The 144,179-nt window shown below is 40.2% G+C and overlaps 1 protein-coding gene across 9 annotated transcripts; it reads left to right on the forward strand.

The window, feature by feature from the left end:
• The first annotated feature begins 11,346 nt into the window (after nt 1-11,346).
• LOC126354889 (general transcriptional corepressor trfA-like) lies at nt 11,347-115,796 on the forward strand. 9 transcript variants are annotated; one of them, XM_050004943.1, is made up of 4 exons: nt 29,670-29,774; nt 65,378-65,599; nt 70,475-70,534; nt 111,736-115,796. In XM_050004943.1, exon 4 carries the CDS (start codon nt 111,760-111,762, stop codon nt 115,339-115,341), a length of 3,582 nt encoding a protein of 1,193 aa, XP_049860900.1. In that variant the 5' UTR covers nt 29,670-29,774; nt 65,378-65,599; nt 70,475-70,534; nt 111,736-111,759; the 3' UTR covers nt 115,342-115,796. The 9 variants fall into 9 exon arrangements, with proteins under 9 accessions (XP_049860893.1, XP_049860894.1, XP_049860892.1 ...); XM_050004936.1 differs by lacking the exons at nt 29,670-29,774; nt 65,378-65,599; nt 70,475-70,534 and adding exons at nt 11,347-12,247; nt 28,797-28,936; XM_050004937.1 differs by lacking the exons at nt 29,670-29,774; nt 65,378-65,599; nt 70,475-70,534 and adding exons at nt 11,468-11,692; nt 28,797-28,936.
• The last annotated feature ends 28,383 nt before the right edge of the window (nt 115,797-144,179 follow it).

Below are 144,179 nucleotides of genomic sequence, written 5' to 3' on the forward strand. Positions count from 1 at the left end.
AGGGAGTGTAGCCATGTATGGAAGTGAAACATGGACGATAAATAGTTTGGACAAGAAGAGAATAGAAGCTTTCGAAATGTGGTGCTACAGAAGAATGCTGAAGATTAAATGTGTAGATCACATAACTAATGAGGAAGTATTGAATAGGATTGGGGAGAAGAGAAGTTTGTGGCACAACTTGACCAGAAGAAGGGATCGGTTGGTAGGACATGTTCTGAGGCATCAAGGGATCACCAGTTTAGTATTGGAGGGCAGAGTGGAGAGTAAAAATCGTAGAGGGAGACCAAGAGATGAATATAGTAAGCAGACTCAGAAGGATGTAGGTTGCAGTAGGTACTGAGAGATGAAGAAGCTTGCACAGGATAGAGTAGCATGGAGAGCTGCATCAAGCCAGTCTCAGGACTGAAGACCACAACAACAACAGTCTGAAAATACAGTGATACCTCACTTACTCAACCAAATAAATATAACTATTGTGGAAGGGTTAGAGAATAAAAAGTTAAAACACATGTTTGTAGTTTTGTTTTATTTTTGTTGTTCTCTCTGAAAATCTTTTTTGTCATTCTTTTTACATTAATAAGGTGTAAAGGTGAAGATATTCCTTTTAAGACTTCTTCTTCTGACATGTCTACAATTAAGTATTATTCATTATCTGCATATCATATGTGACAGACTGTATGGAATCATAGTTTTAGATCTCCAGGATGGAAATTTAATTAATGAGTTTGCTGTATCTGGATCACTATTTTGAGATCTGTTTGCAGAATTTGGGGATGTGATCTTTCTTTTCTGGAAAATTTGAATGAATTATTTTATCTAAGGTCAAAGGATGAACATGGCTGAAAGCTTATGACACACATTCATTGTAGGCTGAATAAGCACTCCTCTGTGCAGCTAAGACTTTTATTAAGTCTACATTGTTGCCACTAACCTGGGCATGGTTGAAATTATTAGAGGAGGTCATGCCTGAGCTGTGAGTAAGCACTGGGCCAATATGCTTATCTGGCGTCATATTTTCAGTATCTTCTTGTCGTTTCCCAGATTTTACAATCTCTTGAACGTCCATGTTAAGATCTTCTTCACATAGAGTTCAGACAACATATTGAGATTTTCAGACAAATCACATAGCCCATGCTCTTCATAGTCTCTGCTAGCCATAGCTGAATACCAACTATGATTTTTCAAAGATCAAAATATAAGTTATTTTCTACTTGATGATTTCAAAATATGACATGTATCTGGAGAGGATTGGTTATTAAATCAAAAAGATATAGTGAATGCTTTGAAGTAAAAATGGCAGAGGCAGCAGGCAGAATAGACAGGCATCAATAGGACTCGATGACCAGATCCTCTCCACACTACTGCCACACTTCACCTCTCCATCACAGGCAGTGTCATCTCTTCCAGTGGCAAGTGACTGATCCACCCTTTGGACTCTTGGTAAAGGAGTCTGCAGTCCTTGCCTATAAAATGAACAAAATGTGGATGATATCACACTACACACGATGGAGGACTATAACACAATCAAGACTCTTTTCACTGGCAAACACATACCTCACTAGACATTCCCCACAATAAAAACAAGAAACCAAAACATAGTCATCAGGGCCCTGCAAAACCGGATATCCCCCCGGGCAATTAAAACGGACCTGACTGCCCAGAGATTTGTAGTTAAAATGGTCAAACAGATGAGTAAACCCAGGGTAGAGAGCAAGCGGCCATTATTTCAGGTCACACTCCCATACATCAGCTGAAACAAAAGGGAGATTAAGGTGGTTCTGGCCATCCTATCACCACCGAGCTACTGCGCCACAAAAATAAGGTGGTGCAGTGCTTCAGATGTCAGGGACAAACTGCATACTGCGAGATGGCCGTATGTGGCAACAACCACACAGTGGGTTACCAAGGTTTCGAGGCCCACTTACAACCAGCACAGCAGGCAAAGGATGCAAGGCAAGGGCACACACAGAAACAAGACACCACCATCCCCTCCAGACACACACAAAGTAACAAAACAGGACAGCACACACAAACAAAACTTGGTTGAAAACTAGACCTGACACACCGAGGGCAACATATGCTGAAGTGGTTTCTTCACCAAGAAACCATGAAAGCGTAGCACAATCACCACAGCACCAGACAAATATGCGATAACAACACTGGGGAAGGCACAACAACAATGACCGGGTCCACCAAAACAGAGAAAGCTCTAGGGAACCCCAACGCAAAATGCAACAGAGAGTGCAAGCCTCTCCTCAGCAGCTCCCCAAAGCCACCCCCCCTCCCCTCAGATCAGTTGTTAGGCATTATGGTCCAGACCATGAACCTCAACATGGAGATGATGAAGTAATTCAGGGAGGTCCATAGACAGAATACGCAGATCCTCATTGCCCTTCAGACAGCAGTCCAGCAGTAGATTCTCTCTGTGCCTTCATCAGTAGCGGCAATACCCTATGATGGACAGACGACCAAATACTCAAGGGCTGACAATGTGCTCTTTAATGCAGATGGCATTGTTAATCAAGTGGTCGAATTCAGAGAATTCATGAAGGAGGTCTCAGGCGACATATGCAAGGTGACGGAAACCCAGCTCAAGATAGGAATCAAAGTGACAGTTCCCAATTACAATAGTTACCACGTTGAGAGGCCAACCCAAGGCGGAGCAGTGGCAATATACATAAAAAGAAGGATCCTCTACCATCAGCTATACTTCACAGCTAACAATAAAATCTATGCAGTGACAGTAGAATTAACCACTGCCGCCAGATCTGTAACAGTTGTTGCAATCTACTGACCTCAAATGAAGAAATAGACGAGGGAGATATAGCAGCAGTAGGGTAAATCGAAGGCAAACTCCTAATTGGAGGCGACTTCAATGCCAAGAACCCAGATTGGAACTCTAGAGTAACCTCCATAGCAGGCGCCAAATTGCAACAACAAGTGCACGGCCACCACTTTGAAACATGGGGTCCAGTCTAGCCCACACACTTTCCTGAAAATGGAAGTAGGCCCAACGTATTAGACGTAGCTCTCACTAGGAGGATCTAGGGGTTCATGGGTGCAAGGATGGTCAACAGAATGTCTTCTAATCACAATCATGTCATCTTCAATGCTGATGTGGGATAATGGGTAGCACTCCCATGGTACCAGATGTCCTACAAACGCACAGTCTGGGAATGATACCTCGAATATCGCTAGCGCTCCGCCACCTACTGCCAAAACAGTAGAGCAAGCGCTGTGAGGCTTAACAGTTACCATCTTGCAGGCAGCGGAAGATGTCACCCCCCTCAGACAGACAGGGCGCCCCTGAGACTGCAACTCTCGGAACATGTCTTAGGTCAAATTCGGCACACCAATAGAGTATCAAAGGTGTAGGAGATCATCAGAGATCAGGCCACCATGAAGCTGCTCAATCGTCTATAGAGACAGCTGAAGGCACCACTCAATAGCAGGAAACCAGCAGTGGCAAAACAGTCTCTCGACTCTCATAACAGATGATCATACACTCTGGCAAGACACCAGACAATTCACCAGAAGATGCGCTAGGAAGCCACCCCTGCACAGCTAGCGGGGAATGTTCTACAGCCAAGTTGAAAAGGCCAATGCCCTTGCCAATGCTTTCGAGAAGCAGTTCCAGGCGGCAGAGCCCCAAGATGAAGAGCAGGAGGATGTAGTTCATCATCAACTGGCTGTCTTTCTCAATGCAGAGGAGGACCCAGAAGACGAACTCGCACTTTTCGCTCCTGAAGACGTGGCAAAAGTAATTTGGTCCCTTCTGACAAAAAAGGCGCCAAGACATGACAGTGTAACCAATCAGTTAGTTAAAAACCTCACTCCCTCCCTCGGCGATCACACATCTCGCGAGCGTCTTACTTCATGCGAGTTCTCAGTTTGCCGGAAACACGTGGAAGTAGTCACGATACACAAACCAGGGAAACACCCTTTATTCCTGCAGCATTACTGGCCAATTAGCCTCCTGCCAACTCGCAGCAAGATCTATGAGCGCCTTCTGCTAATAACCATACAAGAGCTTACAGCCAGAGAGCAACTTCTACCACATTCCGACAGAACCACTCCGCCCCACAACAGATCACAAGAGTCGTTGTAGCCCTCTGTGCCTGCTTTAAATATACCTTTTCTAGGAGGTGGCTGTTCCTACTTTGACAGAGAAAGTTCAAGTCGTGTGATAGCTTTTTATATACAAGTTATGCATACAATGATTCCCCAGGAGCATAGTTAAGTTTATAAAAAGCTATCATAGGAATTGAACTTCCTCTGTCAAAGTAGAAACAGCCACCTCCAACAAAAGGCGTATTCATTCTGGCGTGTCACACAGATCGGTTCTGAGACGCGTATTGTACAAGGACCTGGTCATTCGTAGACTACACAGGGTTTTAGACGACACAGACTCGGGCCTGTTGCTTGCATATCCCTATCAATTCTGAGAAGACACAGGCTATGCTGATCAATCGGAGACTCGGGAGACATGGCAGTGTGTCAGAAGTGCGCAAGTAGCAGCATTACTGCATTTACTAGGCAATCTTGTATTTTAATAACTGTTTAAATTTTGTGTCTATTTGTTTGCGCTCTCTGTAGATTAGTTCAGACGTTCTTTGCACAACAGTTTTTAGCATGGATAGGGACTGCAACTGCTGTGTTCAGATGCAGGCTGAGTTGGCATCCCTTCGCTCCCAGCTTCAGGCAGTGTTGGCTTCGGTCCCTCAGCTTGAGGCTGTTGCCAATGGGCACCACCGTGGGGGTCTGGATGAAGGTTTGTTGGGAACGGCCAGCTCGTCCCACGCATCCCCCGATCGGACTACGACTGTGGTTGCCCGGGATACTGCCCGCATTGAGGCTGATCCCTCACCTGTGGTGGAGTGGGAGGTCGTCTCAAGGTGTGGCAGGGGGCGAAAGACATTCTGGAGGGCTGAACAGAAGGCCTCTCCAGTTTGTCTGACGAACCAGTTTCAGGCTCTGTCTCAGGCTGATACTGATCTTCAGCCTGACATGGCTGCTTGTCCTGTTCCAGAGGTTGCCCCTCAGTCTGCAAGATCTGGGCAGCTGCAGAGGGTGGGCTTACTGGTAGTTGGGAGCGCCAATGTCAGGCGCGTAATGGGGCCCCTTAGGGATATGGCAGCAAGAGAGGGGAAGAAAACCAATGTGCACTCCGTGTGCATACCGGGGGGAGTCATTCCACATGTGGAAAGGGTCCTTCCGGATGCCATGAAGGGTACAGGGTGCACCCACCTGCAGGTGTTCGCTCATGTCGGCACCAATGATATGTGTCGCTATGGATCGGAGGAAATCCTTTCTGGCTTCCGGCGGCTATTTGATTTGGTGAAGACTGCCAGTCTCGCTAGTGGGATAAAAGCAGAGCTGACCATCTGCAGCATCGTCGAGAGGACTGACTGCGGACCTTTGGTACAGAGCCAAGTGGAGGGTCTGAATCAGAGGCTGAGACGATTCTGCGACCATGTGGGCTGCTGATTCCTCGACTTGCGCCATAGGGTGGTCCACTACACGCAACAAGCGGCTACGCGGGTAGCAGGGGTTGCGTGGCGTGGGCTGGGTGGTTTTTTAGGTTAGATGGCCTTAGGCAAGTACAGAAAGGGCAACAGCCTCAACTGGTGCGGGGCAAAGTCAGGACATGTGGGGACCAAGCAGCAATCCGTATCGTAATTGTAAACTGTCGAAGCTGCGTTGGTAAAGTACCTGAACTCCAAACGCTAATAGAAAGCACCAAAGTTGACATCGTTATAGGTACAGAAAGCTGGCTGAAGCTAGAGATAAATTGTGCCGAAATTTTTACAAAGGTACAGACGGTGTTTAGAAAGGATAGACTGCATGCGACCGGTGGTGGAGTGTTCGTCGCTGTTAATAGTAGTTTATCCTGTAGTGAAGTAGAAGTGGATAGTTCCTGTGAATTATTATGGGTAGAGGTTACACTCAACAACCGAGCTAGGTTAATAATTGGCTCCTTTTACCGACCTCCCGACTCAGCAGCATTTGTTGCAGAACAACTGAGAGAATATTTGGAATACATTTCACATAAATTTTCTCAGCATGTTATAGTCTTAGGTGGAGATTTCAATTTACCAGATATAGACTGGGACACTCAGATGTTTAGGACAAATGGTAGGGACAGAGCATCGAGTGACATTATACTGGGTGCACTATCCGAAAATTACCTCGAGCAATTAAACAGAGAACCGACTCATGGAGATAACATCTTGGACCTACTGATAACAAACAGACCCAAACTTTTCGACTCTGTATGTGCAGAACAGGGAATCAGTGATCATAAGGCCGTTGCAGCATCCCTGAATATGGAAGTTAATAGGAATATAAAAAAAGGGAGGAAGGTTTATCTGTTTAGCAAGAGTAATAGAAGGCAGATTTTAGACTACCTAACAGATCGAAACGAAAAGTTCTGCTCCGACACTGACAATGTTGAGTGTTTATGGAAAAAGTTCAAGGCAATCGTAAAATGCGTTTTAGACAGGTACGTGGCGAGTAAAACTGTGAGCGACGGGAAAAACCCACCGCGGTTCAACAACTAAGTTAGAAAACTACTGCGAAAGCAAAGAGAGCTTCACTCCAAGTTTAAAAGCAGCCAAAACCTCTCAGACAAACAGAAGCTAAACGATGTCAAAGTTACCATAAGGAGGGCTATGCATTAAGCGTTCAGTAAATTCGAAAGTAAAATTCTACGTATCGACTTGACAGAAAATCCTAGGAAGTTCTGGTCTTACGTTAAATCAGTAAGTGACTCGAAACAGCATATCCACACACTCTGGGATGATGATGGCATTGAAACAGAGGATGACACACGTAAAGCTGAAATACTAAACACCTTTTCCAAAGCTGTTTCACAGAGGAAGACCGCACTGCAGTTCCTTCTCTAAATCCTCGCAGAAACGAAAAAATGGCTGACATCGAAATTAGTGTCCAAGGAATAGAAAAGCAACTGGAATCACTCAACAGAGGAAAGTCCACTGGACCTGACGGGATACCAATTCCATTCTACACAGAGTACGCGAAAGAACTTGCCCCCCTTCTAACAGCCGTGTTCCGCAAGTCTCTAGAGGAACGGAAGGTTCCAAATGATTGGAAAAGAGCACAGGTAGTCCCAGTCTTCAAGAAGGGTCGTCGAGCAGATGCGCAAAACTATAGACCTATATCTCTGACGTCGATCTGTTGTGGAATTTTAGAACATGTTTTTTGCTCGAGTATCATGTCGCTTTTGGAAACCCAGAATCTACTCTGTAGGAATCAACATGGATTCCGGAAACAGCGATCGTGTGAGACCCAACTCGCTTTATTTGTTCATGAGACCCAGAAAATATTAGATACAGGCTCCCAGGTAGATGCTATTTTTCTTGACTTCCGGAAGGCGTTCGATACAGTTCCGCACTGTCGCCTGATAAACGAAGTAAGAGCCTACGGAATATCAGACCAGCTGTGTAGCTGGATTGAAGAGTTTTTAGCGAACAGAACACAGCATGTTGTTATCAGTGGAGAGACGTCTACAAACGTTAAAGTAACCTCTGGCGTGCCACAGGGGAGTGTTATGGGACCATTGCTTTTTACAATATATATAAATGACCTAGTACATAGTGTCGGAAGTTCCATGTGGCTTTTCGTGGATGATGCTGTAGTATACAGAGAAGTTGCAGCATTAGAAAATTGTAGCGAAATGCAGGAAGATCTGCAGCGGATAGGCACTTGGTGCAGGGAGTGGCAACTGACCCTTAACGTAGACAAATGTAATGTAATGCGAATACATAGAAAGGAGGATCCATTATTGTATGATTATATGATAGCGGGACAAACACTGGTAGCAGTTACTTCTGTAAAATATGTGGGAGTATGCGTGCGGAACGATTTGAAGTGGAATGATCATATAAAATTAATTGTTGGTAAGGCGGGTACCAGGTTGAGATTCATTGGGAGAGTCCTTAGAAAATGTAGTCCATCAACAAAGGAGGTGGCTTACAAAACACTCGTTCGACCTATACTTGAGTATTGCTCATCAGTGTGGGATCCGTACCAGATCGGGTTGACGGAGGAGATAGGATCCAAAGAAGAGCGGCGCGTTTCGTCACAGGGTTACTTGGAAACCGTGATAGCGTTACGGAGATGTTTAACAAACTGAAGTGGCAGACTCTGCAAGAGAGGCGCTCTGCATCGCGGTGTAGCTTGCTGTCCAGGTTTCGAGAGGGTGCGTTTCTAGATGAGGTATCGAATATATTGCTTCCTCCTACTTATACCTCCCGAGGAGATCACGAATGTAAAATTAGAGAGATTAGAGCGCGCACGGAGGTTTTCAGACAGTCGTTCTTCCCGCGAACCATACGCGACTGGAACAGGAAAGGGAGGTAATGACAGTGGCACGTAAAGTGCCCTCCGCCACATACCGTTGGGTGGCTTGCGGAGTATAAATTTAGATGTAGATGTAGATGTAGACATGGACCCCCTTAACGCCTCCCCCCCCCCCCCTCCAGCTCCTCCTACACGATACCCAACTCACTTGGTGCAGAACCACTAAGTGCATTGGCGTGACCTTGGTCTCTCGTCTTACGTGGAAGCCCCACATAGACGAGGTTCACATGCAGGTCCATGCCAGAATGTCCACCCTCTATCACATCCTTAACTCAACCAGCTCCCTTTCCTGGTCTATAGGGGTAAAGGTGTACCACTCACTTATAAGGCCAATTATGGAATATATGTGCTCTGCTTGGTGATTCGCGGCCAAGCAATGTCTGCACAGACGATCTGCACACCACTGCTGAAGTTTCCTTACTTAAAGAGCATTTTCCAAGATCTGGCAAGGGCTTTCTATGAGAACTCTTCCAGATCTGGAAATGACCTCATCCACTACCCAGGACGGTATGACATGTCCCCCAACAAGCACAAACGTCCGATGACTATCTTCGACAGGTTTTTTAGATTAGAGGACCCATCCCTTGGGTGGAAACACGATTTCCTTTTAAATCAGTCACAGCGACCTCAGAGAATCTAGGTCCTCACAGATCAGAAATAGAAAAGATTAATATGATTTTAGTAAACTGCAGGAGCATTCAAGGAAAGGTCCCAGAATTAGTATCGTTTATTGAAGGCAATAAAGCACAGATAGTATTGGGAACAGAAAGCTGGTTGAAGCCAGACGTCAGTGACAACGAAATCCTGTGTTCAGACTGGAATATTTATCGTAAGGATAGGTTGGTAGCCAATGGTGGCGGCGTGTTTACTGCAGTAAAAAACTCGATAAAATCTAGTGAGGTTATCACGGATTCCGAATGTGAATTAAACTAGGTGAAACTGAGTATCAAACAACGGTCAAAAATGGTGATCGGATATTTTATAGACCCCTGGGTCAGGATATGTAGTTGTAGAGAGCTGCAGAGCTTTGCAGAATATCATTATTAATTTTCCTGATCAAGGCGTTATAATAGGAGATGACTTCTACTTGCCAGGTATAGATTGGGAGTGTTATACCATCAAAACTGGTGCCAGAGACAGGGAATCGCGTGACATTATTCTGGATGTTTTGTCCAAAAATTACTTTGAGCAGATAGGTAGAGAATCAACTCGTGAGGGTAACGTCTTAGACCTCCTGGCGACAAACAGACCTGAACTTATCGAATCAGTTAACGTAGAGGAAGTTGTCAGTGATATTAAGGCTGTTACAACATGTATGACGACGGGTCCTGCAAGGAATGTTAAGAAATGCAGGAAGATATATTTGCTCAGTAAGGCTGTTGGGATACAAATTTCAGAATATCTCAGCAGTCAGCATTAAATATTCTGTGGTGAAGACGAAGATGTGGAGAACAAACGGAAAAAATTCAAACGTATCGTTCTATATGCCCTAGACAAGTGTATAAAGACTAAGGTTGTAAGGGATGGGAAAGATACACGCTCTATTCGCGAGTGGAACGCGGTTGGAGGGATCAGATTGTGGTACAGAAGGTACCCACCATCGCACACCATTAGGTGACTTGCGGAGTGTGATGTAGATGTAGATGTAAGTCGAAGCGAAAAATACGAATCTCCCATTCCTATTTCCGTTCCTTCAACCCTGACACGTCCACCTCAATAGCTGAGTGGCGCCAGCACGGTAGCTCAGCGTGTTCGGTCAGAGAGTTAGCTGCTCTCTGTAACAAAATAATAAGAAAACAACCCTGAGTTAATGGACCAATGATGAATGTGAGTAAGCGTCATGGGACGTCCGCCCCGAACCAATAGAGCGAACAATACGGAACAAAACGAGATTAAAAAAAAGTGGCCACCGTGACGGAATGTCATGCTTAGGGGCCTGGGTTCGATTCCTGAATGGGTTTGAGAGTTTCTCCGCTGAGGGACTGGGTGTTGTATTGTCTTCGTCATTATCACCTCATCCTCATCGACGCGCAAGTCGCCGCGCCGCAGTGGCGTCACTCAAAAAGACTTGCACCAGGCGATCGGTCTACCAGACGGGAGGCCCCAGCCACAAGACATTTCATTTCACCCCTGACACAAACAGAACAATCATCACAGTACATAGACTTCTTAAAAACATAGGAAAAAATCACATACACAATTGGAGGAAAAGCCAAAAGGGGAAAGTACTAGATGAGAGAGAGAGAGAGAGACCGAGCATGATCCCAACTCTTAGCCTGAAGATGACTAGTAGGAAAATCATCGAAATTTTCTGGCAGTTCGACACCCAGACTCCGCCTATAACCCGCGGAGACTTCAGAAACGAACAGCACTAGACCAATCTAAGTTTAAAGAAAAAATGTTTCCTGAATTTATATGTTTGTTTCTCTGTACTATGGAGTAAATACCTGAGTAGAAATATAATTTATTTAGTTTGAAATACAGATATACTATCAAAAATGTTACGAGATCGGATGACAAGTTTTTGTAGGCTGATAGTCTGCAAATGCTACGTATATATTTGTTTGGTCTTTGCGACAGCAACTGTGAACTTTTTGCATTAATTTTCCATTTCCTTGAAGTTATCTCAGTTGAATCATTGGTTCTAGGGATGAATAAACGTGAAATTATTAAAACAATGGGCTCTATTTTGTGAGGTTTAGATGATTCCATTTCTTAAAGTCGGAAGATCTGTAGACTCTGGCACGTAGATGTTTGATTTATAGCTTTAAGTTACGTCATCACTTGTATCTTAACTTCGTCTGCCACACTGTGATGTTTTTTCTATTACCCCACTAACATATCACAGTTCGGGCGAAGAGATGATATACGGCATCTTTCTTTCTTTCTGCCTTTACACGAATTAAACCGTCTGATTTCTCCGTGTATAGCGGCAGAGATGCCCACTTCTGGGCATCATATAATAATCATCAACGTTGTTTTTTGTATAACCAGACACTCGCGAGTCATCAGCGTTATATTTTGTATAGATAAACAATCGCGAATATCATGTCTCCCACAATAATTCGATATCGAAACAGTAAACGTGTTAACTGTCGTGCTGGCATTAATACGAACTTCAAATATTTTGATTCAGAAACTAAATTACAGGAACAACTTGTAAACATCAACTTGTAGCCTCATATTAAGAAAAGCGGTTAAAACCTCTCCTTTAGTCAATGAGAACAACTGTCACTCATACTTGTTGCGCACATATGCTTCCTTTATTTCAATAGCTATATTTAAAAATTGGCGGGGAATGCTTTTTTATGTAAGTAGCCTTTGATACAGAGATACATGTGCTTTGGATTGTAATAAACAGACTTTCCTAAAGGAAGGTAAACAATGTACGATTGAACAACATTGGTCCAATTATTCGCCAACGAAATTCAGCTTATGTGGGTGCTTCTTTTCGAAGCTTGCGCAAATGGCGTTTCCTTTCCTTAAGAGAGCGTGGCAATTAGGTTGAAGTGTATGTAGGGATGGATAAATGTGGGAAAGTGTATTTCTCCCCTTTGAAAAAGAAACTGAGTTGTGCTCTGTGTTACTTACCGTTACATGTAGATGCTTTAATACGAACTTAACAGTTCAGATTTGATTCTACTTCTGCACATGTAAACAAAACTCGCATCATGGAGTCAATGTGTAGCATTGCGCGCGTAGAGTGAAAACGCGTTTTTTTCTGGTTGAAGTATTGAACTGTTGTGTGACTATCGGTTCTTGTCGTGTCAAGTTAAAGTGACATTAGTTGGTGAATGCTATGCTTACTTTCAGTACGTCAACGCACGAAGAATATTTAGTTTTAATGCCTTAAGAAATTGCTGAGGTAAGTACTATAGTTTCACGTAACTAATACGATAAGTTATTTGTAAACATCATCTCATATAATGCAGTAAATTCGGTTATATATTGACTGTTTGTCTGAATAAATAGCAGAAATTACACGCCATGTTCGCTTTACGTTGGCCTCTATAGTTACGTAAATGATTCAGGACTGGGTATTTGTAGAACAGCATATGAAGAATTCCTTGACAGAAAGCTATGAGACGGTGGGTTATCGAGCAGTCGCGATCAGCATACGATTTGTTTGCTAATCATTTTAGATTCAAAGTAAATCTCGTTTCAACATTTTGAGGAAGTACTTTTTTCACCATTTAGAACTAGTTTGAAGTTTGTAAGCACATACAGCCCTCTCTCAGTTGTCAGGTATTTTGTTTATCTTCGAGTAAATTTGAGCCATTTTCAGCCCTGGCAACAGACCAATTAATTATGTATTCAGCAATACATATTTGTTAGAAGTTGTGCTGTCGGGAGCTTTTCACAAGTACGTTATACTTTATGGTCTTGCATACATTTAAAAAGTACAGTACTTTATCTGGCATAATTTTTCCACCGCTGAACTGTAAAAAGCATAAATAAAGATTCTACAGGTGGGGGCTGCATACTGCCATTTCTGTTTGAAATGCATTGTCACAGAGTGTTTTCATCATCTCCATCCTACATCTTTATATGCTTCTCTTGTGCAGAAGTGCTTTATTTGTTCAGCTTTGTCATGGTTTTCACACATGTCTGTACCAAATTACATCTTGTTTCTCATGAACTTAGTTCACATTACATTTTTTCTACTGAGAAATGTTGACTAAGGAAGGTGGCACAATGATTAATATAATTGTATTTGGGAGAAGCGGAGTTCAGGTATCTGTCCCTGGTTTTGGTTTAGGTGCTGTTTTCCTTAAACCCTGTGATTACATTTCTAAGAGGTGCTGGTAGAAGCAGGTCTCTTAGAGGAAAGAATTTTGATAATTCTGCAAATGGTTCTGTTGAAAGAATGTGGATGATCTCCTTCCTGATAATTGTTGCCCGTTCTGAGTGCTTCATCTCTAAAGATGTCTTATTGGAGGGAGGTTACTCTAGGTTCATCTTCTTTCCTTCCTTTAAACTTTTATCACAGACATTGATCAGTCTCATTTCTGTTATCTCCCCCAGATTTTTCTGGCCTTATCGTCTCTCTCTATTTATGCTGGGTTACATTGAATTGTTAGTGCTTCAAAGTGTTTTGCCAGATATTCTGTATTACACATAAAATTTACTGCGTTGGTGTTCTGCACCTTTCTTTTATTAATAGAAATTTTAAGACCTGTATTTGTAGTGTTACTCTTGCTACCTCCCATGTCTCCTGCATTACCTCTAGTTTTGTATCATGATGTTTGATATTATTTGATATTCGACAGATTACTGTTAGCAGGCCTACTTAGCAATAGGCAAGCGTATTACAGTGAATTGTGGCATAGTATCAGAACTCACAATGACAGCAGCCCTGCAGCAAGGCGGAAGCGTGTTTACGAAGCTCTCATTAATTTAAGCGATTAATATTGATGTAAGAGCTAATTTAGTTAATATTACATTTTAGACTAGTGCATTTACCTTATATATAATCTATCTGTTGAAGGTTTCGCTTTTCTAAACGCAATTAGGCCTACATCGAAAAGGAAGTATTTCGTAAAGGCCGGCAGTCACGAGTTTGTTTAGATATTTAGGTATAAATTTTGTACGAGTGTAGATATTTGTTTTTGACTGGACTTAGTGCTTCAAAGTTCAATTAATTTCTCTCTCTTCCAGAATTTGTGTGGTTGATTAAAAGTTTCTGAATTAAGTTTGTTTGTTTACATTAGTGTTTAGTTACGTAGTAGTACAGGTTATGAAACTGTTGTGTTGTTCAAGTTATTTTCTGCTTTTGTGTTACGTTTTACCATCAAACTATGTGTGACAAGTGTGGTGGTTGCTGTAGAAATTTGAAAAAGGATGTGTTCTGTGTAGACTATAGGTTGTGGTTTCATTGGGGCGAGTGCAGCGGAGAGGAAGTGAGAGTAGATAATGAAACTCTTCCGTGGCAGTGTAGGTTATGTACAAAGGACAGAAAAAATCGTGGAACAGGAGGCAAAGATTTGTGCCCTTAAGGCTGAATTAGAAATCGCGAATTTAGAATTATGTAAGCTTAGGGAGGAAAATGTAGCAAGCAAAGGGCAAAAAGGGAAACAATTGATAAAACTTCTGAAATTCAGTTAGCAAATCAGTTGGCTTTGCTATCTGAAGTAGTGGAGGAAGGGCCTCATTCAGATGTAGCTGAATGTAGGTTGGAGCAGAATACTAGCTTAAGGAAAAAAGACAGGTTGGGACCAAAACAGAATAGGAAAAGAAAAATTCAACTTATAGGTAGCAGTCATGGGAGGGGTGTGGGCCAACAGCTTCAGGAGAAATTAGGGACAGAGTACCAGGTAACAAGTTTTGTGAAACCAAGTGTTAGCCTTAGCCAGGTGACAGAAAACTTAGGTCAGTTATGCGACTTTGAGAAGGAAGATCAGGTAATTATAGATGGAGGAGCAGGAAACATCCAGGCTATGACCTTGATAAAATAGGAGCAGAAACTGGGCACATAAATGAGGGGTTTGTGGAGGTCTTTCAGTGCCATGATCAGCCCTGGGTAAACACTGCTGTAAGTCGTGTTAACACTGAACTGAACGGGATGCTCCAGACACTGGCAAAGTCTCACATGAGTGTTGTTCCAGTTGATGCTATTGATAGGTGGGGTTACACTACACATGCCCTGCACCTTAATAGGAAGGGGAAAGATAAGTTAGCTTCTCTATTCAAGCAGATACTGTAAGGGGGCCACAGTAACACAAGGGGTGATCCCTGTGGTTATTGGGACCAGGCAGACAGGTCTTTTAGGTTAAAGCCAAATTTCAGACAGACAACAACCAAGGAAAATAGAAGAGAAGAAACTTCATGTACAGCAAATAGGGATAAAGCTAAGGGTGGTATCAACTTACTTCACAAATTATCAGGGGATAAAGTAGACGAGCTGATAATGTGTCTAGATAATCTCAAAAATAAGAATGAGATTGATGTACTCTGTCTGTCTGAGCACCATGTAACTGTGGGGATGGAAAATGTCAGTATAAATGGGTATAATTTAGAATCTTACACATGTAGATCTAGTGTGGATAAAGGAGGAGTTGCCATTTTCATAAAACAAGGGTATAAATACAGAACTGTTGAAGTAAGCAAATTTTGTGTCAATCAGCACTTTGAGGTTGGTGCATGTGAACTTCAGCTAGGTAATGTTGTGTTGATATTAGCAACAGTGTACAGGTCTCCACTAGGAGATTGGGAGCTATTTATAAAAAAAGTTTGACTCCCTATTATGCTGTCTGTCAGACAAAAAGAAGAAGTTATTAATCTGTGGTGATTTCAATGTTAACTTTCTAAGCAATTCTGATAGGAAAAGTGAACTAGAAGTATTGTTAACAGCATATAACTTACAATCGGCGATCCGTTTCCCTACACATATAGCTCAGCACAGTAGTACTCTAATAGATAATGTATTTGTACAGCAAGAGAATGTAGAACAAACACATGCTTTCCCTGTGGTAAATGGATTGTCTGGTCATGATGCACAACTGATTAACTTACAAAACCTAACAGGGTGTACACTTCAGAAACCATTAAGTAAAAGTGTGTGGGTGGTCAACCCGGTACCTATAGATAACTTCAGAGAAAGTTTAGGAAATGTAAACTGAGAAGATGTATACAATGAGCCAAATGCTAATAATAAATGCCACATATTTCTTGATAAATTTATATCCCTTTTTGAACATTGTTTTCCAAAGAAAATTACTAAATGTAACACCACAAACTTTTCAAAGAAACCTTTGGTTACTACAGGTATTAAAGTGTCTTCAGAAATAAAATGAAAACTGTATGAGACAGCAAGAACTAGTAAAGATCCAGAAATAGTTTTCCACTATAAAAATTATTGTAACATACTGGGAAAAGTTGTAAGGAAATCAAGAAATATGTATGTTAGAGAGGAAATAATAAAATCAAATCAATATGGAATGTTGTTAGAAGGGTGACAGAAAAAGTAACCACTGGGGTAGGTAGTATCACTGTTAAAGAGAATGAGACCATCTTAACCAACAGTACACAGGTAGCCAATGTATTTAACAATCACTTCTTAAGTGTAGGAGAAAAAAAATTGGTGAGAATAGTTTAAAAGAAAAAGCCAGACAGTACATGGAAGAGTTGTTTTGAAAAATTTTAGTATGATTAAGTTTCATCTAAAACCTCTTGTGAAATAAGGAAAATTATTAAAGCTTTGAAAAATAAATGTTCCGTTGGAGTAGATGACATCTCTAACAAGTTATTAAAGTAATGTGGAGCAATTACAGCTGATGTTTTGAGTCACATATGTAATGCATCACTGACTCAGGGTATTTTTCCATACAGGTTCAAATATGCCATTGTCAGGCCTCTCTGCGAAAAGGATGTCAATAATTACTGGCCAGTATTCTTGCTTACAGCATTTTCAAAAATCTTTGAGAAAGTAATGTACTCAAGAGTGGTTAGCCGTCTCAGCAGTAATGGGATACTTAGTAAATCACAGTTCGGGTTTCAGAAATGCTGTTCCACTGAGACAGCAATATATAATTTCACTGTCCACATAATAGTCTTTAAATAGTAAAATGTCTCCAGTAGGAATATTCTGTGACTTATCCAAAGCATTTGATTGTGTGAACCATGACATGATGTTAGAGAAATTACAATTCTATGGTGTAAATGGAACAGCGTATGAATGGCTTAAGTCATATCTACAGAACAGGAAGCAAAATGTCTCTTTATATGGTCCAAGTGAAACAAAGGAGTTTGCCACTTCATCAAATTCCTGCGGTGAAATCACATTAGATGTTCCACAAGGTTCGATCATGGGTCCCCCTCCTGTTCTTGATATATGTGAATGACCTCCCTTCTTATGTGAAACAAGATGCTGAACTGACACTGTTTGCTGATGATACAAGCAAAATTATTAATCCAGTTAAAGAAAGTCCGATAGAAAAATAATACAAATAAGGTCTTTGGAACAGTTATTAATCGGTTTTCTGTGAATGGGCTTGCTCTGAACTTTGAAAAAACACTGCTGAAAAAAGTGTAATTTCTTCAATAAACATAACACATCAAAAGAAGTGAATAGCCAGGGTAGAGCATACTAAGTTTTTGGGTGTACATATAGATGAGAATCTTAATTGGAAAATTCATATTTCGGATCTCCTAAAGTGACTCAGTTCAGCAACTTTTGCAATCAGAATTATTGCCAATTTTGAGGATGTAGAAATTAGTAAGCTAACATACTTTGCATACTTCCACTCTCTGACGTCATACGGAATAATATTCTGGGGGAACTCAACACTAAGTCAAAAGGTATTCACTGCTCAAAAGAAAGTAGCTAGAATAATGTGTGGGGTTCATAGTCGCTTATGTTTCAGGCATCTGTTTAAAAGGTTAGGAATTCTTACAACCGCTTCACGGTACATTTACTCAGTAATGAAATTTTTTCTCAACAACATGGACCAGTTTAAAATCAACAGTGACATTCATGATTACAATATCAGAAAAAAGAAAGACCTACACTATCGTCTACTTAACCTGTCTTTGGCACAGAAAGGTAAAATATGCTGCAATAAAACTTTTTGATAAATTACCAGATGAAATAAAATGTCTGACAGACAGCAGTAATAACTTCAAAATCAAATTGAAATCATACCTCCTTGACAACTCTTTCTATACCATAGATGAATTCTTGAATATGGGTAAATAAATCTGGAGATATAATATATGCATTTTGTGCCATTTAAGGGAATGGGATATATTATAGAAATATCTAGATATAACACTCTAATGAAGAAAAAAAAAAAAAAAAAAAAACTTGTTTCCTGTGCGCATTTCTTGTGCATTTGACACGTTCCACATCATAATGGTCTTTCTGTGCTATTGATCAATGGAAGACGTAATAAAAAAAAAAAATTACTGTTAATATAAGGCTTTCCTTTGGCTTCCCACCACCCACCCTTGCAGGGATTATGCATTTTATTCGTATGCTTATAGGTCATTAAAAGCCACTTTTTGGACCCTCTTTGCATTTTTCAATATGGTGCATAGATAAACATTAGGCCTTGCCTTAGTCAGTGTGTTACCACAACTATTATTTGGCTTTAACTGTTGTTTGTTTAGCTGACGCTCAACCAATTTTTTCCTTTAGGTATCCCCAGAGGAACAGCACATGGATCGAGGTCTGGCCTATTGGGGGAGGGGGGGGGGGTGGGGCAATTTTGTCCGTCATTGAAACTACTTGGAAACCTGAGTGAAATGATCTGCATGTCGAAATGCTCATGTAAATACTCCAACACAGTGTTTTCAGTATGTGGCCTTGCTCCATCTTGCATGAACCACTGTGTGTTGAAGGGCAAGGCAGTAGCAAGAAGCTGTGGAATGAAGCTGTGGCGAAACATGCTCAAATAACGCTTGCTGTTCACAAGTTTCTTCAAAGAAAAAAGGGTCCAAAAAGTCCGTGAAATTGCTGCTCACGCTGTAATCCTCTGAGCATAATGTTGTTGTTCATGAAGCACTTGTGGGTTTTCAGTGGCCCAAAAGTGTAAATTTTGTTTGTCAACCACACCATCTAAATGAAAATGCACCTCGTCTGAAAACCAAACGTTGTTGAGAGTTTCTTCCCTATCCTCTGGCCACTGAGCAAACAGTAGTCTCTGCTGCTTGTGTTCTTCAGTGAGCTTCTGTTCACAGGTCATCTTGTGTGGGTACATATGGAGGTCACCTTTAAGAATGCGTTGAACGGAGCGTCTGGATATTCCCAGTTGCACTGCTGCCTTTCTACTCGATTTCCCGGGACTTCCCTGTACGGCAACTCGTACTGCTTCAATATTCTCTGGCGAACAACCAGTCTTAGGCCGAGGTCGCTTCGCTTCCAATACTGTTCCTTCTTGTACAAATTTATCCTACAACCTGTGGATGGTCTTCTTGCAAGGGACCCATCGTTTGTTAAACTGTTGTCAAAAACGCCTCTGAGTCACAGCAAGGCTTTTCGTTTCATGAGTAAGTAACACAATTGCTGATCGTTGCTGTGTCGTCAGTCTTCCGTTGTCAGCCACTGCTGCTTACTAGTCTCCTAGCGGCAGTATTGTGAATTACACGTCATTTCGTAACTCATTTGTTTTTCCAAGCTCTGCTGGTACTGCTGTAAAGATCCCAGCGGGATATCTAATGTGCGTCGTAAATTGTGAAAGAAACAATTGGTAACACATTTTGTGCACCACCCTGTAGTATCATGACATATTTATATTCAATATCACTTTCTAGACATACAGAGCTAATTAATGAAGGCTTGTGAGCATTGTTAAGCTGACAATATTTCCGTTTTGTAGCAAATCTGGAGTTTGGATTCCATTGTGTTTCTGTGTTTGTATTCCTTTATGTTCCTGTGCTTTGCAGCATTAGTAATCTCACAATTTCTGTTTCAATATACCTGACTGGAAACACTAGACTCATGTAACTGCATACAGCCAGAAGTGGTAGGAATTTTGGTTATGTAGGATGCTAACACATTAACATAAACGACGTACAAGTGAGTTTCCCCATGCAGCATGTTTATAACCTTTTACATACTATTTATTGTAGCTTCATCAATTAGTCAAGTGAACAGTTGTCACCCTTGTTGTGCCGTAAAGTCACTTTGCAGTTGATGAAGTTTTATTGCTAGTTGTCTTCTAGTTTTCGTTCCAGCATTTCATGGAATGTTCGATACAAGTTGCCAGCTTTGGCCGGTGGTGTGATGTTAGTGGCTGCTGTCACGTCACTTTTTTTATGCACGTATATTCACAGTTTTGTTTTTAGTTGGTGAAGCAAATGAATATGAAAGGGGGGGGGGGGGGAGGACCTTGTTGTGGTACCAGATTGACCTGTAGCATAGCCTGAGATACAAGTTAGATTGGGAGGTAATAGCTTGGTTGAGAGTTAGCAAACAAATGAATGTGATACTTAAAACAAAACTGGTTGTGGTGACAGAGAGCTCTGTAGCTTTGACCAACATCTAGGTTACATTGATTGGATGGTGACAGTTTGGTTGTGAGTTGATGGCATTTGCCGCATGTTTCCTATGTCACTGTTCAAAGCTGACAACTTGTATGGAACATTCCTTTGAATCCTGTATGGCCTTCTCCAAACAGATTTGTGTGGTATTTAGACTCTTTCTGTGCGGCTGAGCACATTTGTGATTTTCTGTCCCGTGCACAACTCTGGTTCTTTAGTATCCAGTATTTCAGATTTTTTTCTGTTCACTGAAATATGTCAAAACATTACTGCATAATCAGAGGAAATAAATGCTTTGTGTAAAACTACCTTTCAATTGAAAAAAGGAAGAAAGGTCATTAGGCCTACAGATGGAGGACAAGCTCAGAATGTTGCAATGATAGCAAACAAAATCGGTCATGCCCCTTCAAAGGAACCATCCTGGCATTTGCACAAAATAGTTTAGGGTAATCACGGTAAACCTAACTCCGGATGGCTGGACGTGGATTTGAATAGTCACCCTCCTGATGAATCTAGTGTTACCAGTCAGGTATATTGAAATAGAAATTGAGAGATTACTAATGCTGTACAGCACAAAAACATAGCGCAATACAAACACAGAAACATAATGGAATCCAAACTCCAGATTTGCTATAAAACAGAAAAATTGTCGGCTTAACAATGCTTGCATGTCTTTTTCCGCAGTCTGGAGACAATATTCGCAATGCCGTGTCTCATGTGATTATTTTGATATGGCCTACCACGGAGAGCCTTTTCCGAGGTATTGCGCTGCACTACAAGGCACAACTGTGCATTCACGAGAACTCAGCTCTGATGTACTGCGTTTGTTTGCAAGGCTGTTGATGAAAGAGAATGGCAGCTACAAACGAGTTCGCATTATGTACACAACCGCCTTTCAACATAAACACAAAAGGGAACATCCAGAGTGACTGTTGGTGGGTAATTTGGAAATATGCATAACTTTTTTTGGTGAGTGTATATGAAGTAACTTTGTCTTTCAAATTAGATCTTCTGCTGTCAAACTACTTGACAAACGCTGCAACCTTGATGGATAAGTTTCTGCTCAAAAAAAAACTTATTTTAGCCCATATTCATTTTTTATTATAAGAAAAGCAAAACTATTTTTTACAGTTGCTTCTAAAATTAAAGTTATTGCACTTTGTTGAAGAAATTGAAATGCTCTCCACTTCGTGTAGGCTACATGGTAAGCATTCTAATTGTTGCATGTCTACTAGATATTAACCAGAGACAAGGATGGACAGTATTTTTATTAACTTTGGTGCGTATATGAAATGTATGGAATTGTCCAAGAAGCAGCATGAAGCCGGGCGAAGTGGCCGTGCGGTTCTAGGTGCTACAGTCTGGAGCTGAGCGACCGCTACGGTCGCAGGTTCGAATCCTGCCTCGGGCATGGATGTGTGTGATGTCCTTAGGTTAGTTAGGTTTAATAAGTTCTAAATTCTAGGCGAATGATGACCTCAGAAGTTAAGTTGCATAGTGCTCAGAGCCAAGAAGAATGAAACAAGGAAGTTCTTTATAAAAGTAAACAATGCTATAAGACAATGTGCTCCAATAACCAGTATGATTAGAGATGAAGAAGAAACATAATAACCGAGAGTAACCAGACTCAGGAAAATTGGCGAAGATACTTTAATGACCTCCTGAATCGAGGGATAGAGCAAGCAGAGGATGTCTCTAATGATTGTGAGCAAGGATTGGATGATGATTAGTCAGTGGATGGCCTAGGGTTAGAGGGTGTTAAAAAAACTTTAAGGAAACTGAAGAATAACAAGGCCTCCAGCACTGATAGCATTCCTGCAGGATTGCTAAAACGTGGAGGAGCAACATTAGAGCATTCTCTGTTTGAACTTATCACTCTCATTCGGGAACAGGAAATAATACCAGATGAAAGGGATGAAGGAATATTATGTCTTATACATAAAAATAGCGCCCGAATGGAATGTAGAAACCACCATGGAATCACCCTCTTGAACCTGGAGTACAAGGTGTTACCTGATATATTTCTTATTGACTGCTCTCACAGGTGGGTAAAGAAACTGTAACATACCAAAGCGGTTTCGACGAGGAAGGTCAACAATATTCCAGATAACATGCACCAAATTTTGGATAAAGCATTTGAATGTAGAATAGGAACACCACCTCTTTATTGACTTTATTGCTGCATGTGACAGCATCAGTAGAAACCGGTTGTTTCATGCTTTACAGGAGGTGGGGATACATGGAAAGCTCTTGAGAATGGTTACAATGATGGTGTCTGATGTAAGAAGCTGCATTTGATTTTGAGGAAATTACTCAGACCCCCTGGAAACAAAAAAAATGTGCCATGTCAAGGAGATGGATTAACACACTATTATTTAATGTAGCACTTGAGAAGGTGATTAGGGAAACAGGCCAACAGACCGGGGCACCATCTTTTACAAGTCAGTGCAGATTTTAGCATATGCAGATGACGCAAGCATCATAGCACGGACAGTACCAGCACTGAAAGAAGCTTTTACAGCCTTAGGTCAAGGAAGTAAGAAGATGAATCTTATGATAAATGGAGATAAAACTAAATATATGGCCTGTGATAAAGCATATCAACCCAATATGCCGTCAACTTTCAGTGTGAATGGATACACATTTGAAAGAGTTGATAGCTTCAAGTATCGTGGTTCCACAGTCCCTTGCTTTAATGACATGTCAACTGAAATTAAGATTAGGCTGATATCAGCAAATAAAACATTTATTTCGCTTTGAGTAATTTATTCCGTAAAGACTCCTCAGCTGCCAACAAAATTCGCTATTTATAAAAGCCTTGTTAGACCATTTCTCATTTATGCTTCAGAAACATGGCCCTTGACAGAAACTGATTCAAGGCTGTTTGACGGATTTGAGAGGAAAGTTTTGAGAAGAATAATTGGCCCGGTGTATGACAGAGAACAGTGGAAGAAAAGGCACAATGCAGAATTGTACACTATATATGCTTTTGCTCCTGTAACAAAAATCAAATGATCAGGAAGGATAAGATGGGCAGGTCATGTGGCAAGAATGGAGGAGTCTGAGGTGATAAAGGAGACTCTCTTTGTTAATCCAGGAGGACAAATAGGGCAAAGTCGACCTCCATCAAGGTGGCTGGATGGAGTGGAAGAAGACCTACTGAAGCTTGGATGCAGAAATTGGAGGAGGGTAGCATGTGACCATGAAGTAAGGCGGAAGCTTGTTGGGAAGGCCAAGGTTCGTCCTGGAGTGTAGCACTACAGAAGAAGAAAGAATATTTTTTCTAACTGCACATTATAAATATGGGATACACTTTATTCAATAAATGTATTTCCTGTTGTTAATAAATATGATCTTAGTAATTAACTTACCAACACAGATAGGTAAAGACAGTGGGAATTGATAATGTTTTCTTCGGTGAAAAGAGAGAAAATTGAGAAAATAACTGTTTACCCAGTAACAAATGCTCTCTCTGATCATGATACACATTTAGTTAGGATAGATAAGATATTGCCTTGCAGTATGGATGCTCCACTGCAGTATGGATACTCCTCAGTGGAATTCAGTTAGAATAATTAATGACTCAAGGACAATTGTTTTTAAGAATAGTTTACAACAAATAACTTGGGGTGAAATTTATAATGAACCAAGTGTTAACATAAAATTTAATCTATTCAGTGATAAAGCTTTATCATTATTTGAAAATATTGTTCTGCAAAAGCTAAAAGAAAGGACATCAAACAACCACTTACAAAACCATGGAACACTAAATGGATAGTAGAAAGTATAGGGACAAAAAGCTCAAGAGAAAAATCACAGCACTGTTTTGAAAAGAAACTCTTATAAAATTCAGTCATAGGAATGTATCAGCAACTTCTCCCTCTGAAATTAAGAAAATAAAAGTTTTGAGAAGGTGATGTCTTCTAAAATAGTATCTCACCAGAGCAACGACAACATCCTCAGCAAATCACAGTTCCAATTTCATGAGAGTTATTTTATTAAGAATGCCATTTCCTTGTTCATTCAAAGGTTCAAAAGCATTAAATAATAAAATAGCACCTATGGGTATTTTCTGTGCCCTATCTAAAGGTATTTGACTCCATGAATCACAGTATTCTCTGAGATAAATTAAAGTTTTATGGAATTGATGGTATAGCCAACCAATAGGTAATATCCTATCTAACCAAAAGAATGCAGAAAGTTTTACTTAGCAATCCAAACAATGTATTCCAGGGACATTATACTGACGGGGGAAAAATCAAGTATGGAGTTCTCCAAGGCTCAGTCTTTAGATCCATTATTGTTCCTCAAATAAGTAAATGTTCTTCTGTCTGATAGACAGCAAGCAGAATTAGTTCTTTTTTCAGATGGCTCTACTATTGAAATCAGACTAAGCATACATACATAAATAAAAGAAATAGTAAACTCTTCTTAAAAGTATCATTGACTGGTTTTCTGTGAATGGTCTCACCCTCAGTTTTGAAAAGTCGCAACATATTCAGCTATGCACATATATGGGTACAGCACCAATGATAAGTGTCACACACAGTGAATAAATTTTATATGGGGTGGAAAACTCAAAATTCTTCAGTTTCCACATTGATGAGAATTTAAACTGGAATAGTTACGTTTTGGAAATCTAAAAGCAACTTAGTTCAGACTCATTTGGAAATCTTGGGGAGGGACAAATTAGTAAGTTGACATATTTTGTATATTTTCATTCAGTTACGTCATATGGAATAACATTCTGGGGTCACTCTCTCTTTAAGAAAGTAAGTCTTCTTCATTGCTCAAAAATTGCTGTAATAATAATATGTGGTGCTCATCCATGATCACCTTGTGCTACACATGCAAACTAAGGTGACACTCAGCACTGTTGAGTGTGGCCATGAAAGGGGAATGCCTTTATGATTGAATCAGCCAATGCGCTGAGTGTCATCTTAGTAAAGTAGAACTCTCTTCAATGAGTTTGAAGTTCTGACTACTGTGTCACTGTATATTTATTCTAACAAAGAGATAGAGGGGCTGGCCAGTACTTACCTCAGCTCAATACAGCCGGTAGATTCACAAAACAGAACAGAAAATTTACATTCCTAGCTTTTGGAACTTTGTTCCTTCATCAGGGAGGAGAGAGGGGAAAAAGGGAAAATGGATTCAGTTACTCACTACCCAGGTTATGAAGCAACAGGGAAAGGTAAACAGGGAGGGTAGTAAGGATGGAGGCATGGTTGTCAGAGGGAAGCCAAAGATATTCTACTGTTAAGTTTTGTGCCAGCTTCAAACCAAAGAGGATGCATAAAGAAGTAAAGAGGCATATAGTATAAAGATAAACACAACTATGTAGGATGAAAAGATGCGTGAATGGCTAAAGAGGAGAGGGGAAAAAGGAGAGGACTGAGGAGTAAATGGGAGTGAGGTTGGTTAACGTAGTTCAGTCTAGGGGGATGGCGGAATGAAGGATATGTTGGAGTTGAAGTTCCCATATCCGCAGGTCCGAGGGACTGGTGTTGGGTGGGAGAAGCCAAATGGCACGTACATTGTAGGAGGTTCCTAGGTCCCTAGAATTATGCTGGACGGCATGCTCTGTTACTGGGTAATGGACATCTCCTAGGCGGACAGTTCGTCTGTGCCCATTCATGTGCTCAGCCAGTTTAGTTGTTGTCATACTGATGTAAAAGGCTGTGCAGTGCAGGCATGTCAGCTGATAAATGACGTGTTGTTTCACATGTGGCCCTGCCTTGAATTGTGTTTGTTTTACCAGTAGCAGGACTGGAGTAGGTGGTTGTGGGGGAGGGGGAGGGGGGATGCATGGGGCAGGTTTTGCAGCAAGGTCAGTTACAGGGGTAGGAACCGCTGGGTAGAGAAGGTGGTCTGGGAATATTGTAGGGTTTGGGGGTAGGAACTCCAGCTCATGAATGGGTACAGACGAACTGTCCGCCTAGGAGATGTCCATTACTCAGTAACAGAGCATGCCGTCTAGCATAATTCTAGGGACCTAGGAACCTCCTACAATGTACGTGCCATTTGGCTTCTCCCACCCAACACCAGTCCCTCGGAACTGCGGAGATGGGAACTTGCACTCCAACATATCCTTCATCCCGCCATCCTCCTGGACTGAACTACGTTAACCAACCTCACTCCCATTTACTCCTCAGTCTTCTCCCTTTTCCCTCTCCTCTTTAGCCATTCGCGCATCTTTTCATCCTACATAGTTGTGTTTATCTTTATACTATATACCTCTTTACTTCTTTATGCATCCTCTTTGGTTTGAAGCTGGCACAAAACTTAACAGTAGAATATCTTTGGCTTCCCTCTGACAACCATGCCTCCATCCTTGCCACCCTCCCTGTTTACCTTTCTCTGTTGCTTCATAACCTGGGTAGTGAGTAACTGAATCCACTTTCCCTTTTTCCCCTCTCTCCTCCCTGATGAAGGAACAAAGTTCCGAAAGCTAGGAATGTAGATTTTCTGTTCTGTTTTGTGAATCTACCGGCTGTAGTGAGCTGAGGTAAGTACTGGCCAGCCCCTCTTTCTCTTGGTTAGTATTTGTTTCACATCTTAATATGAGATTTTACATTAATCATGTATATTTTTTCTCTCTGTCCTGTGCAGTTCAAAAGGAACTATGATGTAAATATTTGCAATACCAGAAGTAAGAATGACACATGTTACTTCACATTAAGGTTGTCTTAATGCAGTAAGTGGTTCACAGTGTTGCCGTGAAAATTTTTGATATATAATCTGCTGATATAAAATGTCTGACAGACAGCGAAGAGTGAAAAACAAGCTGAAAAAGCTTATCCGTGAGAACACCACCTGTTCTGCAAAAGAGTTCCTATTATTGTAGTTTTAAATGTGGGGGGTAGGAATTACTAACTCACAAATGTATATTAAAATAAAAGACCTTATGAATGTTCAGTATGTAGCTATATTTACAAATTAATTTGTGATGTGAATGTAAAATGATGTGTTCCACATCATTATGATTTATTGCATAAATCATCCACAGAACATGAAACTAACTATGATGCACCAGTTGAAAGCTTGCATGTGAGTCTTCATATTGAATTTTTGATAGAACAGTAGGAGGAACTGAAAGGTTTACAGTGGAAGCATCAGCATCTAAGCGATTTGTTGATGAAAGGAGAAAAGGTAACTAACTGTCTTTGCTGTATCTGCTTCCCATAAAGCTTGATACAGGTAGTATGTAAAGAGCAGTAACAACGTATTGTATAGAACATGAACAAGAATGCACATTTATAGTAGAAACATTTTAGTGGTTTGGAGTGCAAGATGACTATTTGAAAGTATGAAACGAATTTGAGCTATGGAACAGCTGACCAAAGTAATCATTACAGTAAAAGTGACGAAAGGCTAAATGTGTGTCAACAATGATGGTAGGCTGTGTGTGTTGGTCTGTGAGTTGGGTCACATTACGAAATGAGACAAATATATTTGTGTGAGGGATAGAGGGCGAACGGTAACCTTATAAACATAAATCGAACAGTTATTAATTTTTCTGTTACCCTATTGATCATGTCACCGAGACTTTAGATACACAAAAATGTTCATGAAAGCACCGATGTAATAACCGTTGAAAGCGTTACGGAATAGAATTCGTATTTTTTTTGTGTACATGAGCTTCCGCATTACTTGAACATATATGCATTGTCCCAAGTATATATATTACGGGCTAATACGGACACTCTGATGTAATGTGATGCCTAGGTAAATATCAAAACATAATACGTTTATAGTAGGTCATACACACTTGCACTTTGATGTTCACACAATATATCTTGTTTCCTTAACTCTGGACCCAGATTTCGACCCGCGTTTATTTACAGAAGTTACCTAAGTTAGTAAGTAATAGGATACACATTTTTCTTTGCTAACGAACCCGTGGTTCATCAGAACATAAGTTGTTTGTTGTTTTAGCTACTATCGTGTTGTATTTGTCTCCCACAAAGTTGATGCAGCCATGTTTCTTTTTGCGCGTTTGTGCTGCCATCACTTGTCGAACCGGCGCAAGTTTTGTGGGAGAAGCTAAAGCCATTTTGTGACAGTTCACCTATTTAGGCTTGTTTCACCCAAGGGGATTATTTGCCGTTTCTGTTAATGTGAGATGTTTGTGACAGTAAACACTGGAATTGTGTAAGTTGTTGCTGAACTTTGATAATTATTTTGCTCGTGCATTGGGAATGAATTGAGGAGGCGGGTCTAGTGTTGTTTACAAACGAAGATATCGCCGTCATGGGTGGTAGCAACTTTGCGTTTTGTGTGCCAGTTGTATGTTGCGTTCCTACAGTTAATTTTAGGAGCGTTCGTCATACTTTCACTCGAAAGCAATAAGATTGGATTGTAGAGAAGGCACCTAACGCTTAAATGGCACTTCACTAAACCGAAACCAGTGGTACAGTTTTGCTTCTTTGCAGGAGACTACGCATTCTCCGATGCAAAAGATGAAGTAACTCCATCACTATATTGGCTGTACACGATGACAGACGTCAAGAGGAATGGATCGGGGAAGATATATTGCCATCTTTGCAGATGTTACGAGCGTTATCCACGTCAGGTGAGTTGTATGTTTAGTCACGGTACTTGTCTTCTGTTTCTTCAAGACTGTTTCCAAACGTTTTCAGTGGAGGTCAATGTTTTGCCATAGTGACAAGAATTGTTCAGCTGTCTTGTTTAACTCTTTCTGTAGATGAGAAAAATGCCATCGTGTTCAGTTGTTATCGACATTCCTTTCAGTTTGGCCTTCTGATATTTTAGTACAGTAGACTACAGCCATAACCCCAGTGAGTATTTGTTACGTTGTCGCTATGGGTACACTTTGCTTTAGTGTTTAAAATTTTCAGCTCACACTTTCCTTATTTTGGTGTCAATGTTTGAGTTGATTATAATGGGCACCATAGTCAAAATTAAAGTGGTGTATTTGTCATAAATAATTGTTTATGCTACTGATAGGTACAGTTCTTGCTTGTACTGAGGGTTAGAAACTACTTAAATATAGTACAAAAAATGCGCTATGTAGCTACAGGTTCGATGTGTGCCCTGTTACATTGATTATAATTTTTGTTTTGATTTTATTTGGAGACACAGGCTGTACAGAAATATGTAAGGTTCCTATGTCACTTTTAAGTGTTTGAGAGTATGTTTGACTGCACAGAAAAGAAGCCTTAGATGTTGTTTAATGCTTTGTTCAGGGAGGTTGATAGTCATTGTAGTGTGGGTAATAACCACTACTGTGTGTCAGTTACTTTGTACATTAAGCAAATTTAGTATTTGTCCATGCATTGCAGGAGGTACACATGAGGTGAAAGTGGGAGACTGAAGTTTCAGCAGCGTCACATCTGTAAAACTGCCTTTCAAACTTGGCCATCAATCAGTTTTTCAAAACATATCTGAACGTAAGTGTGATTGTAAAATCTTAACAGGAGCTCGCTAATGTTTAATTACTGCATACAATACCGGTATTTCACAATTTAGTTGAAACCACTTCCAGGCTAATTAATCGAGTAGACTTACAAGCATGATTACGAAGTGCATGCACTTGCATGGTGGTTGGTTTCTTTTCTCCATTTTACCGTTACCAAACTAAAAAGTAGGTTATCTGATGCTACTGCTTGTCGTGCCCCTTTTCCCTTCTGTAGAAATAAAATAAACCTTTCGTGTGTAGGTGGTTGACCCAGTTTTTCACTTACGTTCATTTTCACAATCTGGCATTGAAGTAGGTTCTAATAAGGCAAATAGAATAATTTTTCACAGGAACTGTGAGTTACTGCCCAACTTCTAAAATCAGCAATGCTAGTGAGTATTGTACTCATATATGAGAACAGTTATGTGTTGTAGGTGAAAATCCGTGTTCCAAGTTTAGCATCTAGAATTAACTTTGGCAATGGTGATATTAATAGTGTTAGATATTGATTAGTTAGGAGTACTCAAAAGATTCTTCTTTTAGTGGTGATTGTGATTAACTCATACGCTCATTGTTTTATTCATAAATTTAATAATTGTTAGGATTAGATACTCTCTCTCTCTCTCTCTCTCTCTCTCTCTCTCTCTCTCTCTCTCTCTCTCTCTCTCTCTCTCTCTGTGTGTGTGTGTGTGTGTGTGTGTGTGTGTGTGTGTGTGTGTGTGTGTGTGTGTGTGGTGCACATTTCTGTTCTTTTTTACACTTTGATAAGTAGTGCCTCTCATCTCCTGTAATTAAAGTAACAATTTTATGTTTTGGAATGAAATAACTAGGCTCATAAATTTGTTACACATCCAGTGTACACTGCAGCTGAATTAGAGACCTACCTCATAACATGTAAGCATCTCTTATGCCCTGTTATCTGTGGTGTAATGTGTTGAAACTTGGGACTCCATGAGATGTTGAAGTATTGGGTAGCAATCCTCATTCATGACAGCTGAACCACTGCCTACAGGTTACAGTGATTTGTTGGATATTCATATCAGGTGTACAAATCTTGCTCAGTATCATCCCGGATGTTATCTATTTTAATTTCAGATGACTTGGGGGGAGGAACATAAGCGCCCTCATGCAAATGATGGGATCCACAAAACAATCAAACACAATTTTCGACTGACAGGGTGGTACTTTCTTTTTTTTTTCCAGGAGATAATAACATAAGTAAATGAGAGGCACATTTTGTTCCATTTAAAGAAATTCCCCCCACCCTCACCCGACAGGCACATAAATATGTGAAGTTCAAGTGATGCCCTGCTGGCAGGTGTATTATCTCCTGTTCTTTTCGTCAATCTGAGCACATTTTTCCTCCCTTTGAATGCTCATTGGCAGCATTGCTGGACCTATTACGGTCTATTTCCTGTTCTCTGAATGGCAGCAGAGGTAAATTTTTGGGACAGTGCCTTGTGTACCCACTCTACAGTGAGGTTTTCATTTTGGGTGGTAATGGCTACTGGGTCATTCCATGTCAAATCAACCAATTGTACTACATGATTGAACCATGACCCCTCAGATTTGGATGATTTTTCCAGGTAATGTACCCGCTAACACTAGTGTAAAATTGAAATTTCAAATTTTTCTGACCTTCTGTTTTTGAGTTTCAACAGTTTAAAAATAAAAAACAGTCTGTTTTTGATCAATCGATGATTGTTTTAAAATGCTGTAGCTCAAAAACTATACAAACTAAAGAGCTCAAACTTGCGCCATTGTTTTCCTCTAAAAATTACCTTCCATTTGATATGTAACATGACTATGCTACCTAAATCTGAAAATTTTAAACTATTCCAAAAAAAAAAAATTTCGAATTTCCAAAATATGTACTCTCGGATTTTTTATAAAAATTATGTATGTTGTCCAGTCTGACTGACTACATGCATGCACAGTTTCAAGATGGGATCTCAATGGGTTCTTGTATAAAATAATATTTTACTACCACAATATACACTAGTGAAGTGAAAAGCAGACTATTTCCAGGCTGTGAATACTAAGGTAGGCCTATGTAATTCTAACAAACTTAAATTATTATATTAGCCTTTTTCCCAACATTACCCTCTTGTTGTTTGTTAATTCATTAAATTATATAGTGTTGTTTTAATTTAATGTTTGATTCTTTTGACAATGCCTCAGAAGGAAGTGAACATATTTTAATTGGTGATATACGTGCTACAGGTTAACATTTTGAATAAAGCCACTCACCTTCATCCTTAGTTGTAAAAGGCAGAGATTATCTTTTTCTTGGTTTTCCAGTGTTACTTGTAATCATTTACAAGTTCCTTGTATTAGAAATTGGCACATAAGTAAATTCACTTGGGAAAAAGATTAACTTGTTGATATTTGCATGGATAGAACTGTATTTCTAATACTAATTGGTATTTAGAAAGTTAATACACATGGTATTTATACAACTTAGTGTTTAGTGAGGATAGGTGTAACATAATTTAAACATGCTGGTTTTCCAAAGCAAGAGAAGACAACTTCATTTCTTTAGCACTTTAAGTGTAGGTTCTTCCTGTAGCTGTTATTGGATTTGCTGTTTGTAAAATAGTGTTTCCTGGGACATCTAATATATCTCTTGGTTATGGATAGTAAAAAGACTGGGCTGGACCCTTTGGGTGTAAAAAAAATGTATTCGGTACATGTCATTGTATTTTTCTTCAATGCATTGTGGCCACAAAGAGTCACAACATGCTACTGTCACAAAACCAGCAACAATATTTTCCATATGTGACGGTTTTATTTGGTTCAGTGTTGTCACATATTCAAGAGACTCATCCAGACTAAAATGATAAGACATGACAGTAATTTGACTGTTTGTGCAGTGTTTGTATGAGTGAAACTTTGTGTTCCCACAATCGCTTTTGATTCACTAAACTGAGGAAGTAAGTATTCTTTGGTCAGTTCATAGTCTTCTGTTGTGCAATATTCAGTCAGTGTTTTTTATGTTTTCCATGGCAAATACATAAAGTGATTTGGGCGTTAAGATTTGTTGGTCATATGGCCTTTGTAAGCTGGCTTTAGCAGCTAGCCGCTTAACAGTTCCACCAAGGCCATCGCATGCACTCTTGCCATGGGATGTTGCAAAGAACTCCCATTCTGCCTCAAATTCAAAATCAGTTTTATGTAAACACAAATTAAGGAAGTTTTTGTTGTTTTTATATTGTGCAGTGCTGCCATCAGAAAAGTAAGTGATCTTTTTAAGTGCAAAGGGCAAGTTTTGCTTAATGATTCCTAGCAGTTTTTTCTGGGGTACAGAGAAAGTGACTGTATTATGTTTCAGGCAATCTGGTATGAAGACATACTGAAGATGTTTTAGTTTTCCCGCCCATTTGTAATTATGATCAAAGGATGCAGTGTAGCTTGGGTGGTAGTCCTGTGGAATGATTGTATTTAATCTTGTAGTACTAAAGTGTAGTTTTCTGCAAAATCGCAGTTGGTTACTTCATGGTCTTCAGTTAAATTGTCCTTGATTTCGCTGTAGGTATTCTTTCTGCTGACTAGCTATAAATGAATGAGTTTTTACCTTCATTAGAGTGTCCAAAAACTCACCTGTAAAGTCATCAGTACTATTTACTACAGTTTCCATCAAACACCTATCTACAGTTACCCACTTTTTGTAGGTAACTTCATCAATCATATCGTCAGTGACCTTTGCATTCAATAGATCTTTAAGTCTAGAGACACCAGGACATTCTTTACAAATATCCATAAAACATTGTTGCGATGGTGGATTGCACATCCTCTTGACTGGACAGGAATGATAAGATTTCAGAACAGTTTTATCTCCATCCAAAACAAAATTTTGCATCTTAGACCATTCTCTCTCTCTCTCTCTCTCTCTCTCTCTCTCTCTCTCTCTCTCTCTCTCTCTCACACACACACACACACACACACACACACACCCAATTTTGTTTGCGGGGATCTTTTCCTTAAATAATTGGTATATTTCTTGCAAATTTGCCAACAGTAGCCCCTTTTGAACCTGGATCTTTACATCTTTATTTCTTATGGTCACATGATCTTTTTTCCCCGGCATTATTCTACTAACGTTGTCAGGATTGTAGAAGTCTTTAACAGTCAGCAATATTCTCATTTAGAGTTCTTCCCGGTTTAGGATTAGGATTTGAGAAAATTACTTTTGCTTTTACTAACAGTTTTACTTCACGAGCCATGTAGTTTGTCACTCCAAATTCTTCTTCTATTTTCTGACAGCTCCAACTCATAGGTAGGATAGTCAAAATTGTCATATTTTCACTTCTTTTTGTTGTTTGAGCAGACTTTTCTTTTAACTGTTGAATAATCTCAGATTCTTCAGGGTTCTATTCTGGTAGTAAGTTCTTTTCCAAGATAGACTATATTTTATAGAGTTTTTTCTTTGTATAGATAGGCACAGCAAACATTTTCTTCTTTAGTGGTGACTCGCCAATGAGTTCCAGTGACTTGTTCAAATAGTCTACAGAAGATTGAGGATCAATAAAAGAATGGTTTACATTTTCGCTACTGCAAGGTAAAACTACTTCTTCTGTTTCATGTCTGTCACTAACCTTTTTCCTACATACATCACATATTTTCATGCCACTAATGATTCCTAAGTCTAGAGAGCACATCCAGTCTGTTACATTTCTTAGTGATTGTTGATGGTCTTTCTTATGTTGTTCTTCTTTAAAAGGGTTACAACATTTAGCAGCAATAATCACCCAATTCTTCTGAGATGCCATTTCTGTAAGTTAACAAATTCTACTATCAAAAAGTGTGTGTTTATTTAAACACACACACACAACTTACATAACTACATTTCTATTATTTGGAAAATTCTAGAAAAAATAAATATAGTAAATAATCATGTTTTATGATGTTTGATATATTATCACATACACGACATGGCGTACACTAAGACTACACCGCTCTATACTAGATCACTTGGACAACTGAACACTAAAACACAGTACAATATAGAGCACATCAGTTTTTTTGCTATGATTATTTCATACACATTTAATGTAGGGTCGAGGCCCTACTTACGGCCATATTAATGACATGTTTTTAGGTTTTATCATGTTTAACTTGTAGGAAATGAAAATATAATACATAGTCTTACCTCTCAATGAATTAAGTTTCTTCTGATGCTTTGTACAACATGTAGAATACAAAAACAGATTGTGTGTTGCTTAAAGAAAAACACTACAAAACTCAACATCTGCAACCCAGATCTTTTCATTAAATGGCTACTCCAAACAAGACCAAACAAAGAAATTTTTCTATAGACAATTGAATAGCACATTTCATATTGCTCATTATAATCTATGGTAGGACTGGCTGGTATTCCAAAGGAGCTTAAAATTGCACCCGTTAGATCAAGGTGGCCATAAGTGGGGTAGTGGCCAAAACTAGAGCCTTGTCCCTATATGAAAATCTCACATTTTTATAAAAAAAAGTGAATGTCGTATAAAATCATAAGACTCTTAAGTTATAATTTTTTGTGTTTCATTCTCACAATAAAGTATCATTTAATGAATTAACGGACAATAAGAGGGTAAAGTTGCATAAAAGACTAACATAATAATTTAAGTTTGTTAGGATTATATAGTGGTAGTCTTCAGTCCTTAGACTGGTTTGAGGCAGCTCTCCATGCTACTCTATCCTGTGCAAGCTTCATCATCTCCCAGTTCCTATTGCAGCCTACATCCTTCTGAAGCTGCTTAGTGTATTCATCTCTAGGTCTCCCTCTATGATGTTTACCCTCCTCACTGCTCTCTAATACTAAATTGGTGATCCCTTGATGCCTCAGAACATGTCCCTTCTTCTAGTCAAGTTTTGCCACGAACTCCTCTTCTCCCCAATTCTGTTAAATACCTCCTCATTAGTTATGTGATCCACCCATCTAATCTTCAGCATACTTCTGTAGCACCACATTTCGAAAGCTTCTATTCTCTTCTTGTCCAAACTATTTATCGTCCATGTTTTCACTTCCATACATGGCTACACTCCACACAAATACTTTCAGAAATGGCTTCCTGACACTTAAACCTATACTCGATGTTAACAAATTTCTCTTCTTCAGAAATGCTTTCCTTGCCATTGCCAGTCTACATTTTATATCCTCTCTACTTCCACCATCAGTTATTTTGTTCCCCAAATAGCAAAACTCCTATACTACTTTAAGTGTCTCATTTCCTAATCTAATTCCCTCAGCATCACCTGACTTAATTCAACTACATTCCATTATCCTCGTTTTGCTTTTGTTGATGTTCATCTTATACCCTCCTTTCAAGACACTGTCCATTCCGTTCAACTGCTCTTCCAAGTCCTTTGCTGTCTCTGACAGAATTACAATGTCATCGGCGAATCTCAAAGTTTTTATTTCTTCTCCATGGATTTTAGTACCTACTCCGAATTTTTCTTTTTTTTCCTTTACTGCTTGCTCAATATACAGATTGAGTAACATCGGTGAGAGGCTACAACCCTGTCTCACTGCTTCCCTTTCCTGCCCCTTGACTCTTACAAATGCCATCTGGTTTCTTTACAAATTGTAAATAGCCTTTCGCTCCCTGTATTTTACCCTGTCACCTTCAGAATGTGAAAGAGAGTACTCCAGTCAACATTGTCAAAAGCTTTCTCTATGTCTACAAATGATAGAAATGTAGGTTTGCCTTTCCTTAATCTATTTTCTAAGATAATTCGTAGGGTCAGTATTGCCTCACGTGTTCCAACATTTCTAGGGAATCCAAACTGATCTTCCCCGAGGTCGGCTTCTACCAGTTTTTCCATTCGTCTGTAAAGAATTCGTGTTAGTATTTTGCAGCTGTGGCTTATTAAACTGATAGTTCTGTAATTTTCACATCTCTCAACACCTGCTTTCTTTGGCATTGGAATTATTATATTCTTCTTGAAATCTGAGAATATTTCGCCTGTCTCATACATCTTGCTCACCAGATGGTAGAGTTTTGTCAGGACTGGCTCTCCCAAGGCCGTCAGTAGTTCCAATGGAATGTTGTCTACTCCCGGGGCCTTGTTTCGACTCAGGTCTTTCAGTGCTCTGTCAAACTCTTCACGCAGTATCTTATCTCCCATTTCATCTTCATCTACATCCTCTTCCATTTCCATAATATTGTCCTGAAGTACATCGCCCTTGTATAGACCCTCTATATACTCCTTCCACCTTTCTGCTTTCCCTTCTTTGCTTAGAACTGGGTTTCCATCTGAGCTCTTGATATTCATGCAGGTGGTTATCATTTCTCCAAAGGTCTCTTTAATTTTCCTGTAGGCAGTATCTATCTTCCCCTAGTGAGATAAGCCTCTACATCATTACATTTGTCCTTTAGCCATGCCTGCTTAGCCATTTTGTGCCTTGGTATTCATAGCCTAGAAATAGTCTGCTTTTCACCTCACTAGTGTGTATAGTGGTAGTAAAATATTATTTTATACAAGAACCCATTGAGATCCCATCTTGAATTTTTGCATGCATGTAGTCAGTTAGACTGGACAAAACATACAATTTTTATAAAAAAAAATCTGAGGATACGTATTTTGGAAATTTCAAAAAATGTTTTTTTGGAATAGTTTAAAATTTTCAGATTTAGGTTGCATAGTCATGTTACATAACAAATTGGAGGTAATTTGTAGAGGAAAACAATGGCACAAGTTTGAGCTCTCTAGGTTGTATAATTTTTGAGCTACAGCATTTTAAAACAATAATTGATTGATCAAAAAGAGACGGTTTTTTATTTTTAAATCCTCAAAACTCAAAAACCAAAGGTCAGAAATATTTGAAATTTCAAATTTACACTAGTGTTAGTGGGTACATTACCTGAGTTACTGTATAATTTTTGTTGTGCTAGGGCCCATCTAGATAAAGTTAAAATTACCAGACATGGCAGTTGATTGTTTTTGACGGCTGCCCATGAATTTGGTACCCATGATACATCCTTGCTAATGTGGTAACACTTCACTGTCATGCCAGTGTCCCATACCAGGTCTGATGACATCCTTGACGTATGACTGCTGAAGTAATTGCAGTGTTCTCTCTCCAACAGAGCAGCTATCTCTAATTCAGTTGTTTCTGTTTTATAAATTATTCATGAATTTCAAGTTATTAGTGTTGTAGTTATTCTTTTTACTGCATCGTGTAAAAGGATTTTCCATGTAGGAACTGGCTTTCTTTCTCCTCGGAACTGTTTTCAAAACTATAAAGATTTTTGTTGATTTTGTTACTTCTCCTTTCAGGATCTGTTTTATGTTGTGTGTAAATTAAGAATATGTTATGTGTTTAAGGGAAGCTAAAATTCATTATCTGTTGAATTAATGTGAATATGACAAGTAAGGTACAAACATAGAACAATATTGTTACTTCAGTGTCTTGCAAAGTAAAGTTTTTCATGGAAGAGGCTGTTTGGACAGAATGTGCTTTATGGAGAGAGAGGAAAAACAATGTAATTCCAAAAATTGCAAGATATTTGCCATAACATCAGAATTAAATTGTAGCTTGTGCTATAAATCCAAAATCATTAGTTGAACTTCATTGAGAATAGCTAGAGCGAGCTGCTGAGCAATTTTGTCAGGGTTTTCTGACCTTCACAAACTCTTCGTACAAAATATTATACATGGCTTTCACATTTTCAATAGTAGCTCAAATTCTGCCTTTGATGTGAGTATAGAAAGTTGTGACCCAAGTTATCATAGAATATATTTCATGCCTTCTGTAGGCTTTTTAGTTCAGAGGTCTGAGGAGAATGTAACCTCTTCTCATGTATGTGGGAATTAGAAAATACATTCATACAAGCCACTGTACGGTGCATGACGGAGGGTGCCTTGTACCTCTGCTAGTCATGTCCTTTCCTGTTCCAGTTGGAAATAGAGCGAGGGAAAAGACTGACTGCCTGCCTCTGTATGCACCCTACTTTATTTGGGCCCTTATGAATCTGAATATAACCTAAAACCTTTTGCTCCAACAAAGTTAAAAAAAGCAACACTCTTTGTGATCCTTACACGAAATGTGTGTCAGCAGCAGTAGAATTGTTCTGCAGTCAGATTCAAACACTGGTACTCTAAATTTTCTCAATAGTGTTCATCGAAAAGAATGTTGCCTTCGCTACAGGTTTTCCCATTTGAGTTCCCAGAGTATCTTCGTAACATTTGTTGTTCAAAACTGTCAGTAACAAATCTGGCAGCCCGCCTCTAAATTGCTTGGATGCCTTCCTTTAATCCGAGCTGGTGGTGATCCCAAATACTCCAGCAGTACTCAAGAATAGATTGCACTAGTGTCCTACATGCTGTCTCCTCTGTAGATGAACCACATTTTCCCAAAATTCTCCCAATAAATTGAAATTGACCACCCGCCTTTCCTACCACAATCCACACACACTTCTTACATTTCATATCACTGTGCAACATTACATCCAGATATTTAAATGATGTGACTGCCAAGCAGGACACTCTAATGCGGTATCCAAACATCACAGAATTTTTTTTCCACTCACCTGAATTAACGAAGACTTTTCTACAATTTTAGGTAGTTGCCATTCATCACACCAACTAGAAATTTTGTCAAAGTCATCTTATATCACCCTACAGTCATTCAGTTTTGACAGCTTCTGAAACACCATGCCAGCATTGGCAAACAACAACAGGTTGCTGCTCACCCTGCCCGCCAAGTCATTTGTATGTAGGTACTTATTTGATATGCTTGTACCTTAGTTAAGTCTCCAGCAGGGCAATGTGTCAAATGCTTTCCAAAAATTTTGAAATGTGGTATTTAAATGTTGCCTTTCATCCATAGTTTTCAGAATTAGTTTTGCAAGTTCTCTGTTTTCTAAAATGATCCAGCTTCTTGGTCTCAAGGGAATTTATTCTGTTTGAAGATTCTGTAGGAAACCGATGTTAAGGATACTGGTTTGTAATTTTGTGGGACTGTTGTTTTACCCTCCTTATATACAGGAGTCACATGCTCGTTTTTCCAGTCGCTTTGGACTTGGGCTAGAGGTTAATGATGATTGCAAGCTATGTAAGGGACCAATGCCATACACTACCAAAAACTGAATTGGGATTCCGTCCAGTCCTGGTGACTTACTTGTTTTAAATCTTTCAGTTGTTTCTCTACACCAGGAATGCATGTTATCATGTTCTACAAATGGGAGTCTAACTGATGATCAGATGGTATGTTTGTGTGATTCTCCTGCATGTAAGATTTCTTAAATGTGTAATTTAAAACTTAAACTTTTGTTTTCTTATCTTCAAGTGCGACACCAATGTGGCCAATGAGTGACTGGGTGGAAGCCTTCGATCCCCTTAGAAATTTTACATATGACCAGAATTTTCTCGGGTTCTCGGCCACATCTTTTGCTGCAGTTGTATGCTTCACACAAATCTTTTTACATATGCTTGAATCTCTGTTGTCATTTGCGTGTACCGTTTTAAATTGATAGTGCAACGGCCTTTGCTGCACATCTTTTCTGAATTGCGTTGTTAAACCATGGTGAGTCTCTACCACTCAGAATATGCTTAATGTGCACATAGTTCTTCAAACTCTAGCAGAAACATTCACCTAGAATTCATTACTGGTTATTAACTTCCATAACAATAGTTACTATAATGACATAATGATCACTGGTCTCTGTCTCTATATTGATGGTATCATGAAGATCTGGTTTGTTTGTAGCTGCAAAGATATTTCCACTATGTGTGGGCTGCTAGACTAGCTGCTAAAGACAATTTTTAGAAAAATTGTGAAAAGTATGAGATGTACCGGTAAAATAATGTCTGAGGTGCTGGAGCCGTGAAGAATGCTTTTACATGAGATCACTGGCACTGCATGCACTGGCATGCAGCGTGGATCCTCCCCTTGAAATGCCTACCAACCCCAACTTACTGTAACACCCAGTCTTCACCGGGCAGCTGTTTGTGATTGAGTCCCCCCTCGCTTCTCCTGCCAGGTGCGAGTTATATGCAGTGATCGGGGGGGGGGTTATTCTTTATTTATTTTTTTGCACTACCCTCATTGACATTTATCAGTAGTTATGCAAAGTCTATGGACTATAATGTATAGATGTCAAAAATGTGGAAAGTGGTTCAGAGAATTAAAGGATGGACGTACAGATGTCAATTTTGAACAGCATTCTGGTCGGCCTTCTGTTACAGCCAAAAAAGTTACAAAAATCGAGAAATAAATGCTTGAAGGTCAGTATGTGATGGTTCACAAGCTATATGAATGGATTCATGAAGCCATACCAAGCGGGAAAGCGCCGGTAGATAGGCACTATGAATAAAACACACACACAGAATTTCGAGCTTTCGCAACCGGCGGCTGCTTCGTCAGGAAAGAGGGAAGGAAGAGGAAAGATGAAAGGATGTGGGTTTTAAGGGAGAGGGTAAGGAGTCATTCCAATCCCGGGAGCGGAAAGACTTACCTTAGGGGGAAAAAAGGGTAGGTATATACTCGCGCGCACACACACATACACGCATATCCATCCATACATACACACACACAAGCAGACATATTTAAAGGCAAATAGTACGGGCAGAGATGTAAGTCAAGGCGGAAGTGTGGAGGCAAAGATGATGTTGAATGACAGGTGAGGTATGAGTGGCAGCAACTTGAAATTAGCGGAGATTGAGGCCTGGTGGATAATGAGAAGAGAGGATATATTGAAGGGCAAGTTCCCATCTCCGGAGTTCGGATAGGTTGGTGTTGGTGGGAAGTATCCAGATAACTCGGACGGTGTAACACTGTGCCAAGATGTGCTGGCCGTGCACCAAGGCATGTTTAGCCACAGGGTGATCCTCATTACCAACAAACACAGTCTGCCTGTGTCCATTCATGCGAATGCCTTTGACCATGTACACCTTCCGCGTTACAGGACTGGAGTAGGTGCGATGGGAGGATGCATAGGACAGGTTTTACACAGGGGGCGATTGCAAGGGTAGGAGCCAGAGGGTAGGGAAGGTGGTTTGGGGATTTCATAGGGATGAACCAAGAGGTTACGAAGGTAGGTGGACGGCGGAAAGATACTCTTGGTGGAGTGGGGAGGATTTCATGAAGGATGGATCTCATTTCGGGACAGGATTTTAGGAAGTCGTATCCCTGCTGGAGAGCCACATTCAGAGTCTGATCCAGTCCCGGGAAGTATTCTGTCACAAGTGGGGCACTTTTCCCCAAAAGTGAGAGGTTCTGGGTTTGAGGGGATGAGGAAGTGGCTCTGGTTATCTGCTTCTGTACCAGGTCGGGAGGGTAGTTGCGGGATGCGAAAGCTGTTTTCAGGTTGATGGTGTAATGGTCCAGGGATTCAGGACTGGAGCAGATTCGTTTGCCACGAAGGCCTAGGCTGTAGGGAAGGGACCGTTTCATATGGAATGGGTGGCAGCTGTCATAATGGAGGTACTGTTGCTTGTTGGTGGGTTTGATGTGGACGGATGTGCGAAGCTGGCCATTGGACAGATGGAGGTCAACGTCAAGGAAAGTGGCATGGGATTTGGAGTAGGACCAGGTGAATATGATGGAACCAAAGGAGTTGAGGTTGAAGAGGAAATTCTGGAGTTGTTCTTCACTGTGAGTCCAGATCATGAAGATGTCATCAATAAATCTGTACCAAACTTTGGGTTGGCAGGCTTGGGTAACCAAGAAGGCTTCCTCTAAGCGACCCATAAATAGGTTGGCATACGAGGGGGCCATCCTGGTACCCATGGCTGTTCCCTTTGATTGTTGGTATGTCTGTCCTTCAAAAGTGAAGAAATTGTGGGTCAGGATGAAGCTGGCTAAGGTGATGAGGAAAGAGGTTTTAGGTAGGTTTCCCATGTGGAAGTTTCTTTCTATTTTATTTGATCCATGAAGTCAGTGAGATTACGATTGAGAAGATTTTTATTGAATGTTTGTTGTATTGCAAGGTGTGTGCAAGGTGGGTCACTGAAATGTTCAACGAAGACCAAAAACTGCAACATGTTCAAGCGGCCCATGGATTCCTGGAGCACATGCAGAACAAGTTGAGAAATTTTTGGTTTCACTTGGGGTACACTACTCATAAGGAAAAGTCTCGTCGGTGGCAGCATTCAGATTCCTCAAAGCCATGAAAGTTCAGACAAAAATTGTGGCCAGTGCATTCTTTGACAAAAAAGGTGTTTCGTTGTGAGAGAACATGCCTAAGGGTACAACAAAAAATGCTGCTCACTACTCTGAGACTTAAAAACAACTGCACCATGTCATTCAAAGTCAAAGGAGGGGAATGCTGTTGAAAGAGTATGTTCTCATCGTGACAGCACTCTTACCCCGTCCTGCCCATGCAACAGTTGATCTCGTGACCCATTCCGGATGGTACAACTGCTCTCATCATTGCCCAGATTTAAACCTAGTGATTTTCTTATGTTTCCTGAGTTGAAGTCACACCTGGTGGAACACATTTCCATACTGATAATGAATCAAAAATTGAGGTCGAGCGAGCACTACCCATGCAACATGCTGGGAGAGTAGTTTGCCAAGGGTATACAAAAAATAACCAAATGCAGGGGGCATGAGATATTTTGCATTTGCAAGGTGGGGTACTAAGTAGAAAAGGTTAGGAACCACTGTGGTAACCAAGTATAAGCAGTGAGCAGTCCAGTGAAGACTTTATTTGTAGACGGTTGTATTATTAGCTGTGCCACCTAAGTATTACACCCTCACTCCCTCAGCTCTTCAATTTCAGTTGACACTTCAGAGACCGGAAGATTAGGTACAAAAGACAAGTTTTTAACAGATAAAACCGTGCACACTCATTTTAATTGTCTAGGTATGGCACCTTTGATTAGTAATCGAAACATCCTCAGTCCCGTGTTTGAAATCAATGTCGGCTTAAATTTGAATTAACAATCAGCATTGGTGTCTGAAGACTTCTGGCATAAGAAGTCACCCTCATTCTGCCAATGGCCTTGTCAAAGAGGGTGGAGGAGTGGACAGAGGATCAGGACACACTCTCAGCCTTGGGGTTAGAAACTGTCCCTAACGATGGAAGAATCAGGAATGATCAAGTACAGGAGGACGCAGAAGGCTATGGAAATCACTGCATTAAAGACACATAACATGTATTCCATAGCACACTTGATCTAAAATGGAAGAAGTGTCATGACGATCTCTACATTTGCAAAAGAATCGAGAATAGTCCCCCATTTGGATTACCAGGAGGCGATTGCCAAAGCGGAGATGACTGTGAGAAAAAGATTAAATAACCAGCGAAAGGATAATATTCCATGACTCGGGGTGTGGATTGTTAGAAGCTTGAACGTGGCTGGGAAATTAGAAAATCTGAAAAGGGAAATGCAAAGGCACAATCTAGATATGTAGCAGTCATCAAAGTGAAGGGGAAAGAAGACAAGGATGTGTGGTCAGGTGAGTGTAGTGTAATCTCAATAGCAGCAGGTAATGGTATCATCAGAGTTGGATTAGTTATGAATAGGAAGGAAGGGCAGAGAGTGTGTTGATGTGAACAGATCAGTGATTGGTTTGTTCTCATCAGAATTCACAGCAAACAAACACCGACAATGGTAGTTCAGGTATACATACTTACATTGCAAGCTCAAGATGAAGAGAGAAAGTAACTATATGAGGATAATGAAAGGGTAATACAGTAAGTAAAGGGAGATGAAAATCTAATAGTCATGGGTGACTGGAATGCAGCTATAAGGAAAGAAGTAGAAGAATGGGTTACAGGAGAATATGGGCATGGGACAAGAAATGAAAGAGGAGAAAGACTAATTGAGCTGTGCAATAAATTTACTCTGTCCAAGAAACACGAGAGGAGGTTGTATACTTGGAGAAAACCATGTGATATGAGAAGATTTCGATTAGTTTACATCACGGTCAGGCAGATATTCCAAAATCGGATACTGAACTGTAAGGGTACCCAGGAGCAGATATAGACTCAGATCACAATTTAGTAGTGACGAAGAGTAGGCTGAAGTTTAAGAGATTAGTTAGGAAGAACCAATGTGCAAAGAAGGTGGGTTATGGAAGTACTAAGGAATGCCAAACATGCTTGATGTTCTCTGACAGGTTGTATATGCTCCAGGACAACCAGGAAAAACCTGGGAACTTTTTCATCCTGTAGAAAACGGGGAATTTTTCGTTGTTTTAGTTTTTGGTTAAGTTTTCGTAGTTTGACTGGTAAGAATTGATGCTGTAACAGACTTTTACTTTAGCCTGTTATTGTAAATGAATACTGCAGCAGTAAAACATCAATGAGAAAAAAAAAGTAAGTTGTAAAGGAAATGCACCATTTAAAGCAACAGAAGGCGGCACACACACAAGCGCCTGCAAACAGCAAAATGAGTCAAAGGCTTCAGAACAAAGACTATGCAATACTTCATAACAACAAACTGCTCTCGGTGGGTCTTGGGTTAACATTGGATTTGTTTGAGCAGTTGCCAGTGGGCTTACGGGTGCACAGTCGAGTTGCGTACGAGCGTTACCTTCTCCTGTTTCCGGCTACTTGAAGTGTGGCTGTTAGCTGTATCCAAGGTAACTAGACATGAGCTGTATCAGCAGTAGCAATAAGCAGCCAGTTGCTACCCAGAAAGAATTTTTCTGGGACACCCAAGCTGCCAGATCGCACATGCACAAAACAGTCTGAATTTTAGTGAGATGAGGGGTAGTCTCCATTTGAACCGTGCTTACTGTTTACGGATTTTGCTGCTTTCTCTTATTTTACAGCTCTCAAGAACAAAATGGATTTGTGTGGTCTGAAGCTATAGAGTGAATTAAAATATTCACATAATTACAGAATGCTAAAATGCGTTGTTAGTTTCAGTTTTCTGATTTAATTTCCAGGGTTTTGACTGTCTGGTATTAATCTCCTTGCAGAACAGTGAAGGTATTGTTGTTGATTTGCTAAAATAAATTGACTTTAATTAATCTATCCCGCAGAGGCAATCAATTTATCTGAAACACTATTGGCTAGTGTCAGCTGTTTGTGGAATTTCTAATGCACTTTTGGGACATATGAGATAATGCCATAATAAAGAACTAAACATGAGATGGTAATACAGTACTAGTACTCCAAGAAAATTTGCATTCTGAAAACCACACTGAAAGTTTGTCAAGTTGGGGGCTACTTCTTTGTGAATCTGGACATACGATTTTTGTTTTTGTTTTTGGGGGGGGGGGGGGGAGGGGGGGTTCATCAGTCGACTGACTGGTTTGATGCGGCCCACCATGAATTCCTTTCCTGTGCTAACCTCTTCATCTCAGAGTAGCACTTGCAACCTACGTCCTCAATTATTTGCTTGACGTATTCCAATCTCTGTCTTCCTCTATAGTTTTTGCCCTCTACAGCTCCCCTCTAGTACCATGGAAGTCATTCCCTCATGTCTTAGCAGATGTCCTATCATCATGTCCCTTCTCCTTATCAGTGTTTTCCAGATATTCCTTTCCTCTCCGATTCTGCGTACAACCTCCTCATTCCTTATCTTATCAGTCCACCTAATTTTCAACATTCGTCTATAGCACCACATCTCAAATGTATCATCTCGAATGTATATGTTGTGCAATTTAGTATTGTTTACGAAATTCTGATGCCTTGGCGTATCCTCTGATGTCGTGTTTCATGTATGACGTAATGTAAGATCTCTTAATGCCATATACATAGGAACATATGGTGTACCTACATTATTGTAACTGTGCTGCCCACAGTAATGCCATTTTCTGCTGCTCTCTGACAACAGCTGAAACGAGTTCTAACAGGTTGCAGAAAAATATTGCGATTGGTCATTTTGAAAAGCATAACTTTCAAAGTACATTTTATTTTACGCAACATGAGTTACATTACGTGTTCAAATGTGCTTTGAATTTCTTAAATCACAGAGCGTTTGATTTTCATTTAAAGCTTAATACTTTGAGAGCCCGATACTTAGGTTTTCATGCCTGGAAGACCAGGCATTTACGTCATTACTTAAAACTTTACTGGCATATTTGTATGATGTATCAAAGTGTAACATACACAAAAAAGACAAATGTTATATGTGAAAGCTTAGCTCTTCTTGTACCTATTCTACGTACATTATTTTATACCATTAACTTCTCCTATTTGTGTGTTTGCGCTACGTAATTGTTGTTGCTACAGGCTGACTACATCAGACATCCTATACTCTAAATCACTACCTTTACATGTGACGTATCTTCTGAAACACAAAAACCAAATTTTGGAAACTGTTTTTTGCTTTCATGTTTACATGTTTAGGTCTGAAGTGGATTTGCTAGCCCAGTGAACTACAGCGCCTGAGAAACAGCAGATATAGTTTATGATTTAGTCAGCACAGTCGCTATTTCTCTTCAATTAGACAAGGTTACAAAGCTTCAGTCTAATATTTCTATTTAGCCTTCGCTGTACAAAAAGCCGCCCTGTCAACATTAAGCCACATGTGGTAGCTGTACAGTCTGAGCTGCTTTGCCACGGTTTGCACTTCTCTCCCCATCAGAAGTTCTAGTCCTCTCTCGGGCATGGGTGTGTGTGTTGTGCTTAGTGTAAGTTAGTTTAAGCTAGATTCAGTAGTGTGTAAGCCTAGGGACTGTTGACTTCAACAGTTTGGTCCCATAGGAACTTAACCACCACTCATCAATATTAGCTGAAATTTTTAAAAACGAGACAAAACCTGACATCCCATGCACGTTTTAATACCGGCTGCATTTACATGAGAGTGAAAAATAGATTGCAAAACTGGAAAACTGGCATCCAGAAGCAGATGTCCAGAATCGATTTTGAAGTGTTTACATGACCACCCAGAAGCGGTATTGGGAGATTGGTTTACAAAATCCGGTAAATGCGATGAATATCTGCTATCATCAGGTGGCGAGATCACATGACGGACGAGCTATGATTGGCTTACAAAAGCGCATCACATTCTCGATTTCAATACTTCGGAAACTACTGTTTTGTGTTTGGTGGAATTCGACTGTATACTTTAATAATATGAAAATATGCATTGTATATGTAGCTGCAAATCAAAGATCTTTCAAAATGCTTTGAGAGGTTCTATGCCAATGTATAAAACCTTAACCATTCAAAATAGTGTTAAGTTTTACGATCCCGAGGGAAACTATTGTGTCCTTAACGCAAAAAACATATTTTCACCTAGCAGAAGGTGTATTTTTGACTGGGAGAACCAGTAAAAACCAGGAATTTTTTTTCCTCGTCTGCGTATACGTGCTGTCTAAGGCTGTAGATATAACAATAAGGAATAGCTCAGCAGGCAGTACAGTTGAAGAGGAATGGACATCTCTAAAAAGTGCAATCACAGAAGTTGGAAAGAAAAACTTGGTTACAAAGACAGTAACTGTAAGGAAATCATGTGTAACAGAAAAAACACTTCAGTTGATTGATGAAAGAAGGCATTATAAAAATGTTCAGGGGCATTCAGGGATACAGAAATACAAGCCACTGAGGAATGAAATAAATAAGAAGGCAGGGAAACTAAGATGAAATGGTTGCGTGAAAAATGAGATGAAATAAAAAAAGAGGACTGTCAGAAGAACTGACTCAGCATGTTGGAAAGTCAAAATAAACTTCAATGAAATTAAAAGCAAGTGTGGTAACAGGAATTCCACTGTTAAATGCAGAAGAGAGAACATTTAGGGTGGAAAGAGTACATTGAAGGCCTCTAGTAGGGGAAGATTTGTTTGATGTAATGGAAGAAGAAAAAGGAGTAAATTTAGAAGATATAGGGGATCCAGAATTAGAATCAAAATTGAAGTAAGCTTTGAAGGATTTAAGATCAAATAAGGCAGAAGGGATATATAACATTCCCTCAGAGTTCCTAAAGTCATTGGGAAAGTGGCAACAAAATGACTATTCACATTGGTGTGTAGAATGTGAGAGTCAGGTGACGTACCATCTGACATTTGGAAAAATATCATACACACAATTCCAATGACTGCAAGAGCTGCCAAGTTCAGGAATTATTGCACAATCTGCTTAACAGCTAATGCATTGAACTTCGCTGACAAGAATAATATACAGAAGCGTGGAAAAGAAAATTGAGGATGTTTTAAGTGATGATCAGTTCGGCTTTGGGAAAGATAAAGGTACCAGAGAGACAATTCTGACTTGGTTGATGATGGAAGCAAGACTAAAGGAAATCAAGGCGGCGCTCAATAGGATTTGTTGACCTGGAAAAATTGTTTGACAAGTGGTGCAAGATGTTTGAAAATCAGAGAATTTGAAATTCTGAGAAGGATAGGGGTAAGCTATAGGGGTAGACTGAAGAGTGAATGATCAAGAACAAAGTGCTAGGTTTAAAGAGGGTGTAACACAGGAATGTACAGGGTTTGTATAAAAAGTAATGAGACTGAGCTTGTGAATCAAAATTTGTTGTAGATACCACTAGAACCACTTAGTACTCGTCTATGTATGACCCTGGAGAGTCAACAACCAGCTGCATGTGAGATTTACATGTTTCAAACACTGCTGAGTCTGGGTTGGCTTTCAAAGCCCTCGCTGTGGCGGCTTGGAACTCCTCCAGGGTCCCGTTACGGTGTCCTTTCAGGGATGCTTTCAGTTTGAGGACATACAAAAGTCTGGCGGGGCCACATTGGGACTGTAGAGGCTGTGGGGAATCATTGGTCTCCCTTTCTTGACCAGGTAGCTGGCCACCATGAAGCAGGTGTGACATAGCGCATTGTCATAATGCAGTTTCCATCATTGGTCATGGCTGCCTGTACACGATAGACCCTGGCTTTCAGTTTCTTTAGTACTCTGCAATAAAAAGCACCATTGGCAGTTTGGCTTTGGGGCACAAACTCATGATGAGCCACACTCCTGACATTGAAAAACACAATCGGCAAGGCTTTCACCTTTGATTTGCTCACGTGAGCCTTTTTTTTTTTTATATGTGGGGGTGCTGCGTTGTGCCATTTGGCACTAATGTGCTTTGTCTGTGGACTGTACTGAAACAACCAGGTGTCATCTCCTGTGATGGTATTGTCTGAGAATTCTGGATCAGCTTCAAGGCTCTGGAGATTGTTTTGGCAGGCATGCATACATGCTTGCTTTTGAATGTCTGAGAAAATCTTTAGGACCATCATGGCGCAGATCTTCCTCATCGGTATTTCTTTGGTGATGATGTTGTGCACTGTCATTTTATAAAGTTTGAGGTCATCTGCTATCATCCTGACACTCATCCAATGCTCGGTGTTCAATAAAATATGCACACTGTCGATGTTTTTGTCAGTTCTGCTGGTTGACGGGCGTCTGGAGCGGTCCTTGTCCTCAAAGCTGTCCCAACCCTCTTTAAAGCTCTTCATCCAACTGAAAATCTGGCCTTTTGACAGGCATCATTGCTGTAGGCTTGCTGACACGTATCCAACGTTTCTGTACCCGATTTTCCTAGTTTCACACAAAGCTTTATGGCTAACCTTGCTTGATCGTTTGCTGCATGTTGTGCCATGACCAACTTCTTTGGGATGTGTCCACTCAATGCACAATGCTGCTGAGACAAGAGCTCGCAGGAAACTGGCACGCCGTGTGTTTTCGGCTAGACCCCCCTCCCCCACTGATCCCCCCCCCCCCCCCCCCCCAGGCGAGTGCAGTACAGTCGCATCAGCAAAAAATCAGTTTCATTACTTTTTATATAAACACTGTACTCTTTCGCTCCTACCGTTCAATCTGTACATCAAAGAAACTATGATGGAAATATAAGAAAGGTTCAAGAGTGGGATTAAAATTCAAGGTGAATTGACAGCAATGATAGATTTGCTAATGACATTATCATTTGCTGAATGGAAAGAACAGTGTAATGAGTACAGAATACGGATTGAGAGTAAATTGTAAGATGAAAGTAATGAGAAGTAGCAGAAATGAGAACAGTGAGAAACTTTAACATTACGATTGATGGTCACGAAGTAGATGAAGTTAAGGAATTCCACTACCTAGGCAGCAGAATACCCATGCCAGATGGAGCAAGGAGGACATCAAAAGCAGACAAGCACTGGCAAAAAGGTCATTACTAGCCAAGATAATGGTACTAGTTTCAAACATAGTGCTTAATTTGAGGAGGAAATTTCTGAGAATGCACGTTTGGAGCACAGCATTGTGATAGTGAAACATGGACAACAGGTAAACTGCAACAGAAAAGAATTGAAACATTTGAGATGTGGTGCTACAGATGAATGTTGAAAAATTAGATGGACTGATAAGGTAAGTAATAAAGAGGTTCTACACAGAATTGGAGAGGAAAGGAATATGTGGAAAACACTGACAAGAAGAAGGGACAAGGTGACAGGACATCTGTTAAGACGTGAAGGAGTGACTTCCATGGTACTAGATGGAGTTGTAGAGGACGAAGACTGTAGAGGAAAACAGATATTTGAACACCTCCAGGAAATAACTGAGGACGTAGGCTGCAAGTACTACTCTGAGATGAAGAGGATGGCACAGGAAAGTAATTTGTGACTGGCCACATCAAACCAGTGAGAAGACTGATGACTGAAATCAAAATTTTAATGATCAAGAACTGCCTCTTAGTGGTACTATTCTCAATTTTAGTCAGCTACATTCGAATGTTTTGTTTTTGATTAAAGGCTCATGATTGCCTGTTTTGTGGTAAGATCATGTTTTTAGATGTTCTAAAGTAAGTAAATAAAAAACACCATCTACACCTCTTTTTTTTTTTTATTGGCGACTTCGTGTTTGATCTGCTGGGAGGATCGTAACACCAAGTCGTCAATAAAAGATTGTGATCCAGATGATGCCTCCCCCCTCCCTCCTCCTCTTAAAAAAAAGTGAACCACCCATCACTACCTGATGGCTGCTCCTGTCCATAAAACACGCTTTTCAAGACAAGTCGACCAAAGAGTCTCCAACGCCCAGCAGCAGAGCAACATAGAGACATGGATTAATGATCATGATGTAGTGATGGTGGTTGCTGAAGTTAATAAATCCAGCAAGAAGGTTAGGACTGTCAAGGGCAAATAAGCAGTTGCCAGCATCCTAATTAGACAATGAATGGACATCATTCAATTCCAATACAATTATGGGCAATATTTAAATGGGTTTAAATCATTCTCTGGAGACGTATGTGCTGAGTAAGTTGATGAAGGATGGGAAGGACCCATCATGTCTTAAAAGACAAATTTTGGAGAAAGCATAGGAAGCAGATACTGTTGCACTCTTGGTTCAAAAACGAACACACAAATGATGACAGGTAAAAGTCAGTCAGATATTTGTGTGTTTATAGAAAGATTGATGAGAGACGTGAATAACTACCTCTGTCTTACCATAGCAAAAGATCTTGCCGAGAATCCAAGAAAATTCTGGTCCGAAGTAAAATTGCTAAGCGGGTCGAAGGCTGCTGTCCAGTCACTCTTTTATAGTGTGGCAGTAGAAGACAGCAAAAGGAAAGCGGAAGTTTTATTTTTCATGTCTAAGAAACCATTCACGTTGGAGGAACGGTATAAATATACCATTGTGTCACAATTGTATAGCTTCCTGTATGGAGAACATATTAAGACACTCCTGGCATAGAGAAGCAACTGAAGGAGTTGTAAACAAATAAGTCACCTTGTCCAGATGGAATCCTAATTTGGTTTTACAGAGAGTATTCTACTACAAGGGCCTCTTACTTTGCTGGCATTTATCTCGAATTTCTTGCCCAGTGCAAAGTCCCAAGTGACTGGAAAAAGCACAGGTGACACCTGTACATAAGGATAAAAGAAAAAGACACAAAATTACAGACCAATATCGTTAATATTTTCTTTAGATGAAAAAGCTTCTTTCCTCAAATTGATAAGAATTTATAAAGCATGTTTCTCGTCCAAAACACAGCTTACCCTTTTCTCACATTATATCCTGCAAACTGTGGATGAAGGGCAACAGACAAATTCCATAATCCTAGATTTTTGGAAATTATTTGACGTGGTGCCCCACTGCAGACTGTTAACAGGGATAAGAGCATGCTGATTAGGTTCACAGATATGTAATTGATTCGAAGATTTTTTAATAGAACCTAGTACATTATCCACAGTGGTAAGTGTTCATCAGAGGCAAGGATGTCATCAGGAGTGCTCCAGGGATGTATGATAGGACCACTCTTATTCTGTGTACGCATAAGTGATCCAACGGACAGAGTGAACAGCAATCTGTAGCTGTTTGCTGATGATGCTGTGACATACTGGAAGGTGTCTTCATTGAATGACTGCAGAAGGATGCAGAATGACTTAGACAAAATTGCTAGTTGATGTGGTGAATGGCAGCTTGCTCTACATACAGAGTATTGCAAGTTAATGAAGATGAGTTGGAAAAACAATTGTGTGATGTTCAAATTGCACTACTTGACATAGCCACATAGATTAAAAATCTAAGTGTACAGTTGCAAAGCAACATGAAATAGAACATGAATGTAAGGATGATAGCAGGGAAACTGATTGCTTGACTTCTGTTTATTGGCAGAATTTTAGGAAAGTGTGGTTCATCTATAAAGGAGGATCTGTATAGAACAATAGTTTGTTCAATGCTTGAGTACTGCTCAAGTGTTTGGGATCCCAATGAGATTAGATTAAAGGAAAACATCAAAACAGTTCAAAAGTGTAATGTTAGATTTGTTACCGGCCAATTCGATCATGACATGAGTGTTACAGAGAACCTTTGTGAACTGAAATGGGAATCCCTGGAGGGAAGTGTGTTGTTCTTATGGAACAGTATTGAGAAAATTTTAGAGGACCAGTATTTGAAGCTGACAAGAGAATCATTATACTGCCACCTATGTACATTTGATGTAAGCACCACCAAGATAAGATGACCAAATTTAGGGCTTGTACTGAGGCATGTAGGCAGTCATGTTTCTCTCACTCTATTTGTGTGTGGAATAGGAAAGCAAATGACAGGTAGTGGTGCAAGCTATATCCTGACATGCACCAGTGTTTTTACTGAGGTGACACCACACAAGGGGACATCAGTGTTGAGCTATAAGCAAACCTCATGGCTTGTCAGACAGATGTCAAACATCTTCTATGACTTACTAGTGCCCTGCAGAACATCTGCATAGTGTGTCCAGCAGAGAATCTTGCTTGGGATGCACTGTTTTCTCTACAAAAGGAAGATAAATAGGTGGTTTGCCTACTGACTCAAGAACATTTGTTTAAGGTGATTAGCAACAGACATTAAAGATTATGAAAGATTCATGGTGCCCAGATGGTCTGAAAATATAACTTTATTGTTCCATAACCGGTTTTGATCTCAGATCATCAGTGTCAGTACTTTAAATTTTGTGAATGTGTTAGAAATTCATAGTATTATCCCCTATAACCTATTAAGAAATCCTCACTTTTCCTGATAACCTATTTAGAAGTTCTTACTTCTAATGTGGCTTCACCTTCCTTTCCGAATTGCATCCCTAGTAAGTCCAACATCATTTCTCTGGGACAGCTACTGGTAACATGAAAAACAATCCAGACCTTGTCATCTTTCCCATGGACAATGGTTCCGTTACTGTGGTCATGAATCATACTGTCTGTGTAGTTGAGGGTCCCAGTCAAATTTCCAACACCTGTGCATACAAACCTTCCAACTGTGATCTCATCCCAACAGTCCACACGACATGATGTTCAGCAACTCCTCAAAACATGCGAAAACATGATATGAATCAGTCTCCTTCCTCACAACTGCAACCCCCCTACTCTTTCCTTGTACCTACTTCCCAAACCCAATCCCACAGGTCTCCCTCCTGGTTATCTCATTGCGGATGGGTACAATTCACCTACAAAACAAATCACCACATTTGTTGACCAACACATCTAAACTATTGTGTGTAACCTCCCATCTTACATTCAAGAAACAGCTCACTTCCTTCATTGCTTTACCACAGTTAGTGTCCCTTTTTTACCAGGCTCCCTTGTTTGTCACTGTGCATGAAAATTCCTCTTAACACCACCATCCCTCATACTCGTCGGCTTGTGGCCAGGGAACACTACCTTCTCCAGTGTCCTCCTGATAACAAACATATCACCTCTTTTCTAATCATTCTAGCCAATCACACTATGACCCACAATTAATTCACTTCGAAGGCCAAATTTATAAACAAATCTATGCTTCTGCTGTGGGTACGTACATGGCACTATCTTATGCAAACACATTTATAGGTCTTCTGGAGGAACCTTTATTACATAATCAACACCTGAAACCATTTATGTGGTTCAGATACATTGATGACATTGTCATGATCAGGACTCATGGAAAAGACAACCTTCAGTCTTTCTTCATAACCTGAATAGCTACTCCCAGATCCACTTCACCTGGTCCTTCATAACTCAACAAAGCACCTTCCTTGATGTTGACCTCCCCTCTCAAATGGCGCTGTAAGAATGTCTGTTCACATCAACCACACCAACCTGTCACCAATTTCATGCTAAAAAGTCTGTTCCATACATCCTGCCATGCGTGGATGCCGCATCTGCAGTGGAAAGCAGAATCTGTCAGAGTGTACCAATAACTTTACCAGAGTCTCTATTGACAGACAATATACTATCCAGCACATTCATAAACCAATCTCCTGTGTCATTTCCTTGTTTGACCTAGTAAATCTATTAACCATCATCCAACGAGAACTCTGATCACCCAGTATCACCCTGGCCATGAAAAGCTCAACCACATCCCTTCACAAGCCCCTTGACTACTACTTATTATGCCGTGGTTCAGGGGTATCCTACCCACATTACCCAAAGTAGTGACAATGTCAATTCTGATTGCAGTGGACACAGACTCTTTGAAATTGGACCAGGTATTAATAGCAGTGTGCTGCCTGATTGGCTGAAACATATTTGTTCACCAGGTCATTGGTTGTCTGGATATGCAGACATGCATGGGAATGGTTGCTTGAAATGTGCACTGCGTCACAAATGCAGGATGTTAGGACAGTATTATTCTATGGGGGTACACTAACATTGGCTTCCATGGTATTGATTAAAGACATGGTGCCAGCTGCCAGCTATGTAAACATTATTGTTGATACATCTGTATTCCTTCATGCTTGATGCTTTCCATCATGGTCATTGCATTTTGTAGCTGGATAACTACCTGTGTCCAAGGCCAGAATTCTGTTCCATTGGTGAGTCGAGCATAGTAGGGATTTCAAAATGTCTGTCACCAAATTCACATCTTATCTTAACCCGTTGGGACACATGAGATGCTGTTGGGTGCCTGAAATATTAGTGTTTTGACTCATCAGTGTACATGTATAGCTAGTGGAACTTTCCCAGACACTTTTTTGAACCTCATAGTCCTTAATATTTCTTTGATCCGCAGCTTCGCTAATCAGTTCTTCTGAGACACACTCCTGGAAATTGAAATAAGAACACCGTGAATTCATTGTCCCAGGAAGGGGAAACTTTGACACATTCCTGGGGTCAGATACATCACATGATCACACTGACAAAACCACAGGCACATAGACACAGGCAACAGAGCATGCACAATGTCGGCACTAGTACAGTGTATATCCACCTTTCGCAGCAATGCAGGCTGCTATTCTCCCATGGAGACGATCGTAGAGATGCTGGATGTAGTCCTGTGGAACGGCTTGCCATGCCATTTCCACCTGGCGCCTCAGTTGGACCAGCGTTCGTGGTGGACGTGCAGACCGCGTGAGACGACGCTTCATCCAGTCCCAAACATGCTCAATGGGGGACAGATCCGGAGATCTTGCTGGCCAGGGTAGTTGACTTACACCTTCTAGAGCACGTTGGGTGCCACGGGATACATGCGGACGTGCATTGTCCTGTTGGAACAGCAAGTTCCCTTGCCAGTCTAGGAATGGTAGAACGATGGGTTCGATGACGGTTTGGATGTACCGTGCACTATTCAGTGTCCCCTCGACGATCACCAGAGGTGTACGGCCAGTGTAGGAGATCGCTCCCCACACCATGATGCCGGGTGTTGGCCCTGTGTGCCTCGGTCGTATGCGGTCCTGATTGTGGCGCTCACCTGCACGGCGCCAAACATGCATACAACCATCATTGGCACCAAGGCAGAAGCGACTCTCATCGCTGAAGACAACACGTCTCCATTCGTCCCTCCATTCTCGCCTGTCGCGACACCACTGGAGGCGGGCTGCACGATGTTGGGGCGTGAGCGGAATACGGCCTAACGGTGTGCGGGACCTTAGCCCAGCTTCATGGAGACGGTTGCGAATGGTCCTTGCCGATACCCCAGGAGCAACAGTGTCCCTAATTTGCTGGGAAGTGGCGGTGCGGTCCCCTACGGCACTGCATAGGATCCTACAGTCTTGGCGTGCATCCGTGCGTCGCTGCGATCCGGTCCCAGGTCGACGGGCACTTGCACCTTCCGCCGACGACTGGCGACAACATCCATGTACTGTGGAGACCTCACGCCCCACGTGTTGAGCAATTCGGCGGTATGTCCACCCGGCCTCCTGCATGCCCACTATACGCCCTTGCTCAAAGTCCGTCAACTGCACATACGGTTCACGTCCACGCTGTCGCGGCATGCTATCAGTGTTAAAGACTGCGATGGAGCTCCGTATGCCACGGCAAACTGGCTGACACTGACGGCGGCAGTGCACAAATGCTGTGCAGCTAGCGCCATTCGACGGCCAACACCGCGGTTCCTGGTGTGTCCACTGTGCCGTGCGTGTGATCATTGCTTGTACAGCCCTCTCGCAGTGTCCGGAGCAAGTATGGTGGGTCTGACACACCGGTGTCAATGTGTTATTTTTTCCATTTCCAGGAGTGTATTTTAATGGAAAGGGTGTCTGCCAAAAAAGTCTTAAAAGATATTTCTTGGAATTATGTAGCATTTGGAATGGCACACATCTGTAGTGTGGTGGAAGTTTTTCCTACTGTTGGCTGGACACTTCGAACAGTTGTCCTTGAAGGGACTACTCTTTTGCAAGTTACTAATATAAATGTATATTGTTGTGAAGAGCAGTGTTTGGAAAGAGGCTGTGCAAATGATCGCTTAGCAGTGTAACTGGGTGCTTTCAAAAGTGTTGACTGTACTGGAGCGCTAGGGCAGCATCAGTGAGTAAGTGAGATAGATCAAATATGTGACATTCCGTTCCATTGTCACATTTGCTGAAATCCTTTGTCAGTTTTGAAGGCAGCTTGTCTCTACATTGTGAAGACAACCATGAAATGTATTGCCTTGTGAAAGTGAAGATGTGATTATTTATTAAGAGAAACAGTAGATATTAGTCACTCAAAAAGAAATGAGTTTGAGACTGTAAAATGAAAACTGCTTAAAGGATTGTAAAGTTTTAAACACGACTGCTTGGTTCAGTGACCATTTATAAATTAAAATTGAAACAAATGAGCTTTATGTCACAATTTTTAGTTTTATTAACCATGTTTCAACACTTCTAAGAGTGCCTTCATCAGAATTTAAACTTTTAAGTGGCCTATAACATAATTACAAATTCACGGGAAAAGAAATTTTTATATAAAAAAGTGTAAGTACTGACTAACAATAAAAGACAGAGGCAGTTTACATGTCACACACAAAATAAATAAGTCCAGAAGGGCTTTAGTCACAAAACTTTTTTAAAGAGTGCAGGAAGGTGAGCCTTTATGGGCTGCTCGTACCTGTACAATCACAGTTGCCATGTTCCACATGGAACTTGTGTACTCTTAAACACACACAAAAAAAGTTGCATCACCTCGGTTCTGGGAGTTTCGGAACCTGTACAGAAAACTGGAATAGAGATCAACATAAACATCATTTCCGCCCTTTTTATTGCTCATGAAAACCACACATTGCATGTTGTACAACCATGCAGCGAGACCTTCAGAGGTGGTAGTCCAGATTGCTGTAGACACTGGTACCTCTGATACCCAGTAGAATGTCTTTTTGCATTGATGCATGCCTATATTTGTTATGGTATACTATCCACAAGTTCATCGAGGCACTGTTGGTCCAGATTGTCCCACTTCTCAATGGCGATTTGGCGTAGATCCCTCAGAGTGGTTGGTGTGTCACGTCCTCCATAAACAGCCCTTTTCAATCTATCCCAGGCATCTTTGGTAGGGTTCATGTCTGGAGAACATGCTGTCCACTCTAGGCAAGCAATGTCTTTATCCTGAGGGAAGTCATTCACAATGTGTGCATGTTGGTGGGTGCGAATTGTCGTCCATGAAGATGAATGCCTTGCCAATATGCTTCTGATATGGTTGCACTATCGGTTGGAGGATGGCATTCATGTATTGTACAGATGTTACAGCGCCTTCCATGACCACCGGCGCCATACGTCGACCCCACATAATGCCACTCCAAAACAGCAGGGAACCTTCACCTTGCTGTATTTGCTGGACAGTGTGTCTAAGGCATTCAGTCTGACCAGGTTGCCTCCAAGTACGTCTCTAGTGATTGTCTGTTTGAAGGCATATGCATCACTCATCGGTGAAGAGAATGTGATGCCAATCCTGAGTGGTCCATATGGCACGTTGTTGGGCCTATTTTTAGCGCGCTGTATGGTGTCATGGTTGCAAAGATGGACCTCGCCATGGACGTCGGGAGTGAGGTTGCGCATCATGCAGCCTATTGCACACAATTTGAGTCATAATACAACATCCTGTGGCTGCACGAAAAGCATTATTCAATGTGGTGGTGTTGCTGTCAGGGTTCCCTCTGAGCCATAATCCGTAGGTAGCAGTCATCCACTGCAGTAGTAGCCCTTGGGCAGCCTGAGCGAGGCATATCAACAGTTCCTGTCTCTCTGTTTCTCTTTCATGTCTGAACAACATCGCTTTGACTCACTCCGAGACGCCAGGACACTTCCCTTGTTGAGAGCTCTTACTGGCACAAAGTAACAATGTGGATGCAATCAAACAGCAGTATTGATCATCTAGGCATGGTTGAATTGAAGAAACACGAGCTGTGTACTTTCTTCCTGGTGGTATGACTGGAACTGATCACCTGTTAGAACCCCTCTGTCCTCCTCATGTGTGGTTGTTTACATATTTGGGTGGGTTTAGTGACATCTCTGAACAGTCTAAGGGACTGTGTGATACAATATCCATAGTCAGTGTCTATGTACAGGAGTTCTTGGAACCGGGGTGATGCAAAACTTTTTTGATTTGTGTGTTAAAGCTCACTCACTCAGGCAAATTTTTCACTTTATAAATATGGAAACTGCATCATGTGTTCTGAAAGAATTACGCTATGTTTTGATTTTAATTTTATCTGCAGAAACTAAAATTATTAAGATGATTTAAGGACAGTTTACGAAAGTGCCTTTTCTCACGTCGTTACCAAATGCCCAACATGAGGGAATCTGTTTTGGTATTGAAGGTGGACGAATACATTGTGGGAATGAAATCTTCAGAATACATCGTATTTTCATATGTTCGAAACCAGGACTCTCTCGGAGACCTCTAATGTGAGATAATTTGAGTTAAATAAGACACACAATGGTCAGCTCGTGTATAAACTAATAATCGGGTGCAAGTAGTTACAAAATGAGAAACAGACCACTATAGGATTATAATGAAACCTTTTAATTTTTCTGATCTGTGTAATTATATATACCACAAGAAAAATGAGATTAAGCGTGTTTATCACAGTGGGAAAACATCTTAAGTAGGCCAACCTCTATCGTTTGGAAAGAACAAAAGCATTACAATAACAGTGCCTGTTTACTATAACAGTTATATTGTAAACAGTAATATTTATTTTGTTATGGTACATAATGAATTCTGAAATGTACTTCCTTTGTATTTACACATTATTAAGGCCTCCTTATTAAAACTTCGAAACTTATTACAATATGATTTTGCTATGTAGATACTTACAGATGTAAACTGTGCATGCAGGACATGAAGCTCCATTTCTACGGGGATAGTGATAAACCTCCACTGCTGTCAGTCTTGTCACTACGGTGGATTCTTGAAATGCTGGTATCACTGTCACTGTTGTCATTTAATGAAACTATCACCTCCTCCACTGAATTTTCCAAAAGAGCTTCTTTCTTCCATGCTCTTTCCATGATGCTCTGTGTATGTTTGAAGGCTTTCTTCCAATCTTCAGCTGTGATGTTCCTGACAGCTTCTCTAGTGAGTGAGTTGACTGCATAGAGCATAAATTGACTGTTGTTTCTGGCAACATAACCTTCAAATTTGGGCCCAGGTTGAAATGGCAGTGGTCATGTGGTAGCCTAACAACTGTATGCCTTCTCTCTCTCTCTCTCTCTCTCTCTCTCTTTCTCTCCTTTTTTTTATGGGGGAGCTGTGGAGAGTTTTGTTGTATAAGCGCCACCTTTTTAGGGTCATAACTTCTATTGAGGTTACGACACTGAAGCCAATCATTTTCTCCTTTCAGTTTGCCTCGGTAGGAGGTGCCTTGTCAACAACCACCAAATGGTAAGAAGCATAATATATTATAATTGCCGACTGTTTTCCAAGATTTGATATTAGTGGGTCTTCAAACTGCTTTATAAATGTGACATGGTTTATTTCTTAGTGATAATCTCCTGTTTTCTTTGACTTACAGAGCAGGAGACTGTTCAGGAGAAAATCTTGTTAGGTGCTAGCACAACGAATAATAAATGTGCTCCCCCCACCCCCACTCCTCTTGCTATGAGGCATTGCCATTGTTCCTTTAGCTGTGTCGTCTGTCCGGTCCTGCTCGGCAGTGTGACCAGAATTGACCCACATTTTGTCAAGCCATACAGCTTCGTCAATATTTGCTATGGATGTCCCTTAAAAATCAGCTTCTCCATGCAGCTATGACCTTCCTCTCCATTAGCAGCTAATGGCCATAGTGAAAGCCAAGGTTGTGTAAAACTGTGGAAAAGGATTTGCGACTGCCTTGAGCATCGGATGTTTCGTCCTGCAATGATAAACAGAAATGTGACAATGAATTGCACCCTCTGCAGATGAATCGTGGTTGGTGATCTGCTAATCTGTACATTATTTTTTCCAGAGGTCTTAAATTTTCATGGTTCTTCAGATTCCTTTTCTTTGTTGAACATTTCCTTCCCAATCTTCACAACAATGTTTTTGTTTATATTCAAAGCTGTAGCAGTTCTCTCGATCACTTTTGGTAACGGAGAGCAGCGAGCCATCATTAAGTTTTTCATTCTGAAAGTGGCTACATAATGCACGAACCATTTCTCTTGACTGCCCTTGTATGGCAATCCCCTGTCCACAAGAATGACATAGAACTTTTTCACTTATAAATTTTGACGAACTTCCCACGTCATTCAGTACCATAAAATGAATAACGGGAACAGCGAATAAGAGTGTAACTTCTAGAACCTTAAAAAGTGAACACACAAAGTCACAGGGTGCAACCATCACACAGGGCAGCAATCTGGTTGCAGCTGAAGCCCACTGCAAGCAGGAACTGTTATGTTGGGTAAAAGTTTGGCAACTTCAGGGGATATGGTGCACCTGCAGTTAGCATGGTATCGGCAGAAAGTGGCCAGGGCCTGCTGCATGGGTCCCCCTGCCCCCGCTACCACTGCTGTCCTTGCTGTCAGTTCTAAAGTAATTTTGGACAGACTATAGAAGGACATGGACGTGCACCCATTCTCCAAAAAAGTGATCATGTGCATGTAAACTGTCCACTGCTCTCAGTAGTGCTGAAAAAAGAGAAATGAAGGCCTCAGAAGAACAACAAATGGGTGTAGTAGATTTCCTTGCAGCGGAAGGTGTGCATGGAATGGAAATTCATTGAAGAATGGCACTAGTATGTAACGGCTGCCACCATAACTCAACAGTCTTGAATAATTATGGCATCCACCTGCTATACAATGGTATCAGTTAATGTGGTGTGGCATTCTAGATCATGAGCGAGGCAACGGCATCTGTCCTCCTTTTAATTGCTTGTGCCATGCTTTGACACTCCCACTGGAGATGCAGTGCGCTTTGTACACTTGTTCCCTTCCACTGTCAGGAAATGTATTGTACCCCTTTCCTCTTCTAGTGGATTTTTTTGTGTGACTGAGTGTAGTGGATAGTTGACATGTGCACACGTTCACTCTGTTGTCATGTGATTGTGCACCCATGCCCCTTTAGTAGTGAGTTTGAGGCCTCCACGGTATTATAGGGCTCATGCCAGGCAATGGCATTAACATTTGTTTTTCACTTTTTTCTTTTTTTTTTTTAATTCCACTTCAATCGCAGCAGTGTTGAAAGTAATATTAATGAGAAAGGTAGGTCAGTCTATAATAAACTGTCTATAATAAAGAACAAAATGTTTCGTGTGTCTGTAACTGACAACATTTAACGAGTATCAAATAAATTTTATGGTGTATCATAGAACGAATTATGCTCTTGGAAGACTACAACAGAAGGAACAGGTAGTTACCAGAATGAATCTGTTGCTGGAGTAGATAGTGTACTGTTTTGAAAGTTGCTGAATATTAAAACTGTATGGCAGGTGGTACTCAAACCCAGAAACTTGCTTTTCATGGACAATGCTTTTAATGACTAAGCTATCCGGGTATGACTCGTGTTCTGCTCTCACAGCTTGACATTTGCTGGTACTTATCTCCTAGTTTTGGAATGTTGCTTATATTCTCTTGCATACGGGCTTTTGTTAAAGTTTCGAGAACATACCTTCACCGAAGAGTCAAGCAGTATATTGCTCCCTCCTACGTATATCTCGCAAAGAGACCATGAGGATAAAATCAGAGAGATTAGAGCCCACACAGAAGCATACCGACAATCCTTCTTTCCACGTACAATACGAGACTGGAATAGAAGGGAGAACCGATAGAGGTACTCAGGGTACCCTCCGCCACACACCGTCAGGTGGCTTGCGGAGTATGGATGTAGATGCGTAGACTATCATTGCTGAAGAAATGATATTGTGGAGAAATGATTTAAGACAGAAGATTGGTTAGAGCCTAGTTCAGCACATAGTTTTAATCCAGCAAGGAGGTTTTAAGGTGAGTTAGATGTAATTCCAGTTTTAGCATCCAGGATCCATTCAATTGCTGCTCTCTTCTTGTAGTAGTGAACTTTGCATCACAAGAGCTCTGCATTACTCTTTTTTGATTCCAAAACAAGATTGATTGCCGTATAACAACACACACTAATTTGAACAGATTCTCTTTTGTCTGTTTAACACTACACAGATGGAGTAGTCATACAGTTGATAGTAAGTGCTGCAACATATTACTTATCAAACCAGAGAACTTTAATACTGTTTACTTTTAGTAATTGCACCTCTGTTCATGTAATGTGAGCAGCAGAAACAAACTAAATAACTATAGAGTAATAGAAAACTTACTTCCTTTCAGTAAACTTCAATAATTACCATTAAATCATTGCTAACTTGTTAGTATTGGAGACACTTTATAACAATCATTTGCAAGCTGACAATTCATATAATTTTTGACATGTGGAAGGTATAATACTACTTGGTGGACACAGTCTCCTGAACAGACTACGTGTTTGTACACCACAGTTAGTCTGTGCTTGCAAAGTGCTTTCTTGTTTCTAAGTTGAATACACAACTAAAGGTATCTGATTTTTGAGAATTAGGTCACATTACCTTTATTCCTTGATGCATGATGGCATGTTTGATAATTCAAAGATCAGTTCACTATTCGTGGTTGCTTCAGTCTTTCTGTGGCATACTCAAGGTGAAGAAATAGCTTGTTAGTGTGGGTTCATCACTGTTTCATGTTACTATTTTTATGTTGAACAGCTTTCCTCTTAAGTTACATCTATTTCTGTTTCTGCTGCTAATATTGTGATAAAGCTTGTAGTGGATACTATTGTTCTCTGTTTACATATAAAGTTTAGACATAATGTGATAATTTGTGTGCGTGCGTTTGCTGCAATTTTTAAGCTAACATTTAAAGATTGCAAGTATGTGGTCTGTAAGCATTCTGTAAAGTTTTTTCCCACGAAATTTGTTATTGGCAAAGCAAAATTATCAGAAACCAGGTGCAACATCAGAACCTCTGCCTGGTCACAAAATTAGGTCTGAGGTTTCAGTGTGGAGTCAACTTCATATTTTTACTTGAGAAATATTCAGTATGTCAATTTTGTTTTGTTTTACGTTGTCTAAAAGATGAAAGTTAATGTCAAGTTTCATGTGCAAACCTCAGTTAATGTTTGTATTTTTTTACTACTAGCTACTTTTTTGCCTCATTATGTAAAGTTTGGTGCAGTTTCTCTTGTCACGCGCAAGCAATGCCATTATAGTTTTGTTTCCTCTCGGTGGTCATCAAGGGGTTATATTGTGTTTTTGCTTAATGAATTAACTTTGATTACAGTACTCTTACCTACTGTGACTGTAAGAAATAAATTTCAGTTGGTTCATTTGATGAAGTATTGCATTTGTCTTCACTTTGTCATGGTTGGGTGTAACTGTAACATTGAAGTTTACTATTAGCAAATCAGTTGCTTAACCTTTCGACATACTCAAATGATAAAACTACATGGAAATGCAAAAGTGTATTTTTTCTGCTTCAGCTATAGGATTCAGAATATGAGAAAAAAAAAATTAAGATAACATTTGTCCGTATAAGGTAATCACACTTTTGTTATACAGCTAGACAATACTAACATTAGGAAAAGCATAAATATTAGTATATCTGACATTTAAGTCTCACATGCCATTTCTTGTTTTTAAGAATGACAGGGGAAAAACATAAAGCAAATAAGCGTCATTCAACACTGGGAAATCAGTCAGCATATTGCAGAATCTGTCAGTTGAGTTCCAGATGGCACAAAGAAAACAGAAAAACAGATCAACGAACAAAAATTGTAGTGATCCCTCACCTCTTTGAGAATGCTGTTATCAACAAAAACTTGATGGAACAATACTCTGAAGTTAATACTACATGCGATGTAAGGTGTGTATCAGACTTCCAGCAGGTCACAAAACATTGATTCACTTTCTATCTTCTGGTCTCACTTCTTTGGGTGAAGCATGCCCTTATTATGTGGCAATGCATGCATTTATTATGTGGCTTCTAGGCATATGGACAATTTGCTTTACAGTTATCATCTTGGTCTGGTCATTCAGGTGAGTAAGCTACTAAGTGAAATACCTGTTCTTCAAATCCTGTGATACCCAGAAAGTTGAATTCAAATAATTTTGCTCTTAAAAGGTTGGTAAATGCAGTTCATTTTCCGGAATTCCACTCGTTAAGGTCAGTACATCAGTTATGGCATTTTTATTGCAATATAATATCAGCTGTAATAGGGAATGTAAAGATGGGAGAAAATTAAAGAAAACTTGAAATAACATTATGTAATAGACTTGAAGCGTTGGGAGCCTGTAGTTACATCACTGGGTACTTAAAATAATAAAGAAGAAAAGAAAAAGGGAGCTGAAGAAATGTATAAAGGGTGGCAGAGGGATGGAAAACCTTACGAAAACCAAACTCTTAGCAGACAAGTTGCCCATTTTTCTTTCTGTGTTTAATTTTTGTTAAATGTCAATACATGCTGTGCAGAGATGATGTTGAGCTTTAGATACACACAAAGAACCTAGATAGCAGCATTAAATTGGTTATGCACTCATCCACCACCACATTGTCAATGTTGCCCTTATATGGTGAGTGTAGTTTTGTGGTAATTCCATCATACTTCCAGTCTAGATGTTGACACTTTGGAGCTGTCAGCACTCATAAGACACCAACCTTGATGCATCTGTTTATGGGGAACAAATACGGATGGGCTTCTCGTCAACCCATGCCTTAGGCAGCATGATGAATCAGATGCAACTACTCTCTTAACAAATTGTATTACAATTGAAAAGGACTCACATCACTGCTAATTGATGATATTGACTGGAGACTTGAGTTCTGTTTGCATGTGATCAGATTATGAACAAATATTCATTCCAGGCGCTGAAATTCAGAAACAATCAGTCTCTGGGGCAGAGACTGATGTGAGCATAATTTTGCAGACATTTAGTGCTGTTTGTGCGTGTTGCCAAACTTCTTTTGGATCTGGCTCTGGTACAATGTTTATGGCTGTAAGGAACATACGCCATGTAAGTGTGCCTAGTAGGTTAGTATTCTAGCCCAGGTGACAAGATTTTTGGGGCTGGTGGACAAGGGAAACTCAGGTAATGTCCTCAGGCCATGAGAGTATACCTGACTTCAATGTTGACACTTCGCTCCATGAGGTTTGTCTGAACAGATAGTAACATGGAGCTTGAAATGTGACTGCTTCTACTTTTTTTTATTGATAGGCAATAAAGTGCAGAACTTTAGAACCAGTAGATTGGATAGTAGAGTTGGAAAATGAGCTACATAATATTAAATGGTATATATTGAGAAGCATGGCAAAAAAAGAAGTTCAAATTGAATTAAAAACTATAATTTGTTTTATTACAGAAGAGTGAAACAGGAAGAAATTAAAGTGTAGACTTTATTGTGAACATAATGATCAAAATCCAGTTCCAGTAAGATGATGAGATACAGAGGACTTCAATAAAGAGAGAGGGAAGCTCATTGGAGGAATCCCTCTAAGAGGTTAGAACGAAGATTTTAATGTGGAAGTAGGACATAGACTAAATAGTAGGCGCTAACTGGGAAACTTTAGACATGATACCAGAAATGACAGAGGTCATACATTAACAGAATTTGCCGAGAATATGTATGAGTTTTTAACATTCTTCCAAAAGAAAACAAATACAAAAAGGAATTGGCAAGAACCAAATGGAACTAAAATTGTAATTGACTGTGCACACAATCCAGTGAGCCTGAACAGCTTTTGGAGTGATTGTATACTTGTAATATGCAGAGGCAAAATATGTTCAAAGATGCAGAGAAACAGGCTTTTCGAGCAGGAAATCAGAAGTGCAGTTCGAGAATGTATGCATGATTAGAGAGGCATAAGAGATTATATTAGAAAGTTCTAAGAAATGAAGGTTACAGAGTCATAAATGACTATAGTTACGCGTGCGTCGTTATGTATGACATGCATTCTAGAAGCTCTTGCAGTCTATGTTCACACTTGTTCAGGTGAAGTGCTACGGAAGTTTTCGAGGGGGACAGTGGCACTTGCTTGAATGAGAACAAGAATGTCTTGTCAGCGAGCCGCAATTGTTTGCGACTGGTTAGCTTGAATGATGCAACGCGTGCGCGCGCCCGCACACACACACACACACACACACACACACACACACACACACACACACACACACACGGGGGCGGGATAGAGGGGAGGGGCAGAAAGGAGCAAATGCCAAATGGAATGAGACAACTATGAAAGAAAAGGTGAGAGTTTATGCGAGGGCTTGAGAGCAGCAGTTAAAATTTGATGAGAGCAATTATAAACAATAAAAGTATGAAAAAATTGAAGTAGAAACTAAAAATTTATGACTTGTAACTTCCATGAACGACATCTTATTGTCAAAGAACACTGAAGTAGAATTTAAATAATTCCGTTATTAGACAGATACTTGGGCTATCCTGTCATTGGGGGAACATTAAGTTATTAAACTGAGCTGATAGGTGATTTTTAAAAATAAGATATAACTCACGAAAACATGAAATTAAATTTGGTATATACAGAATTCAATCAGTTAGGATGATGCAGTAACTAATGACAGGGAAATTTTTTGTCATTTGAAGGTTTAATAAAATATTTGTATTGCTCCTCAGATTAATCAGAAACACACAGTTAAATGATGTTTTGGAAGTAATGCCAGATGTGGTATACAGTCATTTAAGATGCAAAGAAAGTGAAGGTACCAGGAGGGGTTTGTTGAAATGATTGAAGTTGGAGGAACAGCTTTGAAAATGGGACTAACAGAATTATTTACAGAATTGCAAAAGGTGACTGTTCTTCAAAACTGGAACAGCACTTCCTCTATAACAAGAAAAGAGGAACATGCAAAATCAAAAATTTTGATTTATCAGCTGTCTGTCAGTAATGTAATAGACTTTCATAAAAATTTTCACTAACTGTATAGAGGAATGAAATTTTCATGAATCAAAGGGATAAGCAGGCTTCAGAAATTGACATAGCACGATGGATGATTATAGTTTGGAGCAGTGAGTACAAATTATCACTTTTTCTGGGATTTGTGGTTTTTGATGAAGGTCAATTTCAACAAAATCTGTACTCCCCCCCCTGAGAAAAGGGCATTATTCAACATGTTAGTATACTGAAAAATACTAATTAATACTTCAGCCTCTATTAGACTTCATCGGGATAGTGAGAAATTTTGAATTGGAAGGGGGAATCGGCAAGGGGATTCTATACTGGCAGAAATGTTCTCAGCAGTCTTGGAGGAAGTTTCGTGATTCTCAAGCTGGAAAAACGAAGGAGAAATACATGTTAGTGGAAAATATTGAACCACCTTCATTTTAATGACGACATAGCACTATTTGCTTCTAATGCAGCTTAAGTTTAGTAACTAATGGTACGTACTTAATAGTAGTAGTTTGCAGTAGGACTGAAAATCAACTGCAGTCTCACTAAAATAATTTATGACTAATACCTTTAAAAGAAAGTAGTAAAAATTAAGATTGAAATTGTTGCACCAGTTGATGGGTTTTTATACAGGACAACTGTAAATGAATAGTGATTACAAATGGCTGTAACCATTTAATGCATACTGATGCATCAGTAAGAGTTAGAGGCAATATGAAAGAAATTCCATTTTAAAAAGTGTTCTATTTGACCTCCATAGGTAAGATGGACAACATCTAAACAATAATTCACTTCATGCTATTCATTCTGAAGCTTATGTGGAGTCACTGACGAGGACAATTATAAATGTGCATTTTGATCTGTGGAATTTTTGGTGAAGAGGGCACACGCACAAGGTCTTTCACATAAACCCATGAAAAGAATTTGTGTGTGACAGGTCAAGAGAACTAGGTGGCCAAGAGCAGAACGACGTCATCATCTCCAGTATGACCGATCCAGTGGTTTTGGGAGATGTTGATTTAAAAAGGTGTGAATCTCAAAGTGGGGGTGATCCACCTTGCTGAAACATGTAACCTGTGGAATCATAACAAACTGTGGCATCAACCATTACTCAGATGTGTCCTAGTGATGAAGAAAAATGTACTGTAAATTTTTGTGCTGAAAACATTGATATTCTGTATGTCACTCTGATGTACAATTACACAGGAAGATCTTTGTATAATCCATATTCAGATGTGCCAGTTAAGTTTGCAACTTAAGGCTACCTCATTGTTAAAAGCTTTTCACTTATGTGTCACCACGCAAATGCCAGCTTTTGATACACTACTTTTGCACAATGATTTCAATTTTTAACTTCCTTTTACATTCTCCATAATTCTTATCAGTACATAATTATGCATTAAATAGCTATAGTTTTATGTAATCACAATATTTATTTTGAATAACTGTGTATTTAGGAAAGAAATCTGAATGAACTGGTAAAGTAGGAACAGAAAAGTAAAAATGGTAGTGGGGCATACCATATTTACCTGATTTTAAGACAAGCGTTTTCCCCAAATTCATCATTCAAAAAATACAGGGTTGTCTTACATTAATAAATTAAACTGTTGCTGCTGGGGTTAGCATTTTTACATTGTTTAATAGAGTATATAAGGGTTCTCATGCATTTACGGGTGAAGATTTGGTTATTATCAGTGTTGTGCGAACAATCAAGTGACATTTGACTCACCTGGTACTAGTGCAAGGAATGTATGAGAAAATATGCTCTATACTGTGTTCATCATCAGGGTAAACGTGATGTAAACGTTACATCGTGTATTGTTACGCTTTTGCAGGAATCTCATTGGATTTCATTTCATGTGGAGCCGAAGCCATGCTGACTCGAGCACAGTTAAGTAAGATGATAAAGATACATTTTATGCTTTGTGTTACACTCACATTGATTGAGGGATAATATGAGGCAACTGATTACCAGTGTATTTAACTTGGACAGCCCTGGCCATCCAGTGATGTGAGCAGTTTCAGTTAAGATGTAAAAAGGGACGAGCGTGAAGAGAATGAAATAATATTTGCTAAAATTCCAGCAATTCCACATGCTTCTTAGGGGACCAGACAGAAGGGATTATATGCTTTCGTTCTCAGATAACATAATATGGCAATTAAAAGCAAGAGTAATGAAAATTCCTCAGCAATTCTTCTGAGCGAGCTATGTGTGATGCAAAAGCCTATTCCAGGGATTTTATTGTACAGTTAAATATTGAAGGCACTGAAATTAATTACGTTCATCCATTTGGTAACCTCTAAACTTCTCATATCCAATCTGAGAAATACAGTAGAACCTTGCTAAAGCTCTTGGATAATCTGGTTGGAGCAGTAGGTCGATCAGTTTTAGTGTGAAATAATTTGTTTCTAACTTTGCCACTAAATGTTATTTTGTACACATTGGTTGTGTAAATTAGTGACAGTGTTCATCTTTCACTATAATGAGTAAAACTATATTATGGCATCAACTTACCATAAACATATGATGCTGGCTTTAGTGGAGAAACTGAAAGTAATTGAAAGATTAGATAAAAACGATTCACTCCAAAACCATTGCAACTGAGGGAAGGATTGGCAAAACAACTGTTAAAGACTGGAGGGGGGGGGGGGGGGAAGTAGGAAAACTATTGAAGGTCGTACAGTCATGACTGACAATAAGAAAAGACTGAAAATATGCAAGACTTTCAAGAAACCTAAAAGTGAAATTCTAGACAGTGCTTTGTGGGTGTGGTTCAAGCAGGCGAGATGAAAAGAAACTTAATTTCTGGACCATTCATAAAAGAAAAGGCACTGACTTTGTATGAAAAATTAGTTGGAAACAACGAAAATAAAAAGTTGCAGTGAGAAAAGGCTTATTACATCGGTGGAAAAAAATGACATGGCAATGTAATGATTTCTGGTGGGAAATTGTCTGCTGACGAAACAGCTGCCATTGAATTCGTTCTGAATTTTGGAAACTGGTTTAGTTCAATCTTGATCAAGTGTGCAACATTAATGAGTCTGGCTTAAACTACAAAATGCTTCCCTACAAGAAGTCTTTGCTGCACAAAGTGTATCTGTAACGGGTGCAGAACTTGACAAATAATAGAATAATCATTGGTCTGTAGTAACATTAACCACAGTCCCAAGATACTGCGTTGTTATGTTATGGATCATTAAAAGTGTTCTGATAACCCAACGTTTTTGTGTTCTGGCCATGCTCCGGGTCACATAGGGGACAGATTAGTGACGTTATACTGCAAATTTCAGCACTGGAGCTATCATCTACTACATTGTAACGAGTTGACCAACAACAAAAGCCATGAAGCCATCAAACTGCCACATTTTCTCCTCTTCTTTTGAAGTGTTGTTCTGTATGCTGCCAGTGTTCAATCACAAAGCTTCATGCATTAGTCCCATTACATCTGGTACCTTAAATGTCTTGTTATTTCTTGCAACAAATCACTTAGTTTGTCTCTAGTTCAATTGTGTTTGTAGTGATGTGGTAAGGTGGCAACTGTAAAAATGAAGCATTTGTATGGTGTGCTTGATGCTGTGAAAATTGTTTCCCACGTTTCTATAATCCTTGCCATAAACACTGTTCAGTTTTTCACTATTTTTCTTAAAAATTGAAGTTTTTTTGTGGTTTAAACAACTTCTATTAACTACTTTCTATAAAAATTTATAATTAAGCATTTATATTTGCAATGAAAACTGGAATTGTGTGTGCAGTGTGTAGTTAGAAACAAGATGACGATGTGCATTCTTTACAGCAGAATGATTAGATGCATCTTAATTAGCATAAATTTAATGAATTATAGATTTAAAAGTCATGGGAATTCCAAATTCATCAAAAAAAGAAAGGTCAGAGTGAGATTTGAACCATCGTGTCACAGAATGTACCATTGTCCAGAATTTTCTTCTAACCAGTAGCAAACAATTGTGGCTCGCTGAAATGACATCGTTGTTTTGCTGTCGTTATGTATGACATGCATCCTAGAAGCTCTTGCAGTCTATGTTCACACTTGTTCAGGTGATGCACTATGGAAGTGTTGGAGGGGGACAGTGGTACTAGCTTGAATGAGAACAAGATGAGTTATGGTGGATAGTAATGAGTGGGCAGTATGCCAACCAAGAGAATCTATACCAAATACTTTGGCTTTTTGGGAACACCTACCACATTTATATTGGAGTTTGCCTGAATCTATTTGTAGTCGGAATTGAACTGACTTCAAAATTGGACAAATACTAAACAATATTATTAATTTCTGCAGAGACAGTGAAAGTTTGTTTAGGAGCCAGTGGTGTATTTAGGTGTTTCGAGCTGCAATGTTGTCAACACTCACTGTTATATGTGATGGGAATGGAAGAGGATACGTCAGCTGCTAGTTTAATGCAGCCTATGAGAGAGCAGTGGACAGACGATAAGTTTGGAAGCAAGAGAGATTGTAACCCCTTCACAGCCTAATACTTGTTCTCCCTGTGGGTCCGGGAATTAGAATATACCCGAGGTATTCCTGCCTGTTGTAAGAGGTGACTAAAAGGAGTCTCTTACGTTTCGGCCTCATGTGATGGTCCCCTGTAGGGTTTGGCCTCCATTCTTCAAACTTTTACTGAAGAGTGAGCCAACTGGGGAAGGGCACCTTACATGGTGCATTGTTTCCATCGTGCATTGAGAACTTTAGCCCGCTTTCTCGTCGCCGCATTGCAGTCCTGGCCATTCTCCATCTCTTGGGTGGGACACATTCCTGCGTGCGTTTACCACCAACGTCTATGCAGTGTTGCTTTCTGCGTCGACGATGACCATGGACTTCTTTGCACCTGATGTCCAGCATGGTAGCCAGTCTGTTGTGGTGGAGCCGCTATGTACCCTGTTGGTTGTAGCCCCCTTACCACACAGGGATCGCTCTGCTGATGCCTGTACCTTTAACTCCCCACGTATGCCAAGGGGTGGATGCCCATCCTCGTGGGGCATTGGGACTCCTGGCAATGGCATCCTCCTATGTGGCCTTTGCTGCGGCTGGGTGGCACCTGTGGGGAGAGCCCCTGGTCGAAGTGGGTGGCATCAGGGTGGATGACACGTGAAGAAGCGTAGTCAATCATCTCTTGCTGATCTTGAAACACCAGCAGACTCTAAATGTTCACAAGCTCGATCCATTGCACAGAAGTACGACCCCAAATCGCTCCCCTCCCTGGCCACACCATAGGAGGAACATCAGGCTAAGGATGGCAGCGGATCTTATTCGCCCCAGTGCCTTGTATATTCAAGAGCTGATGGGGAATCTTACATGACAACGAAGCCTCAGTTTTTTGTTGAACATTTAGAGGACAAGTTCGGGGAGGTGGAGGGCTTGTCCATAATGAGATCTGGGTCAGTCTTGATCAAAACAGCACCCTCTGCCCAGTCATGGGTGCTAATCGCTTGTGACGAGCTGGGAGATGTTTCTGTAACCATCACACCCCATAAGAACTTAAATATGGTTCTGGGTATCATATTTCACAGGGACCTTCTTTTGCAGTCTGACGATGAACTGCATGCCAATTTAGAGCAACAAGGTGTACATTTCGTCCAGTGTGTCCACCGGGGACTGAGGGATAATCAGGTTGCCATTGGTGCCTTTATCTTGGCCTTCGAGGATGATACATTGCCCGAGAAAGTCAAGGTGATGGTCTACTGGTGTGATATAAAGCCCTATATCCCTTTCCCGATGCGGTGCTTTAAGTGCTGGAAGTTTGGCCATGTCTTCCCGCTGTACTTCCAGTGTCATGTCGAGATTGTGGACCCCCATTACATCCCAATACTCCATGTGCCCTGCCTCCTATCTGTGTCAACTGCGAAGAGCATCATTCGCCTTGCTCGCCAGATGGCAGGATTCTCCAGAAAGGAAGGAAAATCTCGGAGTACAAGACCTTGGACCGACTGACATAAACTGAGGCTAAGAGAAAATTTGAACGCCTGCATTCCTGTGCATATGACCTATTACGCTGCCGCTACAACAGTTCTGGCAACATCAGCTCCGCCAACCCCAGTCACCTCTCTGAGCTGGAAGACTACACCTGCCTCCTTGATGGTGGGAGGGCATTTCTATTCCTGTTGCTCCTGCACCACCTACTTCAGGAACAACACTCCCCAACCATCGGGGATGTCCGTCTCCATTTCTAAGCCGGAGAAGGGTTAGTCTTCTTTGGCTTATCTTGCTAGGAAGGGGTCCCTTGGGTCACTCCCTTCCCAGATTTCTGTTAGTGCGAAAAATGACACGTGCCAGTGGCTGAAGAGCCCAAAAGCAACTGGTTGTAGGGCTTCACACTCATCCTCAGTCCCGGAGACTGAGCCAGTTAAAGTCCTCCAAGCCATGGAAACCCAAGGAGCAACGAGAGAAATCCAAAAAGAAAACCCCTAAGACCAAGGAAATTGCAGTGGCACCCACACCACCGCTACCTACAAGCTCTGTGCCTGAGGATGGGATGGAAATTTTGGTGTCCGCTGAGGACCTCGATCTCGCCAGGCCCTCGGACACAGTGGATATAGACTGCTCAGGCAGTAAGTCGGTGGCAGCAGGTGACTCTGAGGCGTAACCTACCTCATTGAATGTTCCATGCCTTCAAAGCCTCACAATCGCATCATTCTCCAGTGGAATTGTGGCAGGTTTTTCTACCGTCTGGCTGAGCTACGGCAACTGTTAAGCTTTGCATCTGCTATTGCGTTGCCCTCCAGGAAACCTGGTTCCTGGCAATTTGGACCCCTGCCCTCCGTGGCTATAAGGGACATTACGGTAACCGTAACGACTATAATTGAGTGTCATATGGAGTTTGTGTTTATGTCCTAAACTCAGTCTGTTGTGACACTGTGCCCCTTCAAACCCCTTTTGAAGCTGTGACTGTCAGAATAAGAACGACAAAGAAAATAACTGTCTGCAATGTATATCTTCCTCCAGATGGTGCAGTACCCCTGAATGTATTAGCTCCACTGATTGATCAACTCCCTAAACCTTTCCTACTCTTGGGAGATTTTAACGCCCATAACCCTTGTGGGGTGGCACTTTGCTTACTGGCCTAGGCAGAGATGTCGAAACTTTACCGTCTCAGTTCAACCTCTCTCTCTTAAATACTGGGGCTGCCACGCATTTCAGTGTGGCTCACGGTATTTACTTGGCTAATGATATATCAGTTTGCAACCCAAGCCTTTCCCATCTATCTGCTGGAGAGTACATGACAACCTGTGTGGTAGTGACCACTTCCCCATCTTCTTGTCACTGCCCCACTGTCAGGCCCATGGACACCTGCCCAGATGGGATGGGCTTTAAACAAGGCGGACTGGGAAACTTTAACCTCTGCTGTTACCATTGAATCCTCCCACACAGTAACATTGATGTGATGATTGAGCAGGTGACTACGACAATTGTTTCTGCGGCTGAAAATGTGATCCCTCGCTCTGTTCGGTGCCCCCGGCATTAGGCAGTCCCTTGGTTGTTGCTGGGAGTTGCTGAAGGAATTAAGGAGCGTCGGTGAGCTCTGCAGCGGCATAAGCATCACCCTTCCCTGGACCACCTCACAGCCCTTAAACGGCTCCGTGCTTGCGTTCGCCAACTTTAGAAACGATGGAAGCAAGAGTGTTGGGAGAGATAAGTCTCGACCATTGGGTGCCATAAGTAACCTTTCCAAGTTACACGTGTTTTCGGGTACCAGACATCAACAGGTGTTCTGGTGTTACCATAAATGGCGTGTTATCTACCGGCGCAAACGTGATTGCCGAGCACTTTGCTCGAGCCTCTGCATTGGGGAATTATCTCCCAGCTTTCGCACTCTCAAACAGCTGCTGGAAGGGAACGTCCTCTCATTCACTACATGCCACAATGGATCCTATAATGCCCCATTTACAGAGTGGGAGCTCCTCAGTGCCCTTGCACATTGCCCCAACACAGCTCTGGGCCTGATCGGATCCACAACCAGATGATTAAACATCTCTCATCTCACTAAAAGCGACATCTCCTCGTCATCTTCAACCGGATCTGGTGCGATGGTGTCATTTCCATCACAGTGGTGGGAGTTCACCATCATTCCAGTGCTCAAACCTGGTAAAAACCCACTTGATGTGGACAACTATCGGCCCATCAGCTTTACCAACGTTCTTCGTAAGCTGCTGGAACGCATTGTATGTCGGTGGTTGCGTTGGGTCCTGTAGTCATGTGGCCTACTGGGTCTGTCAGGGCGGTTTCTGCCTAGGTCACTCTACCACTGATAACATTGTGTCCCTTGAGTCTGCCATCTGAAGGGCCTTTTCCAGATGCAACGCCTGGTTGCCGTCTTGCATAAAGCATACAAAATGACCTGATGATGCCATATCCTTGCCACATTGTATGAGTGGGGTCTCCAGGGCCCGCTCCTGATTTTTATCCAAAACATCCTGTCACTCCATACTTTCCGTGTCCAAGTTCGTGCCTCCCATAGTACCATCCATATCCAGGTGAATAAAGTCCTGCAGGGCTCTGTGTTGTCTATTTTTAGTGGTCATTAATGGTCTAGCGGCAGCTGTCGGGCCCTATGTCTCACCTTATCTGTATGCAGATGACTTCTGCATTTCGTACTGCTGCTTCAGTACTGGTGTTGCTGAGTGTCGCTTACAGGGAACCTTCCACAAGGCACAGTCATGGGCTGTAGCCCACGGCTTCCAGTTTTGTGCTGCAAAGTTGTGTGTCATGCGCTTCTGTCGGCGTTGTACCATTCATCTGGACGCAGAACTTTACCTTAATGATGATCCTCTCACTGAGGTGGATACATATTGATTCTTAGGACTGGTTTTTGATGCTTGATTGATTTGGCTTCTTCATCTTAATCAGCTTAAGCAGAAACACCTCAGTGCCCTCCATTGCCTGAGCAGCACCAATTGGGGTGCAGATCGCACTACGCTGCTGCGGCTCTACAGAGCCCTTGTTCAACCCTGAATTGACTATGGTAGTGTGGTTTATAGTCCTGTGGCCAGCGTACTGGTGGAGACTGGGGTCTCTCCATTGCAGATCAGATGTGCACAACTGCTCGCCATTGACATTGCATATATTCATAGTTCTGCTGAGCATCCGAATTACCATCTCCTTTTCCCACCCACAGCAGTCCATCTCCCCTATGGGCGGCCCAGGTTGGGGCTAACAATTGCGGTTCACGTGCAGTCCTTTCTTCCGAACTGGAGTCTTTCCCTTTACCACCTCTGCTTGTGGTCCGATCATGTTTGCCTCCATGGTGTATGCGTTGGCCATAGCTTTGTCTGGACCTTTCACGTCACTCTAAGGACTCCATTAACCCTGTGGCTCTCCGCTATCACTTTCTCTCGATTCTAGACGTGTACCAGAGCCATAAGTGGTTTACACCAACAGCTAGGTGGCTGATGGTCACATAGGCTTTGCGTATGTTCATTGAGGACATATTGAACACCAGTCCTCGCCAGATGGCTGCAGTTTTTTCACTGCAGAGCTGGAAGCCATATATCATGCTCTTGAGCACATCCACTCATGCCCTGGCGTGTCATTTATGCTATGTACTGACTCATTGAGCAGCCTGCAAGCTATCGACCAGTGCTACCCTTGCCATTCTCTGGTAGCATCCTTCCAAGAGTCCATATGTGCCCTGGAATGGTCCTGTCGTTCAGTGTTGTTTGTGTGGACCTCTGGACATGTCGGAATCCCAGGCAACGAACTTGCTGACAGACTGGCCAAACAAACGACGTGGAAACCGCTTCTGGAGATGGGCATCTCCGAAGCTGACCTGCGTTCTGTCTTACGCTGCAGGGTTTTCAGGCTTTGGGAGACGGAATGGCATAACAGTACGCACAACAAGCTGTGTATCGTTAAGGAGACAATGAATGTGCAGAAGTCTTCCATGCGGTTCTCTCTCATGGAATCAGTTGTCCTCTGCTGGCTCCACGTTGGCCATACATGGCTAATGCATGGTCACCTACTCCATCGCGAGGACCCACCTCTGTGTCGCTCTGACTCCCAAATAACAGTCGTCCGCCTCTTGCTGGACTGCCCACTTTTAGCCGCTCTATGGCGGACTTTTAACTTTCCCAGCTCCCTACCTTCAGTCGTGTGGTGATGATGCCTCAGCAGCAGCTTTAGTTTTAAGTTTTATCCGTGAGAGTGGGTTTTATACTTCTATGAAGGTTTTAGCACGTGTCCTTTGTTCCTGTGTGTCCTCCACCCTCATGCTTTTAGGGTTGAAGTTTTAATGTGTTGCAGAGTGGCTGGCTTCTCCTTTTTCTTTTCGTGGTCAGCCAGCCACTGTAATGTGCTTTCTTGTTTTACTGTCTTGTTGTTTTCTTGTCCTCGTTTGTTCACTTTAGGGTTTGTTTCTTTTCCTTCATACTTGTGGTTTTTCCTTTCTTTCTGTTTTGTGTTATATGTCTTGCCCGTTTTATTCTCACACTTAGGGTATTGTTTTACTAGGAACAAAGAACTGATAATGTCATAGTTTGGTCTCTTCCCCCCTCTTTTAAACAACCACCACCACCAACAACAACAACAAATACTTGAGGGAATGAAGATATAAATTTCACGGCTGTGCTGTTAGAATGATAATGATAATTACAGATAGTGATACCACAGATGACAGGGTTAGTACGTGAAAAATGTAGGGAGACAAAAGAGAAAATGTTCTGTGGATTAATGCATTCCATTTCTTTTCATTTATGTCTCCTTGCGCAATCAGAATGTAACCAATCAATAAAAGCATAAAATTATAATAGGGATAATGTTAACCTTTTATGTGGATAGTTTGTCAGTACAATAGTTTGTTATTTTGATTCATTGGAATATGTTAAAAATGTATTTTTATTGAGAAACCTTTTGAAAAAAGGATGTCGTCCTATATTCAGAGTTATCTTGTATGTGGGTAAATACAGTAGATTTTTAATGCAAAAGCCATATAAAAACTTGAAGTTGCAGCAATTAGACACACATGTTAGGAATTCTAGAACACACAGAAAAACATTGTACCAGAAAACAGATTGAGGTTGCAGATAAGATTATGGACATAATGAAAACAAAATGGAGGTGGATGTTACATGTTGCCAGACAAATTGAAGTGGGTGAACCAAAGAAATGTTTTTGAGGTAGAAAAGATCAGATCAATGACCCAATGGAAGGTTGGTAGACGGCATTGGGAAACGTGCAAGAATTGCAAGAGTTGTAGTGTTGATATTCGTTTTTGGTTGTTGTTGTTGTTGTTGTTGTTGGTGGTGGTGGTGGTGGTGTTCTTCTGGTCTTCAGTCCAGAGACCGGTTTGATGCAGATCTCCATGTTGCTCTATCCTGTGCCAGCTTCATCATCTCCCAGTATCTACTGTAACATACATCTTTCTGAATTTGCTTAGTGTATTCATCTCTTGGTCTCCCTGTAAAATTTTAACCTTCCACACTGTCATCCAATACTACATTGGTGATCCCTTGGATGCCTCAGAACATGTCCTACAAACCGATCCCTTTTCTAGTCAAGTAGTGCCACAAATTTCTCCTCTCCCCAATTCTATTCAGTATCTCCTCATTAGTTATGTGATCTACCCATCTAGTCTCCATCATTCTTCTGTAGCACCACATTTCGAAAGCTTCTATTCACTTCTTGTCTAAACTATTTATCGACCATGTTTCACTTCCATACATGGCTACACTCCATACAAGTACTTTCAGAAGTGACTTCCTGACACTTAGATCTATACTCGATGTCAACTAATTTCTCTTCTTTAGAAACAATTTCCTTAACTCATCTACTAGTTTAAGTGTCTCATTTCCTAATCTAATACCCTCAGCATCACCCGAATTAATTCGACTACATTCCATTATCCTCTTTTTGCTTTTGTTGATGTTCATCTTATACCCTTCTTTCAAGACACTGTCTATTCCCTTCAGCTGCTCTTCCAGGTCCTTTGCTGTCTCTGACAGAATTATGATGTCATCAGCAAACCTCAAAGCTTTTATTTCTTCTCCATGAATTTTAATTCCTACTCTGAATTTTTCTTTTGTTTCCTGTACTGCTTGTTTAATATATAGGTTGAATAACATTGGGGATAGGCAAAAACCCTGTCTCATTCCCTTCCCAACCACTGTTTCTCTTTCATACCCCTCGACCGAGACTCTCCTACCTACCTGTGAAAGGCAAAGGTCCCGAGTTCGAGTCTTGGTTGGGCACACAGTTTTAATCTGCCAGGAAGTTTCATATCAGCGCACACTCCGCTGCAGAGTGAAAATCTCATTCTGGAATTAATATATTCTTCTTTAAGTCTGAGGGTATTTCACCTATCTCATAAATCTTGCTCACCAGATGGTAGAGTTTTGTCAGGACTGGCTCTCCCAAGGCTATCAATAGTCCTAATGGAATGTTGTCTATTCCCGGGGCCTTGTTTCAGCTTAGGTCTTCCAGTGCTCTGTCAAATTCTTCATGCAGTATCATATCTGACATTTCATCTTCACCTAAATTCTCTTCCATTTCCATAATATTGTGCTCAAGTACATCGCTCTTGTATAGACCCTCTATATACTCCTTCCACCTTTGTGCTTCCCTTCTTTGCTTGGAACTGGTTTCCCATCTGATGTCTTGATATTCATACAAGTGGTTCTCTTTTCTCCAAAGGTGTCTATAATTTTCCTGTAGGCAGTATCTATCTTACCCCTAGTGATAAATGCCTCTACATCCTTACGTTTATCCTCTGGCCAACCCTGCTTAGTCGTTTTGCACTTCCTGCCGATCTCATTTTTAAGAAGTTTGTTGTCCTTTTCCTGCTTCATTTTTATATTTTCTCCTTTCACCAGTTAACTTCAATATCTCTTCTGTTACCCAAAGATTTCTACCAGCTCTCGACTTTTTACTTACTTGATCCTCTGCTGCCTTCACTATGTCATCTCAAGCTGCCCACTCTTAGTCTACTGTATTTCTTTCTCTTGTTCTTGTCAGCTATTCCCTAATGCTCTCTTACAACCACTGGTTCTTTCAGTTTATCCAGGTCCCATCTCTTTAAATTCCCACTTTTTTGCAGTTTCTTCAGTTTTAATCTACAGTTCATAACCAGTAAATTGTGGCCAGAATCCACATCTGCCCCTGGAAATGTCTTACAGTTTAAAACCCAGTTTCTAAATCTGTCTTACCATTATATAATTTATCCGAAACCTTCCAGTGTCTCCATGCCTCTTCCACATGTACAACCTTCTTTCATGATTCTTAAACCATATGTTAGCTATGATTAAATTATGCTTTGTGCAAAATTCTACCAGGCCACTTCCTCTTTCATTCCTTACCTCAATTCCATATTCACCTCCTACTTTCCTTTTCTTCAATCACTACAGATCTCACATTGAAATATCTATGATTAAATATTTTTCTTTGTATTATAGAGCACTAATGTTGCTTAGCATGAATAGATAAAAATGTGTTTATCAAACAACTTAATTCAGTTGTAAGACAATTATTTTGTTATGTGTTAGCAATTTTCAAACTTGTTTTGGTGACTGAATACATTTGAAATACTAAATTTTCTACAGAGTCCTAAATTAATATGTTCATTTGTTAATTACATCATTTAATGAAAATCATACACAAACAGGTACAGTATACTCTACTGATGTAAAAAACAATATAAAAACACCAGACAGTAATACAGTACACAAAAATAACACCGTTGATTCCACTGTGAATTGATAAAATTATTTCAGCTTAGTGGGAGGTATGAAGTTATTTTTTTGTGTTTTTGGCCAACTGTCAGGCTCGATAAGAGAGCTTGGTACACATGTTAGGTTCACCATCCAGTCAGTTTGATATTTTGGCTTTGTAACTGAATATTCTGAGAATCCCATTTCACGTGAGTATGTTGTTGGGATTGGGAGAACACCATCCGTGTGGCCAGGGACATTTGTGGATATTCATCAACAAAAATGAAATGACGACGTTTTGAACAATACTTTCATGCTTGAATGTGATGTCATTTCTGAAAAGGATTCACAGGCTTAATTTGAAATATTTACTGACTTTTGCAAATTCGGTGCAAAAGGATTCTTAATCCATGAATTCAGTTTGTTTTGTATTCTGATCTTCAGCAAAATGTCTCAGAAGATGTGCTCGTATCATGGAGACATTGGATCATTTCTTCAAATATTTCAGTCAGTTATTCTGCTGTCTCACCAACAAAACATTTAGTCTTAAAAAGCTTTCAAGTTCTCTCTTGCAAACACAAACAATCCAAAAATATATTTTTCTAAAGTGGCTTTTTTGTTGTTAGTATTAAAAACAGTTGTCTGTTTTCCTGATGAGATCATTTATTCATTAATTTTTCCCACTTATATGCCAGAAAAGTCAGTGTCAAGACCAAGTCACATCACTCAAATGGTCTTTTAAATGAAAAATAATAATTTTTTTAAAAAAAGTCATAAAAGCTTATAATTTACCTCTTAGTTTGAATAATCTTGTTAAGGTCTTACTCAAGATAACCATCTAACCTTGGCTTAGATGAGGAGTGTTTTATGTCTGCCCCAGTCATCACACAAAATTAAAAACAATTGGCATGAAGTGGGTGTGATTTAACCCTTTCGTGAACAGTGGAAATTATAGTTCCCACTTTTTTTGCTTTCGCAAAAAGTTCAGTGGTAATCAGTGTTCTCACTTCTAGCTTGTGCTGCCATCTCTGTTATAGTGTGCTAAGTGCCTATAGAATGTCAACTGGCACCCAGAAGCTGTTGTGTGTCTATGTCTTTAGATAATCAATGTAGAGGCCATGTTTCTGAGTGAAACGAAGCCATTATTTTGACATCAACAACTTTTTTTTGTATTCTGCGCTTTCCTTTTGTGTGTGAAATGACTTGTATTATATGCCTGTATTTGGCAGCTTTCACTGAAATATTGAAGGTAAGTTATTGGGAACTGTGTACCCCCCTGAACTGTGTTTGATGTGCGAGTTGCGTGGCTGTGAAATTGGCATCGTGTTTATTGTATGTTTCTCATTGTTTAGAATACTTGGACTGACACCAGAGGAGATTCTGAGTTTTGCAATCCTTACCAGATGATATAGCAAAGTAAGATTTTGATGATGACTCTGATTCTGGTGAAGACATTAATTCAACGAATAAATTAATAACATTATTATGCTACGTGAAGATAATGATTTAGATTTGACAGAAGAAGTATCTGAAATTGAAAAAAAAGTATCCTTGGCATGCCAATGTATCTATCTTAACTCAAGTAAAAGCTGCTTCCACATTTTCTCCTAGTGTTAATACATGGAGTGAGGATGTTTCTTATTTCGAAAATGTTCCAGTGAAATTAGGAAAATGCCCAGAAAATAACACTAATTTCTCACAAAGTTGGACAAAGAAATAATGTTTCCATTCTTTATTTACAGAAGATTTGTTGCTACACATTTACAATCAAATGAATTTATATGCAAAAGAAGAAAGATGTGCAGTGGAGTCAGGGAAGAAACAAGTAAAGTGACTTAAAACTGGCAGGACATTACTGTTATAGAGTTAAATTCCATAACTGGGTTATTATGGGAGTAGCAATCCTATTCTCAGTGTTGACAAAGTGTCGATACAAAAAAATTGTTCAGAATCTGCATTGCAGTGACAACAGCATGTGTGTTAGATTATAGGGACAACTGGGATATGACAAGCTGCACAAAATCTGATGTGTCATCAGTGCTGTAACTAAGAAGCTGTGTGAAGTGTACAAACATTCTTCTGTTTTGGTAGTTGACAAATGTATGCTGGCATTCAAAGGACATTCAACACAACAATATATGCCAGTGAAACCCGTGAAGTGTGTCTGAGTTTATTCTAAACTTTGAGCCGGTGTTCAGCTGATTTGTATCCTGGTGGAGAAAAAAATTTTCACTGCCAGTATTTGGTGTGCATTAGTGGAGGAGACAATTATTTCATCAAATAATAACAGTGACAGTTATGGGTGACACTTCAAGCATTATTCATAATGATGAGAGTAATTACAGTGGAGCTTTTCCATTATCACAGTAGAAATGAAGTATAGGCAGATTCAGCTGTATGTTTGAAGTGTGCAACTTGCACTGGAAAGTAGCTACGTAACAAAATTATAATTTTGTAAGTTTTTGATAAAATTGCCAGAAAATATATTTTCATATACTGTCCTTGTATTGTCTTAGTAATTTGCTGCCAGAAATAAAAGTGAAAGCGTGGTGCAGCTCACGTAGAACACATTGATGCAAGTTCCATAGTTATAAAGTGAGTAGTTTGTGAGTTTGAGAAAGTTGAATGAAATGTAAGATTATTATTATTATTATTATCAACATGTTCCCCCAAAATGTCAGTCCTAAAGTAATTTTATAAAGACTTTTGGTTTTTGATTGTAGCATTGTAGATTTATTATACTGCTTGTTGCCTCATTTTTGGCTGTTACACACTAAGAGAAAAAAATCATTTCTATACAGTCAACATTGATTTGATAATTAGAAGAGTTATTATATTGGTATTCATAAGATCACATTGTGCAGTGACCATTGCAGTTTCTGAAAGAAAGAATAGCGATAAGTCACGAAAGGCTGAATTTTGCTGCAGATCGATTTCAACTATAGAATAGTCATCATCGGTGCATAAAACACGTAGTGTGGTCACATTGACATAAAGTTCGGTTGCATGTAGACCACAGTTTGAATACAGAAATACTTTAGCAATCATTACAGAAGAGTGCAGCCAGTGGAACCAGAGTGGTCGAAGTCTGATACAAATCTGAAACTTCAGTTTCTGCAAACTAAGCTCTTTGCTTTTGCTTGCATTTTTATCCTTTATTGTAACTGCAGGTGCATTACGGTCTGTGTTAACACACACTGTCTCTGATCGCAGATTTATCCAAACAGGGTTATCACAGGGATTCCAAAGTTGTCTTATTTTTGAGCTGCCAGTGGCTATCAGTGCCTGTCGGGCCCATAACCAGCATAATTAAAGATTTTCCCAATCTTTGTTGGTAGTACTGTTTTTTTGGCTTGCATATAATTTAGATGTTTCTGTTCGAATTATAATCTTACTGTGGGCTCAGTGCCATGTTCTTGTGTGGTACTGGTCTTTCCCATTCCCGTCATTAGTACTTCAGTGCCTAAAATTTTTGAAATTATTCTGCTAGTTGTCTGTACTGTACAACATTTTTCCAAAAATGTAGTAATTGCTCTGTAATTACTATTGATGTAACACTTATAATCATCAGCAAGCTTCTTCTAAGGTTTTCTGACTCTGTGCGATGCTTTTGCAAATATTGTAATTTTGACATGTTTGTTCTATTTTGCAGTTCTGCTTACTATGTCGAAAGTGGTCAAGACCAGCGTCTCCATTTCTGACCCTACCCTTTCATGTCGGAAGGGTCAATCCCTTATTATCTGCTACAGACACAATGTTTCTCAAATTTGAGGTTTTTTCAACTGCTGTCTGGCCCGAGTTTCATCTCGCAACTCGCCTACTTTCTGTGATAGGTTACACATTTTCTTGAATCTGAGTCTGGTTGACTATTTGTCAGTAAATTGTGACTGTTGTTGTCTTAAGTCCAAAGACTTGTTTGGTACAGCTGTCAGTGGTAGACTATCCTGTACAAGCCTCATCATCTCTGAATAAATACTGCAGTCCTTCTAAATGTGATTCCTGTATTCATCCACTGGTCTCTCTACAATTTTTACCCCCCCCCCCCCCCCCCCTGCACTTCTGTGCAGTAATGAATTTGTGATTGCTTGATGTCTCAGAATGTGTCTTATCAAGCATTCCCTACTTTTAGTCAAATTGTGCCACAAATTTCCTGTCTTCCCAGTTGTGTTCAGTACCTCATTAGTTAAATGACCCACCCATCTAATCTCCAGCGTTTTTCTGTAGTGTCATTTTTCATAATCTTCAATTCTTTTCTTATATATACTGTTTATCATCTATATTTCACTTCCATGCAGTGAAACAGTCCAAACGAGTGCCTGCAGAAAAGACTTCTGCCTATCCTCTCTTCTTTGGCCGCCATCAGTTACTTTGCTGCCCAAATAATAATTAAAAATAAAAACTCATAGTCTACTTTAAGTGTATTGTTTCCTAATCTGCGATTCCATCGGCATCATCTGGTTTAATTCAACTACTGTTCATTATCCTTGTTTTGTTTTTGTGGATGTTCATCTTATATCCTTTCAAGACACTGTCCATTCTGTTCAAACGTCTTTTCCAAGTACTTCGCTAAACTTGGAGGCCACTCCAGGGGCCTTCTTTTGCCTTGGGTCTTTCAGTGCTCCGTCAAATTCTTCTCACACTATCATATCTCTGATCTCATCTTCATCTATGTATTCTTCCATTTTTATAATATTGGCTTAAAGTTCACCTCCCTTGAGTAGACCCTCTATATACTCCTTCCAATTTTCAGCTATCCATTCTTTGCCTAGTATTGGTTTTCCACCTGAGTTCTTGATATTTATTCAGCAGATTCTCGTTTCTCCAAAAGTTAATTACATCTTCCTGAATGTGACATCCGTCTTTTCCCTAGTGGAATATGCTTCTAAATCCTTAAATTTGTCCTCTAGCCAATCCTGCTTAGCTATTTTGCACTTCCTGTCAGTATCATTTTTTACATGTTTGTATTCACTTTCACCTGCTTCATTTGCTGCATTTTTATATTTTCTCCCTTCATCAACTGAATTCAGTATCTCTTGTTGTCCAAGGATTACTCGTACTGGCTCTTTCAGCTTGTGCAGGTTCCGTCTCTCTAATATCGTATGTCTTTGCAATTTTTTCAGTTTTAATTTACAGTTCATAACAAATAAATTGTGGTCATAGTCTACACCTAACCCTGGAAATGTCTTATAACATAAAATCTGCCTCTGAAAACTGTTACCATTATGTAATCAATCTGAAACCTTCCAGTGTCTCCAGGTCTCTTCCATGTATACAAACTTCTTTCATGACTTTTAAACCAAGTGTTGGTGATGATAAAATTTACTCTGTACCTTTGCTAGTTCCAGCTTAAGAATTTTCCTTTTTTGAAAGAATTTACTTTTTTGTTTACTGTCCCAGTATTGCTATTAAGTGTTGTTGGATGCAATTTGCCCATCCATTTTGTACGACTGCGGATCTGCTTGAACACCCAATTTTATTTACCAAAATTCTTAATAAATCATTCATAGTCACAGGAGGTTCCGGTTATGATTCCGACTCGTTTCCCTTTTTAATTCTACCTTATACTCGTTATCAGTGAGTTCGGTTTAGTATGTATACCATATTTTATGGTGAATGCAAATGTTGGAAATTCTGTTTCTGTACTAGCTTGTGTTTGTGTGACAATGTCTGTGATATTTGCGTCCCAGCTCTTGGCAGTGGATTCCACTGCATATGGCATCTTTTCTGTCTGTGAAAATTGACCAATGATGTTTTGTACTTGTCATGGTTTTCTGTTTCCACTGAGTGTTATTGTATGGGAGTGACTTTTTATTAGTAGTGAAAGGGTATTATTTGCCCATGAATGTGAGTGTGAAATTCTGGATGTAAGGCAGTACCGTAACTGCTATTGTCCCGTCCCAAGTGCCATGTGTAATCTCCCAAACTTATTGACAATGGTCATGTGAGCCTAATAAGGGCAAGTGAATTTTGTAAGGGAGTTGTTTACAAAGAGAATAATTGGTTAGTGGGCAGAAGTGTACAAGAAGTTAGTGTATTGAACAACAGACACCACTTCCTATAATCCCAGCACACTTGAATCATGATTAATGCATTAAGAAATGGGGTGTTACTGGTGAATGGTTTGGGTTATTGTATGTTCCACCCTACACACGATCTTTCACCCAGTCACATATGTGTGCCAACTTTACCTTACGAATAATGTGCGGTTGCTGTTCTTGAAAGTTAATTACTTGAGGGGATATGCTAAGTGGTGCTGCTAGACCTTTTGCAGTTGGGGCAGTTGCTGAGAGTGAACCTGATTTATTCTAGCTTCTAAACAATGTAATCAGTTTTGTGAAAACTGTTCTGTATTGTAATTACAATGTCTTCTCTTTACAGCTGTTTTTACAATTATGGATTATACAGATAGCTAAGGTCACAATATATCATAGATGAGAACACATACTGTCGTATTTGTTTTTCATTAGCTTCTTGAATGAAAGTTCTCAAGTATTCTTCATTTGTTCAGATGTTTACTTTCTTGCCCATGCCCTTTCCTCCACGACTTCCAAGGCATTGCTGAGCCGAACACCAAAGTATATGTGGACCTCCACAGCAAATGAAGACTCGCATTCGCTGTCGCGCGGATGTGCTCAGATGACTTCCTTTTGCATCCATGTGCACATACAACAAACCAGGGTGTGCACACCCAACATCTGCCTAAACTAAGTTTTCAGCTTCCACTAACATCTGTTGTCAGTCTAATTGGTTAAAGGTAGAACGTGTTATTCTGTAGATCATCATGTTACACTACTAATAGTGCAGTCACACACGGTAATGTATGAAATGATAAGGGCTACCACAAACTTGAATATTTGACAGCAAAACATAAATGAAATAATTTGGAAGTAATTAATATGTTGAGTGCTGTGTGGCTGGTGGTGGGCACATCAGAACTGCATGCTTGATGGTGTGTTGACACCGCTGGCCACAGCTTGGTCGCACACAAGTGTGAGCGATTCACCTGCTGGCCTGTTGGTGAAACATCCATTGCTAATTGTGCGGCAACCAGTGTGTTGAACTGGTCACCAGTCCATTTAGACAATATCTACTCACTACCTAAAAGATAATTAAAGCAGCATTGATGGTGTTTCTGATTAACCAAGTGCGTACAACAGACAGTTCATATACATGTTTCCAAGAACACAATATGGTGCAGAGTAACAATGGGAAATGTTAGCAATGGTTTTGAATTGTCAATCTGAAGTACTAGTTTTGGAGGCACCATATTACTGATTGCGCGGCCCCTCCTGCCGGAGGTTAGAGTCCTCCTTCGGGTGTGGGTGTGTGTGTTGTTTTTAGCTTAAGTTAGTTTAAGTAGTGTGTAAGTCTAGGGACCGATGACCTCAGCAGTTTGGTCTCATAGAAATTCACACACATTTGAACTAGTTTCGTAGTTTTGGATGGGTAATTGACACTCATTACTGAAAATAATTGACTAGTAAAAGCCAGCCATTTTTGTTATAATGGCGGTATTATGAGGTGAACAGATTGGTACTTACCATATTGTGGAATTGTTGAGTTGTAGACGGGCATAACAAAAAGACTGCTAAACAAGCAAGCTTTCGGTCAAAAAGCCTTCTTCTGAATTAGACACCAATCGCATGCACATGCAACTCTCTCACACATGACCGCTGTCTCTGGCTGTCGAGGCCGAAAGCTAGAGAGAGAGGCGCGCGCGTGTGCGCGTGCGCGTGTGCGTTAATTCAAAAGGCTTTTTTGGCTTGATAGCGTACTTGTTCGGCAGTCTGTGACTAAACATTTCTACTATATGGAGAGCAGCAGTCTATCCTTTTCATAATATTGTCGTTGTTCCATCCTGGATTTTCCATTGTCTCCTTTTCTGTTATAGTGAGCATTATGTACCTTCTCAGTAACATTTATTTACATGTACAGAACTTAGGAAATTGGCTAGTGAATCTCTTTAGGATTTTCTACTGGCCTAATTTAGAATTCACGTTGGTGCATAAATCACAATTGACCTTGAGCACAATTGCAATGCCAGAGTACGAACCAAGCCAGCAGAAAATAAGGGTTTGACAATCAGTATAAAATGAAGTGTACAGTATTATTACTATTATTATGTGCAATTAGACCCTGTTGGCTCACACAAAGCTTCTTGATTCTTTTTCCTTTTTCTCCCCCACACTGCTCCATAGTATTAATATATTCTATTACTTGAATGTTAACATGCTGGTGTTACTTTCATTGAAGTTAATGCAGTTTACTTCTTATTTAGATCGCAAGAATGCATTTTGTCTCTCTGTTATTATAGAACAGAACAGTTAATTGTCTGAGACATAATTAATAATTACTCTATTATACTTTCAACAAGAAAACAAACTAGCATTATTATTCTTTTTTAGTCGAGCTCACAGTTCTGGTAGGTTTGTTGGTAGAGGAGGCACAAATGTCTGATCTTTCACATAACCTCTCGCAAAAAAAAATCACAGGAGATTAGGTTGTGAGAGTGTGGAGGCCACAACATGAATTGCTGATCAACAACACCCTCAAGGACAATCCATCAGGTTTTCAATTTTCTGTTTAAGAATTCATGAACATCATGAAGGAATTGGGGTGGAGCACCATACTGTTTGTAGATGAAATCCAGACTGTCAGTCTCCAGTTCTGGTACGACCAAAGTTTCAGCATGTCCTGATACACCTTATAATGGTCTTTCTGCAGTAGAAAAACCGACCATAAACTTTAAACCACGAGACTGCACAGAACACCTAAACTTTTGGTGAATCTCAAAATGTGGTGCACCGTAGTGTGGGGATCTTTGTTCCCCAGATTCGCACATTGTAACTGTTCACTATGCTATTCTCAAAAATATGTTTCTCTGAAGATGAATATCACAAAACCAACTCTCTTCCATAAGTTGTTGCAACTGTGACAAAAATTCAAAGCTTCTGACTTCGTCATTGGTAGTCAGTTCTTGTAGCAGTTATAAACAGTAAGGCTTAAGCTTCTGTAATTTCCTTAAGAGATTTCAAATGGTCATTTGTAGTATGTTAAGCCCTCTGCTTGCTATGTTAGTTGAATTCTGTGGGCTATATGCGAAACTCACAAGCATGTGGTCAATCATTTCTTCACTCACTGCAAGCTGACACACACACACACACACACACACACACACACACACACACACACACACACACACACACAAAATATCTTTAAATTGCACTTACCATCACGGAATAGAGTTGCCAATTGGTGGCTCTTTGTTGAACTTCAGTCTGAAGTGTCATTGCACTGTTAAGCAGGCTGGTGTGAATGCATTTCAAGCACAACATATGCTTCCTCAGTGCCTGTCACTATCTAGCTTAACTGCTCACTGCTGTGTTCATGTGGCCCTATGTAGAACACCAGAAGCATCAAAACCACAGTCTTAACATTTCTTTACTTTCTAAACGATAGAAAATCCAGGATGGAATAATGACAATATTATGAAAAGGATAGATTGCTAATCACCACATAGCGGAGATTCTGAGTCGCAGAGAGACACAAAAAAGATTTTTAACGAGTAAGCTTTCGACCAAAAGGCTTTTTTTCAGATTTAGACAAAATATACACATACACATTCTCAGAAGCACAACTCACACACAGATGACCACTCTCTCTCGCTGCTGAGACCAGATTGCGGGCAGCTGCACATGGTGGGAGAAGCAATCTGGGTGGCCCAGGTACTGCCAGGTGAGGAGGAAGCTGGGGTTGGGAGGGGGAGGGATAATAGGGTAGGGGTGGGGGCCAGTAAAGTGCTGCTTGTGGAAACACACAGGGACAAGGTGAAGAGAGGATAGGGCAGTTGCTTTTTATTGTTCCAATCTTGAAACTTTTTAGGGACTGATGTTGCAGGTCGTCCTGTAACTGGATTGGGAGATCACTTCAGAAATGAGAGGAAGGCAATGACATTCCTCATCTCTAACTAGACCAGTCCTAGTTAAATGCTGTAGCATTCAAACCATCTTTTGGATTGATTGGAGCTTTACTTTTTTTATGGCATTGAGGAACTGTTTCTATATATTGCATTGATAATTTTATAAAGATATGTCGATAGTCAATGTTAGCAGTTTCTCTTTCTCCACACTCACTCTGCTACTTAGTCCCGTTTACTAGTTGTACTCATTGTTTATATAGTTTGTGGTTATGTAAGTACTTTGTCACTTACTGGTCATTCATATCAGACCTATGGAACATCAGAAGCTGTGAAATTTTTATAGTCATTTTCAATCGCAGAAGTCATAATTCGTAACATTCAAAGTCAAAAACATTTAACGTGCTTTGTCTGTACTTATCTGTGCAAGGGCTCCTTCAAAATGCAACTGAAAAGCTAACCTTAAAATTTGTAGAAATTACCTGCCCATCAGTGTAATACAAGAAGTAATGGGTTGGTGTATAAATTTGACGTGTCACCGTGAGTAAAAAGAGATGAAGCTTAAGTGCCTGAAGTGGAATAAATAGTTGAAGTTTTAAACTGAATAGGAATGTCAGCTGCAGCTAAAGGAAGAGGTGGAAACTGATTATATAGCCTCTGGCTTCAGTGAGATGGTATTATGCAGTCATTGTCAGTATTAAAGGGAATCATGAAGTTTACCTCCCAATTTTACAGCTTTACACAAATGTCTTTCTAATACTTTCATCTGTTTGAAGGTAAATAAAAAAAACTCGTATGGGTTGTAAGTAAGTCCTAACTCCTTGATCACTGAGGTCATCCTGATTCTTCATATGTCACCTTGCCTTATTTGAACTTGACTCACACTCTTGGTGGCTTTCTTGTTGATGTGGACCTACTATGCAGTGGTGACTTTGTTTCCATTTGCACTAGATTGATGGCTCTAAGAGAGCTCAGTGACAGTTTTGGGTGGACAGCTCTCAGAAAATTCCAAAAGTGAAGGAACTGAACTAACGATATCAGCTGCATCAGGACTTTGTGCGGAATCAGCAGCGAAGAGTGAAAGTGTGCGCTGGACTGGGACGTGAACCTGGAATATCCTGTTTATTAGGCAGTTGAGTTACCCACTGCAGCTTCCAGGAACTGTTTATTGCAAACATGCAGACTATCTCGGCTCACTCCGTGGTTGACTTGTGCTCCCACTGAGCACCACCTATCCGCATTCCCCGTCCATGAGAGTTGGCCAGGGAGTGTGCTGAGATAATCTGTGCTTTTGCTATAAACACTGAGGATGGGAAGTGCAGAGGTTGATGCAACTGCCTAGTAATCTGGAGATCCCAGCACATAGTTTCACTCATCACTGCTGATTCTGCACAAAGTCCTGATGCAGCTGATATCATTAGTTCTTTTCCTTTCCTTTTCCTGTCTCCTTTCCTTTCCTTTTCCTGTCTCCTTTCCTTTCCTTTTCCTGTCTCCTTTCCTTTCCTTTTCCTGTCTCCTTTCCTTTCCTTTTCCTGTCTCCTTTCCTTTCCTTTTCCTGTCTCCTTTCCTTTCCTTTTCCTGTCTCCTTTCCTTTCCTTTTCCTGTCTCCTTTCCTTTTCCTGTCTCCTTTCCTTTCCTTTCCTTTTCCTGTCTCCTTTCCTTTCCTTTCCTTTCCTTTTCCTGTCTCCTTTCCTTTCCTTTTCCTGTCTCCTTTCCTTTCCTTTCCTTTTCCTGTCTCCTTTCCTTTCCTTTCCTTTCCTTTCCTTTTCCTGTCTCCTTTCCTTTCCTTTCCTTTCCTTTTCCTGTCTCCTTTCCTTTCCTTTCCTTTCCTTTTCCTGTCTCCTTTCCTTTCCTTTCCTTTCCTTTTCCTGTCTCCTTTCCTTTCCCCCCTCTTTTATGTCATTTGTATTGTCTTTATTGTAGGGTGCTCTTGTAATTGTGTACTGAACGTGACAGTAAAAGTAGCAAAATAATGGTCTTTGTGCTTTATTGTTTGAAAAAATTACAGTTCATGCAAGCTGCTTATCAAAAACATGCAATTTTTTTACATTTATGCATTTTGCTTAATCTTATCTTTAAGGATATTCACTGCATGTTCATTCTTTTAGTTGGCTTTTATTAGGAAGTAGTTAATGCACTTAAAAAAGCAGAATAAATTATATTAATTGCAAGAAACAATATAAAAAGGAAGAATTGTTATATGGGACATAATAACTTTTTAATTACTGTAACTTCACTGTTGTGTTTGAACATACTTTGACAATATATTGTGATTGACAATGTGTCCAGTTTTGTCTTGTCATGTCATAAGCTCAAAGACGAAAAAATGAATAATGAAAAATAGGTTGTGTGCGTGTGCCGGTTGCCATGCGGGCGTGTGTGCGCGCGTAATAAGTTTGCAGCAGTTTCCAATCAAGTTACATTGCCTAAATTCATGGTTTTACAGATTTTTTCAACCTAAGGACATTACACACATCGTTGCCTGAGGCAGGATTTGAACTTGCGACCGTAGCAACAGTGCGGTTCCAGACTGAAGCGCCTAGAATCGCTCGGTCACAGCGGCCGGCTCTTCTTGTCACTTTATGTTCTACTTTAGTCTCAAGGCATAAGCATTGGAACAAGGAATGTTAGAATGTGGAACATTAACCCACAACTTTTTTTTTCATTTTTAGGTGTAAGTACTTAGTAGTTCATCAAGGGTGTCAACAGACAATTTACTCCTATAGTAGTCATAGGACATTCCTACCCTTTTTAGAATTTTGTACCTCAGTAGTAAAAGTGGAACAGTTGCAGGATCACTTTGTTTGTCTGTCTGTCTGCCCATGTGCTAAGAACCGTTTTTCACATAAACTGGTAGACATATCAACTTTAAATTTGTGTTGCATAATGAGGTCAATGGTGCCTTGGCAGTGTAAAAAATTTAACCTCCTATGTCCTTGCAATCAAAAGATACTTCTATTTACATGATGTATTTTGATATCTTGCCAGTATTAATATCATTAGTATGTAAAAATTGTTGAAATTCTTGATTCCTGAGAGATGAAATGTCTGTATACATTGTTCGGACCTCCTCGGATCACGAATCCTACTTGCACTTATCTAGACTTTTTATATTTGTTTTGTTTTTTCCTTTTAATTGAATATTTTGCCGTTGCAATGCGATGTACTTAAAAATAGAATCTGTTTTATGTAGTTGAACACAGTAAGATTTTCTTTCCTTTCTCTGGTGTTTATCCCGTAGAGTCTTGGATGATAGCAAATGTTTACAGTAATTATTAGTGAATCAATTCGTTTGTGGAAGAGAATGAAGACATAGAACTATGTAAGATGATTTTCTATAAAAAGTATTTGCAAACCTCTTCACTGATTTCTAGATCTAATATGTCAGAGCCCTTTGGTATGTAGCTACATACATACTTCATTTTGAAGAGACAGTGCTCCTCTTGGGCTGAGAAAGATGATGATGTTGGTTTTCTGGTTTTTTGATGAGAGTTACAAGTAGGGTCACCTAAATTGTGCTGTACAGATGACTTAGGATATACACCATAGTGGGTGAAATCTTTTTTTGAAAGCATATCATTATTAAAGAACTACTAAAGTGTTTTTAAAGGTACGTCTAAGAAGGTTGATATTTGATTTCTCAGTTACAATAAGAAAAATACGTGTTTCAATGTTTTTGGAAATTGAACCCTTGAAGGGGTGAAATAGGGATGAAAGTTTTTATGGAAATATTTCATTGTGCAAGCATTTTTGAAGCTAAATCCATGAAAATTTGTATTTGACTTCAGTGTTAGAAATAAAACATATGCATGTCATTGTTTTTGGAAATTCAATCTCTAAGGGGGTGAAACAGGGTTTGAAATCTTTAATGAGAATATTTCATTGCAAAAGCATTTTTAAACCTAAATCTTTGAAAATTGGTGTTTGGCTTCTTGGCTAAAGATGAAAAAATATCTTTTACTGTTTTTGTAGATTCAATCTCTAGGAGAATGAAGTAGTGTCAGACTAATACATTGTCACTCAGCCTAAACCGCTAAGGATGGAAACATGAAGTTTTGAGAGGGTGTGGATCTTACACTGTAGGCATAGTTTAAGAAGGGATTGTCTGAAATTGCATTCCTAAGGGGTTGAAATAAGGGACGAAAGGCTTTTTGAAACCATGTCACTATTAAGGGAATTTTGGAGCTAGAACTGTGAAAACTGGTATTTGGTTTCCCAGTCAGGATGTAGAAAATACATATCAGCATTTTTGGAGGTTCAACCTCTAAGGGGTTAAAATAGTGGGTGAGAGATTAAGTGATTTTGAAAGGCTTTATCCGTGACAATTGGTATTTCAGTTAATATGTAGAAATATTTGTTAGGGGATAAAAGTTGCCATGGAAATATCTCTACAAGAACGTAAAAGGTATGATTAGCAAAAACTTTAGACTCCAGCTACCAGAATATCTTTTTGGCCAGAAGTACATTCGGAAAAGACCGTGCATATATGACCATTATTACAGTGAAAAGCTTGAAAGGTGTTGCAGTATGTGAACAACATGAATATTCGATTAAATAAAGAGAAACAAAATCTCTGCAGGCTATACAGCTTATGCAAGCGAACAGTGGGTGCTAAGCTAGTCATTCTACATATAGTCGGATACAACATTCTTTACATAGACAATATAGCCTTCTCTCCGGTTTTCTCGGTGCTATTTATTAATAGTAAGCTTCCGGCTGTTCTTGAGAGTTGTTGTTTTCGTTTTATGCTCAATATTTCAACAACCAACCCATCTGTCGTCTTTAGATGCTGTGAATCTTGTCGTTAAGTGTGCTTACTGTCTGGACGCCAACCAGACTGGGTGTACATTGTTAGTGTCTCCTCCTTCTAACCACACTTTACTTTCAGACGTTGGTAATCCTATAATACAAATAAAAAAAATTAATCATCTGATTGTATGTCTTTAATTTAAAAGTTCTTTTCACACTCACCACTTGTTTATTCCCATATTATTTATTCCTTTGCCATTGTAACCAGAAAACGGTGTCATGCTATCTTATTATGCTACTAGTTATTTAATCGTATTAGCACGTCATAAAAGTTATTTTAGGGCTCATGTTAATGTCGTATATGTTACTTTAGTGGTCATATATTCGGCTGTTTCGTCCTCGTATCAGTGTGACATACTGAAAATAGAATGTACATAAAACTTGTCTTCTGCACTGTGGTGAATAAATACCTCAAGGATGACAGCAATTACAAACATTTCTGGGCAGTTCACAAACTCAACTGAATGGCCTGTTAACAAACCTGTAGTGAAATATCAGGGAACTGGCGAATGACGTTTTTGAATGTAGCAGGAAAATAATAGATTTCTGGACATGAGTTCTTAGTCCCCGCTACGAGTACTCAAGGTTTGTAAAGGGAATTTTGTTACACTCAGTATAGTTAACTCTGTCCTGGATCAACGATTGTCTAACTTAAGTTCTAAAATAAAAAAAAGACTCTTAATTTGATTGTAACTAACTGCATAAACCACATACAAAAGAGAAACACAAGCTACAACTCCGCATAGCATGTGGTCGTAATGTTGTGTGTGTCACTATGTAGCTTGTTGTGGCTACACATTAAAACATGTCACATAGTTGCTTGGCAGTGAAAAGAGAGATGGCTCTCCTTCCAGTGCTAAAAACGGTTTCAGTATTTTAACTCCATTTCACAGGCAGCAAAAAAGAAAGTACAATGTACCAAATGTAAACTGGTCAATGACTACAGTTTGCATTATAAACTTTTCAGTATATGCACAGTACTTAATTTCACAATATCAAAATAACTGTAAACAATATTTTAAAAGAGAGCCAATTCATTATCTGTCTGCAATATCAAACTATAAGGTTTGAAAGAAACAAAAATTTTTTATTGAGTAGTTTCCTCAGAAATTGGATGAGAAAGATTGCACAGCAGAGAACGTCCATAAATCCCAAAACAGTGGTTCTTAAATTTTTATGTGAAACAAGAGTTTTGTGGAAAAACTAAATACAGAGATAGAAGTAGTTTGCTTTCTTTACATAAAACTTAGATTAACTAAAGCTAGAACACATGCCGCGTGACTAGGGCCTCCCGTCGGGTAGACCATTCGCCTGGTGCAAGTCTTCGGCGACTTCATGTCGATGGGATGTGGTGGTGGTGGTGGTGGTGGTGATGATAACACAACACCCTGTCTCTGAACGGAGAAAATCTTCGACCCAGCTGGGAATTGAACCTGGGCTGTTAGGTTTGACAGTCAATTGCGCTGACTGCTCGGCTACCAGGGGCAGAAGGCATGGTGCACATTACTTTCATTGGCGTAGAATTTGAGCACGCCATGCCACTACCATGTACCTACTATGCCCCCCCTGTCATTTCACTTGTCAAGAGGCTCTGCCTATGGGACGGAATCTGTATGTGCCATCTTTCTGGGAATTGTTTGTTATCGGGTTTTAATTGTTTGTGAGCCACATCCTCCGAGGTGGAATGTTGGTACCAACCCAGCATTTTACTAAACGAACTTGGATAATTACCTTAAAACCTCACTCAGTCTGGCCGGTGTACCAGCCGACAGCTGTTAATCCACTGCACAGGTTCGATCAGGGTCTGGTTTACCTTTCTGTCTTGTAGACAAGCGCACTACTTGTTACGCTATGAGGGGGGCTTGAACATAGTAAGTCATTAGTAAGGTAAAACGACTGACTGAAATTCTCTGCTGCAAGTGCTCTTTCTATATTCTGGCTATTATTACTATATCATTCCGAGCAGTGTCAGTTCCATTTTAAAAATCATTTATTCCGGTTCATAATCAGTATTAAAAAAAAGGGTTTGCTTGATATGTTTTGACAGCTTAACTCCATTCTCATACCTTGATTTCTTTTCCCTTGTGCTGTTTCAAATATATAAATTCACAATTTAATGCAAATGAAAAGTGTTTGGTGATTTACTTGGAATATACTGTGTTAAGGGACATACACCTCAGTTGTTCATAAACAGTCACTTTAACCTCATGACTTTATGATCCTAAATAGTGTGAACTGCAGCAAGTTGGTCAGGATGTTGCGCCTCTTCTCTAATAGGTTTCTCATTCTGCATTTAGCCACATGTGTTGTTGACTCTGCAGGATGGGTGAACATGTACAAGAAACAGTAGATGTAGATATGCTTGAAAAATAACATTATCAATGTACACTGTCGAATCGCATTAATGTGACCACATACCTAAAACCTGAATAATCACCTTTCACACTGCAGACGGCTGTGAGAAATGTAGGGAGTGTGCCGGTGAGGTTAAGGAAGATACCAGTGTAGGTTAAAGAAGATACCAACATGGATGTGGAACCATGATGAATCTAGTCCCGTGGCCAGCTGTGATATATTTCTCAGTTGAGGATCCACGATTCGAACAGCTTGATTGAGGTGATCCCACAGATTACTGATCGGGTTTAAATCCAAGCAATTTGATGGCCAGGAGAGTGGAGTAAACTCATCCTGGTGCTCTTCGAACCATTCAAATACACTGCGAACTGTGTGACAGGTTGCACTGTCTTGCTGATGGATGCCACCATGCCGAAGAAAAAGAAATTGCATATAGTGGCTGACATGGTTTCCAAGGATAGGTGTATACTTGTGTTGAACCATTGTGCCTTCCAGAATGATAAGATCATCCAGGGAATACTTCAAGAATGTTCTCTGGACCATAACACTCCCTCCTCTAGTTTCAACAATTGTTGCAAGCTGTTTTCTTTCAGATGTTTTATTCCATACACGCATAGAATGTGATTCATCTGAAAAGACCACCTGTCGTCACTTAGTAGACACAGTTATGGTATTGGTTTGCAAATTCCAGCGTTCATCATGGGTGAACGGCAGTCAGCATGGGTGCACGAACCAGGTGCCTGCTGTGTAGACACATGCATACCAAAGTGCGCTGAATGGTCATTGATAGCCCCCTTGGTTCGTCTGAGCAGTCAGTTGTTCAGCAGTTGCCCATCCATTCGCCTGTACACATCTCCAGAGCCGTTGTTCATCTCAGTCGTGTATGGTCAGTGGTGCATCACATTTGCCTCACTGCCAGTTTTGGACTGTCCCATTTTGCCATGCACAGTATACTTTAACCACAGTGGCATGCTAACAGTTTTCAAAGTTAGCCATTTTGGAAATGCTTCCACCTTTGGTCTGAAACCCAATGATCATGCCCTTTTAGACATTAGATAAATCACTCTATTTCCGCGTTACGACAATGACTGCACTGTTTTCTCGTCCCTGTGGCCCGCTTTATATATCCTCCACTGCTAGTCCTGCCTCCTGCCGTCTTTGCATGTTGACGTCAAAAATGCAGGCAGTGATTATAGTAATTTGACTGGATCATGTTTATCCAGTGTCAGCTACAAATCCACTTATCTTAAATGTTTCTCATCTCGGTAATTTAGTTTTCAGTTGATTTCTAAAATATTCATCAGTTACTATTGAGGCTTGCGATTCCAGATGTGGCCTTGATGACATTTTCTACAGAAAGATTGCTATATTCCAGAAGTAAATATAACTATTTCTCAAAGGAATAGTTCATACAGTTATTTGTAGGTGAATAGGCAGGGCAGGTGGTGGAGCGATATGTGATAGCAGCTGGGCAGTATACCATGTTATCTCCTGTATCTGTTTGTAGTGTACACTTCAGGAAGTGCAGTTCACATGTAGCATTTATTGACCCATTAATTTAGGTATGGTGAAGGTTTTTAACCATTGTAGTGTTTATTGTGAATAGTGCAGAGTGGAGACAACAGTTATTGTGTCTGCAAGTGATAAGGGTAGTTACCCTAGCATATTATTTTTCCTAGGGGAAGTAACAGGGCCCCAACGCATTTTTTTAAAGTCCTTGCCGGGGTTGCAAAAGTATCTGGGGTCTGAGAAGTATATTCACATCTTTAAGCATACTCTTGTGGCCGTGCCGCTCTCAAGCATTCTTGGGGCAAGTGCTGATGTTGATGTGGAGGTGTGGCTAATGGTTCTGTCACAGCTTTGCATTTAGTCGCTTGGCAGCACATGATGGCAGTAAGTTTGTGGAGCAACTCATCTACATGTTTTTGACCATTTTACTTTGATTCATATTTTTGTCTCATTATTCAGCAATGGGCAAAGAGTGTGTTTAGTGTTAACGTGCAGCAGGAATACAAGTTTTTGAAAATGTGTAATGGCAGTAACAATGAACATGTTTATTGTGACAATCTACTGGAAAATTTTCTGTTGCCCATGAAGGAAAGGGTGATATTAAAGGCCACATGAAAACAGCAAAACAGTTGAATGCTATTTATGCTACTGCTTCACCAAACACGAGATGTTTTAGAGCCAACAATGGGAACAACAGTGAACTGGAGTTCACTGCAAAAGAGGCTACATTTTCATATCACACTGCTACATGTGAAGCCTTTTCGGGGAAAGTACTGTCAAGTGCAAAATACAGCTGTATAAATAAAATTTAGTGTTTTACTAAAGTGTTAAGACTTTTAAGTATTTAAAAATATGTCCTAGTTTGGACCCAAAAAAGTGTGATAAGCCTACCTATGTGGCACTTATCACATTGTTGTTAGTCAGCAGAGTAGGCCGGTGTGGGACAGATATAGAGCGCCATAAAATATTCTGTCACTGCACAGACTGCATCATGCTAATGACTTCTAAATTGCGCACCATTTCAAACAGAATGTTGATTGACCTTGAGATACTCATATACTTCCATATTGAGAAAGGGGTCTTCTGTATAGAAGCATTTACTGTTGCTTCCTCATCAGCGATACTTGCTGGTCTGTGCCTTACTGTGAGACATCACAAACTAAGTAATAACACTTGAGCAGTTTAAGGACATTGCTGCTAGTGAAATTTCAAGTTGGCAACATCACAGAATAATTCAGTCATTGGTGCTGCTTTCATTGTTATATGAAAAGCAAATTTTGACAAAATTAAAGTGTTACATGGCTCTAATCAACAAACACACTCAAATAATAAAAAGAAATCGTCTTGTTGTGTATTACCATTTGTAACAAAACAAAAAATGTGTTTTTGAGTATGAGTTGTAGTCAAACTCAATGTTTTGTGTACAAGTATAAAATGGATAATAACCAAGACTTACTAGTATTGGGTTGTTTAGACCCAAACAGGACTACATGCTCAAGAATTTTACAATTGCTTGGATATGGGAACATAATCATTTCATTTATATCAAGAACTTGATAATAGAATTGTTGGGCATCATAATAGCTCTCATCAGAAGAAATTGAATTTTAGGTTGGTGCGGAGTTGATGCAGTAAACCAGAAAAAGAAAGCAGTTGTTAATGAGAGACATGTAAACTGGGGAGAGTTGTGATAATGTGAGAGACATTTATTAAAAGGCTAGAAAGAGAAGCAAAGGTGCTTCATATTGTCTTTTATGTAGAGAAGATGGGAAATATAATGGAAAAAAAAAGTAAGCAGCGTCATAAACACTGCACCTAAGACAAGATAAGCATGTTCTTATCAGTTGTAGACAAAAGCACTTAAACAAAGCTTGAAAGAAATAGTGGATGCTGAAGTATCCAGTTGCTTTTTGTTTTGACATATATCACAATTATAACACACATTTGCAAACTCTGTATGACAAAAAATGCAACCTTTTGGCAGCTGAAGTGGTGCTACTGCTCAAAGTGGCTAGCCTGTAGTAACAGAAGAATGGCATGATACAAATGGAGAACTTGTTATTTTTAATGCAGTTACCTCCATATTTCCTAGGCACTAAAAGTTGTTGTGACTTCCAGTATGAATAGGAAAATGTGATTAAAGTAAATAGCCCATCTCCTGTTAATGTCGGTCTATAATAATAAAATGTTAGCGCATTGTAATCCATATGCTGCACAGTGACAGAGTTGTAATCCTATTGTTGAAAATCATTTAAGACAAGAAATGAATCGTAACCAGAAGAAGAAATTATTATGATTATATCCGCATGCTTGGTGCATACTTTCTGATTCTTTGCACGGATTATAGTTCACTTCAAGAGTTTTTTTAGCAGCTTTCTGATTCATTTTAATAGTTCAAAATTAGACAAGATTTTTACATTCGGACATTTGGTGCTACTTCTTGTATACGCTTTTTTTGCCGTGTCCTTGCTTCTGTCTTGGGTGCACCTAATGTGCTTATCTTTCCTGCTTCTCAAATGTATATCTCTCTTCAAGAATGTAACACTTAGTCTCCACCATGTACACCTAAGAAGTTTTCTTATTATTTATGTGCTTTATCTACAGCTATCACATGTTCCATCACATTTACACAAAATCCTATTCCTGTCCACTTTCAGGCACCACTGCTTCATCATCAATTAACAGTATTGTGCTAACTTTCTGGCCTTGCCAAACAATAAGTCTTTTCATTCCCTATTCAAAGTACAAAAAAGACACTAGTGTTTACAATGAACATCAGTGTGTTAACGCTTTTCATGAATTCTTATATAAATATGAGAGTGCATACTATTAAAAATTGCTTTGAAGAAAGAGAGTGAGTTAGTTAGCAATCTCTCTCTGTTATGAGACCTTTACTGCCTAATAAAGGAAAACATTTTATTTCATTATAAATTGTAAAATACCTTTTGATATTTGCAAAAATAATATACATTTCTTTAGTTTTCCTGTATAACTTAACACTATGGTGAAACACTTTCTGGAGTGCCCTCCCTCAATCTCTCTATTGTAACTGAAATTTGTTACTCATTCTACAGTGTTACTGTCACACTCCTAACTGAGATCCATTAAGAGCTCTCATTGCCAGATGTGATGCTTTTGCAGAAATTGCCATGCTGTTCCACTTTGTAACCTCAAATAAAACCTGTTCATCATTCTGTCCTTCAACTTGAGGGAGACCAGACACAACAGATGCGTAAATGCTGTGAAAAAATATATGCCCCAAATGCAAATTAAAGTAAGTGTCAACGTGACACCCTATGAGAGTTACAAATTTAAGTAGCACTGCAACCATAAACTGATTGTTTCAACCACTGTGCTGTGTGTGTCTGTGGCAGATGTTAAAAATTGTATACAGGCAACTAACAACATGTCATGCGGCTGTCTACCAATACTGCATAATTCTGGTAGTTTGTCCCAATTAAAATTGTTGTAATATGTATAAGTGAAAATGGCCAACATTTTATGTTCTTTTACAAACAGTGACAGAGAACATTAAATAAATGTATCCTTATATATACTAAGATGGTATCTGTTCTTTCGGACTACGAATGTAGTGCATGACAATACATTGAGATTGTGGGTTTCGCGGGAGGCGTGCCAGAGATAAATCCCTGCAGTCGCGCTATCCTGTGTGTCCTCGGTAGCTCAGATCGATAGAGCGTCTGCTATGTAAGCAGGAGATATCTCGGGTTTGAGTCCCGATCGAGGCACGCATTTTCATCTATCCCCGTTAACGTATGTCAACGTCTGTAAGCAGGTAAGGGTGTTCATTTCATTGTAAATGTATCCTTCACTTAATCCCAACAGATGTTATTCTTTAGCACTCAAAAGAAACTTGACCACCTATCGACATTCCTTTTTACAAAATTAACTTACCTCAGTGCAATTATTACAAAAAGAGAAAAAAACCTTGTAATCCGCAGTATGAAATGGACAGAGAAAGGATATTGGATGGGATTAAACTACTACAGAAACTGACAGAGCAAACATATTTAATTTCTCTTTCTAATAACAACTGAAGTATTTTGTGGTCTTTCGGTTGTTTTGTAATAATTCATGATTACCGTACTTCAGAATGAAATAGAGCCTTGATCTTACAAAGTACTTAATAGACAGTAACTTTGTTTCCTCACAGCAGACCCTGCAACATCCATTAACTTCTATACAGTCGTAATGCCACGCTGATGCTCTTTAGTGTACCTCTCAAAGTTACTAGCTAATGCAATTCTACATTTTACCAAAAAATTGAACCACCCATCACTGATAATGATAAAACTACGAAAAGTAGTATTGTCTTGAAGTTTCTGAAATGGTTCCACAGTTTATTATGGTTATCTGACACAGTGCTATCATTGGTTAAAAAGATAGAACATGTTTCACATTTATGAAGTGTCACTATTTTCTCACAATATAGACACAAACATCTCACAGACTTTTCTTCTCTCAAGTCTACCAGTTTGGTTTCAAAAGGCAGTACTGGGATGCCGGGTTTCGCATAAGTGCAGTGTGAGGGAGATGTAATACTTTGTAGAGTCATAACATCTAAAATTGCCTTCCCTCAATCTACTCTTTCACAATTTCTATTGGCTGAGGGACTTAATAGCGTTGTTGAACAGAGCAGTGAATTGCTTTGGGGAAGGATTTGCTTCAGAAAAAATATTCTCTAATCCATCTTGGTTTACCTTCTTCATTAATAGATATTTGTCACATCCTAGTATGAGCTCGTTTACCATCCACTGCAGTGAAGATGCATTCATTTATCAATCTTTTTTTACATTTGATCTTTACCTTAATTGCAAATCTTCAGGGTTCACTCAATAGAACTGTTAAATACTCAGAATGACGTGTGATACAACAAGTCAAAAATCAAAAGTGTCAGAGTTCTCTCCCTCTCCCACTCCCCCCTCTCCCACTCCCCCCTCTCCCACTCCCCCCTCTCCCACTCCCCCCTCTCCCACTCCCCCCCTCTCCCACTCCCCCCCTCTCCCACTCCCCCCCTCTCCCACTCCCCCCTCTCCCACTCCCCCCTCTCCCACTCCCCCCCTCTCCCACTCCCCCCTCTCCCACTCCCCCCCTCTCCCACTCCCCCCTCTCCCACTCCCCCCCTCTCCCACTCCCCCCCTCTCCCACTCCCCCCCTCTCCCACTCCCCCCCTCTCCCACTCCCCCCCTCTCCCACTCCCCCCCTCTCCCACTCCCCCCCTCTCCCACTCCCCCCCTCTCCCACTCCCCCCTCTCCCACTCCCCCCTCTCCCACTCCCCCCTCTCCCACTCCCCCCTCTCCCACTCCCCCCCTCTCCCACTCCCCCCTCTCCCACTACCCCCTCTCCCACTACCCCCTCTCCCACTACCCCCTCTCCCACTACCCCCTCTCCCACTACCCCCTCTCCCACTACCCCCCTCTCCCACTACCCCCTCTCCCACTCCCCCCTCTCCCACTCCCCCCTCTCCCACTCCCCCCTCTCCCACTCCCCCCTCTCCCACTCCCCCCTCTCCCACTCCCCCCTCTCCCACTCCCCCCCTCTCCCACTCCCCCCCTCTCCCACTCCCCCCCCTCTCCCACTCTCCCACTCCCCCCTCTCCCACTCCCCCCTCTCCCACTCCCCCCTCTCCCACTCCCCCCTCTCCCACTCCCCCCTCTCCCACTCCCCCCTCTCCCACTCCCCCCTCTCCCACTCCCCCCTCTCCCACTCCCCCTCTCCCACTCCCCCCCTCTCCCCCCTCTCCCACTCCCCCCCTCTCCCACTCCCCCCCTCTCCCACTCCCCCCCTCTCCCACTCCCCCCCACTCCCCCCTCTCCCACTCACCCCCTCTCCCACTCACCCCCTCTCCCACTCACCCCCTCTCCCACTCCCCCCACTCCCCCCCCTCTCCCACTCCCCCCCTCTCCCACCCCCCCCTCTCCCACCCCCCCTCTCCCACGCCCCCCCTCTCCCACGCCCCCCCTCTCCCACGCCCCCCTCTCTCCCACTCAGCCCTCTCCCACGCCCCCCTCTCTCCCACTCCCACTCTGTCCTCTCCCTACACCTCTCTCCCACTCCCCCCTCCCTACCCCCTACCCCCTCTGCCTACCACCCCTCTGCCTACCACCCCTCTGCCTACCACCCCTCTGCCTACCACCCCTCTGCCTACCACCCCTCTGCCTACCACCCCTCTGCCTACCACCCCTCTCCCTACCACCCCTCTCCCTACCACCCCTCCCCCCCTCCCCCAAATCTCTCTCTCTCTCTCTCTCTCTCTCTCTCTCTCTCTCTCTCTCTCTCTCTCTCTCTCTCTCCCTCTCCCCCTCTCCTCCTCCCCCCTTCTCCCCTTCTCCTTTCCCTCCAGCCCATAAAAAATCTGTAGTGCAGACATAAAACTGCAAGGTAAAAGCACATAATAGCAGCTGTTAGTGTGTGTCTCACAAAGCGTACAGCACTGCCACCTTTTTCATTTTTGAGAATGGCCACAACTCAACAGCTTTCTTAGTCAACTTAGGTGCTAATCTGAAACTGCATTTACTAACACTCCCATACAGCAACACTGTGGCCTTCCAAGAACCTGGGCAAAACTGCCACTTTCCATTTCATGCAAAATATTGTATTACAAAAAATTATTTCTGACCCTATTCAAGAAGTGAGGAGAGTCCTAAAAGAAACAAATCTTTTCTTTCTTGTAAGTCACAAAAGCCGCCGCCACCCCCCCCCCCCCCCCACACACACACACACACACACACACACACACACACAAAATCCTCCAGTCAATGAAATTTACTCTTGGTCTTTTGAGAGTAATAACAATGTCTCTTAACTTACATACTATTAAAAAAATATTTTACTGAGTACATCAGCCAGCACACATTTAGTACAAAAAAATGCGATAATGGTTGCTTAAATTTTGCAGACAAAACATTTATCATTACTGTTACAACAGTATTGGCAGCTTTTTGGGTCTGTGAATCACCAAAATCTCCAAACCCAGTGACAGTATGTGATGTTTCCATCACATGATAAATTTGACATTAATGTCATTTCGTCCAGACAGAGATTTACAAATTGTTCCCATTGAGAAAAGTGCTTCACCTTCTCTTTCGACAAATAGAAATTTTTTTCAGTAATACCACATTTTAGTTTTATACTTTTCACACATTTCTGTAAAGCTCTAATTGATGGAAGATGAAAATATTCTGTTAAATATTTTTATGCATCTGTACTGCTTCCTTTGTAAGATACTGAACCCAGCGATTGTCCTCTAGTATCTTCCTATCTTTAGTCAAATTTTCAGCATGTGACTTTCTTCTTGCAATTCTTCAGTGGTACATGTATCTACAACTTTGACACAAATGTAAAATCTCAGCAGTTTTGTATTTTGATTGCTTTTTCAGGTGATAAATAGTTACATTTACTTCAATTATTTCTTTCTCGCATGAACTAAGTCTCACACCTGAATCAAATAGTGCAGCCTCTTCATTGCAGTCTCCATTCAGAGCATTCACTGATTCACTCAATTACCTCCATCAGTTGCATTCACGGAGCACAATGCTTTTTCTATACTGGTAGTGTGTGTGTGTGTGTGTGTGTGTGTGTGTGTGTGTGTGTGTGTGTGTGTGTGTGTGTGTGTGTGTGACATAGCAGGGGTGGTTTGGAACATCAAGCAAAGTTGGCACTGTGTGCTGCACTAATTTCTTCTTGTCTGCATTCATCAATTGGCATGCCTCAGAATGGAGAGCTCAGTTCCTAACATTCTTGAACAGATACTGTGTATCCTTCAACATAATGTTGACCTTTCTCATATTTATAAGCCACTTCATGCTCCTGGGAATGAACATAAATGATTACTCGACGGGGGAAAAGCATGCATATTGGACTAAAAACATTTTTACACTATCTGTAAAATATTATAATTATCTCTTTAATTTATACCCAGATAATATAACCTAATCTAATCCAAAATGTTTCCTTGTTTTCATGAACTATTATGAAATGTTGATTTTATAAATTTTTCATCTTGAATGGCTGTGGTAATTACTTGCAGCTACGCCTTTCCTTACTCAAGTAGGTAACTGCAAAAATATACCAGTATGTATTAAACTAAGCAGCTCTTTTTGAAAAAATTGATCCCTTATCTGTAATTGGGAAACACACGCATCTGTAATTGGGAAACACACGCACATTTTTATACAGTAGTAATATTAGGAAATGGTGGTTAAGATTTTGCAATGCTCATTAAGAGACACTTTTGAAGATACTATGAGTGAATTGACTTTCTAGTCAGTGTGTGCAAAGTGTGGTGAATCACGTGTTCCAACAATGCATATTAAACCTGTTTCTCCACTTAAAACCACTTTATGGGCAGCTATATTTCCCTGGTGAAAATAATATTCTTCTGCAATCGGGATTTGTATCACCTTTTGGTTGACTTGTCTGGGACCACCAGTTATGTTGTACTTTCTGCGAGAAGTCCCCTCTGTGTGCCACAAACTACAAGTGATAATGTTTCAGAAAATAAAATAGACGTCACCTTTTCTTAGTACAGGGCTTCCACACACTGCTTTGTTCACTGTTGCATATCTTGTTTGATGTGATGGTCCCATGTGACATCCACAGTAAAAAAATCTATGTAATAAAATTAGTTGGATTGTTTTTAGTCTAAACATTCCTGGGGAAATTTGTTTCCACAGTTACTTTTGGATTAATCTTCCTTGTCTTTTATAGTGACAGATATTTTGCATGTTTCATTGGAAGGTATTAAGTGCTTATGCAGTACACATATTGTGCATTTTATCAGCATTTCAGTCAATTGTTGTAGTTTTGGTATGTGGTTCATGCAAGCACTTTGAAGGGTATTGTCCATATTTGAAATTAATTCCCTATTCTGAACTGCAGAAAATGGGGAAGTAGGCTCCCGCCCCCCCCCTCCCCCCCCCCTCCCCCCCCCCTCCCCCCCCGGTAAACTTTCATCGACTTTTCATGAATTTCTGTGTGTAATCTATAATAAAACTTCCAGAAGAAGAATTTTAAGGTGGTGAGAGTTTTTAGTTTATCCGTGTAACACACAGCTTTAAACTGCTTCATAAACAAAACTATCCCAGAAACAAAGTTCTTCTGTAAACAGTGGTTGGAATGTTTAGACAGTTGTTAAATTCCTTGACGACAAAAATCCAGCTCTTGGTCATGGAACCCTTTAAGAACTGCTGAGTGAATGTGCCCCTCATTGAAAATCCTGTGATTTCTGCAAATCAGTTCTTAGATTGCCTGGACATTATTGCCTGTGTTAGATTTCCATGGCCTTCTTTCCTGGTCAGCATCACCCACTTCTGTGCAACCTTACCCAAATTGGCACTATTTCACTGCAGGTGCATGTGACAGTGCATTTGGTCCATGTACTGCCAGAATTTCATGACGAATCTGTGTGCAATTTAGACTATTTGCTGACAAGTAGTGTTCTGTTTTGCGTACTTAAGCTTTGGAGTATGTTTCTAGTTGCTGCACAATTTCACTCCCATACTGTAATGCATTTGTTATCTGTACTGTGCAGAACTGTCTCTGGAGGAAACCAAGAATATGCTTTCACTTTTCACAGGGCACCACTCTTTTTGTGCGATGATCTCAGTTTGGGACACGTGTAACTTACTTTCGAAGTCCCCTTTGATGAGGCCCTTTGCAATGATGATTTGATTTCGTTTAGTCACTACTGAATTATGTTGTGATTCAGTGTAGAGGAGCTGCACAGCACCTAAATATTGGTCCTCCCAATAGCTTTCGGCTAGTAATATATTTTCTTGCTCCTGCAATGTGGTGTACACTGCTGTTTGGAATCTCCAGCTTGCTACTACCATTTAATCCACTTTTATGCAGTTGGGGGAAGGTAATTGCATAAAATACTTTTGCAGCACAATGACCTTAAATTACTGTCCTTAATACAGTGACTTCCAGTTGCCAAATTTAGTTAAGAGGTGTGGCTTTGATATGTCCATACATGACACTAAAACATGAATGCCCATAAATGTCCCAGTCGATGGCATATACTGAATAAAATTAGAAATATCTAGAATAGTTATGTTTCCTGCTTACATGAAGAGCATTTACATTGAATGCTACAGCCCCTATGATAATTATTGCCACATTACTCATGAAAATATCATTATTTGGACAAAATTTACATGCCAAAACAATTACAAATTTCGGGTGTTTAGTTCAGATTTCAAAATTTTTCTGTTGACTGACATTGTTTGTGTTATGATGTCCATACCATGGAAAATAAGTTTCTGTTAGTGGGTGCACTTTGTTTACTTAATGTATCCTAGTAATTCAATGGATAAGTGGGGACTTCAAATCCAAAAGTCTGGGATTCTATCTCCATTCAGTCTTAGAACTTTTTTCTGTCACTCATCACCTCTGTCGATAACTTATCAACATGAAAAATACAGAGTTGTCCCATAGTTTGAAATCCACATTAAATTTTAGATCTCCTGAAGACAGATTTGGTCAGTCAATTCAAAAGTGATGTGAAGGCAGACCACGTTAAGTAACAACTTTTAATGCATTTGTAGTTAGTGTTTCACTATATGTTGTGGAATATGGGAGTTTCATTGCAGCAATAAATAGACAGGCCACTATATTACTTTGTAATGTCAAGACATATTGGATTTTTATACTTGCCTCACTCTTTGCAATTGTGCAGTTACCCATGTGTGTTACAACCATGTGTATTGTACAGACAACCAGAATTGCTGCTGCATTTGTCTTGTTTAGTCCTCTTTCCTTATAAATCTTTATTTTGTCTCGTTCTAAGAAATTGTTATAATAGAATTTCATGGTACCTCTGTCATTATTGTTGCAGGTGCTGTGGAATATTAGTTCAAGCATGCATTGTTATGAGACAAGATTTGGTGGGAAGTGTGCAGCTGAGGTAACATTACCATCAGCAAATCAGAAAAATAACCACTGTGAAGAACCTCGTAGCTGCCAGCCCAAACAGTTGGCTTCTTGTGAACAACCAACGGGAGAAACAGGACACCATCTGAGGTCTCGAAGCCATTTCTGGCCCCAGGCTGGTTTGGTCGCAACAACTGCTGAGGAAAAGGCTCCAGATTCAAGCTCACATCCGCAACCAGCAAGAACAACTAGGGATGCTGAAGAGACAGTGTCCCATCTGGCCACAGGTACACCTGCTCGTAAAAGAAAGCGTTTGACTGCTGAAGAAAAGCTAATTGAGGATAATAAAGCGTACTACAAGTTGGAAATGAAAAACAACAAACTTCGGTCAAGTGGTTACTTTGTCACAAGCAGAAGTTCTTTTGAAATGGGTCACGCTTTTGTCAAGGAGGCTGAAGTGTCGCCAGTGAACATTAGTAAACAATATTCTGGTTTGGTTAATTGTAGTGGTGGTCATAAAAATAATTATGATCAGAAAAACTTTGATCATAAAAACATTGAACAAAAAATTTCCAGTGAATGTGTTACTAAGGACAATCAGGGAGACGAATCAGAAAGGTGCAGGCTACGAAGTTGTCGAAAACCTGAGAGTGATTGCAGTAACAATCTTGATAATATTGAGAATAACATTAATCATAATGAGTCTGGTGTCATTGATAATGATCAAGGCAAGAGTAGTTCATGTGAAACTAAAAATAACAACCTGCATAAAAATAGCATTGATAACAAGAGTACCATCCGCAAGACTATAGATGGTGAGAAAGAAACAGATTCCCAGTGTTTCACTGTGAATGAGTGTAAGGAAACTGAAGAGAAGAATGACAACTCTAACAAGCAAGCCAGCTGTGAGTCTGAGGAACAGCGGGAATCGAAGACTGAAAGTTCTGGGAGTGGTCCAAGCCGAACAAGGATTCGGCTTTCAGAACTTTCCCTGCTGAGCAATGAAGCAGAGAATTTCATGTTTGGAGAGCCAGTGAAAAAGGTTTCATCAGATGAATCTTCAGATGATGAATGTGTTGCACTTAAACTGAAAATTGTGAAGAAAAGTAACAATGGTGACGCAAAAGCAAAGTGGAAAGCAAAAAGAGCTGTTGGTCGCAAAAAGGGACGTCGCATATACAGAAAAGTACACAGAAAAGTGAAAGTAACAACCAGAAAATCAAAAAATGGTATTACTTCTCGTGGTAGGAAACGGCGCTTGGCTAGTGTGCATCAGTTTGATGACAGTTCTTTGGGATCAGCAGATGCATGCAGTGTTGGAAGTACTTCGGATGCAAATACACTTTCTGGGAGACACCGAAAGAGACGTACACATGCTGAAGCATTCATACATGACAATTTAGATTATTACAAGTTTGAAATACCTGGATCCAGGTTACGTTTCCAAGGTAGTGTGCTGCCTCAGATGAATATCAGCGAGACTCAGGGGTCAGAAACAGACAGTAACTATAATAAAAAGTCAAGTGAAAATAGTCACACATGTGATTCAAATAAAGAAAATAGCATAAATTCATCGGATAGTCAGTTGGTGCAATTTAATGTAAAATCTCTGGAAGCAATAAGGAAAGGATTAAATGATAAATTGAATTCTGAGAGTGAGTTAAAGAATACCCCTGAGGCAATCGTTGAAACAGGTGTTAAGAAAGAGGAGTCCAGTGACAAAAAGAATGGCAGTGAATTAGCTACAAAGGATCTGTCTCTTGATAGACTGCGATTTTCTTTTGAAGCTGCACCGCAGGGAGAGCCGTGGTACCAAACATATCAGAGACAAGATACTGGAAATGAGATTTATCTCTCATGTCCAATTGACACATCATTCTGGAAATCTTTTCTGCTTCCGTATGAAATGTCCCCAACTGAATTAGCAGCTGCTGCAGCAAGTAGTAACCTTCCTTCTTGCACCAGATCAATTGACGCACCAGTTTCTTTTAGAAAGAAGAAGAAAAGATTTGCACATTTGCTAGACAAGAAACCTAGAAAGTCTCCGCGCTGTCATGCTTCTACATTAGCTATACTGTCAAGTCTTATGCATTTCAGAAAACGTAAAGAGCCAGACAAGTTCAGAGAGGATACACCACCAGTGAAAGATGATGGCCCATCATCATCTGATGATGTTGTTAATGAAGATGTGCAAAACAAAGATGAGCGATCAAATACTTCATTTTTGGGAGAAATGTCAACTGTTGAAGGTCCGTCGGAACTGAAGAAAGATTTTAGTGAGCTTGCTCAGAATATTGATGAAATGCTGGAATCTTTTCCAGAAAGCAGTGGAAGCTGTATCAGTGCTTCTCCAAGAAATACAAATGACAACAGTGAAGTGAAATTAAGAACACCTCGATCTAGTCGTGTCATTTGTAAGAAACAGAGCAAATCTCAGAGAGAGAAATTTTCTAAGAAATTAAATCAGCTGCCTTTAAGAGAGTCAGATCTAATTGATATTGATCATTCTGTGTTGGCCAGTTTAGCAACAATGTCGAAAGATACCATAGACTGCATTCCAAAGGCTGAAACTTGTAGTAGAGGTGGTCCAACAGTGGATGTAGTTTCATTACTCAGTAACATTACTGACTGCCATTGTCCAGGTCCCCCTGTAAGTAGCAAGGATTGTCTCAGGTGTGGTGTAGACATATTTTGTCCAGCCATGAGAGAGAGGTCATGTAACAGTTCTGAATGTGGCGCCTCATCTACATGTGATACAATTGCGTATTCTGATGTTCCAGAAGGAAGACAGGGTATCCGTGGCAAGCGGAGAAAGAGGAAAAAGAATCGGACAGGGTGGCCTGTGGACAAACAAAAGTTTAGGAGGAAATTCTATTTGAGGTTTAAAAAGAGCAATGAAAATATCCCTGTGCAACACTCTGATAATGTTCACAAGCATGACGGGGAAGATTTGTGCAAGCCTACAGAATCTGAAGTTCCATTAGATGTCAGTATTAATGCAGGTTGTTCTGGTAGCTTAGGCATAGACACTGAAGTGCAAAAATATCCTGACAAAGCTGAAAAGATTGAAGTTCCAGAACCCTTGGAGAGGATAGAGGAGGACAGTATGCATAGCACATGTACCCCACTGGGTAACTCAGTTTCAAAGGGTGATTTAGTTAGTGCTGCTTTGGTCTCCAGTGAATCCAGCCAATCTGATAAAAAAACTGATAAAGATCCTTCAGAAAATGTTCCTGTTACGTATAATGTGAGGCATGAAAAACATAACAGACTTCTACGAACTGGTAGTTTAGACTCCAGCACTTGTTCAGAGCTAAAACCGTGTGTAAAAGTCAAAAGAATTCCTAATCTTGCTGAATATCAGATAGTACCTACAATTAAAATTGGTATATCTAACAGGCGGCTACGCAGTGCCTCTTCCTCATCGTTAACATATACTCCTGTTACAAAAATGGATTTTGTAGATGACAGTATCAAAGATGATACTGTTAATAACAGAAGATCGTGCCGGAAAAAGAGACCAAAATTTTCAGATAGTTGGGACACTTGGTTGACTCCTAATCGTAGATGATTTTGGAAACACGTAATTTCCATTTTGTGTTCATATCTTATTAAATTGTATAAAAGCTGTGTGTTGGAGACTGTTGTAATTCAGAGTCTTTTGTGTTTTGGTTTTTAAATGTCTTGACTGTGCTGATATATTTATAAATTGTACATAAAGAAAATTTATTTGTACATACTTAATATACATGGAAATTAATTTGTTGTCTTTTATATAATTTTTTAGTTGTATTTTATTGTGTGTGCTGCTGAGTTTTTTTTATCCATATGTGTCATGCAGATACTATATTTAAATTTTAATAGATACATATTTTAAGTGACTTCCATTGTTAATAAATTTCAGACACTGCATATTTCCAGATTGAAACAAAATTAAAAGCTGTATCAATCGTTGTGATAGATTGTGAAATATAGTATTGAGTATTGATATAACTTCAGATATTAAATTAAGATTTCTACAAGAAATAGTGATTTTTATTTATGTATGCATTTTGTTTCAGGGGTGGGAAACGAAAAGATTATTTTCTTGGGGGATGGGTGGCTGATTTGCTTCATTATCCAGTAAACTGAAATGAAAACTGTAATTCTGCCCTTATTTCAAGCAGATGTATTTACCTTTGTGAAATCTGTTTAAAATGGTGTACAGCATTTACAGGGTAATGGTATTTCCTTGGGAAGCCAATTGGACAAAGTTGATTTTAATACATCTGTATGGATGACAGCTAGACATGATTATTCTGTTTGGATACATGAATTACTGCATTTAATAGCTTATTTATTTCATATTTTAGTGTATAAAGTACAAAGCTTCATTTTCAGAGAGAGATTTAATTCATTCGGATGTCCCATTAAATATGATTTGCGATACATTTTTATGTCTGTTTACCTCTGAACAGATTTGTTTATTTTAAGAAATAATTGTATACTGAAATGTTCTTTAGTTTTCTGCAGTTTCTTCCTTAAAACCCATAGTGTTTCTTATCAGTACGAAATATCTTTCCAAGACACTCAACTGCTTCTTCTGTATATTTCTCCAAGAAAACGTATTCTCAGATGGTAATGATTACTTATGTTTATAAAACTTTCTTTCTTGATGGATTCTTCTATTGCTTTATGGTAGAACTGCTGTATATTTAATGGTGCAAAGCTTGTAAACTACGATTGCTCTCCTATCAGAAAAAGAGCAGTTTGCTTGCTTTCTGCCATTAAAATATTAAAGAAAATTGACATCCTGATGCTTTAATTTCGCAATGTTCCATCTGTAGTACATTTTCAGACAGCTGTTGTGACATGTGAATATGTACTCAAACTTCCATTGTAAGTAAAGAAGATTAGGGGTTACTGTCCTTCAGTTTGGATGTTGGATCGAAGTATACAGTTGACTGTGAAGGCCTCACCTTCCCTTTCTCCTGTGTACCGAGGCTTGTTCTCTTGCATCACAAATTATGCTTGTTACTGAACCATATTTGAGAGAAAACTCAAATCATGTGACATTTATGTGACGTTGATTGTGGTACTAAATAGAGCTGTCAGTGGTAAGACTTTTCTGTGCTCTTTCAAAATGTTTGTACAAATGGGAATTTTTCTTCACAAAATTAAAAATACATTTGACAATGCTGCTTGAGATACAAGGATCTGTGTTATATTTTTTCAAACTTAAAGGTGACTATTTTTAGAGCCTCCTTTAAAACTTGTTTAATGTTGTTGAGGAATTCACTATCTGCAGCCTTCTTTAGGATGTTCTCCACCAATCTTTGTCAGTTGCTTGTAGTACAATTAATGTGGCCATTTCATGCATTTATATTTTTCAGTGTCAAATCCAAACCTGTGTGGTTGGCATACCAGATGTTAAAAAAACTGCCATTGGATAGTGCAGCAGAAACATATTGCATAAAGGTGTATTATGTGATCATTTCTGAGCAGTTGCTACCCATGTTGAGAATGTATCAATGTTCACTTCTTGTGTGAAGACTGCTTTAGAATAAAGAAGTTTCCAAACAGTGCTGTTCGGATATTGTTACAACTTCGCCTCTTAATCTTTGACTTTTATATTCCTAAAGTTGACATTATTGTTTATCACCAAATAACAACTGCTCTGAATTGATCTGCTGTAAATAGCGTGTGGTTATGCAAATGGAGACTTTAGTGGCTTCTTACTTAAACAGCACATACTCAAATTTCCAGCTGGATTAGAATGTTAAACATGTAAGTGTTAACAGTATTATTGAAAGTCATTTCATGAATTGATTAACTTGTAGCTGAGTGTAATCTTCATTGTGATAAGTTTGTTCGTAGTGTTCATTCTGAAGATGAATAAGAATGTTGATGTTCCATAGTTGCAAGTTTCTGGCTGAGATTTTCCTGTTGTTTATTTTCAAAGCTTACCTGTGGGGATCCAGCATAAGGAAGAACTCCAGAACTTCTCGTATTTCAGGAATTTATACACATATTTGCTGTCATTGTATCAATCCATTAAAACCTCTATGTATGAATAGTTAATATATTAAATTTTACATATTGTTCTTGTGACAATTGTAGTATTGGTATCGGATTTGTTTAGGCATCTACCTATAAGAGTATTATGTGCAAATGAAAGAATGCAATGTGCAAACTGATTAGCTTAAGATACTGACTAAAGGCACCTTGGTGGCTTTTGAATCTGTCAGCCAGTGAGATTAAAAACACTAATATCTTATTAAAGATTAGTATACTCAGTCTGTAAACTGAAGAGTGAGTGGTAATCGGTGTTGGGAATGTGCCCTATTCTAGAACAAAGCTAGAACTGCCATACAGGAACACTGAGAATCAGTTTCCTGTTGAGCAGTGCAGTGATTTATGCAGACTGTTGATGTGCATTAGTTACATTAGTTATTCTTATATTCAGTAGTGTATTCTATAGTGTTAACACATTCAGTAAAAAAGAAAAAAAGACCCATGTGCATTTGCATTGCCACTGATTTTAAGTGCTCACTATGAAACAGAATAACCTTGCCACAAGTATTACATCCAGGCTGTTTAATATAGTAGTAGGTTAGAATGTGGGGACTGGTCTGCTTGATCTTCAGTTGCAGACTGACTATATGTAGTGTATTTTCAGTGTAAGCATAATCATTTCACATATGTTCTTCAGACGTTCATGGCATAAGTTTTTCAAATACGCTGATGAACCAGAACATTATCACCACTGACTTACTATCGATACGAACCCGTCCAGTTGATAGCAGTCACCTAGAGAGGAATGACTACTAGTCAGACACACACACACACACACACACACACACACACACACACACACACACACACACACACACACACACACACACACACAGTTCTTGTACTATCAGTGAGCACACTGTTCGTGTGTTGAATGGGGAAGTCGCGTGATCTTGAGTTTCATAGAGGGCAGATTTTGATGGCCCAGAGGCTTGGCATGAGCATTTTGGAAACTGTACAACTTGTCGGGTGTTCAAGGAGTGCTGTAGTGAGTGTTTACAACACACGGTGAAATCCAGGTGAAACCTCAGCCATATGTCATAGGCTTTGGGTGGCCACCCCTCATTACAGATGTCGGACTTCATAGGCTGGGCAGACTGGTAAAACAGTACAGACAGTGAACAATGGAGGAACTAACATCAAACTTAAATGCTGGACAGAGTGCAGGTGTGTCTGAACACACATTGCACCGAACACTCATACATGGGTCCAGTAGAGCTGGTTCAAGGCACCATGGCGGCCAAGGAGTATCGTACACTTGTTGCAGACCATGTACACCCCTTCATGGTGATTATGTTTGCTATGGGTAGTGGCATTTTTCAACAAAATAATGCATAATGTCACGAGGCTAGGAGTGTGAAAGAGTGGTTTGTGGAACATGGTGAGTTCCAGTTGATGTGCTGGCTCGCCAGATCTGAACCCTTTCAAAGACATCTGGGATGTTACTGAATGTGGGGTCAGAGGTCATCACCCCACTGCCTTGAATTTATGGGAATCTGGCAACTTGTGTGTGCAGATGTGGTGCCATCTCCCTCGAATAGCTTACGAAGGCTTCTTTGTTTTCATGCCATGATGCGTTGCCACTGTTATCAGTGCCAAAGGTGAACATACCAGCTGTTAGGTTGGTGGTCATAATGTTCTGGCTAATCAGTGTGTGTCCTTTGCTGTTAATTCCGGAATCCCAAGTTTGTAACCTTCAGCATGTATGGCCTCACAAGGCTTAACATTCAGTTCAGGATTTCCATTAAGTTCAGATATGTCGAAGAGAGAAATAGCTATCTATTCCTGAAACATTGTGACCACACACATCACTGGAGCTCAAGTGGGGCCCTGCAGCAGGTGCATTCAAAAGCTCTGCCTGGCCTTCATTGAAAATTAATGTATGGTATGCTTTGTGAAGAGGAATATAATCGTGACAGTGCAGCAGAGGATGTTCAATTGCAAACTATTGTCATTATTTGAGCAATATTCTAGTGTATAAAATGTTTTTGTAAACACTTGTAATTAATGATCCAAGACTGCATAAGAAATGAATTTTTTGTTGGCCATGGAAGCCAGCAGATAAGCAACCTTCAATTTGCAAGCGTACATGATTACCTATCTAGCAGAGATGTTATGTTGAAGTTTTAACTCAGTAAGTCAAGTATTGAAGTTAGAAAGTGTGTAAATATCTAGAGTCAGCATATCTCACAGTGTGCAAATCAGCTAGACTATATTATGGAAAGGATAGCTCGCTCCTCAGTGTGAAGATGACACATTGAGTTGCAGATGAGTGCAACAAAAAGACTGTTGCACATTGAACTTTTCTCCAAAGCCTTCCTCAGAAAGGAACTCTCTCACATGTTCATACAGGCAAGCACATATGACCACTACCTCTGGCCAGAATGCAGCTGTGTTGCTTTGCAAGGGGGAAATCCAGGGTGAAGAGGGGAAGAGATAGCAGGATATGACTGGGGAGAGAGAAGGCAGCACAGCCTGGAAGAGCATGAAAGGGCTAGATGACAGCAGGACAAGCTGCGAGGTGCAGTGTCCAGTGGCAGTGAGGGAGGGGAAATGGGAACAGGGAGAGATGCAAAGATGGGGTAAAAACCGGTGAGTGCATTGGCAGAGAGCAGTGAACAGTGAGGGTGAGGGAATGAGAGTTGTGAGGTTGTTATAGACATGGGGGACAGAAACTGTTGGGTGGAGGGTGTGAGGACAGTAGATTGCTGTAGGTTGAATCCGAGATGATTTCAGAAGTGGACGATATGTTGTAAGGATAAATCCCATCTGCACTATTTGGGGAAAACCTGGTGATGAAAGGGAGGATCCAGACAGCCTGTGTTGTGAAGCAGCCACTGAAATCAAGCATGAGCATTCATCCTGGTGGACAGCTAGTTGGGAGTCACACTAATATAAAAAGCTGTGCAATGATTGCAGCAGAGCTGGTATATGACATAGTTGCTTTCACAGGTGGCCTGGCCTCTGATTGGGAAGGAAAAGCCTGTGACAGGCCTGAAATAGAAAGTGCTGATTGGGTGAATCGAACAAGTCTTTCACCTGGGTCTTCCACAGGGATATAATCCTTGTGGCAAGGGGTGGGATTTGGTGTGACATAGGGATGGACACTCCCAAACCCAAGCCACAAGGATCATATCCTTATGTAATACCCATGTGCAAGACCTGCCCAATCCACCCACCCAACAATTCCTATTCCATTCCTATCCCCCAGGATGGATGGCCATTTCCTAACTGTGGCCAAGAGCAAAATCGCCCACCTCTGGCATGGCATGCAAGTGAACGTAACATTCTTGATTTCAATGGCAGCTTCACAACGCAAGCCATCTGGATTCTCCTCCCACCATCGGCTTTTCTGCACTGTGCAGATGGAAGTTCTCTTTAAAACACATTGTTCACTTCTGAAATCATCCCAGCCTCAGCATACGGTAACCTATTGCCCCTATACCCTCCACCCAACAGTTTCTGTCCTTGGCCTATCACCCCCTCATAGTCTTTTCCCCCATCTCTGCTCCTCTCCTTTTCCACTCCCTGTCCTCTCAACCTCCCCCCCCCCCCCCCCCCCCCCCCCGCCCTAAGCCTCTGGATGGTGCACCTGGCAGCCTTGTCCTGCCATGATCTAGTCCTTACACACTTTGCCAAGCTGCGTTAACTTCTCTTCTAACCAACTGTCCCTTGCTATCTCTTTCCCTTCCCTGCCCCACTTGGGCTGTTGCATTCTGGCCAAGAAGTGTACATGTGTGTGTGAGGTGTGCTTGCTTGTGTGATAGTACGTGTTTTCCATTATGAACAAGGCTTTGGCCAAAAGCTCAGTGTTGAAAAATATTTTTGCTGTGCCTGTCTGCAACTCAGTGTGTTCTTTTACGGTGAGTAGCAATTTATCCTTTTCGTAATATTGGTGTTTATGTAAACTATTCATTCAGAATTGGAGAAAGGGCCCTTAGTGACTTCCAACAATCTTATTACATACTTTCAAACCTTTTCAAAAAAATTTCTCAATGGTATCCCACACAGAATAATGAAAGAAAAAATGTTTATCGCTTTCTGTGTACTTGCTGTTCATGCAGTAAAACTTCAGTATCAAGCATGACATTTTAATTTATTACTTATTGCTAACTCTATTAACAACACATAGTGCATGTAGTTTACACACTCCAATGAGAGCACCTGCGAAATTATTTCATTGTCAATGTATAGTTCAGGAGATATGTCATAAAGATCGAGATATGTGAAAAAATAGCTTTTTTTACAATGGAGACCGAATTAACCAGACTCTACTCATCCTCTGATAATTAGTAGCAAGCTTTAAACATAGTTTCAAACCTTAAATTGTTACACATCCCTGAATGTCCATGGAATCTTCAAACCATAACATATGAATGAGTCACTGACAGCTGTGCCATTGCAGCTTCAGTTCCACCTGATCTGTCTTGTGCCTTCCATCTCTTTTACCATCATGTTTGAATGATTTCTTGTTCTTACAAGCTTAGTTGAATCAGTGTACACTACAGAGCTGTGTGTTGATCAAACTTCATACAGATTTTCAGCTGTGCCACAGTTCAGTGTGTTTCAACCATTTATACAAATCTAGACAGATATTAAATATGCTGAACTCATGCAGTTATTTACCTATGATTTCAACACAGGTGCATGGACATTTTTTTAACAGCTACTTCATAATGGAGACATGATAAATTAGGAATGTAATTAAAACAAAAGATTCTCTAAGTCAGTTTCTGTCATTTATGGTCACACATTTTGGTACAATGTAGTCTCCTAATTCAGTTTCTTGTACACCATACGAGGCTGGGCCACACACAAACTTATACAGCTCATACTACGGGACAAGGTCAGTGTCCCAGGAGGAGACATAAATGAATATTAAAAGCGAAAAATATTATATGTACACATTCTTTGTTCCAAATTGTTGAAGTTAGAACACAGTACTACTTTTATTTTGGAGGAATGGAAGATAGTGAAAGTTATTAGTATGTAACTAGCATGACACCTGAATCCACCTCCCTCCTCACACCAGCAGCCTCCAGCACTCTTCCCTTATACCTACTCCCCAAACCCAGCCCCACAGGGCTAGTGGATGATTTACTAGCTACATAGAATAGAAGGTACTTTCACAGCAGGATGGAGTGTTTCCACCTTTTACCACTTTCAAGGCAGTTCCTTGTTATACATTACGCAATTTTTGGATTAGTCATGACATTACCATTACTGGGTCACCAAAATCTCACCAGACCTAATACATTAAGATTTTTCTGTATGATGTCAGATGAAGTCAGGTTTATTAGAGTGTTTAAAGGGCTTCATCACAGTATAGTGTATTTGCATTATACTGTAATCAAGGCCATTAAAATTTATAATAAGTAATGCAGATAGCTCTTATCTCACTCACCTGACAATGTCGGGCTTTATGAAGACAGATTTGTGTAGAAGAAATTGGGATGCATGACATTCACTGTTATGTTGCTTCATATACACACATACTGTAATAAGGAATGTAGACACACACATTGGTGTTTAAATGGTTATTGTTACTTGTTTAAAACTTTATTTCAAATGTTGAGCATATTTAGTGAGCTGTTGTGATTTTGTAACCTGTTAAGTAAATAAGCTGTGGTAATAACACAAAAAGAATATACAGAAAGAAATAACAAAACCATTTATGATAATAATAATAATAATAATAATAATAATAATAATAATAATAATAATGGAGATTCCGGAATGAAACCACGCATAAAAGGGAAACAGGCATACAACTCTTATGACCATGGTCCTATCATAGAAGTCCAGCTTGACCTCTAGTAGCTGCTGAAGGCCTTAGGTCCATCCCAAAACATGACACCTGAATCCGTCTCCCTCCTCACACCAGCAACCTCCAGCACACCTACCTTTTACCTACTCTCCAAACCCACAGGGCTCTTTACTGGTTGTCTCATTGTGGCTGGCTGCAAGGCTTCTGTAAAACAAACCTCTACCTTTTGTTGATCAACACCTCCAAAGTATTTTGTGTAACATCTTATCCTATATTTAAGACACTGCTCACTTCCTTCATCACCTTTCCACAGTTAATTTACCATTATAACAAGGCTCTGTTGGCCACTGTGCACTCAAAGTCCTGTTACACCAACATTCCCCATGCCCATCAGCTTGTGACCATGGAACATTACCTTCTTAAATGTCCTGATACCAAACCTATCACCTCTTTCCTAATCCTCCTAGCCAACTACACCCTGGCCACAATTAATTCACTTTAAAGGCCAAATTTATAAATGAATCCAGGGTTCTGCCATGGGTAGTCTCATGACGCCATCCTACGCCAACTTACTTGTCGATCTGGAGGAATCCTTCCTATCCAGTCAATACCTGAAACCACTTGTCTTGTTCAGATACATTGACATTTTCATGATATGGACTTGGGGCAAGGACAACTTCACGCATACCTCAACACCCACTGCCAGATCAGTGTACCAGGTCCTTCTCAGCCTGACAAACCACCTTCCCAGATTTCGTTCTCTACCTCTCAGATTGCTCTGTAAATGTGTGTGTTCACGTCAAGTGCAAAAACCCCCAACAGTACCTCCACTTTCCCACCTGTCACCCATTCCTTGCCAGAAAGTGTCCTCCACACAGTATCTCCATTTAGGGATGGCACTCATCTGTAGTGGAGACCAGGAGTTGTTGAAATATGCCAGTATTGTTACCAGAGCCTTTGACAGAAAGATATCCAATCCAGCTCATCAATAAACAGATCTTCTCTGACGTCTCCTCTGTAACTTGTAAACTGTTAACCAGCCACTGACTAGCCTCCTATTGCCACACTGGCCTTGAAAAGCTCAGCCATATCCATCACCAAGGCTTTGACTACCCCTCCTTATGCCCTTTGAAACTTGCTCAAGGAAGTGATTTACGGAAATTTTTGATGATGACCCACATTAATAAAATTTCTTGTGGTCACCTGTTTTGATATTTTGCTGATTTGGACCCGCAAGACAGGGTTAAATAACAGTAATGTAATAGTAGTTTATGGACTTATCTCCCCTTTGTTGTTTGTACACTGAAAGGGAGCTGTGGTTTTCTTCCAAACTACCCAAATCACTTGTAATAATTCCACACTGAACTCCTGTATTAACTCCTCTTAGTAAAATAACTCATTAGATCCAATCACAATAACCGTCACAGTCTTCAAAATATATTGTGGTGATGACTGTTCTTTACATCTTAGTTCGCACAAGATTCAAGTAACAGTTCATTAGCTTTTAACTTGACACACCATTTGCACTGTTGTTATAACAACCCTTTTCTTTATAGCTGCAAAACTACAAGGAACAGCAGATGGAGACACTAACTCACCATTCCATTTTGTAAGCCTGATGCACCCTTGTCTTTCATAATACCTGCTCATATTGCAAACCGTTCCTCCCACAACTTTCTTCAAATCTCACAACCATCTTCCATCGTTATGAAGGCTTAAGGAATGTGACATATCCTTTTATCAAAATTGACATAGCACTTTACATATACTCCTCCCTGATATGAACTAGGTCACAAAGATTTTCCTGCTTATCCAAAACAACTTGCAATTCATTGAATGCATATTAACATAACACTAATGCTAAGCTGGTGGCAATCCTGTTGTCATACTTCTCAAGTAACGGGGAGGAAAAAGTTACAGGTGGAGCACCTTGTTAAAAAAAACATTGGTTCATCTGGCTCTGGTTTGTAGTTCCATGTAAGGGCCCCTTGGCAGGGTAATGGCAAAGACCTCAATGCAGTGGCATCGGAGTCTTTTGGAATGTAGAAGCTGGCAGAAGAGGCACCTTTCTCTTTGGGTACATAAAGATAGCAAGTGGCAACTGTAAGCCAGAGGGGCAGCTACAGAAAGTGTCAGACTCTTAGTACACAGCCATTTTGGCAACCTGTCTACGAGGAAAGTAACAGGATACTACCACGTTAAATTCCCAAGCAGGATATGGTACGTCTTCATGTGAAAGAGTCCAAAGTTTAAACTTCCCTCACTCTGATCTCTGGCAGGGGAACACATTGTGAGGCTACACGTGTGAAAGGAACGAGGAGAGATAGAAGGAATGAATGATAAGGATTGACGTATGAAATGTCTGAAAACTGCTACAAGCAGGAAAATTAGAAAATGCAAAGCAGGGCATGAAAAAGAACAGATTTAGATGTGTTTAGCATGTGTGACATTAGATGGGGACAGAAAGGAGATATAGAAAGTGGAGAATGTAAGCTTTTGTACTTGGGGGAAACTAAGAGTGGTGAAAACTGAGTTGAAATATTGATAGGACAGAAACTGAGAAGTATGGTAATGAATGTACAACATATTGATAGAAGATTGATCGTAATATGACTACATTGTAGTTCAAAAGATGATGTGTTAATATATGTATTTGTGCCAACCAGCCAGCGTAGAGTCGAGGGAGGTGGGTGAATATTATGAGAAAATTCAAGAACTTATCAAGAAAGAAATTCCTGCATTATCATTATGGGGGATTGGAATGCAGTGGTTGGTGAAGAGAGAGAGAACTATATGGTAGGAAAAATTTTGGTTAGGGATAAAAAGTGACAGGTCAGCCAATTAGCTTCAGTAAAGAAAACTCACTAGTAGTGGGTTACACATTACTTGAAAATAACAAAAGATGTTAGGCATAGATCTCAAATTTTAATAGAGAAAGGCATCAGTTGTACTACATCCTAATACAGAAAGGTTTGGGAACTGTCTGAAGAATGCCAAGTCTTAGCCAGGAGCAGACAAATTCAGACCACAACCTTGTAATGGTGGAAACACAAGTGAAGTTGAAGAAAGTGTGGAGAGAGAAAGCAAAAGTAAGATTAAACTTGGGAGATACTCAAGGAGGTAGGTAAATGCTTCAGAGTTGGGAGACAGTTTTATGGAAAAATGGGAAGAGGTGAAGTTGAAGAATATGTAAATGACAAATGGATAAAAATAAGGATTTGTGGGTTCTGCAAAAGAAGTGCTAGGAATTAGTGTGTGCAAAAGTATCCGGAAAGAATGGATAATGGAAAACATCTTGGAAAAAGGGAGAAAGTGAAAAATGAAGGAGGCAAGAAGAGGTGCAGAGAACTGGAAAATGAATTGAGAAAAGAAAGATGGACAAAAGAGAAATGTGAGGAAATAGAGAAAATGGAGAGAGGGGTTCATATGAAATGATGTACAAATTGTCTATGGATATGGTTTCTGAAAGTAAAAGAAGGAAAAGTAATAAGGAAATAAAAAGGATAAATGGTAGATTAGCTGAAGAATAGTAGAGGTTTTGAGCAGGTTGCAAAAATATATATAGTGTCTGTGTAAAATAGATCAAATACTAAGTGAACTCAAAAGATTGAAGAGGAGGAATATGTCCGAAAAGATGGAAGGGGGTGCAGCATCTTGGAAGCAGAAGTAGGAAAAGCACTGGTGGAGATGAAGAACCGGAAGTTACATGGCATCTATAACTCGCTGTCAGAGGTGTTGAAGACTTTGGTAAATGATAAGGAAGGAAAGAGTGTGCCTGTGTAATGAGGTACATGACAAAGGGGAATTGCCTGACATTTTTCTTGCAATGGTAATGACACCAATTGAGGAAAAGAGATACAAAAAAATGTGAAGAGCATAGGACTAAGTCTAATTTCTCATGCAAGTAAAATATTGCTGAGAATGTTGAATGGCAAGTTGGGTAGGCGGATTTAGGAGGAACAGTTTGGATTTAGAAGAGGAAAAAGAGCGAGAGATGTTATTGGCTTGTAAGAATCCTAGGGAAAGATATGTTCAGAAAGGTAGAGAAAGTGATGCTGTTTTTTATTGATTGGGAAAAAGCTTTTGTCATAGTACAATGGAACGAGCTGATCGATGCTTTGAAAATGAAAGGTGTAGATTAGGAGAAGAGATGTCTGGTACAGAATCTATATTTACAATAGAAAGTAAGAATAAGGATTAGAAATGAACTGTCAGGAGGAAGCAGAACTGGAAGGGTCATTAGAGAAGGTTTTTGTATCTCTCTCTTATTGTTCAACGTAAATCGAAGAGGTTACTGCGAAAGGCTCTCAGATGGAAAAAGAAGTGTATGTATTGGCGAAAAGAGAGTAGAATGTATTAGATATCCCAATGACATGGTATTAGTGGCAGAAAGTGAATGAACTGTAAAAAAGATTTGAATGAATGAATGTGTGTGTGTGACATGGTATTAGTGGCAGAAAGTGAATGAACTGTAAAAAAGATTTGAATGAATGAATGTGTGTGTGTGTGTGTGTGTGTGTGTGTGTGTGTGTGTGTGTGTGTGTGTGTGTGTATGTGTGTATGTGTGTAATATGGGATGAGAATCAGTACAGCAAAAACAGCAAATAGAGGAGACTGACAAATATTAAGTGGTTTTTATCCAAGTAAGACCATTTAAATACCTTGGAAGCACGATTGCTTGGAGACTTGAGATGCCTTCAGGAGGGGAAAACTCGCAACACTATACTGAAGGATCATTCAGTAGAAAGAGATTATTATGTGGCAAACCAGATAAAGGTCTGTGGAAAAGACTTGGCAAGTGTTTTGTCTGGAGTGTAATTGAGAGGATAAGCTGGAGAGAAAGAGTGGGCAACAAGTGTTTGAAAGGCTTTGTGAGAGGAGAAGACTGCTGCAGCCTATAAGAGAGAGGAGAAGACTGCTGCAGCCTATAAGAGAGAGGAGAAATAATCTTATGAGACATTCATTAAGACGGGAATGCTTGCAAATGGAAGCTTTGGAAAGTCTAGTTTGTGGGAGAATTTTGAGAGGAAGGAGCAGATAAAAGATGATAGACACAAATAGGAAAGCGGAAATTAAGTGCATGTGAAGAGGATGGCAGAATGCAGGAGAGTATGGAGTTACCATGTGGAAACCTGCCTATGGGGAGAAAACACAATGTCAATGATGACATTTGCTTATTGATATAACACTGTGTAAAGCCATGCATATAACTTTTTATGTCCACAGACAGAGCATGGCTCTCCTGCTTATTAACATCATTAGAACATTCTTTCACAACTTTGTATTTTTAGGTGTCTTCCCTCCAGAACACCTGTTTTAGTTGGTTTTTTTTTTTTTAAATATTTGTTTTATACAATATCCTACAGTCTCTTCCTTTCGATTAAATCTATGAATTTTTCATAAAAAATTATGTGATTCCTTAAACAATACACCTTTCATTATCTTGGTCCTATAGTTTATAAGTCCTAATTATGTAGGTATCTTATCTATATTGGCCACGTTAGTTTTAATCTCTGATTTCCCCGAGTGTTTATACCATACTTAATGCATAACATTATTGCAAAATTTGTGGAGAGCCTCTGCTTATATTCCTTTATTGTTATATTCTTAAACAGTCAATGAGTACCATTTACCCTTTTTTTCAATCTGTAGGTTACTGTTCTGTTGTTGCCATACCTTTGAGAACACATTTGAAGATAAATTAACAAGTTCGTTTTACTTCTCCACTTTACATTCGAATGTCCTTGATACACTTAGTTCTGTCACACTCAAGGGATTACATGATGCAAGGTAAGCATAACCTGTCATTGCCAACTGTGAATGTTGGACATGTATTATGTCAAGCATGTATGGAAATGCCTCTGTTGTAAATCGCCATTACCCAGTTAAGTCTATTTGTACTCTGCCCATTTGCAGAATTATTCATGAATGGGAACTACAGTTCACCAGTTTCTTTTGTATGTAAGAACTGCATGTACATTCTTCTGTGAGAGAGGATACTTCTCAATTACCTATCATCGTTATGAAGCTAGTGTCCTTCCAGGCTTACTCCTGTAAAGTGATTCACCTAACCTCAGGTCACACCTCATTTGTATTCACCTACACTTTGCTCTCTAACACATCAATGATATGAGATACACTGCAGCCCAAAAACCAATAATAACTGAAGTATTGTATCCTTTTCCATATTAATTTATTTGAAGAAATTTCTGTATCGATTTTCAACTTCCCCTTGATGCTTGTAAACTGGCATTTTCAAGCCCCTCTATAAACACACTTTCACCTGTACTTCCATTTGTGTTTTTATAAACATGTAACCATTCCACTAACATACATAAGGTCTCTTCACAATACTGTGTGGTAAATTTCTTGTCCCTTTAATTTCTGTTCTATCATGTTGGTTTACTCATTAGTTCTATAACTTACGATTAATATGTTTTATGCTAATATTGAATGCTTGCTACCCAGATATTGTGTTATATGTCCTAGACATGTACGTATTGATCCTCTTCGTCCATTAAGGAGTCTATGAATATGAAACAATTGCTTTGTTCGATGTCTAATCCCTGTGATACATTGATTTGACACCACTTCGGTGACTTGCTTGTCGATGGGGATGAAATGATGAAGATTAGGACAACACAACACCCAGTCCCTCAGTGGAGAAGATCTCCGACCCAGCTGGGAATCGAACCCGGGCCCTTTGGATTGACAGTCTGTCGTGCTGACCACTCAGCTACCGGGGGTGGACAATTATTCCCATAATGCCCTTGTACAATGACCACAAATGTGATACTTCCCATTCTTGCTTAAGGACACAACATCCTCATTTTAAAACAGGTGACTATTCAGCTCATTCACATATGTACTCTCACAAGAGATAACAATAGTGGTAGCGTTATTTTACTGCTGTGGCCGCAAAATAATTGCCTTGCCGAACTATGGCTTTTTTGTTTGCATATAAGTATGTATGAACTTGTTCACTTGTAGTATCCAACATCCTCTATAAAAGATAACACGCTCAACCATTGTTCTCATAAAAGTTACAGAAAGATACAAAATGTCTCGCTGAGAACACAAATTAACCTTTCAAAAGATAAAGGAAATTTTTGCAGAACATTTGCTACATTTTATTTGTATATGTGTGTGTGTGTGTGTGTGTGTGTGTGTGTGTGTGTGTGTGTGTGTGTGTGAGAGAGAGAGAGAGAGAGAGAGAGAGAGAGAGAGAGAGAGAGAGAGATTTAGGGGAAAGACAATATGACAGGATGAGTATAAGAAACTGCCCCAGGAAAAGCAAATTGTGAAACAGTTAACGTAGACACCTGGCAGAAGTAAACCTACTAAACCTATGAAGATCGCACTTTGTCATGATGATTTAAACTCCTCTATCATATTAGCATAAGCCTTTCCTTCTGACCTATTTTAGAGTTACCAAGTACGCCACTGTTGGATCTGGAATACCTGTTATTTTATAGGGTCCTATATAAATTGGGGAAAATTTATTCTAATGACCACTGTCTCTGGCCACTGAGTCAAGTTTGCGAGCAACAAAATGTGATGGGACAAGCAGTGTGATTGGTTGGGGCAAGAATGAGGCTGAGACAAGGAAGGGGAGGGATAGTAGGGTAGGGGTGGGGGGACAGAAAAGTGCTGCTTGAGGGAGCATACAGAGATGTAGTGGGGAGAGGGTAGGGCAAGTAGGTGCAGATGGGAGGTTAGATGGGGAGGGGGGGGGGATATTTAAAAGGAGAGAAGTAAAAAGACTGGGTGTGTTGGTGGAACAGAAGGCTGTGTAATGCTGGAGTGGGAACAGGGAAGGAGGTAGGTGGGTGAAGGACAGTGAGTAATGAAGGTTGAGAAACAGGTGTTATAGGAACTTGACGAGGATATACTGCAGGAAGGGTTCCCACCTGCACAATTCAGAAAAGCTGGTGTTGCTAGGAAGGGTCCAGATGGCACAGACTGTGAAGCAATCATTGAAGTGAAGAATGTTGTGTTGGGTAGTGTGCTCAGCAACTGGGTGGTCCAGGTTTTTCTTGGCCACAGTTTGTTAGTGACCATTTATGGGGAAATACAGCTTGTTGGTTGTCATGCCCATGCAGAATGCAGCACAGTGGCTGTAGATTAGCTTGTAGATCACATGAATGCTTTCACAGGTAGCCCTGCCTTTGACTGGATAGGTGATGCTTGTGACTAAGCAGTACTGGGGAAAGTAGTGGTGGTGGGGGATGAATGGGGCAGGTCTGGCATCTTAGTCTGTTGCAGGGATATGAGCCATGAGGCAAGAAATAGGGGTGGAGGAGGATATTGTGTAGGTTTGGTAGGCATTCCTCATTTCAGGGCACAGTGAGAGGTAGTCAAAACCCTGGCAGCGACTGGGGTTCAGCTGCTCCAGTCCTGGGTGGTACTGAGTCACGAGCAAAATACTTCTTTTTGTGGCCAGACAGTGGAAGGTGGTAACTGACTGGAGAGAGAGAGAGAGAGAGAGAGAGAGAGAAGGCAGGAGAGTTCTGTTTCTGTGCAAGTTTGGTAGGGTAAACTCATTCTGTGAAGGCCTCAGTGAGACTCATGGTCTATTTTGAGAGGGCGTGTTTGTCACTTCAGACGTGACAGCCATGGGTAGCTAGACAGTATGGAAGGAACTCCTTGGTATAGAGTGGGTGGCAGCTGTTGAAGTGGAGTATTGCTGGTGGTTGGTAGGTTTGATAGGGATAGAAGTACTGATGTAGGCATCTTTGAGGTGAAGGTCAACATCAAGGAAGGTGGCTTGTTGGGTTGAGAAGGACTAGGTGAAGTGAATAGTGGAGAAGGCATTGAGGTTCTGGAGGAATGTGGATAGGGTGTACTCATCTTCGATCCAGATCATGAAGATGTCATTGGTGAATCAGAACCAGGTGAGGTGTTCACGATTCTGGGTGGTTATGAAGGATTCCTCTAGATGCCCCTTGAATAGGTTGGCATGAGGTGGTGCCATGCATGCTCATTGGCATACCATGGGTTTGTTTGAAATATCTTCAAAGGTGCAGTAATTGTGGTGAGGCTATAGTTGGTCATGGTGACCAAGAAGGCATTCTAGCTCTAGAACCCATCAGACATTGCGAAGGTGGTATTCAGTAGTGGTGTGGCCGTGAGCATTCGGGATGTTAGTGTAAATGGAGGTTGCATCAATAGTGATGAACAGAAACTGTGGAGAGCTGATGGAGGAAATGATTGATGTCCTTTATATAGGAGGCTACGTAGCAGGTAATAGGCTGGAGATACTGGTCCATGAGGGCAGAGATTCTCTTAGTAGGGCCACAGTAACTGGCCGCAATAAGGTGTCATAAGTGGTTGAGTGTATGGACTTAAAGAAGCGCATAGAATGTAGCAGTGCAGGGAGTGGTTGGATGAGTAGAGAGATTCAGGGGAGAGGTTGGAGATCCTGTAGGATTTCTGGAATGGGGTCAAGTAGTTTGCAAGTAGACGTATCTGACAACTGATGGACTCCTTTCCACCAGGTAATCCTTGCGGTTACAAATCCTCCAGTGGTGAAGCAGAATCTAACCCCCATGACAAAAGCCCCACCACTGTGGTTTTGAACTGCAAGGATTACCTGTTGGAATGACTCGTCCAGCTGTCAGATTGGTTTACAGTGACTCCATTTCAGAAATGCAAAAGGATCTCCAGTCGCTCTTCAAATAGTTAGGCTCATCCCAGAACTTCTCCCCTGAGTTTGTCTCTCATCACCCCTACCACTTGCCATAGTCTTACCTTCTACATTCTTCCTGAATTCTATAAACCCAACTACCCAGGACGCCCCGTTGTGGCCAGTTACTGTGCTCCCGCTAAGAAAATCTCTGCTCTTGTAGACCAACACTTTTAGCCTATTACCCACAACCTAATCTTCTACATAAAAGATACCAACCATTTGCTCCACTGACCCCCCACAGTTATACATCTACATTTATACTCTGCAAGCCACGCAACGGTGTGTGGCGGACGGCACTTTACGAGCCACTGTCATTACCTCCCTTTCCTGTTCCAGTCACGTATGGTTCACGGGAAGAACGATGGCCAGAAAGCCTCTGTGCATGCTCGAATTTCTCTAATTTTAGATTCCTGATCTCCTCATGAGGTATAAGTAGGAGGAAGCAATATATTCAATACCTCATCTAGAAACGCACCCTCTCGAAACCTGGACAGCAAGCTACACTGTGATGCACAGCAGCTCTCTTGTAGAGTCTTCCACTTGAGTTTGCTGAACATCTCCATAACGCTATCACGCTTACCAAACAATCCTGTGACAAATCACACCATTCTTCTTTGGATCTTCTCTATCTCCTGTGTCAGCCTGACCTGGTACGGATCCCACACTGATGAGTAATACTCAAGTATAGGTCAAATGAGTGTTTTGTAAGACACCTCCTTTGTTGATGGACTACATTTTCAATGGACTCTCCCAATGAATCTCAACCTTTCACCTGCCTTACCAACAATTAATTTTATATGATCATTCCACTTCAAATCGTTCCGCAAGCATACTCCCAGATATTTTACAGAAGTAAGTGCTACCAGTGTTTGTTCTGCTATCAGATAATCATACAATAAAGGATCCTTCTTTCTATGTATTCGCAATACATTACATTTGTCTATGTTAAGGATCAGTTGGCACTCCCTGCACCAAGTGCCTATCTGCTGCAGATCTTCCTGCATTTCGCTGCAATTTTCTAGTGCTGCAGCATCTCTGTATACTACAGCATCATCCGCAAAAAGCCACATGGAACTTCCAACACTATCTACTAGGTCATTAATATATATTGTGGAAGGCAATGGTCCCATAACACTCCCCTGTGGCACGCCAGAGGTTACTTTAACATCTGTAGACGTCTCTCCATTGAGAACAAAATGCTGTTCATTTGCAATACAGTGTCCTGCTCGTCACTATTGATGCGACCCCCCTATTGACTAACAACCCTAAAGCTCATGGCCTTGCGACTGCTGAACACTACCTTTCTCAATGCCCAATAGATTCTAAACCTACTACCTTTTTCCTTGTCACCATGACTAACTACATCCTTACCACAATTACTTCAAAGGTGAAGGCATCACCTACAAACACTTATATGGTAAGGCCATGGGCACCTTCATCACACTATCCTATGGCAAACTGCTCATACGCCACCTAGAAGAATCCTTCCTAAACACACACACAATCCCAAACTTCTCACCTGGTTCAGATTCATTGACGACTGATCTGTATTGAGGGTAAGGACATGATATCCACCCTCCTCCAGAACCTCAACACCTTATCCCCTATTTGCTTCACCTGGTCCTTTTCAGCCCAACAAGACACATTAAACCATGTTGACCTCCACCTCAAAGAGCCTAGCCACATGTGGCCATTGCAGTACCAAGAGGCTCACTGAGACCTTCACAAACTAATATTACTTTCCCAGCATTGTACTGAAACAGATCTACGATGCCTTCTCTCTCCAGTCACCCACAGGTCCCACTGTATGGCCACAAAACAACTTTCTGTTGAGACTCAGGACTACCCAGGTCTGGAGCAATTGAATCAAATTCTCTGCCAGGGTACTGACTGCTTCTCGTTGTGCCCTCTAATGAGAATTTCCTACCAGTTATTCTTCCCACTCCTCCCAAGTGTTGTTCCATGGACCCCTGAAATTACACAAAATCCTCCTCCATCTTTTTTTGTGGGTCATCAGTCTTTTGACTGGTTTGATGCGGCCCACCACGAATTCCTCTCCTGCGTCAACCTCTTCATCTCAGAGTAGCACTTGTAACATACATTCTCAATTATTTGCTGGATGTATTCCAATCTCTATCTTCCCCTACAGTTTTTGCCCTCTACTGCTCCCTCTAGTACCATGGGAAGTCTTTCCTTCATGTCTTACCAGATGTTCTATCATCTTGTCCTTCCTCCTTATCAGTGTTTTCCACATATTTCTTTCCTCTCCGATTCTACACAGAACTCCCTCATTCCTTACCTGATCAGGCCACCTAATTTTTGACATTTGTCTGTAGCACCACGTGTCAATGCTTTGATTTTTTTCTGTCCCAGTTTTCCCACAGTCCATGTTTCACTACCATACAATGCTGTACTCCAGATGTACATTCTCAGAAATTTCTTCCTCAAATTAAGGCCTGTGTTTTATACCAGTAGACTTCTCTTGGACAGGAATGCCCTTTTTGCCATTGCTAGTGTGCTTTTGATGTCCTCCTTGGTCTGTCCATCTTTGGTTATTTTACTGCCTAGGTAGCAGAATTCCTTAACTTCATCTACTTCATGACCATCAGTCCTGATGCTAAGCTTCTTGCTGTTCTCACTTCTGCTACTTCTCTTTACTTTTGTCTTTCTTCGATTTACTCTCAGTCCATATTATGTACTCATTAGATTGTTCATTCCATTCAGCAGGTGATGTAATTCTTCTTCACTTTCACTCAGGATAGCAATGTCATCAGCAAATCGTATCACTGATATCCTTTCACCGTGAATTTTAATTCCACTCCTGAATCTTTCTTTCATTTCCATCATTGCTTGTTCGATGTACAGATTGAACAGGAGGGGCAAAAGACTACATCCCTGTCTTAAAACCTTTTTAATATGAGCACTTCGTTCTTGGTCATTCACTGTTATTATTACCTCTTGGCTCTGGTACATATTGTATATTACCCATCTCTCCCTATAACTTTACCCTAATTTTCTCAGAATTTTGAACATCTTGCACCATTTTACGTTTTCAAATGCTTTTTCCAGGTTGACAAATCCTAGGAACGTGTCTTGATTTTTCTTTAGTATTGCTTCCATTATCAAGCGCAATGTAAGAATTGCCTCTCTTTGCCTTTACCTTTTCTAAAGCCAAACTGATCATCCTTGACGGTGTCAGTGTTGAGACAGGGATCAGTGATCATGATGATGTCATTACGACTATGGTTACGAAAGTTAAAAAGTCGGTCAAGAAGGCTAGGAGAGTATTGTTACTAGAAAGAGCAGATAAGCAGTTGTTAGCATCCCACTTAGTAAATGAATCGACAATGGACATGGAAGAATTATGGGCAAATTTTAAACACATTGTAAATTACTCATTGGGCAAGTATGTGCCGAAAAAGTGGGTTACAGATGGAAAAGACCCACCGTGGTTTAACAGCGCAATTCGGAGAATGCTCAGGAATCAAAGGCAGTTGCACTCATGGTACAAGAAAGATCTGGAGAATGACAGGCAAAAGTTAGTAGAGATTCGTGCTGCTGTAAAAAGAGCGATGTGCAAAGCGTTCAACCACTACCACCGTCATACCCTAGCAAAAGACCTTGCTGAAAACCCAAGGAAATTCTGGTCTTACGTAAAATCGGTAAGCGGGTCGAACGAAGGCTTCCATCCAGTCACTCACTGATCAGTCTGGCCTGGCAACGGAAGTCAGCAAAACGAAAGCTGAAATTTTAAATTTAGCATTTGAGAAATCTTTCTCGCAGGAGGATCGTATAAACATACTGCTGTTTGAGTCTCGCACAGATTCCCGTATGGAGGACATAGTGATAGACATCTCTGGGGTTATGAAGCAGCTGAAGGGGTTGACAATAAATAAATCGCCAGGTCCTGATGGGATTCCAATTCGGTTTTACATTGAGGACTCTACTGCATTGGTTCCTTACTTATGTAAAGTCCCGAGCGACTGGAATAAAACGCAGGTGACGCCTGTATATAAGAAGGGTAGAAGGACGGATCCTCAAAATTACAGACCAAAATCCTTAACATCGGTTTGTTGCAGGATTCTCGAAGGTATTCTCAGTTCGAATATAATGAATTTCCTCGAGACAGAGAAGTTGCTGTCCATGCATCAGCACGGCTTTGCGAAACGCAACTCGCCCTTTTTTTCACATGATATCTTGCGAACCATGGATGAAGGGTATCAGACAGATGCCGTTTTCCTTGACTTCCGGAAAGCATTTGACTCGGTGCCCCACTGCAGACTCCTAACTAAGGTACGAGTATATGGGATTGGTTCCCAAGTATGTGAGTGGCTCGAAGACTTCTTAAGTAATAGAAACCAGTATGTTGTCCTCAATGGTGAGTGTTCATTGGAGGTGAGGGTATCATCTGGAGTGCCCCAGGGAAGTGTGGTAGGTCCGCTGTTGTTTTCTGTCTACATAAATGATCTTTTGGATCGGGTGGATAGCAATGTGCGGCTGTTTGCTGATGATGCTGTGATGTGTCATTGTTGAGTGAATGTAGGAGGATACTAGATGACTTGGACAGGATTTGTGATTGGTGTAAAGAATGGCAGCTAACTCTAAATATAGATAAATATAAATTAATGCAGATGAATAGGAAAAAGAATTCTGTAACGTTTGAATACTCCATTAGTAGTGTAGTGCTTGACACAGTCACGTCGATTAAATATTTGGGTGTAGCATTGCAGAGCGATATGAAGTGGGACAAGCATGTAATGGCAGTTGTGGGAAAGGCAGATAGTCGTCTTCGGTTCATTGGTAGAATTTTGGGGAGATGTGGTTCATCTGTAAAGGAGACCGCTTATAAAACACTAATACAACCTATTCTTGAGAACTGCTCGAGCGTTTGGGATCCCTATCAGGTCAGATTGAGGAAGGACATAGAAGCAATTCAGAGGCGGGCTGCTAGATTTGTTACTGGTAGGTTTGATCATCACGCGAGTGTTACGGAAATGCTTCAGGAACTCGGGTGGGAGTCACTAGAGGAAAGGAGGCATTCCTTTCGTGAATCAATAATGAGGAAATTTAGAGAACCAGCATTTCACGCTCACTGCAGTACAATTTTACTGCCGCCAACTTACATTTCGCGGAAAGACCACAAAGATAAGATAAGATAAGAGAGATTAGGGCCCATATAGAGGAATATAGGCAGTCATTTTTCCCTCGTTCTGTTTGGGAGTAGAACAGGGAGAGAAGATGCTAGTTGTGGTACGAGGTACCCTCTGCCATGCACCGTATGGTGGATTGTGGAGTATGTATGTAGATGTAAGTGTAGATCTAGCACATCCTCAATTTTCTTTTCCATTCTTCTGTAAATTATTCTTGTCAGCATCTTGGATGTGTGAGCTGTTAAGCTATTGCGCAATAATTCTCACACTTGTCAGCTCTTGCAGTCTTCGGAATTGTGTGGATATTTTTCTGAAATTCAGATGGTATGTTACCAGAATCGTACACTCCATACACCAACATGAGTAGTCATTTTGTTGCCAATTCTCCCAATGATTTCAAAAATTCTGATTGCATTTTATCTATCTCTTCTACCTTATTTTATCTTAAGTCCTCCAAAGCTGTCTTAAATTCTGGCTGTAATACTGGATTCTCTATCTCTTCGAAATTGACTTCCTATTTCTTCTCCTATCACATTAGACAAATCTTCTCCCTAATAGAGGCCTTCAATGTGCTCTTTCCACCTATCCGCATTTTCCTCTGTATTTAACATTGGAATTCCCATTGCACTCTTTATGTTACCACCCTTGCTTTTAATGTCACTGTAGGTTGTTTTCATCATCCTGTATGCTGAGTGTCCTTTAGGGATGTCCATTCCTCTTCAACTGTACTGCCTACATACTGCGTACTGAGATAGTCATTATTGGTGTATCTATAGCCTTAGTGAACTTCAAGCATACATCGTCATTCCTTAGTACTTCTGTATCCCACTTCTTTGTGTATTGATTCTTCGTTACTAATGTCTTAAACTTCAGCCTACTCTTCAGCACTGCTATATTGTGATCTGTGTCCATATCTGCCCCTGGATACACCTTACAATCCAATATCTGATTTCAGAATCTCTGTCTGACCATGATGTAATCTAACTGAAATTTGCCCGTATCACCAGGGCTTTTCCAAGTATATCTCCTCCTCTTGTGATTCTTGACCAGAGTATTTGCTATTATAAGTTGAAATTTATTGCTCAACTCCATTAGTCTTTCTCCTCTCTCTGTCCTTGTCCCAAGCCCATATTCTCCTGTAACCTCTTTTTTCTACACCTTTCCATACATAACCTTTTTTCTACTCCTTCCCCTACAACTATATTCCATTCCCTAATGGCTATTAGATTTCCATCTCTCTTTATGTATTGTATTACCCTTTCAGTAGCCTTACATACGTTCTCTCTCTCATCATCTTCAGCTCGTGACGTAGGCATGTATACCTAAACTATCGGGGTCAGTGTTGGTCTGCTGTCGACTCTGATAAGAACAACTCTATCACTGAACTGTTCACGTTAACACACTCTCTGTCCTACCTTCTATTCATAATGAATTCTACTCCTTGTGTACCATTTTCTGCTGATGTGGATGTTAAACTATACTCATCTGACTAGAAATCCTGGTCTTGTTTACATTTCATGTTACTGATCCCTGCTACATCTATATTGAGCCACTGCATTTCCCTTTTAAGATCTTCTAGTTTCCCCACAATGTTCAAGCTTCTAATATTCCGTGCCCCAATTCGTAGAATATTATCATGTAATTGGTTATTCATTATTTTTCTCATGGTCACCTTCCCCTTGGCAGTCCCCTACCAGAGATCTGAATGGGAGACTATTCTGGAATCTTTTGCCAATGGAGAGACCACCATGACACTTTTTCAATTACAGGCCACGTGCCTGTGGATACATGTTGTGTGTCTTTAATACAGTGGTTTCCGTTGCCTTTCCCGTCCTCATGCTGATTCTTCTGTCTTTAGGGGCATTTTCCCACCCATAGGACAAGAGATTGCATGGGCCTCTGCCTGCTCTTCCACCCTCTTTGACAAAACCGTTGGCAGAATGAGGGTGACTTCTTACGCCAGAAGTCTTTGGCAGCCAATACTGATTATTATTAAAAATTTAAGCAGTGGCGGGTTTTGAACTTGGGACCAAGACTGTTTTGATTAAGTCATGAAAGTCACTACTCCTAGACCACAGGTACATCCCTACTCCACCCCAACTCCCAAACTCCCAACTCCTTCCTCATGGCTCATATCTCTGTAATATAGACTTTGATGCAAGACCTGTCCCTTAAAGCTTCCCACCACCACCACCACCACCACGATGTACTCCATTCCAGTCACATGCATCACTTATCTCATCAAAGGCAGGGCTACATGTCATGTGATATAGACCTGTCCCTTAAAGCTTCCGTCCACCACCACCACCACCACCACCACCACCACCACCACCACCACGATGTACTCCATTCCAGTCACACTCTTCACTTATCTCATCAAAGGCAGGGCTACATGTCATGCGATATACAGGATAAGCTGCAAACTGTGGCCAAGAAACAGTTGAACCATTCCGTTGCTGAGCATGCCACCCAAAACAATGTTCTTCACTTCAGTGACTGCTTTACAGTGTGTGCCATCTGGATCCTTCCTCACCATCACTAGCTTTCCTGAATTACACATGTGAAAACTCTCCCTGTAATACATCATATGTTCCTGTAACATATCTGGCCTCTGCCTTCATTAATCACTGTTCTTCACCCACCTGTCCCATTCCAGCACTAAGCGCCAGTCTCTTTTACTTCTCCCCTTTTCCACTATCTTCCCCTTCTCCCTTGCCCTCTGTCTCCTGATTGCACCTAGCTGCCATACCCTCTCCCACTATGTTATTATGCTCACACAAGCAGCAATTTAGTGTCCCCAACCCTTTAACCTGCTATACCTTTCTCTCCCTGCCCCAGGCTCCTCCTAATCCCCACCATGCAAATTTCTTCTTCCATCATGCAGTTTTGCTTGCAGTCTGGCTTCTTTTGCCAAAGACAATGTTTGTGTGTGTGTGTGTGTGTGTGTGTGTGTGTGTGTATGTGTGTATGTGTATGTGTGGGTTGGGGGGGGGAGTCTATGTCTATTTCAGAAGAAGGCTTTTTGGCCAAAAGCTTACTTGTTTAGCAATCTTTTTGTTGTGTCCATCTGCGACTAATCTCCATTACATGGTGAGTAGAAATCTATCCATTTCATAATGTAGCATTATTCCATCCTGGACTTGCCATTGATTGAATTCATTTGTGGTGTTCGCAGTTGAATTTCCTTTGTCAAAGCTGAAATCATAGAGAATAATAGCTGGTTTTGGGTGAAGCAAAGAAAGTTATGAGAATACCCATGTCCTCACACTAGGCATTTGTTAATAAAAAAATTCAAAGCAGTATTTCAAACTAAAAGGACATTGCATCAGGAAAAATGCTTTGCAGGTTGTGGGGTCATATTAATTCAGATATTGAAATTACTTAAAGGGTTGCTAGAAAATTTGGTTAGTCCACATTATATTGGGAACATCATTTAACATTGAATTCATGGTGCCTCCCTTGAGACAGAGTACTTTGATGTTTGAAATTAGTGTAGTTAGTTTGTTGAAAGTGGAAAACATTTATTAAAATTAAATAATATTTGGGTGAATAGTTAACTTTAAAGATATATATGTAGAAAGACATTTGGTTTGGTAAGGAAGGCTAACATAAAATGAGTCCAGGCAACCAAAAACTTGGGATTCTGTGAAGAAATCACGTAACTGTTTTTTAATCATCCAATGGAAAAATGACATCATAGATAGAATGTTTTATACTACAAACCTAGATTCCCATTTGTTATGTGATTATGCCACAGTAGCATTAGAAAATATTACAACTTGGGAATACATAATGAAATGTGTTAACCATGTTAGTTAACAGTGATTAATACCATGTATAGAGCTGTGAGCCAAAAGAAAGACATTAAATTGTACTGAACAATTCAAAAATAATAAAACAATACCACTATTAATATATTCACCCTGTATCTTCTTCTAATATTCAAAAACAAAGATTGAGAAAATTAAACAAATATCTTTTTGTGGACTTGCATGTAAATAATAAGTATTGATGCGACTAAAAATGCAGTTACTTGAAAAACGCTGATGCACCCAACGAATGCAACTCGTGTAATAATATAAACGAACTAACCCCACCCCACACAAATGTACACAAGATGTCACGATTGAAAACTGCACAGACTGCAGTTATTGGCCAATCAAAACCAGCACACTTAATACTTGTTCATGTGCATCCAGTGTAATGGTGAATAAATTGTGTTCGTATGATAATTATTTATTATGTGAGAAATGAGAATTTCCAGATACACTGGATGAATGAGAGCATGCGTCAGTTATTTTACTGAATTCCAGAATAATTGTAGGGAGGATATGGTACATAAACTATGTATTTATGTTAGTTCTGTTATGATGACAATGTTGCCATAAACTGCTAAATTACATACTGAAAAACGGTGTTAATTTGAATACTTTCAAATTTTATTACATTACCACAACAATTGTTTTTACTATTATAAAGTAAAGAGTGCAGCTATGCAGGGGGGCTAGGGATGTCAAAAGATTGTTCATGTAAAAAATGATGATAAGTGAGTATTATATTTAATAAAAATAAAAGGCAGTGTTCAAAGTTACCCTGAGATGGGGGTAATTTTGAACACACAGTACTTGTATATTGCTGTTCAAAGTTGAAAGTCTGTGAAAGTAACTTTGTGGAACAGTATTGCTTCTAAATAAAATTAATGATTTAACAATACTTTATTAAGATGAACTGTAATGAAAATTTAACAGAATTTAGTTAAAATTTGAAAACAAAGTTTAAAAAAAATGTTTCTTAATCTCACAATATATCTCATAGTAAAATGAAATTAGTAGTTTGCCACTGTCTATAAAAGTGTATTTTGATATACAAGTTCTTTCTTGCTGAAAAGTAAAAATCCCTGCATCTGTGGACATCTAGAGTTCTAAGAAACTTCAGTGTCCTCCTTACTGGTAATGCTGGTTAGAATTTTACCAACATAGTGCAGTTTTTTTCCCCCAATGAAACTAGTTAGCACAAAGTCTCCAATTTCTGGAATGTTGTTAGTACCCAAAGAACCTTTTCCAGAATTTGTGTCTGAATCATTGCTGATTGACAGTCCATAATCATTGTCATGGTGTTCCAGGAGTTCTCTCTTATGTTTATCAGTACAGTCTTCTCCTTGCGTAGAGTCTTGTATTTCTTGGATAGTTTTGCTAGGTAAGATATCTTTTCCCAGCAGTAACATCAACTCTTCTCTTTCTCTGTATCTTCATTGGTTCATTAACATCTCTTAATTTCTTCAGAAAGTTGACTATTATTTGCAACATGATATGCAATGTAGAATTATTTCACCATTTCCAGGACTGCTGGAGGACTTATCATGAATTCCATCTGGTAGGTGCATGAACACTTTGCTGGCATTGAGAAGATGTATTCCACATTTGTCAAAACCAGACACTAGATTTTCACTTATTTCATGTGATGTTTGATATAATTTCTTGTAAAGTTGATCGAACAGTCATGGAAATTTATCCTTGCTGAATGTTTGAGATTTCTTTTGTCCAGATGATTTCCAAGTGTTTAGTACATTACGCCAGTGATGTTTTAATGGTTCATAAAAGGCAGCGCCCAGTGTTTGCAGCAAGTGAGTTCCATTTGCTGGCAGATATGTGAACATAATGTTTTCTTGTTCCTGTATCAGAACATCTGTATTGAAATTATTGCTGAGATTGTCACCTATTTGTACTTCTCTTCCTGGAATATTTGACATG

This window comes from Schistocerca gregaria, chromosome 3 (genome assembly GCF_023897955.1).
Source record: "Schistocerca gregaria isolate iqSchGreg1 chromosome 3, iqSchGreg1.2, whole genome shotgun sequence".
Taxonomy (NCBI): Eukaryota; Metazoa; Arthropoda; class Insecta; order Orthoptera; family Acrididae; genus Schistocerca; species Schistocerca gregaria.

Coding starts and splice junctions, on each gene's coding strand:
- LOC126354889 (XM_050004936.1), top strand. CDS start 28,859: ATGACAGACGTCAAGAGGAATGGATCGGGGAAGATATATTGCCATCTT. Junction 28,937..111,735: donor ACGAGCGTTATCCACGTCAG/GTGAGTTGTATG, acceptor TTATTGTTGCAG/GTGCTGTGGAATATTAGTTC.